Source organism: Callionymus lyra, chromosome 6 (genome assembly GCF_982586985.1).
Source record: "Callionymus lyra chromosome 6, fCalLyr1.hap1.1, whole genome shotgun sequence".
NCBI classification, from domain to species: domain Eukaryota; kingdom Metazoa; phylum Chordata; class Actinopteri; order Syngnathiformes; family Callionymidae; genus Callionymus; species Callionymus lyra.
Genome location: NC_141823.1, coordinates 25,292,978 through 25,437,156, shown reverse-complemented (window position 1 = coordinate 25,437,156; position 144,179 = coordinate 25,292,978). Strand labels below are relative to the sequence as shown.

General features: G+C 36.7%; 1 protein-coding gene across 3 annotated transcripts; it reads right to left on the bottom strand.

Moving 5' to 3' along the window:
- Nucleotides 1-33,340: 33,340 nt before the first annotated feature.
- Nucleotides 33,341-142,613, bottom strand: luzp2 (leucine zipper protein 2). Of its 3 annotated transcripts, none has more exons than XM_087794432.1 (12): nt 142,445-142,613; nt 89,585-89,702; nt 86,959-87,029; nt 81,707-81,788; nt 74,343-74,405; nt 58,762-58,824; nt 52,992-53,054; nt 47,101-47,175; nt 45,717-45,884; nt 40,002-40,106; nt 37,313-37,387; nt 33,341-34,183 (listed from the first exon to the last, which is right to left on the bottom strand). In XM_087794432.1, the coding sequence occupies exons 1-12, from the start codon at nt 142,504-142,506 to the stop codon at nt 34,076-34,078; spliced, it is 1,053 nt and encodes a 350-aa protein (XP_087650558.1). In that variant the 5' UTR covers nt 142,507-142,613; the 3' UTR covers nt 33,341-34,075. The 3 variants fall into 3 exon arrangements, with proteins under 3 accessions (XP_087650558.1, XP_087650559.1, XP_087650560.1); XM_087794433.1 differs by having other exon boundaries at nt 33,341-34,180; XM_087794434.1 differs by lacking the exon at nt 74,343-74,405.
- Between the last annotated feature and the right edge of the window lie 1,566 nt (nt 142,614-144,179).

The window sequence follows — 144,179 nt, the reverse complement described above, 5'->3', positions numbered from 1 at the left end:
GTCAAAATATCTCACATATATTTTCACAAACTTCTCCCGGAACAATCCTCCCTCAGACGTGATGAATACATTCTGACACGATCCTGTTTCAACCCACCTCAAGTATAGAATACAACCGGATTTTCTTTTGTTCAACACCTGGGACTAGCTTCTAAAGCTCCACAAAGAAGTATCCCGACAGCTCTGTAAATCTCCACACATCTCCACTCATATACAGTATATATATATATATATATAAAATAATATTATTATAATGAGTACAGATGTATTGATCCACAACTATCAATTGTCTCCAGCGTGACCTATCACACAGCATGTTCAACAGCAGATGTATTGACATGATCAGAATGGATGTGAATCGGCTGTGTACGCAGCCAGGCAGGGAGCAGAAAGTCATGGACATTATATCTTCATAATGAGTTTAACCGGCTATCTGTTGCAATTGGACAAGTGTGAAAAAAAAAAGAAGAAATTCCTCAGGCACAACAATGTGGAACCAAAGAGCTGTAACACAACTCTACACCTTTGATGCCTGGTTGTCTAATGAATGATCAAAAGTAAGATCTCCCACACTGGCATAGGATCAAGAATTACAGCTTCTCACGCTGAATTCACTTCCCTTTGTTCTTAAAAAAAAAAAAACTTTCTGCAGTGAAGACGAGATGAAAGAATGTTGGATATTTGACTATGGCAGCTAGAAAACTGTCCTGTATGGCAGCAACAGCTGTTGCTTCAGGAACTGACTGAAACTGAAGAATTTAAACATCCCATAATATAGGTCAAACCTGTCTGTTACTGAACCACAATCTTAAATAAATAATGACCCCATTAATTGTGTACAGTCGGCTGTAACTATGTTTATTAAAACAATTAAAAAAGATTTGCGATGGGTATGTAAGTGACTTCTACTCTAGACTTTTTGTAGCCAGCCTCAAGTGGAAATTCGATGAACTGCAGTTTTTTTCATTTTTTTTAATTCACATTTAGCTTAACTTTTTAAAACAGATGTTTCCACTTACTCTACTCAAGTTGAAGGCTTGTTTGTGTTATAAAGTCAGTGGGGAATCAGCCAACTACTCCATTACTGGGTTGTCAAAGTTTTGACACATTAGCTGCAGGGCAGTGACATGGGATCGAAATATTTGCTCCTAACAGCAATTCTTTTATATATGACTCCAACAATCTTAGTATATTGTTTAAAGATAAAAACAGTCAAGTAAACACTTCTGCATCTGTTTGTCTGTCTGTCTTTCTGCCAGGAAAATCCGTGAAGCTTCACAGGAATAAAAATGGGATACATTTTTTTCAATGTTTTTTTTAATTGATATATGTAATAACTGTTATTCCAATTCACTCATTTTTTGTCCGTTGATTTTAATACTTTCATCACAGCTTCGACCATCTGTGTCGGTATTTCATCTTGTAGTTTGTCCTGTAGATGAGGTTAACTTGCAGTCCGGTCCAGTCCCCTCTGGACCACTAGGTGTTGAAGATATTGGTGATTTTGAGCCCTAATAGCTTTCCACACCTCCACCAATCTTCCGCTACTACGAGGTCCTAGTACGACTTCATAACACTCAACTAAACTCTGCTCATAGCAGCTGACCTTTGGTGGCAGTTTAACTGTGTGCTTCATTTTAATAGACGTCGTTTTTAAGTGTCTATTCAGCTTTTTATTATTAAGTCATAAAAACTATACGTAGAAGAAAGTAAGGACGGTAGGGATGTTTTGTATATGTGGATTATGGATTGTAACACACAAAAGCTAAACTAAATCAGTCAATATACTATTATTATTTTCCTTTTTAAGAATACTAGAAAAAATACAACAAAAGAAAATGTTTATATTTAGGTTTTGTATATATATATACAGTATATGTCCCATAACAGTTGGGATTATGTTTGAGTTAATACAGCTATTGTTTGTATGTATTTTATGTTTCCTCGATCCTTTTTTGTAATCCCCTCTCAGACATTTCAGCAACACAAGCTGTAACTGCCGTTGAAGGGATTTGTTTGAACGAATGCAAGACTTCACAGAGTACACAGGGTCGCGGTAATAACTTAAAAGGAAATTGATGTTCTAAAACTTGCAAAAAAATAAACGGGAAGTTTTAGTTCGTAGACAATGCCGCATTCTTGGGGCGCTGATGCAGGGGCGGGTTTGGTTGTCTGTGAGGCTGCAGCACTTTGAAAGAAGGCTAGAACAGTGGGCTCCTTGTTTCCATGGTAACCAGTAAGGACAGTGTAAAGGGAAAAAAAAGAAGATGCTTGAGGTGTTGCAAAATTATTTGACCACATAATATTTTGTGTAAATAGCTGGTGCTCTGGCATTTCATGCTAACGAACCCAGACAGGTTCTTTTTCAACTTTCTGCAGAGGTAAGTGATATTATCGATCAGTGTTTCTTACAATAACATTGGAAACTGAATGATGGGAAATATAAACAAGGTCAGACATTTTCAATGAAACTTTCACACCATTTGTTTTTAAGAAAGTTGTGGAATATGTGCTTTTATTTGACCTATTATATGACTTAGTTTGTCTCCACAAGCTTTACACATTCACATTTTAAATGAAAATCAGTGGTAAAAATAAACACACTGAGAATATGAAGATGATAAAGTTGTCATTTGCATTTATCCAGTGGAGAAAAATATTCCTGGTAGACAATCCATCCTTCAATATTGGCTTTGCCCTCAGCACTTTATTGGATGTGGAAGAGAAAAATCACAGTATTAGCGACAGGCAGGGATGAAAACCTCATCACCTAAGCGCAGGTATTGATCACAGTCTCATATTAGTTTGATCTTCACGGGTCAGGAAATTTCCTTTGAGAGTGCTATTTTTATCCCGACTTAAAAACGCTGATGAGCAAAGCTGGTTATGGTTTGAATATTAATGTTTGATTCATTTATCAAGCAGAATGTCTTAAACATCTGCTGTCAGCGCTTTTCAAATTGTGTCAAGGAAATTAAGTGAGATGATTATTTAATCATCCATTGATGATGAGTGGCCATAAAAAGTAAAAGAAGAGTTGTTTTCTTGTTGACAGTCAGTCAATAGCAACTTTAATAGTTGTGTCACTTTATCTACACATGGTTTGTGTGGGGGATATAGATCATCTTGACTTGAGAGCAATCTTCTACCCACTCCTGATGTTGCTTTTCTCCAGCATTCCAAGAAAAGCATGGGTCATTTGGCACCAGCGCTACATAATAAAACCTGTAGACATAAATGGTGGCTGATGTACCGTAGCCAGGGGAATGAAGAAAAGGTGCTTCTGTTTCTTACACCAAAGAAATAAATGTGAAGATTGAACAATTATTCATCGTTTACGTGTCACAATACCAGTATTTCTTTTGCTGTTGGACCGAAACATCAAACGTAGTTCTCAATATCAATCATATCAATAATTGACATAATTAAATTATTTATCCTGAAATCACAATTTTAAATTGGCAGTATAATTACATTGTCTGGATTAGTGCATCCCTTTATTTAAATGATCTGAAATATATAAAAGTCTTGCACATTTTTTGTTAAACTTTGACAACATTAAGTTCTCCACTTTAAAATAAATCTCACAGAATCTTTGATTCTGTAGACATATCCCAGTTTCTTTGTGTAGTCGGCTCGAGCCGCTGCACTGAAATAACTGGTGAACTGTCGACCCTTATTACTTCTCATCCTGCATATCACTAGTATTTTAGAAAATGATCATCTAAAGAATTTCTCTTGAACAGAAAAATGTCAAAATATGGAAAGTTATCTGTAGAAAAAACCTATGCTATTTCAGGGACAACATTATCTGACAAATACAATGTTTCTCCGAGTAGGATGTCTCGAAAAATGCCCACAATGACCCGGGAGATCTTAAGAATTGCTGCCCCATTCTTAACGATGTTATTTTGTTGTTTGATTCGATGAAAAATTCCCTCCAAAGGGAAGGAAGGAAGAGACATACTTTACCATTTATAACAACATAAGCCTGATGATTGTTATCAAAACACTCCTGAATCTTCAATATATTAGTCTGCAGCAACTCAAATTCTAAAATTGACACAAATTGGATAAAAGATCAGTATTTGGTTGGTCTGATCAGAATCAGAATTAAAATAAAAACATGAAAAAACACTCCAGGAGCCAGGTGGTAGGGTATCTGTGCGATTTCCTTACATATGTTTTTGTTAACCCATTTTCTAATACCTCCTTTCAACAGAACACTTGAAGCTGCGACAGAAAGAGTTCACTGCTCATCAGAAACTTTAGACTCTTTTGTCTCTCTTTCCTGAAAAGCTTCTGAATGGAGGAATGAAAGAAAAAACTACTCAATGAAATTCAAGTTCAGATGAGTTTTATCTTGTTGGTTTTTTAATAAACTAATGGGAGACAATGAAATAGAAAGAAAAAAATGAGGAAAATTAGCAAATGCTTTTTAATTGTTTTTATTATTTAATCAAGTTTATTATACCTCCCTCTATAATAGCGGCTCATGGAGCTGATAAAGTGGTAGTTTAAGTTGTGACCTGATGTTATTTGAGAATTAACTTGATGAATTAACTGAGACAACTGAGGTTTTCTTTTACCTTTGAAAAGTGTACAAATTGATACATTTCACTGCTACTCCGGTTGAAACTTTTATGGCAAAAATTCAAGACCGCATTATGATTAATGTACTCCTAATATATATTTACTTGGACTTTCTGTTGGCATCATCACCTCTCCACAATATACCATGCCAAGCACTTTTATTTGTCAGAAGCTGCCACCACATTCAACCTAAATCTTTAATCATTATTATTTGTTATATAAGGTTACTGTGGGACATCCTGGTGTCAAAGCTTAACAATCTGATCAGTACTTTGTTATCTACAGCTTCTGTTAAAGTGTTACACAACTCAAACGATTCGATGGGATAAAGACAAAACCAGGATAAATCTCTCCTGGTTTGGGAGGAAAACTGCCCTCCGATGATGTCGCAGGCTAATGGAAATTAACGATTGAGTTTGAGGCAGAATCAAACACTTAATCAGATACTTGTTGTTTTACACCGGCCCAGCCTGAACAGCTCTGTGATCTCTGCTAAAATGCATTAGATTCCCTTCTAATTAATCGTTGATCTGTAAAAATGGAGCCTTTTTTTGTTGAAGGCCTCTTTCTTAGACATATAACCTCTTAGTGTATTTGCATCATGTTTCTCCTGATCCTGGGCTTGTTATCTTTGACACTATCTTTGATGTAGTCTTTGATAGGACACAAAAACCGGATTGAACTTGCCTTGATTGAACTGACTTAAAAGAGGCTCTTGAAAAAAAAAAACTCGTAATACCTCTTTTATGGACGTACAGAAGCCCTTTGGTGGTGACGATGGCTTTAAATACACTTGAATATGTAATTCTCTTGTTTTTGTGTGATCTCATTAGAAGGATTGTGAATCCAATATCCACACAAGCAGACGATCATCTGGCGCTGGAGTGAAAATATTACTTTCACAATATCGAGGGTGTAATTTTCCTCAACATTATTAACCTCGACGCTGGTTCTTTTGCCTAAAACATCGCTGTCATTCAAAGCCGGGCAAAACGGTTATTAGACAGATTCACAGATGATTTTGGGTTGATGCTCCTTTTTCTTGGTGGGATCTGCGTGACTTGATTTTTGCAAGGACTGATGTGTCTAGATACGCCGTAATTGCAGACTGGTTTCATTAAGATCAATTGATCATATTCTGCCGTCTCCTTTGAGAGGAGCAGATTTTTTTTTTTGCTATTCTGTTTGATCCGAGAAGTCATTAGTCGAGTTAGGAAATGAAATGTCTCTTGGTGGGAATGGTTTCCCATGAATCCATGAGCATTTTGGCAGGAAAACAAAAGCTAATAAGGCTATTTTACTAGAGCAGGTCTCTATTCTTGATGCATTAAATCTAATCTCCAGCCGGGACATGAAAGACAAAGACAGACCTCGTGTGCTCAGGTGCTCATTAATTTTAATATAAATGTCTGACGAGGGCAGACATTATTGGAACTCTTACATATTGGAACATAAAACATGTATGATCAATATGACCACTTAATGAAAGTGTTTTTGTTCAGTACACATCCATCCAAAAACTACAAACCAATAATTAGCATTATCTTGAACACATCTATCACTGAAGCCAAATGAAACCATATGATATTTATGCAGAATAAGATTGGAAACCTCTCCCTTATTTCATTCCATCGGGCTTTAAAATATGAAGCTGCGCCATCGTAAACTTGTCATTGGTTGAAATTACTTTCAAAGAAAGGAATCATAACTCTTTTTGTGATTACAGACTTAATAATGACATCCATCTCTTCCGCTCTTCCAAGGACATGGCAGGTGCATGAAATAAAAAAGCAAGTGTGAAGACTTCAGGAGGCTGTGAAGGTTGATACAAATCGATGGGAACACTTTTGAAAAGATGAGCAATTAGTCATAAAATGACATTTTTTTGGTCGTTTGTCGATTCACAACCAGTCAAACCTTTTTAAGTGGTTCCTCACCAAAAAATATGTTGTACATGTTGTTTGTGTATAAAAAAAACCCCAAAAAGATTGGACTGTGTGTAGAAAATATGAATCTGGAAAATAGTAGTTTTTTCCCCGTTGTGTGCGACAGGAATTATTTTGAATTGATTTCCAAATTCCAACCAAGACTCACAGGAGTGGATAAATGAAGGTGTGGGACCTTCATTCGTTTTATGGCCAAAACGGCGTAGGTGCTCTGTATGGTACAGCACACATGTAATCAAAAGGAAATGGGAGTGTATTTCAAAGTGAGGTCTCCAGATTTTCTGAGCCCACTTTGGTCCGGTGCTGAAATGGCTCAGTGATTACAGCTGATCGTTGCAGAAGTGGAGCTGCAATTGATGATTCCTTTATTTTCTTCCGCTTTCAAGGCTACAGTATCTGAAAATGAGAAAAGAAACAGCAAAGGGACAACAATTGATTTTGACCCAAAGCGGAAGATAACGGGAAATGACACCAGAATTGGCTGCATTTTTTTCCGATGAGTACAAAGAAAGACGAGATTAAAAGAAACAAACATTTTAAAATGTTAAACAGTTCCAACGTGGTTTTGATTTTAAAAGGTGTTGTTGAGAAAGAGTGGACACAAAATGTCAGTGTGTGTGGGTGTGTGTCTGTAGGCGCGTGTCGGTCCCACTTCTTTTTTATTAAGATGGTCGGTTATAATACATCACAGTGGGCTTTGCTGTTGTGAGAGAAGTCAATAAAAAGACTGTGACCTCTGCTGAAGTCCACAGCTCACTGAGAGACTCATTTCCTGCAACCTTTAGTTCTTTTTTTCCTTCACCTTTTTTCTCCCTCTCTTCCTTTTTTTTATTTTTTTTAGTGGCTTGGAAAATCCAGAATTAGTTTAAGGTAAATATATGTTGCGACATGTGAATTATTTATTGAAAGTGTCACAACAGCATATGTGAACAATTCAAATGTAAAACCACGTGTACATAGAGATTACATTCATGTTGTTTATTTATCAATGTCCCTCCAGCTCTAATAAACCAACAAAGGTTTATTTATTTAACAGTTTCACTTATAATTATTTAACTGTATTGTAATAGTGTCCCTGGTGATTCATGCCTTCACATCTACCCCCATGTGGTGTTTCTAATGATTAAAAAGACTGCATTTGTCTCGTAGTAGGTCTCCAGAACAAAGTGGGCTGCTGGTGCGAGGCTCTGAAACACTATTGCAATAACATGCTCCAAATGGCCACTGCATTCCAGTCTCTGCCCGAGGCTCTGCCTCTTGATTTCATCATCACTGTAACAACTAAAAATATGATGTGTGAACATTATTAAGAATGCATATCAGCATCCATAAAAAATATTGGCTCATCTGTTTTTTTTTTACAATGAGGTCCAAGAGAAATGTAAGAAAAACTATGGCAGTGGACCTTTGATAATTCCAACATTGCAATGGCTTGCACCATCTTGAATTTATAGATGTAAATAATAGGCGAGATATTTATTGAGCTCCACTCTAAAGTTTGCATCTGTAAGCCCTCCTAAGGTACCAGGCTAGAAAAGATGCTGACTGATAGAAACATTTTAATGAACTGTAAGTTGTATCTGGGGGTGGGATGTGGGGTTTTGATATATGGCTTCTATCAAGCTGCCTAGTTACTTTGAAACAGGCTCAACAAAACACCAGGATATCTTTCAATTTGTGTGCCCGTAGAAAGCATTGCAAGACTTTGACACAGATGTATTCTGAGATCTGTAAAGCGTCTTCAGTTTCTTCAATACGTTTTTTTTTGGTCCATTCTGAGCAACAATGATACTTGAGACCCGTCATCCAACATGTAGAGCTGAGAAACAGAGCATGAGCATTTCACATGTCTAAGAGCTCTGCACTCCAGGTTTAATAAAGTCTTCTGGGAACTCCGATTTGATTGACTTGTTTCCAAGAACGTGTTTATTCCGGTAGCTCATAAATGATCAGGACCACAGATGCATAAAATACATATAATCATACGGTAGTCACAACTTACTACACACTTCTTAACTATTGATCCAGGCAAGTGAGACGTTTTTGGACTTCTATGTACAATAGGCCTTTCGTCAGCACAACTCCAAAGTTTCAGTTACTGGATCTGAAACTTTCTAAAACTGTCTCCCAGAATTAAACTATGAACTATTATCGGAAAAACCCCAGCACATCTTGGAAAATTGAAAGGATTGCTTTTAATTTTCAAAATTTTCAAAATATTCATTTTGGCCTCTTGACTGTTTTATGTGGCGCTTTATTTTAATTATTAATTACAAGTATGGTTTTATTATTGTTGCCAAACCTTCTATTTATTTGGTTGAACAAACGTAAATAGGGTAAGATGGCAAGTATTTATGACATTCTCTCAGGTCATAAGGGATGAATAACAAAACACTATATTAAGATACATGGGACTCATTTGAACATTATTTCACCCATTACATGTTTGACTGTTAAGATAACAAAATGCTATAGTTTATACAGTATACAAGAAAATCTTTAATCTCTACACAGTAAAACAAATAACAGACAATAAATAAGCTATTCTTTTTTCTTCTAAGAGAAACTTTTCAGACTGATGATAAGATTCCAGGGTTGAGTCAGTACTTGGGTGACTTAGGTCAGTCTGTCAAACTGAGCCTGAGAAACCTTGCTGTTGTATTTGATAAAAACATGTCTCTTGTTCGACACTGCAGAAAACTGACCAGAAACTGTTTCCTTCAACTGAGAAAAATCTCTAAACTTAGGAAAATGTTGTCTGAACATGATCTGGAGCTTGTAATCCATGCGTTTGTTTCTTCTCGTCTGGACTATTGTAACAGTTTGTGCAGCTGATTCAGAACTCTGCAGCGAGAATTCTGACCCGCTCTAGTAGAAGAACTCACATTTCTCCGATCCTTAAAACTCTTCACTGGCTTCCAGTTTCTTTCAGGATCAACTTTAAAATTCTGGTTCTAACTTTCAGAGCTATTCATTGTCAGGCTCCTCCTTACATCACTGATCTGATCCAGCCTTACACCCCAGCTAGGGCTCTGAGGTCTGTGGATCAGAATCTACTTATGGTTCCACGCACACGGCTCAGGACCAGAGGAGAGAAATCTTTTCAGGCTGTTGCTCCTAAGCTTTGGAACAATCTTCCTCTTCTTTGCGCTTGATGGAGTCTACTGACTCCTTTAAGAAACATCTTAAGACGTTTCTATTTGTTCAGGCTTTTCCTTGATTTTCTGGAACTCCTGTGTTGTTCTCAGTATTATCTTGATCTTTAAAGTGTATATACTTTTTTGAGTATTGTTTTTTTTGTTTAAGCGCTTTGTGACCCTGGTCTGGAAAAACGCTATATAAAGCGCTTGGTGGATGTCTTGCCAGTCAGGAGTGGTCATTTTATATAGTTATATAAATATATATATATATATATATATGCACTGGTTTAAGGGCTGATTGCCACTGTATTGTCCTTTTGAAATTGTAATAACTCTTTCTAGTGGCTTGAGGTTATTGCTAAAATACAAATCTTGTTTGAGACATTTGTTGTATTCATTTAAAACTATAATGTATATAAGAGGACTAGGAGGTTATTATCAGTGACTGTACTGTAGGTTAGTTCTTCATGTTGCTTCAGCTTTACATGATACTTCGTCAAAGTTTGAGATATTTTTACCGTAATTTGTCTTCATAAGGATCTGTTACGTGCTTTGATCTTATATTCAACACTAACCTCAAACATCAATATTCCCGGCTGCCAGGATCTTCGATTAAAGACGGCTGGCAATTACTGACTCTACCTGTCAGGTCAAGAAACGATAATTCCCACATGGCAGATCCTCCTAACATGAGGAAAGAAGAACCCACACGCTTTTTTATACATTCCCCATACAGGCTGTCTGGCTCTGAATTTTCCGCTTGTGTGTACGCTCCAGCTAGAAGGCAACAAACGACAATAGTGGCAGGAAGCCGAACACAAGGTGGTCGTCCGGATTCAGATGAGATGAAAGGCTGCAGGTTTTCCTATTAACTCTCTCATTGGGGGTTAAACAAACTGTAATTCACTGTTGTTTAATAGATTTTGTAATAGACTTTTATTAATATATTAGATCCACTTATAATTGGCAATACCTTCATACATTTAGCACAGATGTGCTCACAGTCAGACTGTTAAAACAATCCTGACTTCCCAAACATTAGTGGGACAAACCAATAACAAACATTTTAACACACGCGCACACATGCATGCAAACACCTGGCTTTTGTCTGTTATTGTTCTCGGAAAAATGCAGAATCGTTTTCCAAAACACCAAGAGAGCCAGGACTCATTTAAATATGTTTTTTTGTTTTGCCAGCGAAGATGTGTGCTTCTCTTTACACACAGCAAGATAACTAACTCCGACTATCAGGAAGATTGAACAATATTTTCAAGCTTTTTTAACATCTGTTTGAAGAAGGTGGTGACACTGTTGCTGAACCTAAACAAGTATTGTTCAATAGAAAGTGTATAGAAAAACAAATGTATGGGTTTTAAACTTTCCTTAGATTCTGCTATGAAGCTGTTCCCTATGGTGGTTAAAGTGAAGTCCCATGACAACTTAAAACGTGCCTTGGCTCATGTTCAGAATTCAGTTCAATAGCCCTATTTTTTTTAGATCAAAATTGGATGTTTGGAAAAGGAAATGTCCATCTGGGAGCAGGCAGAACCAGGAACATAATGAAAAATCCCATCCACTTTGCCTTTAGGGATCCATTACTTGGAGCTAGATTAAGAGATTCCCTGTAGAATCTGTTAACCCTAGTGGTGTCACTGGCAAGTTGTGTTGAACAAGATCTTCTCACTTGTCTGCTTAAATAAAAGGGTTTTCAGTCGAAATACCTTGGACCGCCTGTCAATGTGTTTTTATTTTAATAGGCAAACGTTGAAATAATGTGAAACTGAGCCAAAGACATTTCTTCTCCGCTGAATATCTTCCTATGTCTGTACTAAAACAAGTCCCTTATTTCTGAATGTCAGCTGAAAAACGGAACATCTCCAAATCCTCGATAAAGAATCCCACCTCTGAAGCAAACAAAGAAGTCAAATTTCAGCTTGACTGAACAAGCTTTCTGACATTTAGGGCAACATAAGAGGAGACGTGTGCCTCAAACATTGTGACAGGTTTTTCACGATGTGAATTCTTCTCTATTGAGTTAAAGCTATACTATTTTTTTCTTGCCTGTCACGCTTCTGATATTATATCATCAGATATGTTTATACCACAGTGATAAATGTGCAGGGTTTTTTTTCCTCTCAAAAATCTCCTCTAGATGTACAAGACAATGTAATTTTGGCTAGAAAAAAATGTCTGACTTGACCGAGAGATCACACAAGGCAACTGTGGCAGAAAAATGAATCTCCTTATATGTGATTTCCGAGGTTAAAACCCTGAATAAACAGGGCTGAGTCCCAGGGATGTGGAGAATATCGAGAAAGACAAAAGGGATCAAGCATGCAGGAGATGTTTAAAATCACCTGGGGGGAAGTCAGTGCTGATAATGAGTGAAGTGATGGATGGAGAATTTAACATCAGCTCATGTTACATACATTTCTATGGTGAAAGGTGATGTAATGACTGTCAGACATATAGTGCTGTAGCTCTATTCAATCCCTTAAAGGCTCTTACTGCGGTACAGCCAGTACAGAGGTTGGCAGAGTCACACAGGAGGGTATGGAGGAAAAACATATTCAATTTAAGCATGAAATACAACTTTAAATTTAATAATGGAGTGGGAGTCAGAGCAGATTTTTTAGGGTGATAGACCTTTTTATTCCAGTCAAGACTCTGAGCCGGGCAAAGAGAGGATTTAAGGTGCTTTATGAAAAGAAAGAATTCAATTTTAGATGAGATAAAAGCTTTAAAAAAAACTTTCCTCATCCTCCATTGCCCTTCACTTGTATCCACTGATATTTTTTGAAGACAACAAAAGGTAGACTCAGTCACTTCTGAATCCATTATAACTTCAACGTTTCAAGCTAATTATTTTTGCTTCTGTTTTCCTTTGAAAACAATAATACGTTATTTCTTCTACTGCTTAAAACTATTTTGGCCTGCTTTATTTGAAGATCATTTTGGTAGACTTGAAAGGGTATGGCCATGGGATAACAGAACTGAGAAAGTAAAACAAACAACAGAAGGGATGCAAAAATAGACAAAACAAAGACTATAATAAAAGAAATTCAAGAAAATTAACCGAAATCTAATGTATACTGGAATCGAGTAGTTAGAAAAAAACAAATAAATCGCTCACTGTACTTTGTTGTTGTTTACAAATGTTATTTTGAATATATTAAGTGAAATCTTTGTTGGAAGGTGTGCATACATTTAACGGTTCCACGTGGTCATTGTGTAGAAAGCAAATGGAAAAAAAGAGTATTTTCTCAATTAGTAAGAGACAATTGTTGAAGGGACAATATGTTGGGTCTTTTGTCAGAAAGTTTAACAGGTTCTTCTGATACTCTTATGCATCATCTCCAGTATGCATGGTTTGTTCCTCGTCTCTTTTAACCTTTTTTAAAACACTGTTGTTTTTTCTCCTGGTCTGCCCTTTTGTCTGCCTCAGCACTTTTTGTTCTGGTTCTTTGTCTCGTTGGTCTTTCCCCCAATCTGGCCTGAGCTGTCGGTATTCTGGACTCACTTTTCTGTGTCTCTGAGTTGTCACAACTGTATTGCCATAAAAACCATGCGGTGCCATTTTCAGAATTGCATTTATTCACAAAACAAGATAAAGGCTCTTGTTGTGTCTGTTTCTGGTTTCATTTTCCTGGTAAGTTGAAAGAGACCTTATATTAAAAAAAAAAACACTCTCTCTGACCCACTGCTGTAAAGCAGTTTGGTGGTCACATGACACTAACAGACTCTATCTTGTGAAATGAAACCATTTATTGAACTTTAATAAATTGAATATACTTGTGGAGGATTAGTCAGCCTCTCTAATGTTGTTAATAATTGCCTTCTGTGTTCTCTATTATTTATAATCTCTTTAATTCCTGATTTAATAAAACCTGTGCCTAACTTTTAAAACTTTCTAATTTTAGTTGAAGACTAGAGATGTGGCTGATATTACAAATAAAATAGTAGTTATTTTTGTGCTCCAATTGTTTTTTGTTTTTTTTCTTGTTTCTAGATACAATATTATTAGAATTTCTTTTTCGTAAACATAACTCAAAAAGTTACATTTGCGTTTGTGAATTATTTATTAGTTGTAACAAAGCCTTTTCTAGTGATGGGTTGATGTCATCATTTTAAAAGGCGACGTCAGATGTCACTCTATAATATTTAGCTCTAATTTATTAACTCAATGAAATGTGGCATCATTTTTAAAAGAAGAGTGCTATCTAGTGGCCTTTCAAAATGATAACACTGAATCATGATTCAGCTCTAACAACTGATGCTGCATCACAAGCTTATCACTGGCTTGTTGCAAATACATTTTTATATAGCTGGAAAGACTGTTAATAAAAATGTTGAATGGTGACACACTTGAAAATAACATCCATTTGTGGGGTTATGTCCATGAAAATGTAATTGTTGTTGTGTTCTGCTGTTGATTCTTGTTTGGTGGATTGGATGATTGAAATTTGAAGAAACCATACATATTGGTTTTGAATGAATTCATCAATTTATTCATTTGACAAACAGAAGTCTCAGTAGCATGAGGAAGAACCATACACAACTCTTCCAAATCTGAAGATGGTCTACAACGATTTGTTTACACAGTGAATAAACCATCTTCTTTAAGGTGTTGTCATCTTTGGGCGTTACAGGGAACTCTGTCTTTAGTTTGGCGGTGGTAATAGCACCCAATCCAAACAATGCAACACGTCCTCACACACAAGGTGTCATACTGTCTGACGCCGTGAAATGTCCCCCTGGCGTCACTAGGGTAACGTTACAGGGGGGACAAAAACGTCGGTTTTCGCCTACCCGGGTCACCCAGTAATATACAGAGCACTCCCCGACGTCAGATTCAAACGACCCGGGTTACATTTGACGTGTCGCCCACCTCTTCGTTGCCATGGTAACGTGACGTGACGTGTCGCTGTTGTCCTTTGGCTACCGTAATTCTACAACTATGAAGCGCACTTCAAATGTTTAATGTCAACACTGCGATTCTACCCCCGATTGTGCTTAACGACCTCGAACCACTTTGAAGTCGTACATAAATCGGTAAAAAATGCTTCATTTGTATTTTTTGAAGCTTGGATTGTTCACGAATCGCGGAAGTCAAGAGGCTCTCGCTGATTAATACATGCTTAAAAGGTCCTGTAAAAGTGACTATATTGTATATTTTTAGGTGTTTCAACTCCATAATCTTGACATTGTTTTATGAATGAGTAAAATAAAGTCTGTGTTATTTCGCTTGATCCTCTTTATAATCCGGTGCGCTTTTCTATGAAAATAGAACCTTTCATTGAGATTGCATTTATGGACATATGTTTTCTTTTTATTTAGCTGCGATTATGAGCGTCTACGTGACGTTTGTCAACAGTAATCGCGATCCTGCAGAGGTGACGTCACATACGCTAATAAACTGATCGTGCAAGAATGTAGAGCTGTCACACCACAGGAATAAAATGAGATATTGTGCTTGTTTGTTTAAAAGCGCCATGGAATACAATTGTAGATGTGTGCTTCTATAAAGACCGAGTTAAGTTAAAAAGTTTTCAAACTGCCGCACACGCAACTTCCGCCAAACCCCCGGATGTTGACGTCAGACTTGTTGTTACTCGTCCCAGAACATGCGTTTTTGTTGCCCACGTTTGTGCAGTAACTTGACGGAACCAGGTGCGCGTCACTCGTCTATTGAGGTAAGATATAATTATTGCTTTAAGTCGACTCAGAAATAATGTTTCATTGCATGTAATGTAACTTTCTGTGGTGCGTTAACACGAGAGCTAGTTCGCTAAAACTTAGCTTTTAAACTATAATGTAACTCACACACGTATTTTGTTTGTTATTTTGAAAGGACGAAAATATATTTACATTCCAATAAAAAGTTTGCTATATTGGTAGGTCATGGTAGGCGATTTATTTTATTAATATTCAAGATATTGATTTCATTTATCACTTCCGCATATTAATACAGATGAAATATTTATCGTATTTAATTATATAAGTATACGTTTATTTTAACCCTTTTGGATGAGGGATTTGATCTGTTGTAGTTTTCTTTAAATGAAAGAATATATATAAAATAATAATGAAAAGTATTTTAAATTCATAAAGAGGTAAACCAGATGGAAACACCATCAAACAATGGATGAAGGAAACATGGAGAGCTTATCTCTGAATGATCAAGTATACTTGCTTGTATTTATTGATTTATTATATTTAAAAGGGAGCATTAGTATGTTTTCGTTTTTTTTGCATGGAAGTGACCTGCAAGAACTGCCCAGAACTCCAGACCTGCTTGACATGAAACCTTTCTCTCAGTGGTTCCTGACAAATGATTTCAAATGTGAAGTAAGTGAGTAAGTAATATTTGTGACATAGTGAACACAAACTTGTAAACCTACAGCACATCCCATCATGGAAATAATCTAAAATGCAATTATATGTTCTTTTCTAGGTGAGATGGAGTGCTGCATATCAGGTGCTGGACTAACCATCGGAGGTGGAAGGGGTCAACACATTCCAAATGCAGGTGAGATGGTTACATCATACACACTTTGGTCATTAAAATAGTCATGTTTGGTAATAATGATCAATACATTTCTGTGGCAGGACGCACTGACATGCTGACGCTTATGGCCAAGGTTTTCTGGCTTCTGTTGTTGGAAACACTTACTGAAGAGTCTTTTTCAATAGATTTTACACTTCAAATGATCGGAATCAAATGACTTCATTAATACAATGTTTTCCAGGTTCTGTTGACTTTCGGACAAAGAGGATTCAACGTTGTTATGGCAGTAAGGAGACAACAGGAAGTGAAAGATTCTTGAGAAAGAGATGAACCACATCTGGAAGTCTCTGTCAAGTCGTTGTGATTCCCTGAAAGAGTTGTCTCGCATGGCAGCGTCACAGCAAGGTAAGAGTTTATTTAGCAAGTGAAGAACAGAAGTACAGCTGCTCATTCTTATTGTCTTATTCTTTTAAGATGCACCTTGGGCCTGACTGGTGAGGCTTTGAAGGATCTTCAGAGCATTTTAGGAGCAGGAGCAAGTCAGCATGACGTCACTCGAACCATGACTCGGACCAGAAACTACTACACACAAGTCTTCACTGAGGATGAGACCATCGACGTCGTGCAGATTCACTCTGATGGTTACTCGTGACATTTGTGACGATCTGTGAACAATTGTTTGATATGAAACCTGTAATAAAGCACAATTTGATATCATTTTGAATAACGTCCCATAGTATTCATCATCAGTGCAGGTAATGTGTTGTGAAAATTACTATTGGTGATTTAAAAGTTATAAAAAGGTCTCTGTTTACCTTGGTTTGAAATCAACATAGAGTACAACATGAACAATATTCAGGCAAAGCAGACATCACATGTTAATGAATCATGAATGAATAAATGCTTTATTTAGAACATGTTACATAAGAAAGTAAACTTAAGACAAACAAACAAAACCAATGACATTAGTCAAACAATAATTATAGTCAAAACAATAATATTAACCCAACATGTCCAAAGTAAGAAGGATGAAGCATAAGCTCGTCTATACCTTACCCTTCACTACTCAATTATTAACCATCAACACCCAAAGTACATCAAAAAAATACAAACATAAACAAACAAACATTCAGCAAAACACAGTGGAGATATTTAAGATAAATAGAGATAAACCACTGCTTTCTTGAAATCACCACACTTGCAATAACTTTTTCATAATTTTGTCATTCCATGTGATATGGGTAACAGTAAAAAAATGATTCAATTCATCAGTAATCATCATTGTTTGAAATAGCAACTGAAGAGCTATTTGTAAATTACACTCAAACTATGAAATAGAAGACAGCACGTCTAAAAGCTTTGTGAGAGCCACAGTACATGTTTGAACTTTAAAATATACATATTTATGTTATTGATAGGTGACTCAAGACTGCTGTTATACTATCAGAAAACTACACACACTAACATGATTCATTTGTTTGTAGTGGCCTGTGCTACATCAAAGGGTTAATTATCTATCTTCAAGAGGCATGAAGGCCATTGTAAAGCTGATATTTATATGACACATTCAGATGGTCTCCTACTATCGTGTGAGAAGTTTGGTGTCAATCAGTCCAAAAATGAGGGAGAGGTTGTCATTCTTCTGTCAAGATGGTCTCTGAGTGTAACAGAATAAGCAGACCTGATCTTCCATGAATGGATTTGGCTACTTTTTTTCTACTTGGACCTCAGAGCTGATATTTGGATATGTTATTCTAGACTCCATTCTGAGTTGAGTTGTGGTGGTTTGATGTTGCTATGAACTTCCTGTGCCCCATGGTATCATGGGAAAATTGGAGAAATCTGGACTTTGAAGCTTTATAAATCGACCATTATTAATTTAAATGATCTGAAACGTTTAGAGGTTATTCATGTTCCATTTTTACACATATGTTTTCAATGGCGTTTTTCTAGGTGCTTCCTGAAGCTACTTCCGGTTTGGGAGGAGCAATCATTATGGTTCCACCAGCATATGATTTTAGAGGTGTCAGAGGTCACACAGACCAGGTTTCATATGTCTGAGGGTCACAGAGGTCAAATAAGAGCAGAAGAGCAACAGTCATGAAAAACACGTTTTTGGCCCCGGTTAATTCCCAGCGGCCCCTGGGGGTCTAAAAATGAGCATGATAGTTCACACTAGCCTCAATATCAAGCCTCTTTTAATTATTCATTAGCTGTAAGCAGTACATGTTATTGATTACTAATGTATGATTATAGATGTAATTATTCCAATAGTAGTAAACTTTTAAGGCATAAATGCCTTTGACACTGGATAATCTATTAACTCCAATATGAATATTGTACATGAGCTGTTTTTTATCACCCTGTCATAATAAAAGATATGAAGTGTTATCATAAAAACTTTATTTTAATTTTTTAAGCATTCATTGGTATCAATTATAGGCATCTCTGAAGTTACAACTGCATTGATCATGTTGGGATGAATACTATGGGACGTTATTCAAAATGATATCAAATTGTGCTTTATTACAGGTTTCATATCAAACAATTGTTCACAGATCGTCACAAATGTCACGAGTAACCATCAGAGTCGATCTGCACGACGTTGATGGTCTCATCCTCAGTGAAGACTTGTGTGTAGTAGTTTCAATACAAGCAAGTATACTTAATCATTCAGAGATAAGCTCTCCATGTTTCCTTCATCCATTGTTTGATGGTGTTTCCATCTGGTTTACCTCTTTATGCTGGAATTTAAAATACTTTTCATTATTATTTTATATATATTCTTTCATTTAAAGAAAACTACAACAGATCAAATCCCTCATCCAAAAGGGTTAAAATAAACGTATACTTATATAATTAAATACGATAAATATGTTATCTGTATTAATATGCGGAAGTGATAAATGAAATCAATATCTTGAATATTAATAAAATAAATCGCCTACCATGACCTACCAATATAGCAAACTTTTTATTGGAATGTAAATATATTTTCGTCCTTTCAAAATAACAAACAAAATACGTGTGTGAGTTACATTATAGTTTAAAAGCTAAGTTTTAGTGAACTAGCTCTTGTGTTAACGCACCACAGAAAGTTACATTACACGCAATGAAGCATTATTTCTGAGTCGACTTAAAGAAATAATTATATCTTACCTCAATAGACGAGTGACGCGCACCTGGTTCCGTCAAGTTACTGCACAAACGTGGGCAACAAAAACGCATGTTCTGGGACGAGTAACAACAAGTCTGACGTCAACATCCGGGGGTTTGGCGAAGTTGCGTGTGCGGTACAATTGTATTCCATGGCGCTTTTAAACAAACAAGCACAATATCTCACTTTATTCCTGTGGTGTGACGGCTCTACATTCCTGCACGATCAGTTTATTAGCGTGTGTGACGTCACCTCTGCAGGATCGCGATTAATGTTGACAAACGTCACGTAGACGCTCATAATTGCAGCTAAATAAAAAGAAAACATATGTCCATAAACGCAATCTCAATGAAAGGTTCTATTTTCATAGAAAAACGCACCGGATTATAAAGAGGATCAAGCGAAATAGCACATCCAGACTTTATTTTACTCATTCATAAAACAATGTCAAGATTATGGAGTTGAAACACCTAAAAATATACAATATAGTCACTTTTACAGGACCTTTTAAGCATGTATTAATCAGCGAGAGCCTCTTGACTTCCGCGATTCGTGAACAATCCAAGCTTCAAAAAATACAAATGAAGCATTTTTTACCGATTTATGTACGACCTCAAAGTGGTTCGAGGTCGTTAAGCACAATCGGGGGTAGAATCGCAGTGTTGACATTAAACATTTCAAGTGCGCTTCATAGTTGTAGAATTACGGTAGCCAAAGGACAACAGCGACACGTCACGTCACGTTACCATGGCAACGAAGAGGTGGGCGACGCGTCAAATGTAACCCGGGTCGTTTGAATCCGACGTCAGGGAGTGCTCTGTATATTACTGGGTGACCCGGGTAGGCGAAAAACCGAAGTTTTTGTCCCCCCTGTAACGTCACCCTAGTGACGCCAGGGGGACATTGCACGGTGTCGGACGGTATGACGCCTTGGGTGTGAGGACGTGTTGAACAATGAAATATACTGGTTCCTTTTTTTTTACAACACCAAGAAGCTGTCCTATCGCACATTTCTATCCAGATCATTCAACCATTGCACGCCAATGGTTTAAGCAGAAACCTACTGAACACTCTAGCACAACCCGTTGTCGTATCAGGTGCCTGATTGGTAGCATCTGGAGGTACCAGAAGCAAAAAACAAAACAAAACATTTTTCATGGGCACAACCCACACACTTCTGCAGAGTCCCCAAAAATGCATCTTCCTCACAAGTATATACATTGTCTTCCTTTTTCTTTAATGTTTATTCTAATTTGTAATATACTGTATATATATATATATATAAAAAGTCTTTGACTGTCTTTCGTCCAATGGTGAAGTTGTATGTACAGAAAGGAGCACGAATAGAAAAGGGCTTGACCAGACATGATGAATAACAGGGAGAATCAAACAGGCCTCAACACCCATGTGTTGGACAAGAATATCTAGTCAAACAGACTGGAACACAGATGATACAGTCACGTTCATATCGCTGTCAAGAAGCTATTTACCTCATTAATTCATGCTTGTTGCAGACCAATTGGCTTGGTATGTGCCCCAAAATGTAGAAGTTATCATATTCCAGAGTGAGATTTCTAGACATCCTTCCAGAAATCACACTTCCGTCTGAAGGAAAATGGTCATTTTTTACAATGTGCTGTGCATTTACTGATCTGATATGTTGACCTATATGTCCATGTACATTCGATTTCCATGGATTGCTTTACAATTGATAAAACAATAAATAAGATTCATCTGAACAGATTATGGATAGTTAATCATGCGTGTTTTGCTGTGCACACACTATCTGTGACCTAAATGAATAGAGAGAAAATAAAAAGTGAATGAGTGACACAATGTATAGAAATATTCATTGCTGGCTCAACCAAGCAGTTCTGTGCTGTTGCATGAAAGCAGGATGTAAGTATGTGACAGTTTTGAAAATGGATCAAGGACCCCAAAAACTGGGATATGAACTAATACAGGTCCTTATGGGAGAATTCTGGTCGTGAAAAAAGAAACAAGACATGAATAATTAATGGCGGGACACTGTTAAAACTCTCTCGCTGTTCTTATTTATATGTTTTTTAGTTTTCTATTTTGCCTCCCGAATAAATCCTTGCATAAACGCATTCCTGCAGGTTGTTTCTGTGACTTGGGTTTGTCGAATGAAGAAAAAAAAGGCTTTGCTGATATGTGTGTGTGTGTGTGTACATCAGTCTTTGCTTCTTTGTGTGCATATGTGCGTTTGTGAACTGATGTGTGTATCTGGCTCATCCTTGCCTGTGGTCACAGACCTGCAGCTCACACGCTTGAATGACAATGAGCAAATAGAGACAGAGATACTGGTGAATAAAAAATCTAACCACAATAATTTAATTTTCAGTGGTCTGCAGTTGATACTGATGTGGAGTGACACTGTGAAAATACCTACTTGTGTCTATATATAAATATATATTTAAAAATCAGGGGATTTCACAGAGAAATCGAAAACTATTAAACTCCTTCGACTGTTTTTCCTAATCCTGTCATGGGAAGTTAAAGAGATCTGACTGAAACATTTGTCTATTTTTTCGAATGAGAAGATGTCCGTCATTTGACTTTGTTTTATTCGGTAAAAAAATGCAGCTCATCCTCTTTGATGCTTTAATGCTCAGATGGAGGCACAGAGGCAAAAGTATTACCATCTCCAATTTACTCTGTCCTCTTGCAATCTCTCATTTGCCAAGGATTCAACTGAATCAAAAAAAGTGAACGTCTCAAAAATGTCCTTCAACTAAACTTAGCTCAAACTTGGATGCCCTTTGAAAGAATAAACATTGTTTCGACTTCCATGAGCCGTGATTCACTTGAGATATAAACATCGTTGACGTATTGGTGCATCATTAAAATGAAATTAAGTGAACATTACAACAATTCATGATCATAAAGAGCTTTCCTGCTAAAAACAAATAAGCTCCAGCTATAATAAAGATTCTCTCTCTGTTATCCTCCAACTATTCTCCGTCACTGGGTTTCATTTACTTGGCGATGGCTGACAGCCCAGTTGTCAGATGCACTCTCCAGCTTCAAATCTCACAGAGCCATAGATTAGTTTAGCACAAAAACATTTCAAATGTTTCCTATTTATCAATTTATATTTGATTCAAGGTTTATAACGACCGCCTCCAACAAAACATCCACATGAAAAACGTGTTTGTGTTTCAATACATGGTAAAAGCATTTGAATTGCCCCATTTACATTTTGGATGCTCTCATCTGAAAGCTCCTTTTGTCTTCCTCTGTTTACAAAACCTGCAATTTACCATGCGTTGATTGCAAAAACTCAGTTTGCTAGAGCTTGGCTGTTCATGCCAGTTCTGAAAAAGTCCACTGAGCATTCGTAGCGGTCTTGAAGAAAGACAAAAGAGTTCCTCATTCTAACTAAAGTTTAAAGGGTTGGCCAGGTAGATCAAACGGGCGAGTTATACACAGATGCCCCCAATTTCCTGGCATCATTTAGAATGTAGTCAAAACAGAAACAGAGAGTGTTTTGTGTTGACTTATTTTAAATCTTTATGCAGAGACCACATTCTTTTATGTATTAAACTGATAGTTAACCCAAATTTAACACATTTTCTACTCACGCAGTCGACTAAGGGTTGGGATTATTTTCAGAGTAATCCGTTATTGGCAAAAATTCAAGTCCCTGTCTTTTAGCTTCTGCTTGAATTATATCCTCATTCAAACAAATTGTCAGTGCACATGTGCAAGATTAAATTTAACTTTTTTATTGTAACAATTCTTCTTGTCAAGGCTGAAATACAAGAGGAACTTTACAGATGAGCACCACGGAGGTATTTTGATGTTTTTAAGTGTCTTTTTAGTTGAAGATGACGGCGACACCTGAGCATCAGTCGCTATATTCAAATGAACATTTTTGTCTGTAACTCTAAAAAGGAATGTATTACACTAAAAATAATCTGAACACTTAGTCGACATTAGGGTGAGTAGAAAAGGAGTGAATTTGAATTTTGGGTGAACTAACCCTTTAGATATTAATGGGTTGATGAGACTTCATGAAGCATTGTCTGTATGTAGATGGCACTATCTGCTATGTAATTGATAGATTAGGGTCCCTACTACTGAATAAGGTGACATTGCATCAGTCTGTCTAGATAACTCTTCAAACATGGAAAAACATTATAGGACCATTTCGAAGAGACTCAATTACATTTTATTTAAAGTGGCAGGTCATAAAACAGAGTTATCTCAAGAAACTTATCAGTTTAAACACCACTATATGATAGAATAGAGAACACTGTAGCATCAGAGTCCAGGCAGGGCCATGGAGAGAATCCTGGATCTGATGCCACTATCAGGACTACGTGTAGGAGAACATGCATCCAGCAGAATGCTTAAAGAAGGTGTAGCTCAAGGGCTCCAGGGTAGTCGGCGAGTTATAGCGGATCAGGCGAAAAACAGAGATTCAGTTTGTGCAGCTGTGAGACGGCAAGAGTCCCTTTTGTTTAGTCCTGTTCATGATCAAGTCGAAGTGATATGGCTTTGCTTTGGCAGGTACCAAACACATATCCTTCCTACAAAAATAATCCCGCAGCACATGTCAAACACGTACACATTTGTTTTCTCTCATGTGAATCAAGATAAGCCCAGAACTTTTACCGTCAAGTGTTCTAAAGATACAAATAACCGATGAAATCTAGTCCCGCTACTGGCCTTCAGTTTCAACTGTGGGTTTCCACCTCCTTGTTTGTTTCTTCTCTATTTCAGCATCCTGGCTCTCTGGTCCTCTGGTACTCCTGAAGAAAGTCTGGACATGGGGACTAGGGTAACCTGGCAAGGGTTTGTGGTGGAATCTAAACACCGATTAAATTAAAAAAAAATGTAACCTATGGCAACATTACTTAAAGGTGGCCCAAAGAGACTGAGTCAGTCTTAACTCTAGGCTGTATTAAAAATGAGATTTTTAAGCACCCTCCAGTGATTGCAAGCTTGATAACTGAAGGCCCTGGCTCCAGATCTAAATTTGGAGACTTAACGTATAACCAATGGGTCTGAATCCATGGATCGTAACATCCTAGAAGGTTGATATGTTTGGACTGGATCTGTGATGTATGTTGGTTCAACACCACGTAAAGCATTGTAAGTTAAGAGAAGAATTTTAAAATGTATTACAAATTCTACTGGAAGCCCATGTAAAGAGGACAGCGCAGGAGAAATTTAATCACGCCTCTTAGTCTTAGTCAGAACACTAGCGGCAAAGTTCTGAATGAGTTGAAAAGTTATGAAGGACTTTCTTAGCATTAGAAAGAAGAGAGTTAGCTTTTTCATATAAAAAAAACCAACACATTTTAATTCTGCAGTGCTGAAATCAACCAAATGGGGGTATTGCCAAGTGCAAAAATAAATTTTGAAGAAACTATCTAAGAATAGGGCTGATCCGATCTCATAGCTCACAAGGAGAGGACAAAATTAATTTATATTCATTAATCAAACATTCCATGGGCAGGTCACCACCATGCAGTCCAGCCAAGAAGGAAAACAAGAGTCCAGGTCGCTAGCAAAAGGTCAACTACACCATCATATTGGTCCAACGCCATGGCTGGGATTCTAAAGGGCAAGACCGACATCAGGGTTCAGAAAACATGATCAGTGGAGCTGAGGAACCAGGGTATGAGGCCAATAAATAAAGTCACTGTAATTACAGGGAGGAACAGCTCATGAGTGGGTGTAAAAAATCAAGAGAGTGTAAGAGGTACTGAACCTGCAATGTCAGGGTGTCAATAAATAAGATATGAGTTCAGCATTCCTCATTGTAAATTTAAACATATTTGAGAGGTCCTTGGAAGGACAAGGAATAGCCTTTTTTTTTTTTTTTACAGTTTTCTTTTATTAGAATAGACAGAGAAAAATCCTTAGTTACTTAGTATTGACTCTTTTTCACTCACGTCAGAGTTGAGAAATAATGAAAATCGAAATATTAATTTTGAAGTTCATCTAACTTAACCAAGCTCTAATAACTGCTCAATGAAGAACGATCCCTCCTACTGAGTTGCATACAGGAGGACAAACGTGTCCTCCAGTAGGTTTTGGACCTAATAGTTACTAAAGAATATAATAAAACATAATACGAACGCTAGTCATATTTTTGGACAGAATACATTTCCTGTAATTAGTCTGAATGTCTCTGCATGTGTTTTATGTCATGACAATTATTTCAGTGCCACAACATTTCACTAACTGTCAATTATAGTGGATCTGAATGACATCTGTCCAAGAAACACTTTTGAAATTGTTTAATCAGATCAGCCTTTAAACCTTCATAATATTTATTAGAAACATAATCCCAATACAACTCACTGTAGTTGTCCTTGCTTCGGTTTGTCTGCTAACATACCAAGCTGCTCTCACATCTTCTTCAACACCCTTTCACCTCCTTCATTTTTTTTATTTAGCTGCCCACGGGATCACCCTTGAAATATCCATTCAGCCCACTCGCGTCCTTTGTCGGAACATTTCTTTTGCTTTTCTATACCCCTATATTCAGCCTCTCACCTTGTCGAACTAGTCATGTTTGCTTCTTTCTCTGCCGTTCTCTCGCGTAACACAAGGGGATAGTTATTTATATGCACCCAACACACATTTAATGTTTGTATGTTTTCTGTTTAAATACATCTTTAGTAAAGGACCACTTTTTTCAGTTGTTCATACTTTCATGCAGATGTAGTATTACTCTCTTGCTATTATTATGACACTGCTCTCCACTGCCTAACTGTCAGAAACCGACCTTTATCTCATTTTTGGAAATGGAAAAGCAGTATGTGCAAAACGCATAACAAAGGTTCCACAGCGTTGCAGTTACACTGTTTGCGACATTAGTAACAGCACAAAAAATTGTGTACAACATTTTTAATTGAAAGTTGACCATAAACTGTGAAAACTATTTTTAACAGTGGTGATGCACAGCTCAAGATCTAAAAGTATTGTAATAGATTTAAATTCTACATTGTAAGAGTAAATAAAAAACGTAGTTTCAATGAAACAAGACTGGTAATTTTTTTATTCTCAATCCAGTTTCCGTTAAAACTATTTTGTGCTTGAAAGAGTAGAGAAGAGTCCCATGTAGCATTAGGTATGGGGAATTTATTTGAACCAGGACCAGCTCTTCGATTCTCCTGTCCTCTAGTTTCAGAGCAAGTCTGCTAACCGGAAATAGCGGCTGGACACCAACGAAGAAGCGTCCACTGGAAGTGATGCGTTGGCGGTCCAAAGTGTGGCAACACTTGCGACAAGAGTATCGAGGAATGTGTTTTGCAAAATGATTAAATGAAATTCATGCACAACTGGCCCATTTTTTTTCCAGCTTTTAAAATCTACGATCTAAATGCTAATTATGTTCTTTGCAGCCAACCGAGGAAGTCTGCGGCGCTGATGGGACACCATTCAGTCGGAAGATAAGGATCAGCAGGAGTACACTTATGTGTAAATGTGTTTTCATAAGGATTTGAAAAAATAAAGCTCGGAAGGAAAGTGTACACCAGTGAAATCGCATTTATAATTAATTACATTTATATCCAAGTTCATCGATTGGATAGTTATTTTATAGTTGAAAACAGCCTTGTGGGAATTGATAGTAAAGTTTCTTAAAATGTAAAAAGAAATAATGAAAATTCATGAAGAACGTCATTTTATTCAGAAAGACTTTTAAAGGAACCGGGATCAAAACAAGGAATCATAATTGGGATTAGAACCCCACACATTGTAAATAAAAAAACAACAACATACATCTAAGGACTTGTTTAAAGACAAAATATGATCAAATCTTTTCTCTAATGCAGTCTTTTATCTCTATTACATCTCGACAGAGCAGAGCAGCCAACCAACCAAAGCCTGTGGGGCTGAAGTATAATGTGTTTTGCTCGCGGAGAAACAAGAGGGAAAACATCAAACGTTGGGATAAACTGTAGACACAAATAGCATCTTACCTCCAGTTCCCTGTGCATTTCACACACCGTTATCCACTTTACATATGATTTAAATGGATCCTGACATATCTTCCACTGATGTAAAAGCCTTTTTAATCGATTCTTCACATCTCTCACCTTCAGTCATTCATTCTGAGTCATTTAACTCTTGGTATTGGGTTTGTACTGTGGTTTCCTACTTGACAGGGATTTGATGATGATTCAATGTGTCTTAATTTGTCCAGACAGTGATTTGTTTTCACCTTTGTACCCCTAAAAAGTGAACTGAGTGCTTCATCGATGTGTTCACATTAGAGTTCCATACGGGATGTATTCCCTGTTTGTAGCTAAGATTAAAGGCTTAAACGTGGTAGTGAAGATACGCGGAATGGGGTTAATGTAGAAAGTTACTGCCAAAAGTTTGAAACTGTCTGTGATCCAAGACACAAATTTAGATTATTTTATTTCCAAAGTTTATACTTATAATTTCATTTTACATATTTGTGTGCTTTTAATTTGTATATTTCCCTCTGTGTGTCAACCAACAATCGTGAAGCCAATATTGAGTCTAGTTCCAGTCTTTGTTGTCATATGGTCCACACTTCTATGTTGGTAAATCTGACCTATATATAATAATAATAATAATAATCTCTATTTATATAGCGCCTTTCTAGACCAGGGTCACAAAGCGCTTTGACTATATCTGTTCGTTTTCTGTTCTTTATTGATTAGTAATTTCAGTTTTTGGTTTGCTTCAGATTTATCTTTGGTTGTCGTTCGTGAATTTCACTCTTGATTTAACAGCGTCCATAGTTCTGCTTATCGTCTGTTTACTCTCCCTTTAAAAAATCAAATATTTGGGCACATCGAATTATTTGCAATTGTTATGTTAATGATATTTTATATCTAGAGAAATGTGTTTTTATGGGTTAACTTAAGTACTTCAAGAACAATTCATTTAATTTTAAAATAGAATATTAAGTACTTTTATTCTAAAACACCAACAGCAGCTAACAAAAAGTGTTGTACACAAGTTAATTTGAAGGAAAACTGACAATAGTTAATACAGTTAACCTTTTTGAGTTACGTTTACGAAAAATAAATTCCAATAATATTGTATCGAAAAACAAAATTTTATTTGTTCATAATATCAGCAACACGACGATATAAATTATATTTTTAAGAGTTCTCTAAATACTCTAAATACTAGTTTAATAAATAATTTAAATACAGTATTTGCAGTATATTGATTGACCAGCATATAGCTGTTGGTTCCATTTCCCAAGTTAATAAAGTATGGCAGCTTTAACAGTCTTTGCAGCTAATAAGGATGAATGTTCTTTTTAATTCATCAAAAAATGTGGGTGTTATTTGCTTTTGCTTTATTTTACATCTGATCTAATTCGATATGTCATGAAGTCATATACCAGGAAATACAATTATCCATAGTTTTCATAACCCATTCTATTTACATTACTATTATTATTACTATTTTAGTGGTTATTGTAAAACCATTATTGTAGTTCAACTACAGTTAGATTTTTTTTTAAGCTTCCAAATCTGTTTGCCAAACTATAACACAAGATAGAATAACAATGGATTGCTGGAATGAATAAGAAATTTGGGGTGTTTCAATAAAATAACTTTTCGTCGACAGAAAACTCAAGTTTACAAAAGGAGCCGCTGGATTGCTTGAGATTTTCTGTCTCTGTTGTGTTTAATTCCAAATTAGGAAGGATATCTATGTCTGTGTGTTATGAAAGATGGGAGATTTAACTCAGTGACCAATGTTACAGTAAGGATCGACGATTGCAAACTGTAACCGGACAGCCCCGAAAAATCTGGCATCTCTTCTGTTGAATTAAACAGCAACGAGTCTAGAAAACATATAAAACAATGAAAAAAGATGATGCTCATACCTTGGAAGAGTTTGCACCGGTTGGTAACACATTTTTTTTAATCTGTTAACCAATGGTCAAGAAGAAGTCCAATTAATGGACATATGGAACTGATCTTGAACTGGAGTGGTAACCATTACTTTCCAAGCAATTTGCTTTGTCTTTGTGCGAGAGGCGACACCCTAGACTGAATGCCAGTCTGTTGCAGGACACAAAGGCAAACAACCCTTCACACACACCCTCATACCTACTGACAATTTTCCCAAGTTCCCAATTTTTTTATTCTTTTTTTACTGTTGGAGGAAACCGGAGTGTGCAGCGCTAACCCACGCAAAAAAAGGGATAACTGCGCTGTTGTGAAAGTGTGTCTCCCCTCTGGGGATGAATAAAGCTTTTCTATTCTTCTTCTATTCTATTCTACTTGAATTAATAATATTTGAATAAATGTTTGGTTATTGAAGCTAAAGGAAATGAGGAAAAGTCATGGCACTTCAACTAAATTTTTGTATACAGTATATTTAGCAGAAAATTCATTTAAATAAAGGTCCAAATTGTATTGAATTATTTCATTTAATTTTGCAAATAAATGTTTAATTAAATGTTTAACAAAAAACATAACTAACATTTTACAGCAGTTTCCACATTTCTTTCTTGCTATGTACACAGGTACAGCAGAAAACCGACCAGAAACTGTTTCCTTCAACTGAGAAAAATCTCTAAATTAAGGAAAATGTTGTCACAACATGATCTGGAGTTTGTAATCCATGCGTTTGTGTCTTCTCGCCTGGACTATTGTATAGCTGTCTCGCCTGCAGTTGATTTAGAACTCTGCAGCGAGAATTCTTACCTGCTCTAGTAGAAGAACTCACATTTCGCCGATCCTTAAAACTCTTCACTGGTTGCCAGTTTCTTTCAGGATCAACTTTAAAATTTTGGTTCTTACTTTCAGAGCTATTTATGGTCAGGCTCCTCCTTACATCAGTGATCTGATCTAGCCTTACACCCCAGCTCGGGCTCTTAGGTCTGTGGATCAGAATCTACTGATGGTTCAGCGCACACAGTTCAGGACCAGAGGACAGAAATCCTTCCAGGCTGTTGTCCTAAGCTTTGGAACGATCTTCCTCTCTCTTTGCGTTTGATGGATTTACTGACTCTTTCAAGAAACATCTTAAGACATTTTTATTTGTGCAGGCTTTTTCTGGAACTCCTGTGTTGTTCTCTGTATTATCTTGACCTTTCCAGTATTTGTATTATAGAGTAATGCTTTGATTGTTTAGGGGCTTTGTGACCCTGGTCTGGAAAAGCTCTACAAATATAAATTATTTAATGTCTTACGTCTACTTAACCAAGATTAACTACCGGGAAAGGCATGTTGAATACAACCATGCACTGTTTGACCAAAACTTTGGCTCTTCAGTCGTGAGATGAAATTGAATTACATGCACAATTACATACTAATTAAACACGTGATTAGACGTTGGGCTCACAGAGGGGCAGTGGTTAGCGCTACCGCCTCAGGAAGGTTGTTCCCCTGCGTGGGTTATATAGTTGGACCTCATGTTTCAAAGACAATTTAAGTTGGTTCTTAATTGTCCATAGGTTTGAATGTTTCAATGGTTGTTAGTATCAGAGTGCTCTGCGACTGACTGGCAACCTGTTTAGGGTGTTTTTACTGAAGGTTGGGTCGACTATTTTGACCCAGAAGATTGGATTGTAGATTAAATTTAGGAGGGAGAAGGGTCGTAGCCTCGCGTTACTGTTACTAGACAATAAGAAAACCATTAAGGTTTAGACACATGACATTTGCTCTTACCAAGACATCTCTGCTTCCTGCCAAATGACGGAAGGAGGATGAAGTTCTTTACCATTTTTGCACAAAAATTTCACAACATGACACAAACAATTTCAAACATGTGTAAGCATGTTCACAGCTATCATTACCATACACACAGCTAGCTAGTTGTTTGTATGACGATTAGCTATTTGTGTTGCTGATTTGGCTTCAGTCGAGCAAAAAACATTATTTACATCCTAACTGTAAAATTTGAATCAAAGCTTCATTCAACAGACATAGAGGGACATATAACCTTTTCGCTGCTCCCTGTCCTCCTGCACTGTATCAGGTTTGCAGCTTGTAGAGTCAAACAGCCATCATTGATATTCAGACGGTGAGTTAAAGAGAGGACTCAGTCCAGTTTGTTGATATTCAAGACATTCAATAGCTAACGCACAAAATTCTGATTTCATATTATTACATACGGATATTCAAGAGTTTCAAGTGTAAATGATGACCAGTGCTTTATCCATACTTGTTTTTAACAATTATGTCTTTTGTTAGAAAAGGGGTGTAACATATTTTTTACAAAGAAGGTCTTCATTTTATTAGCTATATTATAATAGTTAGTCCATTTGCTGAAAATATAGCTAAACCTTGTCAGAAGTTTGTTGTTATGTTTTTTTGGAAATTAAAATGGTAGAGTGCCTTCTTAGGGCACCTGTAGATTCTGATGCATTTTTCTAAACATTTATGATTGTGGGCGGGACAACTGTGGGAAATATTTTGTATTCAATAGCATGAACTCAGGTTTGCAAATGTATCCAGTCCGACACTTATATAATATTTTTTATCTTTGTTATGATATTATTTGTAAAATAATGCAATCTTTTGAGTTTTGACAGTTTTGCATTAACATTACCTTTAAAATGATGTTGGAAACATTTTTTTTTTTGCTTCATCATTTTAAAGGAATAGGAAAATAACCACACCTTACTGATAATCCATAGTTTGAACACATCAACATAAGTATCATGCCGGGTCAACATGTAAACTCGCTGGTTATAAATAACCCAGCATTGACTTGGCTCTTTCAACCTAGCTTTGGGGGACAATTCGGCTTACTTTTCAACCCAGCAGTTTTTAAGAGTGAAGGCTCCATCAACCTGTGGCCCTGATTAAAGAATAAAAGGTAGAACATGAATGATTAAATAAACCTGAAGTATAGATGACGAGTGCATGTTCTATCAGATAAGAACACACACAAATAAATACATCTGCAAGACCATATTTATTCTTTTTTTGATGCCAGGTAGAGGCAAAAACAAAAGTAGATGATGCATGTCATAAATGTGATTTATTGAAAAAGATAAGTTAACACAATGATCTCTATAAACTTTCATAAACATTTGATCTGATACATTTTTATTTCTTAAGAAATGTGAATTTACAGCAACCAACCAAGTAGCTAAGTGAGTTCATTTCTTGCTAAACCACTTGTTTGAGAGAACATGATCAATGAAACTTAATCCATTTCATGTTCTCACTGTCTGTTGGCTCCTTTTTGCTTTGTCTGTCATCTCTTCTGCACAGTCAGAGTAATTCATCGATTCTCTATCCTTCTACGATGAAGGATATCTTCAGAGTTCCTTGACCATCAGGTAGTTAATAACACAAGTGAGAGTTTGTACTTTAGCTGAAGAGCATCTGCAAAAAATAGATTCTGATGTGCTTAATGGATTTATTTGAAAGCTCTCTCACTCTTAGCTTAAGGCCCTTTTGTTTGCTTCTTATTTGGATACTTACTTAACCGAGAAGAGACACTCTGAAGCTGCAGGGAGAAAAGAAAAACATGTCTTTGGCCCAAAAATAAATCCTCACACCTGCTGTCGTTTTTTAAGCCAGAACACGCCTGGATTCTTACATCCTGAGCCTGGATTCTAAAATGAAAGCTGATGTTGCATTTTCCTTTGAGCAGTTTGTTTATGTGTGTTGCTTTACTTCCATCCTCTGCGTACAAGTATGTGTTTTTTCCTCCTTTTTTGTTTTTGCGTTTACTTTATGTGTTGATGTGTTCGCTTTTAAAGCTGATATATAATTATATATATTTATTATACATTGATTTATCGTCATAATCAGTCAATTATTTAATTAAATGTAAATTAATTAATTTATCCTTCTAATAATTCTAGATGATCCTCTCACTATTACTAAAATGGATCTTCATTCTATTCCATCTCCTCCCCAGCACGTGAGTAGAAGCGCTGACCTCATCATTGTTAACCTCTTCTTGACATGACATACATATTCATAAAGTCGCAGTTATGGCCTTTCAAGGTGTACAACCTTTTGCTCCAACACTCACAAAAGTACTCGCAGTCTTTTTTCTCCACAAAGAACCATTTATTCTTCACACATTTACTGAAAATTACAGTTTATTGAAAGGACACAGAAAGGTCAGATAACACAGAGACGCGTAGCTAGGAGTAACTACTCAGTGCATGGCACATTCTCGGGGAGACGACCCATTGTGAGTCTTTGGCTCTTTGCCTCGGGAGTGTTAGAGGCAGAAAGAGTGCTGAAATATTAATTGTTGAACAGTTGGCCAGCCAACTTGACCCTCTATTATTCAAAATGTGGAGGAGTAAATAAACCTGCTACGATGAGTGATAAACTATGGTCTAAGTTTGGTAATAGATGACTATACTAGGATCTTAGCGCCTCAATTTAGATATTTATTACAGGTTACGGTTCAGACTTCACCAGTGCAAAGGGACTTTTTGCAAAAATCACACATTTAAAAAGCAGTGTGCTGACTCAGAATAAAGTAAATAACAAATCAACACCTATGAAACAAGTAACCAGTGCCATTGCTACCTTATTAAAAAATACTTTTCTACAATGCATGCCATTTACTATGGATGGACTTTTTAACAATTACTGTGCCTTGCTTAAGACGCAGTGATTGTTATTCATGTTTATTGTCTCCCAGTGTGTGTGTCTCTGTGCGTGCAAGTGGATGTGCATGTGTGTGCGTTTCAGTGTCAATGTGTGTGCTCTTAGAAAGATCATTCAGGCAATAGAGGACTCCTGCATGTTGAATCATCGTCGTCCGCTCAGTTGTTTTGTGTCTGTGTCTTTTTGCTGCTGCCTCCGTCTTCAGCTTCGCTGCTTTCCGAATGCTTTGTTTTGACGTTCCCGCTCAACTCTGGGCTCCTTTGCTGCTGCATTTAAAGAAGGAAAACATTTCTTACAATGAGCAGGACGTGAAAAAAATTATATTGAGGCAGGAAAATGAACACAAACATTTTTATAAATGGAAAATGGACACTTCAGGTGATCCGAGGTCTGTATTAATAACTCTAGCTTCACATCTGGTCTCCATTGCAAAATGAGTTTTGATTTATTCGTGTTTCCATTAATTTACTGCTCTTATTAACTTAATAACTTTCCGTATGAAAAGCTTGGATACAAATGGAGAAAAAATGCATGGATAAAATTCAATTTAAAATAAACATCCAATAAATACCGGGGAAAGTAAATTTGCTTTCTTATTGACCTTCAACCAGATTGTCTTTAAAGTAATGTTCTTCCATGTACACCGCAGACTGAGTGCTGCAGATATTTAGTCATTATTGTACCTGAGGACTCCCTGCAGAGGAACAGATGGCAGACGGAGCCTCACTCCTTATGTGACATTAATGCTTCTGCCAAATGACGTCAAACAACTCTCCAAACCTGCCTTGTAATGAGCTGCTGCAATCTTCCTACTAAAGGGAAAACTTTTATGTATAAAACTATCAAGGAGAATATAAAACTGCAATGATTTCATTGTGTACCAGCTGAAGTCATTGGTGTTACCTGGGGATTTTCATATGATACCGCAAAAAATGTTTTAACCTTCGTCCTATCCCTGGGTCAAGATAAGTAACAAATGTGTCTGTGGTTATCCTTCTGTTGTCTCTGGGTCAAGGTGAATGACCTCCACCACTGCATTTGTATTCCTGGAAGCCGGGGAGGTTGTTTACCTTGACCCAAAAGCAACACAAGGGATACCACAAACACATTTGTTTACGTGCGACCTTGACCCTGAAATAACACAAGGGTTACATTAAAAATTAATTATTTTTTAGTTTATAGTAAATAGTAAATATGACATTAACCCTGAAACACATTAGGAAAGAGTCTCAAACTGACATGACTGATTTCATGGGGTGTGATTGGATTGGCCGATCGCAACAGATTCCGAAAATCAATCTGATGTTTAGGACTTTCGGCTTCTAATAAGGCTGTGACTTGTTTAATATTTGAGCTACAGAGCTCTGATTTTGTTTAAATCCTTCCTTCTAATGAGACAAAGACAATACCATTTTTCTCATGCTATTTTAGCAAGAAGGCCGTAGTAAGTTCACAATTGATTTAGCCTTTTTTGCCATTTTGACGAATAAGGACACACATGTATAATCAGATTTACTCTAGACACAAAGGAGCTCATGAAGGTCATTTTGAGCCCAAGAAGAGTTCTGTAGGACCCCTGTAAACCCCTCGAGAGAGTAACCAAGCTGACTCAAGTGCCCTTTATAGATATAGATGCTCCTGATGCAAACAAGAGCCTTCCTCTCTCTCACAGGCCTTGGTGCGTATATTTAAATTCCTGGCATGCAGGCTGTAAACAAATTACAAAACATATCGATTTGGCTGCAAGCCTTGCCTGATATATATTGTTTCGTTATTTTGTGTGTCATTTATTTTATTGCATAAATGGGGGAGGTCATATTTTACTTGCCAGTGTCAGTTAAAAATACATGGGTTCAGCTTTATAGCTGAGATATTTATTTTTGCTTCAATTCAACCTCGTATTGATTTGAGGTATGTAAGCAGCAGAAAGGCTGCGCGTTTCTTCTCCTGCTGTGTTGTTGATGTTATTGGTAAGCTGGCTGAAACTCCAGAGAGGGTTTCTCGACATGCCAGGATGTCAATGTTAGGGTTACGACGTGTGTGTGGCGGCTTGTGCTATCAGTCAAATTGAAGAGCTCAGGATGTATTGAACGACATCGCCTTACAACGAGTGACTCCCTGTTCTTATACGGCATCATTGTGGGGAAGAATGTTACTCAGAGAGGGATGGAACATATGCTAAGGTGCCACTCGGGTTCATCCGTCACAAATCAAACACGGGAACACGTAATGAAGGTGCAGCGGTGGCGGGAACAAGGAGGGGGGACACTTTAATTCAGACTGATCCACTGAGACGCGACAAATCAAGTTGTTTACAATTCCACGAACAGCATACGGTGCTGGGAAAGAATTCCGATTCATCAATGAATGCTTTGATAATTCACTCAATACATAAACAATCAATAGTGAAATACTATTTTCAATTAAGTTGTTTGTTTGTTGGGTTGACAGCAGTCGTTGCTGCTTCAGGCGCCTTATCAATCATCATTATCTTTTCTTTTTAATACAATGGCTTCTGTTTTTTTTGTTTTTTTTCACAAATAGATGATGTGTGGCTCTTCGTGAAAGCACAATTATAGCTTCTGCAAGGATATATCGTAAAGAAAATATCTTCCATTAATATTTTCTTGTCCCGTTTCTCAAATGGGTTTTTCAAGCTGATGAAGCTCAGCTGGTTGCCGTGGGGCCATGAGTGGCTCCCTGAGGTGAAAAGACTTACAGGGAGATAATCCCACATTTTCACTCCCAAATCGCTTTATGTCCTTTTTGAATGTCTTATTTTTTGTCAACTATTTCTGTAAATTTGCAAACTAATTTGCATTCCTGTTCATCATCGCTACAGTTGTTGGTGCAAAGCTCCATATTTGTAGCACAATAAATAAGAAACATAAATCAGACACATGCAAGATATAATGTTTTTTGCTTGAAGATAAATGTTTGTGTCTTTGTCAAGTAAATACAATAGTGCCACTCGAAGGCAGCTCCTTGGTTACCATGGTCGGCCAAAATGAGATGCATTGTGTTGGCGCACCATCTGCTACCTTGATACAGGTGCAACTGTGTTTCAGTAATGTTATGAGGGTCAGAAATGCATCGACAGTGGCATGGTAAACAGCAGATTTCTGCAGATAGGCTGTATTGTATTCAGACTGTTCTTCCCCTTGCATAATATAACACTATGGTCTCTCCTGCTGGCCACATAATCATATTTTTATTATTGCAAAAACACACTTGACACCACATCCATAGACATATTTATATATAGTTATGAGTGAAAAACATCTAGTTGGTCTAACTTTCATCTCTTTCATAAAGAAGCAGAAGTCGGCAGGTCTCTCAACTCTGTTGCAAAAACATTTCCCCATATTTCCAAATTGTAATTTAATGCACGTTACCTGCTGCTGATCGTGAACTTTTTGACGTTCTGAAGCTGATTCTTCTGTCTGGATTTGAGAGCAGTTTGCGCCGGTCTGTAAAGGAGGAAATAAAAAGGCTGAGTAGGACAGAGAATTTAACTGAAACTTTACGAGACAATTCTAGATTTTGATTTAAAAGCATTATTTTTTTATTACTCGGTTGTTAGTTGCAAATGATTCAGCTTTTTCTTGCACTGGATGTGAGCATGAATCAAACCTACTCATTGCAACTATATTCATTCCTGTAATTAACTGGAATATGGTTCATAATTCTTATTGGTTTCAGCTGAGGCTCTAAAAAGTCTTGATTTGACGACAAGAAATCTATTGTTCAAACATAATTAAAACAATCAGCCTTTTGAACAAAGGATGTGTTTTGGCGATTCAATACTGGCAAATCAAACCATTTTCATTCAAAATACATCTCCCTGTGGTTGAAAACTGCTACAAGCTAAGAGTTTCTAAATAGTTTGTCTTCATGAATATACATGGTACATAAAACATATGTATTTAAAAAAAAGGCAAGAAAGCCTTTTTTTTCATTTTCATGTGACAGGAACATCCAACAAACTTTCCATCACTTGCTCACTTTTCTTTTCCCCCTTCTGTCTCTTCACTCTTTACTGTTGTTTCACAATGATGGATCATTGAAGAATATTCCATTGATTTTAATGTTAATTTTTAACTGGTCATAATGACGGGTGAGGCTCTGCTTCTAGCCACACCCCCTCAATCAGTAGACCTTTGTTTTGTGAATACCTTGACAAGAATTTCAAAGCAGGTTAACAGTACCAAAAAGTAAAGTACCCTATATTTACAGATGATTATTACATTATTACTCTACGTTAAGAAAAGTCTTTAAGACTGCACCTTTAAAAATGTCTGGATGCACATAAAACTGTACACAACTGGTGTGAATGAAAAGTGCCCGGTGATCATAAATCTTCTTAAATGAAACTGAGCTGACGGCTGTTGAAATTTCTTGTCAAGCCTAGAATGAGCATCATTCAAACAGCAGCATTATTGTAGCCTCGACAGGGTAATGTCATTCATTAGGAGGCACTTGTAAACACTATTTTTGGAATCTAAAATAAATTTAACACCATATTGAAGAAGCGTTTCATCATTTGCCACTATTGCTCCATACCTTCCTCCAGTGAATCCAGTTGTATCTGTAATAGCTCTTGAGTGGCCGTCAAAAGTATTTTAGGAAATGAATTCCTTCGCTAAAGGATCCATCTTTGTTGCAGGAATGTGTTATTGCCACAATGCGTGTGTAGACCCAACATGATTTGCTGCATTATGTCTGTACAAATAGCAGTTCCTTTCAAACGCCTCAATATAGATCATCAGACTTTTTTTTTTCCATCTTTTCGTCCACTCTAACAGCTATCAATGTAACAGAAGGACATTCAGCCAGCTCTCTCAAATCCTGATTGCAAACTCAGAGTGGCATTGAGAGTTTGAGGCTCTTGAATGTGAAATTGCTGTGGAGTATTTTGTTTTCCCTCTTAGACCCATTTAATCGATATTACTGTCATTATTCTCGGCTTTCAATCAAATAAATGTGTAAACACATTGAGAACTGAAGCATTATTTTCTTCTACTTAACCGTAAATCGGTCAGTCTCTATAGTAAGTTATCATATTTTTATTTTACACTTTTAGTAGAAATACAATCTAATTATATATATACTATATATATTCAATTACTTTTTATAATTTACTAACTTCCAGAGATTATTATTTGAACTCTATTGGTATACATTTATTACATTATTGTTATAACCATAATGGCACTGATAAATGGTTGCTACTAGGGGTGTTAGAAAATATTTGTATGGCGATATATTGGAATATTGTTTTCCACGATACTGCATCATTTTTTTTTTCATTTTTGTCTTGCAAATCATATTTTATCTGTTACCATGTTTTTTTTTTAAGTTTTGTACTTCAATAATGTGTTTGTAAAATAAAACAATTCCATTCTTTTTTACAATTAACAAATATTCATGGTGTTTGTTCACTTTTCTGTTACAATTTAACTTCCAGCAGCAGACATTCTGTCCTTAATGAACATTCTGAAATCCTGCGAGATTCCGGCAATGACTGAGAACGAGAGGATGAAGTCAACTCCACTAGCCTTTAATATTTGGACATATTTGGTATCAAAACAGATGAAAGCAGTTACTAATATTTTAAGTATGTTCCTACAGCATGAGTCAGACATTGTGTGACAAGAAAACACAAGAATAATATTTTCTCACACATATAACATTTTGCCTAAGTATAATTCTGACAATATTAATATAATTAAAAATATTAGAAATTGCACTTACAATTTGGACAGATTTTGTGTTTAGTCTTAAACACCATTCAAGCAACCTAAATGACACCCGTCCGTACTTTTGTCAAGAAAGAAAAGTATTAAAATTAGGTTACACATAATAATGTTAATTGAAATAGTTGTTTAAAGAACACATTATAGGGGTGATGTAAGTACAGCACCGGTTTCAAATTGTGTTCAGTAAGGTTGCAGAGCTTATAGTCAGACTATGTTTTTTTTTACCAGAGACTTGAACCTAAAAACACATTGAAGAGGAACACTGCAGATTGAAGCCCTGCGGTCAAACATGTCCAGTACTATTTATGTTCTCAAAAGGCTTTACCTCCTCTGTTTTGCACTCTTTAACTCTCCCGTTCTGTCTCCTTATTACTCCAATGTTCATGGGGGATTTGCTTTCAGTGACAATTCTCTGGAGTTTGGAGATATCCTGTAGAGAAAACAACACATCAGCTCGGAGTTATAAAGCACAAAATGGGTAAATGGCTTGTTGATGCAATGGCGGGGCAATGGCTAGGGTTCGTTTTAAGCAATTATTATTATCTATGAAATATTATTTGATGTCAAAACATAAACAACAACAACATCCTGGCTCTGATATCAGTATGAAACATTTTGTTGGCATCCAAGGGGTAATCTTGAGGTGTGTAGGTCCCTCCAGCCTGTCTATAATTTCACATCATATTAAGTCCAAGCTCCATCCTCTTCGTAGCTGTGAGCTAAGCTTAAAGGCACATGTAAAAACCTACACCATTGAAAACAATAAATAAAGCAGTGTGCGATCACAGAGTATGTGACAGACTGTACAGTGACGAGTAGTTGAATGACACAAACGTACGCCCTCAACCATGACAGAGCCTTGCGGGATCTGGCGACTGCTTCTCTGGGCAGAGTAATCAGTAAGAGAGGTGTGTTGGGGCCAAAATATCAAAGTAACAGCTGGGCAAATCATGTGTGGTAAGTGAACATCGAGCTCCAGTCACTGAGTCAGGCCATGGCCAACGCAGATGGAACCAAGGGGGTGCAGTCAGGTAACAGGCAGACCTGAAGCCATCACAGCCTGTCCAAGGTCTGATGCCAGAACAAAAAAAAAAAAAGAAATACATGAAAACATATCTGTGGTTTGGCCGTTCATTTTTTCATGACTCGTTCCAAACTTGTGGTGATTTAACAAGCTCCCTGACTGACCTGACCTTGAGGGAGAGAATAACGGAGCGTTCTACCGAAAAGATGGAACTGTGATAGCAAAAAACGCACAAGACAGATACGAACGTTTGACAATCTGTCGAAAGACAAAAGGCTTTTGGTTTAAAAGTGAAGACCTGTACCACAGCCTGTTATTCAAATCATTTTGTGGGCAAGACAAGCAAGTTGGAAGATGAAGAGTAGAGTCACTCTTGATTGTATTTTTTTTATTTTGTAGTTTGCAATTTCATCTGTCATATAATGGTTCAATACTAATACATTGTGTTTTGTTATTCCCACCAAGGGTTACCAAAGAAAGTGGTGGTGAAAGACAAATAATTGTGGAAATCTAATAATATATTTACATTTATGTTATTCTTGTTCATTTTCAAATATTTTTTGTGTTGTAATTTAATGCATGCTTTTTTTTTTAATCCCACTAAGGGTACAATTATAAAACAAGAGAGGCAGAGCTGTTATCTTGTATTGTTTGATCTTTTATGAAAAGCTATTTAATCAGAAAGACTTTAAGCTCAGGAATTTTCAAAGGGGTGAGAAATAAAAAACACAATTATTTTACTTCTGCTTTATCTGATTTGAAAGTAAAATTAAATTGGTTTATGACCCTGAACAGGTACATAGATAAAAGAAGAAATGCGCATAGAAAAAGCATTGATATAACTATGACACTAAGCTATATAAACAAGAACTATCCATTTAGAAGTTTTTCTCAACAACATTAAATTAGTTCTACGTATACTCTTTTGGGATTTTAACTTTGCACAGAAATCTACTTAATCCTAAACTTAGCAGTAACTTGCTACCATCTCTCTGACCCAACGTACGTGATCCTTTCACAACTCTTTAACTACGCAAAAATGATTTGAACAATTTATGTTGTTCAAAATGATTATAATACGTTATTAATACTATACAATGAATGTGTCCTTATTTATTGATAGTAAATGTGATCTTTATAAACTACACATCTTTATAGCTTAGGAGCTAAACTTTGTACTTGCTTAATTAAACACAGGAGTCTATCTTGTTCTCAATAAACTGGTGATCAACCAATTAAGCATGTTTGCACAGTAGACATTTCCCCCAAAGTCTGTTGATGCACAAACAAGACCACTGTGTGCTAACTGGGTCAAAAGCAGCCTGTTGGGAATAAAAACCATGTTGAGTTTTTCAACACTGGCAGAGTTCATTCTGACTTTTACTGCTGAGTAAGAAAAACAAATCATACAACTTTTCATGCTTGGTGACAGAAAATATGGCCTCTCCAGAGTGCTTTGTATCTTTGTGTACACAAGATCAATTGGGAGAGTTGTGATTGTTTATCTGGAGTCAAGAAATCTTTGGGAGTTTTTAAGAGAATAGTTGGCCCCCACAGATGTACTTATCTTACTTTTGGGCTGAGCCCACCTGGGTACCAACGGGTGTCTAGACTCTTATTTAGAGATAAGGCGAGGAGGACAGTCATTCCGGAGGGACTGAAAGTAGGAGCACTGCTATTTGACGTTGAGAGAAGCCAGTTAGGTTTGCTCGGGCACGTTTTAGGACATATCCAGCTCAGGACATATCCAACCGGAAAGAGACTTCAGGGCAGATCCAGGATACGATGGAGAAAATATATCTCCTGCTTGACCTGGGGACACTGGTATTTATCTTCCAGAAAGCTAATCAGCCCCAAAGGTTAAGAAATATGTGCGAGCCTATTGGCGCCCCCTTTGCAAAACAGACTTAATGATTCAAGATATATAAGAACAAATTAACTTTTACAGTATTCCCTTACGTTTTACAATTCAATATGCTTTACTTGTTTTGCATTTCGTTAAATCATAGCTATTTGTCTGTATAGTCTTATATACTTGATGTATACTGCCTCATAATTTTACATGGTGGCCATCAGATCTTAGCTTATAGCAGCAGAAGCTTTCAATGTTCCCGCTGTCAGTCTGCTACTTTCTTCTGTTAAAAACTTTTCCATTTCCTGCTTACTTGCTAGCTACAAGCTTCTTCGTAAAAAGGTTTCTACTCTTACCTCACCGGCCGCACCGACTTCCTACAACTGATATCATTCAATTCCGACCTCTCCCCTGTCACAGCTGGTGTGCCCCAGGGCTCTGTTCTGGGACCCCTAATCTTCATTACCTACCTCCTCCGCGGATCTTGAATATAACATCAATATATCTGAAGAAATTCAGCAGATTCTCAAGCCAACAGTAGACATTCACACTCTAAGCAGATTAAATTGACTGTATTTGATGCTTTTAACTGTAACCAATCGATCGGAAGATAAAAATGTATACCTGAAAAGCTGTAAACTGTCACCATCAATCCATTTTTAGAGAGTAACTCTAATGTACTTATTTCCTTAATGGTGACCGTTCGCCATCTGTCTAGAAGATTAATAAAACAAAAGAACCTTCTCTTCTTATTGTTTGTTGATCTCGGTGTTCCTATCGTCTGACAGAAAACTCTTTGTTTTTCAATGAATATCTATGGATTTCATTGATCCGCTGTTTTTGTCTCATTTGTGACAGAGTCTTTAGTAATGTATTTTAAACGTGTGAAGGTTTAAAGAAGCTTTAGGAAGCAGTGTCTTTATCTTCAGAGCCCACTAGATGGTACTATCTGCTCTGTAGTATATTGCTTTAAACAGTTATTTTATTGAAACTTAACATAATCTTTTTCAACTAAGGGCCACCTACTGGTTCATGAAGCCTCATTAACCCATCACTACATTATTCTAAAGCTAGTTAAAATTGAGGTTTTACCTTCACTGATTTACACACAATTATTATTGCCTCCTTTTGTTTAAATCTCTGATTGACTTCATAGCAAATGGATCCTCGCAACTCTCCGCTAACAGGCTCGGTTTGTCACTATTGAGAATGAAGCTTGATATTTAAGTGCACACAGTGTTCTCACAGTGTTAATATTATTGCAGAGCCCTTTGCTTAATTAGATATTTAAATAATATTCACTTTATACACACTTTTCATCAACAAGGCTCACTGTGTGCAAACACCTCAAAATACTCACGTTTATTACTTAACATACGCAGATGTTCACGGTTTAAAGGTCAACATTTTCTGACATTTTCCTCTCTGAATCATCCTCCCATCCTGTGAATTATTTTTGCTCTTTCATCTTCCGACAGGGTACGTGTGTTTTCACGCCTTAATTTGAGATAAATTTGGCAGGAACCTTGGTGGAATTGGACCTGCATCTACATGCAACGGCCGAGTGGACAGATGGCGCGCTCCAGTAATCTTTACTGTGAGGGCCGACTCGGATTTATCAGACAGTCTGTCAAAGTGCACAGCAGTTAGTGGAGATAATGGAGCCAACAACGGCTCACAAGTGGAGTGCTATTTGTATGCAAATGAAGCAGGAAGTAATAACTTCATTAGCATAAAGAGATCTGCGTGGATCAAACTTTGGCTTCCTTAACTTGTCTGGATTTGGTGAGATGTTTGCGCCTCACAATTGTTTGCCATTATTTGGCACGCAGTCTTGACAGGTAGGTGACAAGGAGATACAAGATGTTTTAATGGAATCTTCCTGTTTTCACTGCAAACACAAAGAGCTTGAATATGAGCGTCAATTATAGATGATAGTGTGAGGGATGGCTCTGACACCATGCTGGATTGAGCTATATAAAGAATATGGAGAAGCATAGGTGGATGTTTGGAGGGGAGAAAAAACCCTCTAAGTGGTGTGTCAAATCTCTAAAGCGTAGGCAAGAGGAGAGAAAAGCCTCTTAAAGACAAAATTGCACACCAGGATGAAGACAGATAAGGCAGCATGGTGCGGTCGTCAACTTGATGATTTCAAAGTGACTGCAGCTTTTAAAGAATCAAAACTGACACGGCTGAGGTTGCGAGGACTGCTTGGAAGAAGTCAAATTACCGGAGCAGTCTGAAGAATATTTCCATCAAACATAAGTATAAATATTACCCTGAAACACTTCAGTTTCACAAACCATGATGTAACAACTCAATGTTTTATTTTTTTTAACCACATGCATTTAAAGAAGCTTTTCATTGACTACAAAATGTCTCATATCGGTAAAAGATTTGTTACTGTGTGTCTGTGGCGCTCAGGAGTTATGGTGTGCACTGGGGGGGACACTATTCCTGCCAACAAGCTATATCTCATGATGTCACTACATTTGCTGTGGCCATGTGAGAGGAATATTAATTTGAGACTGTTTACAGAAAAGGGATGAAAACAAACGCTGCTTGGATCATCTTATCTGAGAAGTTTAAGGAAAAATAAAAAAAAACCAAACAAATCAAACCGTTTAAACCCCAATTTCCATACAGCTCCGACTTTTTTTTTTTTGTCTTCATACAAACCAACTAATCTATTTTTCAGCATAATCAATTATAACGGCTGAGTTCATAAAGAGTTCATTATGCTTTGGTGAAGTGGCGTCAAGCATTGACACACACAGTTCTTCGTATTTACATTGAAGTTTGATCTGGTTTTGGTAATAGAAAATAGAAAGTCTCTCTGGAATTGGAGCCAGATTTTGAACATAGCATACATTAGGTTTGTCCAGGCTGATAATTACTTTTAAAGATTTAAAATTAGGTTCTTAATGACTGCAATTTAAAGTATTGATCAAGAAATATTGTGTAATTTAAGAAAAAAAACAACAGTTAACAGCAGAAAATAATAATCTGTATTGATTTACTCCTTATGTAAAAATAGAAATGAATTAGAATGAATGTGGATCTGGACAACATTTAACCACATCATTCAGAGCATTGATCATTGAAACTGAGAGTTAGTTAAAATCAAACTTTCAAATGTTGAATGAAAAAAAGAGTTCAGTCACCTTGGCATGTGGCTGCTGGAACGTGACTCTCGAGCTGTTGATGAGGGGTGTATATCTGAACAAATGGGTGGGGGAAGTGGGAAATCTGTGACTGCCGCTGGGATCGTTGTGCAGGACGGCTGAGAAGCAGATGTGAACTGTGTCCTTCAGTGCCTTTAGCTGAGACTCCTGTCCCCGAAAAGATATTGCACACATATTATTTAGAGTCATTAAATCACTCGCTGTACCTCCTGGTGCACATGAGAGTCCGTCAACAGAATCACGTCTCTCTCTATAACATATACGATTTTTAAAGAGAAGAACAATTAGCATTAGAGTAGAATACAACTAGATTTGTTTTCAATACTCATCTCAAGTAACCAAGTAAGCATTTTCTCCTGTGTTTTATTATCCTTGACTAACTAGTCTCAAGAGACTGCCTGTCAATATCCACAAGTAAAATACTATAGTACTACATAAATTAAAGCTCCTACACGTTCACAGTCAATTTCAAATAATGATTTACCTCGGAATCCTAATCGACAACCATGTGTTTGTTATTCTCTGTGATATCTTAACCTTTTAAGTATATATTTTATTGAGTATTATTTTGATTGTTTAAGCGCTTTGTGACCCTGGTCTGGAAAAGCGCTCTATAAATATAAATTACTTACTCACTTACTTACTTTTTCTTTCGGCTTTCAACTAAGTCGTATCATATTATTTTCATTCAGCCAATACAATCCTATTTCCCTGTACCATGGGGAAAGATTGGTACCAATACTTGTAGTAAGCAACCGAAAAAAGAAAAACAGATTCCAGTGCTTCAATTCAGTTTTAGTGTGATTTTTCCTGATTTCAATTTCTCACTGAAACACACTTATTCAAGTATTTGAAAAATAATTATGAAATAATACTGACGGAATATTGTTCTAACAGTGTATTACTATACACGCAATATTTTTAATGGATTTATTTTATATTGTTCAAAGTCTTATAATGTTGAAATATATTGTTTTTTGGAAAGTGGGATAGAAGGCCCAAAAACGAACACATTTGTGTTGGAGTCTTCGGGTCATCTTGACCCTGAGGTAACACAAGGGTTAAAGCATCGTTTCAGACACTGTTTCAGCACCAGTACCAGTATTGTTTCAAACCTATACGATAACCCCATGTGATAATCTCAATTCAATTAATATTTGGCTAATAGTAAAGGAAACATGGGACAATTTAATTTACATTAACATAGTTTCAATTAAAATTTACCTCTGCATGGTGATGAAAAAATATATGTGAGGAATAAAGGTTAATAAATGTGATCCGACAGCTTCGTCCTTCAATGTGGCCTCATTGTTATTCTTCTATGGCCTCAAACTAAATAAATATGGTTATCAAATTCACTGACTTTGTCCAGTGCAGTCTTCTCTAATTCCTCCTTGGCGACCGTCAACTTGTGCTCCAGGTCCATCAGCTGCTGCCCCTGCAAGAACACACAAGAAATAAACCATTGTTCTGAGCAAACAAAGAAATTCCTCCATCACAGAAAAAATCCCTGTAATTCCATCAATTGAAGAGAAAAAAAAGCACAACGAGGCATATAGAAATGTTCCTTTTTTTTCCCGCCATCAGAAAGATTGTCCATAAGCATCACAGCGTTTGCTGTATTCAGCTGGTAAATGCTTTGACACATTCTTGAAATGTTGTACAGCAAACTGATGTATCCCTGGAAAGTCCGAATATTTTCACATTCAAAGATATCAAACCATTAAAAGAAAGTTGAAAGGGAGGGTTAGTGGACATGTTGGAAGAGAGAAACGAAGGGAGAAGAAGAATAGACTGTATAAGGTATGCACTGCACAATGGCTGCCTTGCTTCAGTTTTTCTATTATAGTATTTTAATAATATCTGATTCTGATATTAGTCAATGTATTATATAGATGTTGGGCATTGGTGGCCATCTTGGAAGCAATCTGCAATCTTGCAGTCTGCCAGTTTAGCCAGACTCCAGTCAATAGGTGGAATTAAGGTCATTTTGAATTGCGAAAGGGCAAAGAAACTGTGCCCCTAAAGGCTAAAGTGGGTAATACACAGTTTCCTACCAGGTCAATCAAGTCCGTTATTATACAAATTCGGTAAAACTGATGAATTGAAATATAATCCAAAGGGACCACCTCATATAGCGTAGTCTGGAAGTTTAAGATTAAGAAACTTTTTTTTTTAACAAGGTTGTTAATATGTTATTTTTAATTCTGGCCTTTCTGCAACCAGCCTCAAGTGGACACTTCAAGAACCGTGACTTGTCTCCGCACTGGCCTCACTTTTAGGTTAAACTAGATCCCTTTCCTTGGATTAACCTAAAACCATTTGAAAAGGGAGGTTGATCAGAATGGAGGAGGCCATTGGATGGGAAATCCTGAGTGACAAAGAAGTGCATTTTAAACCTTCTTAAATGTCTTCTTGGTTTTAAAAATGTCTTTATATTCAAGCTTTGAATGGTCTTATTTTAGCACTCACTTCCTGGAATAGAATGGAATTCCTCTGCTTACAATGGCATCAGTCCAGTCCTAGAGCTCCCATGCATCATAAGGAATAATTAACATATACTGTAATATTGGCAGTTTTTCAGAGTGTTTCTGAAATAGATGCACGTCCAACCCTCACATGTTTTATGAATTTATACAAACAGTTTCGTCAACTGGGTTTGTAATACGGATAAATGGCAGCTTGAATCCAGCCACCTGCCACATCCTGGCAACAGTCTGCTTTTGAACAGCTGCAGTGATCCAAAACTGGCCTCCAACGTCTGTAGATACAGTTCAATCCTTTGTGTGCGGAGAGGAGGGGAATGGAACATGGAGTGAGCGCTGATAAAATATTAAGCAGAATTTAATTTCATTCGGGTTTTTTTTACCACTGGAATGCAGCTGACTCGTGCCAGCGCTGGTTTTATGAATGAGTCAACATCAAAAAGGGACTTCAAATGTAGGAATGTAAATGATGTACACAGAGTCTACTCTTCAAACATGCATCCATAGTCTCTCATGTTGGCCTGCCTACGACTCAATATCTGGCATGAATAATAATACCCCCGCAATACACTGCACTGAAAATGTGCTGAATGATAAAAAAGTAAGGATGAGTGGTCTCCGTGCTTTTGAGAAAAACAGCTGTTGGGAAGCGCTAGATTTATTTCTGTCTTTATAGGATTCTCAATATGATCGAGCACTCCCGAGTTTGGAGCCTGATCCGCCCAAGGTCACTCCGCCGTACAAATACCATCCACAATCTCAGTGGGGAGAAAATATGACAAGACCAATTGAAGGTTTTTACGGGAGCTTTATAGACTTATGTGGTCCCTCTGCGGCTTTTTCAAACTCTATGGGGTCAGATAGCTTGTTTGGGACGATTTCCTCCCGCTTTCGTTTGGAATTTTATAGTGAAATTGGTAATTTTAATGATGAATTGGTCCGGCAGCTGCGGCTCTCAGCGGGGAGCCTGGATTGATGGGTAGGTTCTGCCTGCTAGATGAGTGAGACAGTGAATGTCAAGGACAAAGCAAGTTTCTTAATCGTGTCTTCAAAGACAAAGAAGAGTTCTAGCAGACCTTTTTTTTTAACATCGTGTCTCAGAGAAACTCTGAGAAAGTGACGTATTGCCTTCAGAATCGCATGCGAAAGGTTATAGAGTTAAAGTGAGATATTAATTTTATGCTTTGTGACATCGGCCTCTTTTATCAAATAATTAAACTATTACAACTTGTGCCTCCTCCAGGGAGTTCACTTGAATCTCAGAATACAGTATTACTGAAAATAAGCAGTTTTTTTTTTTTTTTTTTTAACTTTTTCTGATTTAAGATTGAATCATCACTATCAGCTTTTCTCAAGGTTTTTTTTAAAATATTTTTTTAGCATCGCAAACGGAGACGGACAAAGACATTGATCAAATGACCAAATTAAAGGGTGTATTGAAACTTTCCCAGGCAAGTTGACAGGGTTGAGTTTACGACATTTCACCTCCCACCTGAGAAGTTTTTTCAGCTCCAAATGAGCTTGAGTTAGTATATAACCCTCTATGGTTGTCCAGTTGACTCGCCTTTGAACCACTAGGATAACATGGATGAATGAGAACCTTCACAGACGATGTATTGAAACTAGTGAAGCTTCATGAAGCAGTTTTTATCACAGTCCATTAGACACTCCGTGCTCTCCGATCTTTTCCTCTGAACATCTATTCCATTGAAACTTAACATCATTTTTGAATCGAACGCCCCTGACTGTAGTGATGAATCTGATGAAGCGGTGTCTTATTACCAGCAGGTGGCGCCCTCACTTTAAAGATTATGTGAATTTCAATAAAATAGCTGTTCAAAGCAATAGACTGTAGAGCAAGTTGTGCCATCTAGTGGGCTTTGAAGATAAAGACACTGCTTCATGAAGCTCAGCACATCACTAGTAGAAACCTGTCTGACATAGAGTCTAAATGTAATCATATATTTTTTATTCAGTTCTGTCCCCAATATTTGTATTTCCAGTAGTTTTCAACAAAAGTTTATTTTTATCATTAAGAAAGTAATGTTCTTGAAATTGTTTCTAGCATCCCGGAAACAAGAATCCTGAGACAAGAAAACACAATTTAAATCAGAGTTTGTGTAATATACCATTACACAAGGCCATTATGTCTTTACAGCAGCATATAGTCCTCAGAGGGCTGCGGCTGAACGGCAACTGACCCAGAAACGTTGACTTTCAGGGTAAGTGGCACCGCCGTCTTTCCACACAGAGTCCATTATTTAGTGCAGGGGTCGTTTGGTACTGCTTTTCTAGATGATGCATGAAAGTAGACTACCATTATGTTTTAAATCCACTGACTTCTTTAAGGTTATACAACTGGAGGGAAGTAAAAGATATGATTGCTTGAAACCATATATACTACAAAGACAAATTATACCTTCTTAAGTAGAAACAGTATTGTTAGTATTTGATGTATTTTAGTATGGATAAGTAGGAAATCATGCCTCTGTTAGTATGACTTATGCCAGGTTGGTGAGTTGGTTGATCAAAATATGGTTCACTCTTTTTGTTAGAAATGACAATCACCTTTGTTTTCCCCTCCAGTTTGCTCACATTACTGTTTGCTTGCTCGTGTCCTGTGACATTGTGCAGCAAAATCCACTTTCATATGGTACAAATGCTGTCGTACCCAATTCAATTTCCCCCCAGTGAAGGTATTTAGACTGACATCTCCCCTTGTGAAGCTTATGACATTTTTGAATCTTGCGTGACTCTTCCTTACATACTGCTCTGGCGTATCCTGCTGGGTTTTTGATCAGAGCTTAGCAAGCATACAGATGAGTATGCAGGAACAGCTTCAGGAAAAATATAAAACATTTTCCCTTTGACCTTGAGATCTTGAAATAGACCTTCACATGTTGTTGTTGTTGTTGATGAAATCTTAATGGAAATCTGTATCGACGTCATATGTTTTTAACCCCAAACTGAGATGTTGCAGATCACAGGGTTTGACACTTATTTCTTCTACACTCCATTACTATTTATGAGTTTTTTGGGAGATTTATTTTCAATTTTCTTTGACATTGAACAAAGAGGATTTTGTGCGACAGGCGATGCATGTCAAGATGCTATAATTTACCTGTGGTGATACAAGCCAAACTGTACATTACGGCTTGGTAGCTTCACATAGAAAAGGCATCTGGACATCTGTCAGCGCTTTATTTTTGTTATTTATTTGTGCTATATTTCTGACACAGGGATGAAGGACAATTCATGTTTCCTCCAGTGTGTGCTTGATTTATATGTCGTATGACTCCTTTCACTATTATCGGGCACTGAAACACATTTTTACCATGCAACTCTTGATACAACAAATGTAAGTTAATACTTATAAATAACTTTAGGATTAGGTCTAGAAAGTAGTAATTTGTGTCCAAACTCAGTTTCTTTTTATGTGTTCTGTAAGAAAATATATGGAAAAATAAATCAGACTAAAGTAAAGGAGGCACAATGGAAAAAAAAGTCAAATTTTGATTAAATTAAGAATATTAGACAATACAAGAAATACAGAATAATAACAATATTTCAGCTCCTTTTTTGTCAAAAATAGGGGGGCAGAAATGACATTCATACCATAGTTAATCTAGTTTTTTTAAGGATGTTATTCGTAATATAACTTTCTATTTTCTACCTATGTTTTTTTTTACTTTTCTTGAACTCAGTTTTTGTATGATTCTTGTTTATACCAGACTCTCTTCAAGTGTATTTCTTCCCAACAACATTTCTCAATGGGGCAAAAACATTCACTATAGACACAAATAGCTCAAGTGCTTTAAGAAGTTCCAAAGCATGGACAGTTCATCACCCTAGCATCTGTTTATGCTGCTCTTATTGTGAATCTGTTCTTGACAAATACATACACAAGAATGTCTCCTTTTTTTACTAGTGATGGGTTGACGAAGCTTCATGAAGCAGTGTCATGTTGTGTAGACGTCTGTAGGTGGCGCCATCAGTTTCAAAATGATGTGTTGTTTCATTAGAACAGTTGTTCAAAGCAAGGAAAATGAAAATAAAGACACTGCTTCATGAAGCTTCATCAGTCAGTCACTACCTTTTACTGCAGATGTTCAAAAGCGAGTCAACTGGACTGTGTAGCAGGTTGTTGCCCTAACCCTAATTCTAATATCCCATATTGTTGTGCAGAAAACTTGTTCTTGCCAGACAAAAGTGACTTGTTCAGTATATTAATTTTGGCATACATTTTAATATTGGAGATAGTGGTGTCATTCATTTTAACTGGACCTTCACTTCAAAACCGACCAATCAGAAATATGTTAAACACATGTACTTGTAACAGTAAATGCCAGTGATTCGTTCAAAATCCATCTCATCAGTGATATTTAAAACTGGTTATGCATACTTTTACAGCAGGTACCGTTAGAGCTAAATGACATGAGGCAAAAGGTCACATTCACCTCCATTACCTGATGATGTACCATCTGAATCCACTCCAGTCCCAATGATTAATTTACATACAATCCCCTGCAATGGTAAACAAGACAGAATAGATTTCACAGAAGGGGGCCGGGGAGACGCGACGCAATTTGGATGAATCACTGGCCAGTTCACAAAGTGCGCAGCTGCTTTGCCTGAGGAGACTTTGTAATTGCTGAGTGAATTAATTGGAGGACCTGTGTGATGGGATCATCTATCCAAGGTGGTCTGTTTACCCCTGGTCACAGGAAGCAATAAAGCCAGCCAACTCCCCCCATTAGCACGAGCTTACCTTAAAAATTAAATCCTTCTTCCCGTAACGTAGTTCTTTCAGTTGAGCCTGGATCTTTTTGGACTGCAAAGAAACGATAAGGGAGTAAGAGTTAGCTTATTCAAATAGTGAAATTGGTTTTAGATTATGAAGCAGGATTCTGCCAGCTGCCGAAGAAGAGTCCTTTGTGAGTATTCCCTGGGCAGAGCTCGGACTTAAAAGGAGCTCCTACTGAGAAGAAGAGAATATGAAATCTTGCATTTGCTGGTCCGTGTGGCGCGCACAATGCCAAGTCATGCACCTGGCTCCCTGCCTTCTATCTAAATCTGAATTCCCACACTCCCACTGCGACGGCAATCACGGACATATTCTGGTCTGTGGGTCAAAGCTGGTTCTCACCTTTTCTTCACATCATCGATTTTTGACAAATGTTTGACCTTGATAGCTGAAGTTAGTACAAGACAGTTATCTTTCAGACAGAGGAAACACATTTGATCCGCCAACTTAAACATTTGCTATAAATTCATTGAATGATTTAAGAAGAGCTTCAAGTTATCGTTTCAGCCTAATCGCTGCTATATTGCTTTTATTCTCTGAAGCATTGTGTGTATTTTATAACCATGATCTCGTACATAGATTAAACGTGTTTGATTCTACCTTCGCCTCGGAAGACTCTTAGGATCCCTGAAGTGGAAAATCTTTAATGAGAGTGCCCTCTAAGTTATCTGACCACATTTAAAGAATGCACGTATGTCTTTGAACATGGCCTCGGTCCTCGCTGCAGATTTCTTGGAGCTGTGAGATGTTGGAGTGATAAAGCCTGTTTCAAGTCACCCCACACAGCGTCTCAAAAGGATTATGATCTGGGCCAGTCCAGGACCTCGATATCTTCTTTTTCAGCCAGTCCTCGAAGGATTTCATGCTATGTTTTGGGTCAATTTCATTTTGCTCTGCTTCAGCTTTATTATTTCCCCCTTTTTTTCTTTTCTTTTTTTTAACATGGTTCTGGACCATCCTCTGGTATATGGCATCATTCCCCAACGTGGGAAGAACAAAAGTATACCTTATTTATGGATGGTGAATATGATGGTGAGATTGCTAGCTATAATGCGGCTCCTGTTCTGGTGTCCTGGGGCCCTTATGTACGAGGAAGTGCAAAGATTTCCTACAAAATGTATGTTCGCTCAGATGCGGAAATGGTTCACGTCCAAAAATATGCAGAAAAAAACAAGATAAAGACGTGGATTAAAACTGGATTAATAGTTTCTATTCATTACTGACATGGATCACATTGTTGTAAATTAGTTCGGACGTGTTCTAGTGAAAATGTTCTTATATTACATCAAGGTTTATTAACACCAAGATTTATTTACAGAGACGATCAGGGACTTATTTGTAACAGCTTAAGATTAAGTTGAACAAGAATCAAACTACAAATCAGTAAATTAAAGAGTAGAGAAGACGATGTGAAGATTGTCTGATCGTCTCTGAGCTTCATTACAATTTGTGGCTAAATTGCACAACTCACACCTATATTTGTACTAAATTGAATAATAAGTGTTTTCTGTTTATCTTCATCATCTGATGGTGGTTTTACAGAAGTGTAAATGTTTTAAAGGAGATAGCTCCAATTACGTGATCAAGTGAGAGAAAGCAACTGGGGTAAGGTTCCAGAATTTGTTAACAGGCCGCACAGAAAAAAGGTAGAATTTATGTTGCAGTTAGTTTTACATGGGTTAATCCAAACCAGTACTTTTGAAACAGTGCTTTAACTTAAACAGTGCAGAAACTGTCCGAAAGCATGAACACAAAAGTGTTATTAAATATGGAATAATACCATTTATTTGAACATGTTCCCACAGACTTGCACTTTTCTGAGTTATGTTCTGTCAGTGTAATTATGGGGCTAAATCGTGTGCGCTTGAGATGGTTTGCATGAAGGGTTTGCAATGAATATTCCGATGCAGAATGCAATGTTCTGCTGCACACATAAGCTGTTCAAGTCAAAATCAGTTCCGTCATAGTACCAGTATGGGCACCAACCTCTATCTACTACTGCCTGAAAAGTGTTTCTTTAAAAAAAAGAAGTAAAGGACTGATGTTACATTTGCTTGTTTTTTTAAGTTGCTTGTTTTATTGAGTGGAGGTTGGTTTTTTTGGAGGTCATGCTACTTTATTTTACGGGGCTTTATAAAAAGGCTGCTCTGTGTAAATACTACCTACATTTAGTTGGTCCTTGATGGAAAAAAAAGTTGGATTGGAGCTCTCGCTTAAGCACGTCTGTATATTGGCAGATTGTTTTTCTCAACCAAGCAGTGTATAATGATAATAATTAATCTTAAATAATATATTTTTCAGTTTAATTCATTTTATAGTTTTAATTAAATTCATTCAAAAAAAAATAAGAAGAATAACTTCAATTAGAAGAATTCATGCAATATTTGTACTACTATTTTGCTGCTGTATTTATATCTTTTTCAGTTTACATCTTCAATGTGCCCATGATTTGATTTGGTTTGTTTACTGTATGGTTTTCTCAAGGCAAGTTCAAGGTGAAATGAAAATCATTTTTGTGTCCTGTGATGGACTGGAAAACTTTAAAGGGTGTCCCAGACCTTTCAACCGGTGCTGACATTAAATGATTAAATTTATATTTCAAATAGTCTCGGAAAAATAAGAGACTTGACTTACATGAAAAATGGAATCTGCAGCAAACTGGGGACATGAGTCAACTGTAACCGGTGCAGCCTCGTCTGCCGGCTTATGTTATTTGCCCTCTTGAACTCTTAAAGAATGCAGCAGCTTGACTGATCAGTCTATTCAGCTTTTTTTTCAAGCTACACAACTCTCTCACTACCTTCAGTAGTTTTCACTTCCGACCCTGATCCATCCCACTCAAGAATCATTTCACTGCATCGCCAGCAAACGTTTAAGTTTTAATTGCAGTTCCTTTAAGCAACTGAAGTCTTGCCAAAGTGTCTATTATTTACTTTTAATAAATCATGCCAGTTTTCTTTTCTGCCCCTCTCAGCAATATGCCCGTGCCTGCTTGAGGCATTAAAAATGCTGCGAGGGAAGAACCCGGAGGCAGCCTACAAATCACGGCATACATTGCATTTAATGAGGCATTATAATTTAATGTTTGTTGTGCTGCTCCACGCTGGCGACCGTGACATTATCGCCTCAAAACAAGAAGGATCCTGTTTGTTATCCTGCATGTGAGTGATGACTTTGTGAGTTCACTTTATATCAAGTCAAGTGTTACTTTTTCTTTGAACCACGTACAGTGATTCATGTCTCAGACTTGATCAAATGTATTTCAAACAGATGATATTTGCAAATGTCACACTAACAGTTTTTACCGTTTCTTTTTTTGGATTCATTTTTTTTTAGTCTTCCGAACAGCATCTTACATTTGTGACGGACAATTAAGAAGTTTTTTTTTATGAAGATTTAATTTCAAACCTAACTCTCCTCACTCACTAACACATTTCACATTTTATAGATGCAGTAAGTCACTCATCATGATGATGTTTTGAACTTATTACTCTATAAAGACATGGTGGAGATAGTTGACAACTATAAGTACCTCGGCCTGTGGCTGGACAGTAAACTGGTCCTGCAACCCAGACCATGTGTATAAGAAAGTTCAGAGTAGACTGTACTTTCTGAGGAGGCTTCGATCATTTTACATCTGCAAGAAGCTCCTCTGCATGTTCTACCAGTCTGTGGTGGCCAGTGTCCTGTTCTATGCTGTGGTGTGTTGGGGTGGGAATGTCTCCAAGAGGAGTGTCAACAGGTTGGACAGGTTGATCAGGAGGGTTGGCTCTGTGGTTGGCATGAAGCTGGACTCACTGGTGACAGTTGCTGAGAGGAGATCATTGAACAAACTACTGTCCATCATGGATGATGACAGTGATCCTCTGAACACTGTCATCAGTGAGCAGAGAAGCAGATGGAGCACGAATGCTCCTCAAAGGTGCAAAACAAATAGACTCAAGGACTCATTCATTCCTCGGGCTATTAAATTGTACAATTCTGAGTTCGGGGGCAGGAGTGAAGTGAAAGTATCTTGATGTTCTGTTCTATGTTAGTCTTTGTATCCTTTGTCTTTTTATTTTTCTTTGATCTATGTTCTTTATCTTTGTCTTTAGATCTAGATTGTATCATCTCGTTCTTTCTCTTTATGTTCTTGTTCTTATTTTATTTGGATTTATTTTTTATGAAAAATTATTTTCTGTGGCTACTGGAAAAAAAACAATTTCCTCGAAGGAGACCTCCTGAGGGATCAATAAAGTTTTACCTTACCTTGCCTTACCATGTCTAAAATCTCAGCGAACGAGAGGTTATGAGAGCAGAGTCAGATTAATGGTCTTTACTCCTCCTCTAGCTATAAGGTATAATGTATACGACAAGTAAGATTTAATCCCCAGAAAATTAAGTGTGCGGGGCTTAAGCACATTTTCTAGTGTAAATATTTAAACTAAAGATGATAACTGATGAGTACAATAGTTAACCTTTAATATCCGAAGCATTAGACTCGAATAAACTGCATTGTAAAAATGCATTTCTATTTTGAAGAAACGTGTCTCTTGAGTCCGTCGCATGTGCATCAATAAATAACAGCACACAGCATGCGACATGTGGAACGTTGAGATAAGAGAGAAACCTAGTTTGGTTTGTGATTCTTGTTGAGCCCCGTGCTAAGAAATAACATTGCACCAGATGCAATTGTATGTTCTCGCTCCACATCCTGATGAGACAGAAAATCAAACCAACGCAGGCTGAAAGATGCACACAGGGTAATAAATATTGTGGGTCACGTGACCTAGGCAGCTTGTCAGCGGATATAAATCGTATGAGCAATATTTTCCTACAAAAACCTACAGCAGGCCTATTAACAATGCAATTTTATATCTACTAGTTAAATTCTTTTGCAGGACCCTTCAGTATTGTGTTTTTACAGATGACACATAAGAAATGCAGAAGGATTCAATGCCACTAAGCTCAAATCTGACTCTGTTCAGAGCCTTCTACAGCATCGATAGAGCGGCAGGATGCTGACTGGTCGCTGAAGGGTTTTAATTTTATTAATGGGAGGTTTCAATTTATATAGTGTCAGACCAATGAGTTGTGTTCTGCTGGTACACCATAATCACTATCAAGCATCGAGTTCTGGTAAAAGCTTGAAAGCAAATGATTCATGAGTAGAAGTCTGTCTAGAACTGTATCCATATGCATTATTGGATATATTTTTAACCATTTTAAGAGGTATAACATATTGATTGACCAACATATTCTAAAAAGAGGCCAATATATATTTAACTTTAAAAACATATACATGTATAGTGCAAATACAACACTGCAAACATGGGAAAATATGTTTTTTTTTGTACTATAAATGATTTGAAGTTTCAAGTGTCTCTAAATACACCAATTGGGTCTAAAGTTGAGGTAGCAGTTGGACAAGGATGTGTGTTTGGAACTGCTCTTTCATTTTTTCTTTCAGAAATAAAAGCAGCTTTTCTAAAGGTTAAGCCTTTTCAACTATTCCCATAACAGCTGGACTCTGTAGTATATTGAGTTGGGCTCTTACTGGTTCCACTATACCTCAAATACAAGCTGGGATTTGTTACTTCGAGCAGCGTATTTAGTTCTATACGTTTTTGGGAAACATCTAGGATAAATTGTTTCATCTTCATAATGACATGCTTTTAGAGATTCCACGAACAGAGATGAGTCAAAGTGTGCTTCACTTTCAAAGGATTATGACTTTTAAATATATTCTTACCTCTTCAGCATAGGCATCACAAAGTTTATTTCCAGACAGTAGTTTGTTCTTCAAGCTCTTGTTCTAGAACAGAAAGAGAGAGAGAGAGGAAAGAAGAGAAGCCATTGGTGTTTCGGTGATAAAAGCAGTCTCGTTGAGACATTCCCAGAAAGGACTTTTCTTTTCTCTGCTGGAATTCTGACAGTGAGTGCTCTTGATTCCATAGAAGACTGCAAAGGTAGAGTGCTTTTCTGATGATCTAAGGGTGTTTAAAAACCCATGGGCATCGCGAGGGTCAAAAATAAAGCTAGGGCAGGACCTTTGTAGAACTAGCTTTTGACAGCTGCTGGAGAGAAAGTTTCTTTAAACATCTATTAAGTTAAAACGATAATTACAGCTTTTTCAAGGTAAATTAACATACACAAACATATATATATATATTTGGTGTAGATTTATTTCTGTTAATAAACTTTATTCTTGAAAAAAAACGTAAATATATATATATATATATATATATATATATACAAAAAAAATAATATATATATACATATACAGTATATATATATATATATATATAAGTATACAACAGTTTTCCTTTCAGTCAGGCTTGTTTTTTTTTTTACTTCCCTAAAGACCAAACACATTTATTTGTGTGCGACAAGAAAAGCAAGATTTATCCTTCAGGCATTTCTGCCATACACTCAGCTTTGAGTGTGACTGCCTCGTCGTGACACGTCCGTGCAAACACTCACACACACTCACACACACACACACACACACACACATATTTAGCTTCTTTAGATAACTGTTGTAATTGCTGCTGATCGCTGGTTCAACTGACATGTTTGACATTGATGATGAGGATGAGTGAGATTAAAAAGAAATTAAAAAAACAAATCATTACAACATAACTGGGTCGTGGTTTCTCCTTGGAATGGAAACTGACAAACACATTATTTTAAAACAGTATTCAAAGCAATGTTTATTTTTTAAATATTAGTGATCACTTTACCAAGTGGAAACTTATCGAGGTTGAGTTTTGTATCTTCTCCCACTTCAGAAAATCTTATAATCTTCGAGAGATATTGACTTCTCTGAGATGAACGATTAAACATTTTTCTCTTTTTGGCACGGATAATAAGATGTATTGGTAAGAAAGGTTGTGTGAATAATGGAAAGAAGTTCAAAAGGAGAAGACTGTTTTACATTTATTGATTTCATTTTAATCCTCAGGGTCTACCATAATTCACTGTACACTTGCAAAATAAGACATAACTTAGATTTAAATTATTCTCTCTGAGATATAAAATAAGATGTATTTTATATGAGATCATTGATGATCATGTAAATAAGCTGTTGCTCAAAGAGAAAGCCTTCAAAGGGAGCTGACAATTTTCTGTACATTTTTTGATTTATTTTAGGCATGATCAGTAGAAATGATTCATTATAGTCTCACATAAAGTCATTTCAATGATAATATCGTCATTTATTTTCACATGAACATGTGACTCACGTGAACAAAAATAATGCGGATCGCGATACAAGAGCATCCGTCACCATGTCAAAATAATTCATTAATATAGAAAAATGAACGTATTGAATAAATGATGTGAACGTAAGTTATTCATTCATTCTTCATGATGATTAATTTGCCCATCATCAATTTTGGCACGTAGAGTTTTAGGGGGAAATGGAGGACATATGCGTCACAGCAGGCTCTGAAGATGTTTGCATGATGTTTTCCTTCTCTACGATTCATTTAAAATGACTGTATTTCCTATAGAGGATCATGAAAATAAGTGCTTAACATTATCCAACGGATTCTGAATTCCAAACCGAGCTCATGAGGAAGCTGTACTGCGACTCAGTCATGCAAAATCCGCTCATATGAATTCTAGTCACTTGCTGCTTCCTACGTGCCGCCACACTATGGGACCACCATTCTAGGACATGCAGAACTGGCAGCTGTCACTACACACGACGGAGTCAGACAGGGCTGCACTCAGACTAGAAATGAGCTCCTCTGCATCGTAAGTGTCAACGTGTGTTAGCGTAAGTGTTATTCTCTGAGCCCCATGTGTCATAAAGTGTTATTCCCAAAGGCTTTGTCAGTCACCTGTAAAAAGAGCATTGTAGGCGTCTTTTTTTTCTGTGATGGGAAATGAAATAGATGAGAAAACAATTGCCAGGTCGACAGAAAAAAATTCTATCTTTAAAAAACACATTAAAGCAAAGGTTTTTATTTTGAAATTCAGGTTGACTCAAATTCATCAAAACAGATCAGCTCATTAGATTTACATAGAATTAAGAGAAAATTGGATGAGTCAAGATGGAAGTGGAATTTAAACCAGGAAAATCCCCACTAATCCACTGTATAATGAATGCAATGGCATGAAACAAAGGTGCAATACGCAGGAATTTGGTTTATAAATATGTATTTGTATTGAGGCAGGAATGCAATTTTCTAACGCTTATAGACTACAAGTTTGTAAAAGCAACCCATTGTTGCAACAAGTTGCATATATTTGTCAAGCCAGGCCTTAAAAAAAGACCATTCAGAATGTGTCACATCATCTCACACTTAAAGTTATCGTGTGACAGTTTTTTTTTATCCTTCCTTGCTTCTGGCTCCAGTTGAAAATCTTGGACCTGATCTTCTTACAGGACAGTTACAATGACACACGCGTTGTCATGAATCCAACACTGTTTCACCTCCTTTGCTACAGTCATCCGACATTTTTTTTACATTACAACATTACAGTAGTACTCCAGAAATAAACGTTGAATTGACGCGTATAACGTTCCTCGTTTTAAACATTAAACAGCACTATAGAAACACTAACTACTGAAGCACAGCATAAAAAATAACACAAACAATTATTTAACATCTGATTGATCTCTTCATTTGTTTTTACAGGATAACCCAGGAGAACAGCAGGGTGATATAAACAGGAGTCAATAAAACAAACCTAGCAAGGATATTGCTTTGGTGAGTCAGGTCCAGTTGAGGATTGGGGTAAGTAAATAGTAGGGATTGATAACTAGATTTAATTATGGGATTTGGTTATTAAAATCACTGTTCAATACACTTGGGTTTCAAAGGACTATATTAATAAGATCCCATGTTGTTGATGCCACGAAGCATCGTCTCTTGCAGAATAATAAAGCAAATATTTTACGTAAATGACTCTGAATACAAGTACTTGCAATATCTGTTTTGGTGAGGTAAGTGACTATTCAGTACACACTTATACAAACCGAGTTAAATGTAGTCAATAAAATATTCATGAACATTAAAAAAACAAACAAGTAAAAAACAGATTTCAATTTAATTCAAAGACTTTTGAGACTGATTTCTATTGTTTTTGAGTATCTTTATATACAAAGACTTTATTACTGACCATAAGTATTGGTACATTAAAAGATACTTAAGTGTATTGGCTTCTTCTAACAAATGTTTGTTTTTTCTTTTTAATAATTCATCATTAATTATATTATCCAAATTTAATTTATTTTTCTTCATTTAAATTTTTCATGAAACTAGTACTTAAAACTCGTTCAGGTGAGAACAAGAGACTAACACAGGAGAGCGTCAAGACCAAGACCAAGACCATTGATGTATGTTTTTGCAGAAGGGTTACACCCTGAATAGGTAAAAGGTCTGTTAACCATCCAGAAACTATTATGTTGACCAATATATCAAGTTTTATTCACATCACTGTAGAACAAACTAGGAGACATTATGACTTTGTAGAAATTAATATCAGTCATTACCCATAAGAACAATGAAAAAAAGGAAAGTGTCGGCAACACATTAGACTGGTTCAGAATTTTTCAAGTACCCAATTGAGTATTTGTCCAAAGTGATTAGGGAGAAAAAGAAGAACAGGAGGACAGGAAACACCCTTCCAGCAACATTGTCATTCCCTTTGTCTCAGGGATGTCTGGGCAATTGAGAGGGATTCCTACAAAGAAAACAAACTCTGAAGTTTTTTTCTTAGCATGACTCGGTCGACCCTAACAGCGTTAATCTTGCCTTATCTTGAGGATAGAAACATCTTACATTTCTCTGCAGAGTTCGCCCGCCGACTTTCAAAAAGAAAATCCGCACTTCAAAACACATCATCTGTTACTGCAGACTGAATAGAAAGACAGAAATGCTGCACAGATGTAAACCCTGGGATTAGTTATTTAATTTTTACATGCCAACTTTAATGTAGACTCACTTATTTTCTGCATTTGCGTCTAATAATAATTTATAAGTGATATATGAGAAGATAGGAAAAATCAATAATTGTCATTTGTGTTACCGTGGGTGTCATTGTTACTTTAGCGTCAAAGCTAAAACATCACACACTGACAGACTGGCACAGTCATTATGATGCAGCGCAAAATGTCCTGTTACTATTGACAGACACTTATACGACAGGACACAACTCATCCGGCCCAATAATCACAGATAGAGCGACTATAGCTTGTCATGAATAATACATTGGCCGTCTGAGTTTGTTATGTTGACATTTGAAATGATTTAACTCACGCAGTTCTCCTGTGTGACGCAGTATTCTGACGAAATGTTCACACTTGTGGTTTATTCCGATTGAATCATATCGCAACACACCCTTTTAAAACCACCATTTTGTAAATTAGATTGACGGTTATGCCAAAATTTAAAAGATTTTCTCAATAGTAAAAAAAACATTGAATAATAAGATTAGAAAGGTAAAAAAAAATGGCATCGCATACTGATTTCCAACCGGGCACTTCTTGAAGCGAAAACAACCTGGTATGTTATTATGTGCCCGATTTAATTTTGAAGTAATTATATGTTTTTCAAACACATCGCTGCACTAGTGTAGTCTACTAAAGTGGTGCCATTTCTGATTTTTAAAGTCCTTTAAATAATCTCTTAAAATATGAAAGACACCTATGATATCTTTAAGTATTTCCACCCCACATGCATTATTCCTACATTTTATAGAGTAGACATAATTATCTTACTGAAGAAACTACATTTCCTGCCATGAGGCAAAATATTATATATTATATTTATATTTTCTCTTCTGTTATTTAATTGTGAGTTTATATAAATTTGACTGAAATCGTCACAATTAAGTATCACATTTAACTTACATTAACTTTAAAAGAATCCTGGAAAAAAAAAAAGAATCACAAGATCATAACACTGAGATTAAACTCTCTCTTTTAAAATGTCAATATGTTTCCAGATTAGTTATGGGCATTTATAATCTCTGTTTGTCAAAGAGTACACTGTAATTTTCGTAAACTTCCACAGCAACATTGTAGGAGGTTATCTAAATTGGGGTGTACTTAAATTGTAATTAAAAATTGTGTTTATTTTCGAGCCAACTATGGGTAAACACTACGGTACAAAGCTGCATGGTCGAACAGAGCCAAAAAAAAAGACTTTGAAGTGGTTATATCTAAATGAAGCCAGTCCAACACCAGTTCCATTGACGTAAGCAACTGGTAAAGAACCTACGATCTACTGAGATCCATTAATAGATTACAGATGCCATTTACTTTGTTCCTCAGCAAACAAACCCTTGGGTCTGTGACGTCTGTTGGCCCTGTGTGTTTACCTGATGTTGTTGAGTTACTCAAGGAAGATAAGAAAACAGATAAACTGGCTGAAAGAGAAGGGATGGGGAACGTCAACGTTGGAGTCTTTTTGTGACAGCGGAAGAGTTAAGCTGTCATAAGCGTAATTCAGTTCTCTTCTAGAATCCACATGATTTCTAGTCATGGATATCTTCCCATTGATGTTGAAGAAAATGAGATCCTGGAGGGGTGATTAAGAAAACCCAAAGACAGGAAAGATGATTGAGTCTAATGATCTCTGCAGGGGAATTCCTTGACTTCCTATGTTGAGCTAAAATATTCCATATGAAGTCATTTGAAATAAATGGGAATGATTTTCTTTGGCACAATTATTCAATTACACAACCAACTTGCATGGTTTCATTTTTAATGAAGCATGAACCCAGTCTTTGCGATGGGGGGTTAGGGTCTTCCATAAGGCCAGTTTCTTTAGGCGAGAGGCTAGGGACACCCTGGACAGGTCTGTCACAGGGCAGACAAAGACACACAACCATTCACACACACTCTTACCTACAGACAATTTCCCCAAGTCCTCAATCAACCTCTGCATGTTTTTGGACTGTGGGAGGAAAAGGGAGTGCCCGGAGTAAACCCACACAGCACAGGGAAAACTTACAAACTCTTGGATCCCTCCAGACCTGGAAGCGAACCGGCAACCTTCTTTGCCGGTTCATCCAATTCATCATCGTTCCATGTATTTTGAGTTTACAAGCATTTCAAAAGATGGTCATAGATTTTCAATTTCCCAGGTCGTTCAACTTGAATGAAAGAAATCTCTTGGAACAAACTTGATTTTTTTTTTATTGTTCTAAACATCAACTCACTCATCAAGCCAGAAGTAGAAGTCATTATTTACCTCAGGAAAATTTTATTTTCAATTCTGAAAGCAATTTTACAGGAAGAAATTTCACCACTTTTTAAAAGGTCTTAAACAAAGGCGACAATGCTACAAAGTTATTTTCTATCCTTGTTAGAAAATGTGGTTTCAATCAGCAAATCTATTGACACCTGCCATATGAAGATTCATTGAACTATTCATCATCATAAGGTTCCTCCAAGGCTATGAGCTATTTTTTCTTCTTCAATCTTCCGTGATCAACACAAGCTTTGTCTGAGATGTGAGAGAAGTTGTCTTGAATGTCAATCAAATGAATGTGATGCTGTTCAGGGGCGTTGCGGAATGTCAAAGGTACGTGGCAATGTGCCAAGACACACAGCTCTGCACATTTACAGCCTCATGTTTGAATAAAGAACATTATCCGTCTCTATGTCCTTCTTTGTTTTGCTGTGTGCTGATGGACTTTTTGTCCCAGGAACAAATGTCATACTGAGGACGATTGTTGTATTATTATTGATTTTTTTTTCTAGTCAAAGTATCTGTCCTCACTATCTGCATGGAAGTTGCATTTTAAATTACGGCCTACTTTTCAGACGAGTTCGTTTAGATCCTTAACTACCCTCACCTCTTATTCCATCACATCTCTCTGAACTCCCAATGCTGCAAACCATAACTCACTTGATCATAAAGGGAGTTAAAGACTTAAGACAGCTCGTCCTTCATGTTTATATGCCAACGTTGGCACGGGGAAACACGTCGCTATCTTTGAGATTTATGTGCTGATTTTTACATGTATGACACAAATAAAGCCTTCATGGTTTCCTACCTACAAGAATTATACCTGACGGTTCTAACATCTGTTTATGTTTGTCACGTTGTTTAAAGTCTGTGCAGCCATTTATTTTTCCATTAACAGAGCTGCGGTGGTTCTCTGGGATTCTTGTCATTATACAATCTAAAGATCTGAGCGTTTCAATTTTGTTTCTTGCATCTATTTATCCAGTACGTTGTCTCATTTTTGTTTAGAAGCTGAGGCCAATAAATATATTTTTTTCCCAAATCTTGGATATTTCAATTTGTTATGTTTGATACTTTAATCCAAAAACTCTTCCCATTATTGTTACAGTCAAGGAAAGATAAGAAAAGAACGAGATGTGTTGCTTTTTTCCTGTTCATCTGATTCATTGACTGTATTATATGCAGTAAAAGGAAGTCATTTTTTTCCCTTCAACTCAAGCCTATTCTTGTCAGAATCTATTTTCTGATGCCTTCACGCTGCCTCGGGGAGTCACAAATATTTCAGTTTGTGAAGCTTTTGACTTTGTAAAACAGCCCTGAGCAATAAAAACAACAATGAAAAAGAAAAGGGAAAAAGCAACTTTTGACTATGGATGGTCATCATAGGAGATCTGAGTCATAGGAACCTTGGGTTGAGGCTATTAGAATAATTATGGTAATTTTTGTAGGTTTACTGAACAGTATTCAGTCAGTGGCATGAGTAGAAACAAATACATTGTATCAAATCTAAAAAACTGGTACGTACTGCCCAAGATCAGAAGTTGACTTCTGATCTTGGGAACATGACTTCACTCTTCCTTCAGTGATCACAAAAAGGTGAATCACATATTATGAGGCGTGGAGCCGTGTTGAGAAGCTGCTCCCTCTGAGACGCGAGTCGGAGGAATTATGCATTAATGCAGAAGTTGCCAGCAGGTATCTGACTTTCCCGCGAAGACATCCCACACATTGTACAATTCTCAAGCATGAGAATCCTCTTCAAGTTGGGGCGTAAAGCTCAAAGAGAGCTCTTTTGAGGGGCAACACTCTTGTGGCTCTTGCTTCACTTCTTCAGTGGGGACTTGATAACGGTGGAGACTTGTTAAATGAAAAGATGTAAGATAGGTGGGAAGGAATAGCAGATGGATTTATGCAGGTTTTTTTTTCTATTCTATTTCTATTCTGAATCACTGGTCAAGTATTTTTCAGTATCACAGCACGACTTGATAGATACAAGACTCACACAATGATTAAACATGAATATTAAATAGTATTTTTTCACCAACGCCAGCGAGAAATCATCGGGAACGTATTGAATCATTATCTGGCAACACAGACTGACACAGTTGAGCAACAAGAATCCAGTAATAGACAGAAATAGGGAAACATCTATTTTCGTTTTACAACAGCAGTGTTTCCGAACATTGATGAGACCCAACCATTATAAAAAAATATATTACCGTCCCAAGTCATTATAATGTCAGAACTAAGACAAAACAAAAACCTGTATTTTTGGACTTGGATTGACACAGAATAGCTGTGGTGCACTCAAAAACATGGTTAAAACGCACATTAATGAATCAATTAAATTAGGATATTAATCCTTGTGATCTAAAGGCCCGAAAACAAATGTGTGGTATCCCTTGTGTTGTCTCTGGGTCAAGGTGAACGACTTTCTTTCATTCATGATCAAGTCTATGAAATAATATCACTAGAAAAACAAAACATTTGTTTTTGTTATTTGCCGGAGTTATGATAAAAAGCTTTTTCAACCAAGACCTTCATCAACCTTCCACCTGCTCCTTTCTCTCATAGTATACAAAATGTCCGAGAGAAACACTGAACAGTTGTTGAAAGAATGAAAGAACAATTGACAGCAGATTGTGCTGTTAATGCCCCCAAAATATTCTGGTTCACAAGATTCTTGTGTGTTTTCTTTTCATTAAATAAATGTTTCCGGCAGCTGCTTCTTCACAACCTTTATATTTCTCATTTGTATCAGTGAATTGTGAACTAGGACAACAACACAAAGCCCGGGTAGATTATCTTACAACATGAAGCAATGAAAAACATATTTTAACGTTAAGTCATGTTATCTGCACCATTGGACGTACATTTAATTATGGATCAGGATTATGGAATATTTAAAGAAAGTGACATTTAAAACCACGTTTAAAAAAAAAAAAAGGACTCAGTGAGAAAACTGGATCCCACCAGATGGTCTTAATAATTGAAGACTAAATTCTACACAGCCCCCGATGAAATGTGTCAAATATAATACCAATTAAAATAACATAATGTAATTAAGACAAGCAGCCTCTTTAAATCATTCTAAATAACACTCAAGTTGATCCCAGTTATGTTCACCGTCACTCGTCCTCTATTGGGTTCTCTGTTTCCAGTGGCAACAACTAGTACTGACAGCACGAGTCACATGTTCCCTTCATTTATAAACCTGACAAAATTGGTTTTAGGCCCAACGTCCCAAAAGTCAGATAGTTATTATGAAAGTGTATTGAGCTTGTTAATTGTGAAATGGTTCCATGTCCAGATATATTGACAAATCCTCAGTGTTCACACCACTAATCCTTGTTTAAACTGGCCAGAGTGATTTTGTTGTCAGTGCTTTATGTAGTGACCAGACAAACAGTCTTTTGAAACAAATATCCTGTGTAAGCAGATGTTAACACTGACAAATGTAAATAAAGGTCTGAGGGAAGAGGATCTTTTTAGTGACGCCAACTTAATAAATAGTATTTACTAAATTAAAAATGTATATTTTTTATATCACTTATTATTTTATCATTAATAAAACAGTACAATGTTTTTTGCTCACAATTCTCAGAACAGAGCATTCATTTAATTAAAGAGAAGTATGAAATTAAGTGTATTATAAAATTCATCTTTAAATATTTGAAAGTGATTACGATCATAAAACACAAGTTATTATTATTATTTGTTTGCTAAATTATTGTTGCAAACTCACTGAAAATGATAGCGCCAAATATACCCCTCATGTACCTTATTTAACCTTTGTGTTATTTCTGGGTCAAGGTTACCTGAAGGGCCGAAAACAAATGTAATTGTGTTCTTAGGGTCACCTTGACGATGAGATAACACAAGGGTTAAAAGACCAATTCACATAAAGTGAAATATCAATTCATGTTATGGTATTTTCAATTCATATATATTTTTAAAAATATTTTAAACCAGCATTTAAAAAAAATATATATCTTTAATTAAAAGGTTTCGTGTCTATTGTATATTTTAAACAAAAATATTATTTTCTACAGTTGATATAGGATAAGACTTTACAAATCCTCTTCATGAGGAATTAAATTAGCATCACACGATATGATTTATCGAGATCGGGAAGTTGAATCCAAAAACTCTGAATCAGGGGTTAAACTCAGCTGGCTGGGGAGACACCAGACTCAATTTTTTTGTTGAGACTGGGCTGCAAACAATTCCATTTCATATAAATTGTATTTAAATAGATTGTTCAATTGTTTTCATAATTTTTTTGTCTTAGATGCATGTGTTTGTAGTTCTCTGTTCCATCTTTACCTTATAGCGACAGCTGTGTATTTGTTGACATTTTAGTGATGATCTTCTTTCCTTCTCCCTTGTGTTATCTCAGGGTCAAGTTGACCCGAAGGCCGAAAACAAATGTGTTTGTAGTTACCCTTGTGTTGTCTCTGGGTCAAGGCGAAGGACCTCCACAACTGCATATGCCTTGACCCAAAAGCAACACAACGGATAAAACAATAACATTTGTTGTCAAGCTTTCGGGTCACCTTGACCTTAAGATAACACAAGGGTTAAACATCTGGAGGGCTACAGGATATCTTCTTCAATATCCTTCAAGCTGCACGTTTTCGACTGCATTGGTGATGAGTGAACCAGAAACTAGTCCTTGTACGTGTTATAGACTATTTTACCTGTTCTCTCCATGTTTGATCATGATGCTGGCAGTATTATCCCTGGTCCTCCTTTCCATCACCTCCTCCACATACACCTGTTACCTCCTTCACTTTAGTCGCCATCATGTGTGCCAAGAAATGTTCAATCACATATTCTAAAAAAAACAACAGCGAATGACTACTTAAGATGTCATAAAACTGATATTATACTACTTTGCTATATTTAATTGCACAACAAACAGCCAAAATATGTCAAATTAAATGTACGTATTGTAGAAGTCACTTCACAATTGTTACAAAGAAAAGAATTCGCAACAATCCAGATGGTCGAAAATGTCGAACTAATAACGTTAGGGAGATGTTGGACACAGAGCTCCAGCGTAATGAACACATTTAGCAGCCAAACATGTTATTGGGAGAAAGTGCCTGGATTCATTATATTGATTCATCCTGACTGTTAATTAGACTGGAAGTAATACCTCAAAACCAAACAACAGAAGAAGAAAAATATCGTAGCGCTCGGTTCACTGCAGCACACTACAGGGAGAGATCAGCCGAGAGATTTACACATTAACTAGTTAACATCTGGGTAATTCTGCAAAGCAAATCGTTTAACTGTCTGAACGACCCATAAAGGAGGCCATGATGTGATTTCTAATCGACAGTTGGGACTCCTTTACTTTTGCAACTTGATTGCCAAATGACAAACAAACTAGTCATTTTCCAACTAGTTAGACATCATTTACTAGAAACTTTGAAGGTCAATTTAAACATGTATCGAACAGCAACTAAAAAAACACTCTATTAAAGAAAACACTAATTGTGTTCCTAAATAATTGTTTCACTTTTTTTTATTTCAACATATATTTATAATTTACATTTGAACAATTTAACGGTGTAAATCAAGAAATATTTTTAATGTAAAATAAGAATTATGAAGCCACATATGGATTCAAGCATCGATTCACCCATGGGGTCAAACTTAATTTGATCTTCACTTCTGCAAAGATCAAGACATCTGCCTTGACATTTAAATTTCAGTTACAAGAGGGGAGTTCTGAAAAAAAAACCCTGCATCTGTCACATTCATGAGGACGAGTAAAAATGTCTTACGTGCTAAAATAAAAGGCCAACCTCCTTCTTCTTCTACCTCCTTGACTTGTGAATTACTATGATTGTAACAATTCTTACAGTTATTTAGTAATAAAAGTGAGAGTACAAGTATTTCTCTTATTACCGTTGCTCTCATACATAGAAAAGATCCTGTTTCCAGGAATAAGATAATAATAAATTGCAAAAAATAAATGAATGATTATTTGAAGATCTATTTCATTTCTGCACAAAAAACTAAAACAAATCTAACACAAGTGAATAAAATAAGCATGAATCAAATAATATGACTTTGACTGTCAAACTCAATCAGCCAAGGGGCCATTTGAAACATGTACAAATTTAAATCTGAATCTTGGGGCCGAACAACTATAATACATATAAAAATGTGCAAAATAGTGAATAAAAACAGGTACAAAACAGAAAATAAGTTAGAAATTTTACTCTTTCACAACAAAACATACTTTTCTTTTTCACATTCAAGCACAAACATCAATTTGCTTTCAACAAATTCCGTTTCCAGCTCTTGCAAGCCACAAGAGAATGACTAGGCGACCACATTTGTCCCCTGGCAAATGTTAACAATGTCATTTTTCAAGTTACTGAGGCCAGACTCATGGGTGGGAGAGACAGTGGACATGTTGGAGATGGAGGTACGAGGTAAAGAGGAAGACGATGGTTTATGGATGCAGTGCTTGATGATGACCAAGTATGGTGGGCGATGGGGGAGGCTGACCTAGTATGGCAACCCCCCATTGTAAATACAAAAGTCTATTCTAGGTAATAAATTTGTTTTAAGTAAAAAAAAAAGTGGCTGTGTAATGTTTTTTTGTTTTTTTAAACACTCCACTGATAGTGCTTGAGTCAGCACAGGTATGTGCTTTGTCAGCCTCAGGGGAAGAATACACTGACCTCACATAGCCTGACCTTGCAGTAAACACTTCAATGAAGAGTTAGTATGGAGATTTGTGAACTGTGTTTTATGCTTTTTTTCTTCAGGGCGCAGCTTTATGAAAATTAGCTCCACTCTTGTTCTAAAGTTATCTTCATTAAACGCTGTTCTTTATAATGTTTTTTTTTGCATTGCAAGTACAAATACAAGTCATAGGCTATGGATGCAATACTTAGTCTGTGTTACTGTCAAGGCAGATACTTGTTAATATCCTTGAATTAATGTATTTAAAAGATATTTTACTTTGTGGTCCATAAATAATGTCTTTGCATAAATATGATTCTATTCTGTTTCATTTCATTTAGCAGGTAATGTCTATTGTTTCAGTGGGGAAGCACAATGATGTTATTCACTGTCATTACCACAGATGAACCTCTGTGTTTATTATGCACATTTAAAGTAAAATAATTTAGCGACTGTCTTGGAACCTGCTGAATTAATCAGATTCACACCGAGATATGCTCAGCTCGTGGCATCCATTGTTGTCTTTTTTTTTTTGCTTTAATGACTTCCTGTCAGTTTCCTCCTATTTGAGTATTCCTGAGGCGCTACCACGGCATAAGAAAAGTCATTTCTCTCTCCTCCTGTGGCTATACTTATGATGTCTAGTTGCTTAGACGACATGTTATTGTTTCATTCTAAACTCATGATTGTTTGGTATGAAATCCCGAGCTGCATCACAACCTCTTTAAATGAAGTGTAGAATTAAGAACACTAAGAAAAGTAATCTAAGACTGAATATAGCGAGCACAGATTACAATAGATAATATACTGTAAATACACTTAAATATAAGAGACAACAACTAAATTGAAAAAGAAGAAATAACATTCTTCATTAGCAAAAGCAATTTCTTTATTAAATCAACATTTCTATTTGAAGAGTGACTAAAACATAGAAGTAAAACGGCTAGATCCAAAAAAACGTCCAAAATAGTCATTGTCATGTTAGAACTATCAGCTTCAGTTACTTTTGAAAGCTTTTCTCTTCCTTTCGCACTGAAACAGCTTTTTACGCTGCCGTCTCCAGCACCTCATCAGGATCTTTTCTTCAACAGACGGTCTGTCTCGGCTTTAACTTAAAAGCTGCAACAAATGCAGTTTCAGTGTGTTTTCCTACATATTCAAATCATAACTATTGTCTTCCTATATATTAACTAATGTCTTGCTCTTGCACTTCCTGCTAGAGCGCCTCCTGGAGGCCATTAACTCACATACATTTATGGATTGGACTGATTGTTGAAGAAGCGAAAATATATATTACTTACTTACTTACTTACTTATAGTCTGGAAGATATTTAGATTTTGATAGATGTGTATTGTTTATTTGTATTTTATTTTTTCATTATTCATATATCATTTTATGTTGTCAGTGTTGTGTTTACAACTAAGGGTTTTCTTATTCTGATATGCTCATATTCACCCATGGTACCCATGATTCCATGCTTCCTGGCTAAAGCCTTTTAGGATCTTTAGGGATCTGTTTTTTTGGGGTTTCTTTTGTTTATATTGATGCTGGAAAATTGACTAATGCTTATCATTCATCCAGTTCTTTCGTACGTCAAATGTATCAATAGATAGCTTTGATAATACTTGGGTAGTAATAACAAAACATTAGTATTATTATTATTACATTTTAGGTTTATTTAGCAGTTTAGGCGAAGCAGTGTGAATATAAAAAGAAAATCAAGACTAAACTGTCCATTATTTAAATTGAAAGAGAAACACAATTAAAATGTAACCACAACTAATTGCCTTGTTAGCAACAGATGGAAAAACAATGTGAGCAGATTGCTGTGAAAAAGCAACTTAAAAAATAGACTTGGTTTGAGTTTGTCAGATAAAAGGAGCACATTACACTGAATCTCTTAAGTCACGACATATATTGGATTAAGATTGTGAAATGATGCTGAACTAAGGTTGATGTAATTCCAGCAAGCGTCAAGACAAATGTTCCAGCAAACATAAAAACGAAACATCTGAAATAAAGCGGCCAGATCTCGCTATTATAATTATGCTGAACTAAATACTTGATCAGACATCATTCTTCTGTATTAATATCCTTTTGAAATGTCAGGGCATTAACATGAGCTTTTTGTTACATCAGCGATATTCAAACCAGATCTGTCTTCAGACGAGTGAAAGAGAAAAAGTCTCGCCGTGGAGACGAAAGAGCAGCTTTCAAAGATGCTCAAGCTAAAGTGGTCTGCATCACAATCTGGATCAAAGAACCACGCAATGATTACAAAGTGAAATAGTTTCAGACCACAAACTTTGATTGAAACCTAAAGCTGTGTCTTCGGGGAGTTTAACGGATGCAGTCAGAATGCACAGATAAAAAAAAAGAGAATTATTCACTTGTAGGTATGGAACACTGACTCACCTCTTGCTGTAGATCCTTGATGATCTTTGTTTTTTTCTCCATCTCCACTTTTATCAATTTTACCTGGTGACAGAAGGAAACCAAAATTAATGATTTATTGACGAACAATGAGCTGTACAATTATGCTTTGACTAATTTATTCAACCATGTGAAACTTTGCCTTATAAACGTGAATTCATCAGCTGAATCTATTAAGAGCAAAGTATATTTTAGGATAGACAATTTATTAAAAAAGTAACAATTCAGCTCAAAATGAATGAATGATGATATTACATAGCATCTAAAAGAACATTAACCCCACTTTTAAATCTATTATAGTAAACTGAAAATGAACAATAAGTAAAATTATATTCAACAGAAAAATAGAAGAGTAGAAATTGTAGACCTCTAAATTTTCCTTAAAATTCTAATGTTTGATATTAATGCCACTATTTAATATATCATTTAGGGGTGTGGCCTTCCCTCCATTACCAACAAGAAAAGCTGGTGATCTAAAGCTAACCCTAGTTGTTGAGTTTGACTACATAAAAAAATAGTTGTTGTTTTTGGCTTGTGGCGGCTTGTTTATTTGCCATAGCTATGCTAAAATAAATGTATGTATTCCTGCACATATTTCCAAATTGTGCCTATTTCACTGGGAGTTTTATTTACCAGCGAATAATGCAATATTAATAAATACGTCGATCGCTAAGCAACAGGTTCTTACAACACTGGCGCTAAGCTACATGCTTTGCAGACTGAATTACGACAAAAACTGTCACACAATTGAACCCATGTTGCTACATTTCAAATACAATCTCTAGCGTAGCATTATAGCACAACTCTCATCATCTCAATACATTGAGGTACTGTTCAGTAGAAACCGACTGCCAGTGTTTCACTGTGTGCCTGATTTAAAAGCGTATTTATTTGTTGCACACTTTTTGTGCTAAACTCTGTTTGCATATGGCTTGTGCTTCCCAAACATGGTTCAAACACCCAGTCAGTATTTCAATGAGCAGCAGTTTCCTGGTGAATAAAGGATGTTTAAAATGTTTGAGAGGAAAGATAGTGAGGCCTTTGTGTTGGTTTTTCATTCTGAAAAGACGGCTGTCCTTGAGGAATGTCATGGAGATAGTCCGTCTTATGCTCACAGGTGAAGATCTATGGAAGTTGTGACCTTAGGAACTATTATCTCATGGTCCTAGACATGACACCTAGTGGGAAAATAAAGGATGATAGAATGAGTTTGTGATTATCCATCTTTAGATAATTATCTCTGTATATTTAACTTGATTAACGTGATTCAAACAGAAAAAGTTAGTGACTTTGTTTTTTATGTTTAAGATTTTCAGACGACCCTAGAGCTACACATATTTTTGTAGATTTAATCATTTAAATTGCAGCCGAAAATACCAAAAAACTATAAAGCAAATCTTTATCTCAGTCCTGATAATTTCTTGCATAATAATTAAATTGAACTTTTGACTCTGCATTTCAATATTTTCGCTCTTTTAAAATAAAACATAAATTGCTGTTTCTATGAGAACAGATTTGTTTTTCCAATTTTGTCTTCATACCATTTATAGTTCATCTTGTTTTAATCTATTGGTTTAGGAAAAAGTAATTAACCCAGTGGTGTCATTTAAATCCGTCTTTGCGCGACAGAAAACAACATTTTGCTAAAAGCGTGTGTTGCGTTTGCATGCAGACGAGGTTCTATCTTTTCTTTTTCTTTTTTTTCTGACTTGGGTGATTTATCTTACATTAATGTCAAACTGCAGCACAAATGGTTGATGTCAGAGTCGGCCGCGGTCGTTGGGAAATGGCATGAATGTCAATGGCAGCGTTAGTGTATCATCGCTCGTCTCTGTGCGGTAATTGTGATGTCAGTGCAACAATTACACTTTGTGACTGTGGATACGGAGTTGGTGATATTATTTGCAAGGTCAAGCCTCCCATTAGCGTTGTTTAATATTCCCAGGTGTATGCTTGTGCGGCGAGCGGGACTTTTGTTTTTCACATGGCTGGCAGGTCGCTACACCAAATAAAAAAAGCCTCATTTAACATTGGATGTCCATTTTTTGAAATGATTTAAAAATCATTCCTTGTTACAAAAAAATGTGTTGAGTTCAGAAGGCTCTGATTCAGGAAGATTCAGTGTAATAGTGGTAATTATGATTCCTCCCGCTGCTGCATGACCCTGTTTTGCTCCAGACTGATATAACTCAACCGGGCAATATTCAGGACAGCTACTGCAAATAAGATCGACGTCAGGCAATCTTCCATTCTCTCAATAACATTTGTTACTGGGACAAAACACTAGAAAACAGAATAAAAAAAAAAGCATCACATTTTTACAAACAATGTTTCTCTTTTTCTACTTCATCCCTTTTTCAAAAAGGGCTACATAAAGGTGTGATTTCTACAGAAAAAGACCCAGAAAGTAGTATATATGATAATGGACATTTTCTCTTGCATTTAAATACATATAAAAGGGGAAAACCTGCTTAAAATGGTTTATTGTTTAAATATATTTTCATTTATTTAAATGTTCTGACTAATAAATATTTGAAAATAATATGAACAACATTTCTATAAAATATAAAGCCACTTGATTTGAAATTACTTTTTATTTCATATTTTTTTAATTTAATTTTAAATTTAATGAAACAAACATTGAATTTTTTTTATGAAAAATTGGTTCCTCATATGGTTGCTAATAATCCCCATTATATAATAGAAATGAGAGTAAGAACTCTAAAAGTAAAAGTAGTTTATATTGATTATTAAAATGTTGGAAAGAGAATTAAACAATTTAATGAACAAAACAACAGAAAGCCAAAATAATAAACAATGGAATTGTCAGTAGTAATGGGGAGAAAGTGAGAACACATTGATGTTATAATCGAAGTGTTATTGTTTTCATCATTTCTTTAGTCTCTTTGTCTTTGATGTAATAGATCTTTCATTTTACATTGTTTTATAAAATATATTGTGCAGCACCAAGCCTTTGGTTTTACATTTCTCATTAAATGAACGAAAATAAAACTTTATTTGAAAATATTATTTATTGAGGTCATTATTTGCAAAAGTAAAAAAATGTAGAGTGGAGCATGAAAACTATGACAAATATGTACAACTTGCTACTATGTGTAACATTCAATCTTGCTGTATTGAATGCCAATTAAAAAAAGCCATTCACATTCACATTCCGGATGCATTGGCATGTCCAAACTGCCTTGTACACCAACCCACAGCTGTGGTGAGACAGTGGAAGTCTTGCTGTCTCTCAAAGTGACCTGCACCAAATTACACTAATAACCCATTTGTGCCTCTGACCTTCTCCACCATCCTTGTATAACTGGGACAGCAGAGGTTGTGCATGCACTGGATCATCAGGACGTGATGTTTAACAAGGCAGAAATTAGATCAATCCGAATCTGAAGAAGGCGGACAAAACTTTCTAACAGAACTCGAGCGTGACTTTGCAACACACGTGATTAAACAGGTGTAAACTGGTAAAAGAAGCACCAAGCTCACTGAGGACTCCCACTAAAAAAAACAGGGTCTGGCCTGAAATAACATTCTGCGCTCTCCATAGTGTTGAACATGGCTCCATGGTAAGCAGCAACTTCTGAACAATGGCTGTCCTCAACCAGCATCGAAAGGTCGGAGAACCATGGAGCTGACTGCTAGTCACGGGTCACCCATCGCTCTGATTTTGGAGGCTCACCCTTTAAAGAAGGTAAGAAAAAAATATCCTGCTACCAAACAATTCAGCGACTGGACATCTGAATTAGATGACAGAGTTGTTACATTAGACACTTGTCACAATACACTCCTATTTGGTTCATAGACATTGGGACTTTCACGCCAACTGCAAAGCTGAAGGTAACCGGATCACAACAGCGTGACAGTAGATCCCATGTATCCCTGTCACTTGTCAAAAGTTCCAGCCGGTGGAAGGCCATTCAGTACCATAGGAGGATCATCGTAAAGAGTGACCTGAAATGACTGTCCATGTCCGTCTTACCATAGTGTGGAGCATCTCTTGCCCTGTTGTTCTACATATGTTACTGTGGTGAGACTGTTTTGAGCAAACATGACTGCTTGCCAGTGAGTGCCATGTAGTAGAATCACCAGTAGGTTGCAGGATCCATGTCTGTTTGATGCAGGGAGAAACAGGGGACACTGAACACTCATCTCATCTCAACTTAATGCACACCCCTGGAGAGTCCGTCTGCCCTCAAGAACATAAAACCAAGAATGTTTTGTGTTAATAGTGACACGAGATGACAGTCTGACCAGGTCCATGTCTGTGTGGCCTGACTGTGATGTGTGAGTACCTGACATCTGCCTGTGGGTTTACATGCTTGACTGCAGGGACACTGTGAGTTAACCAGAACAGTGGCATGCTATGATAGATAGCCCAGTAGTTCAGCAGAAACTCCAGTAGGTTGCAGGGCTTCTACTTCCAGAGATCAGTTTGAAGCAGATAGAAACACAAGGAACACTCAACAATACTGGACATTTAAAACAGCCCAAAAACAGAGTGGTCACCTTTGTAGACACACCCTCTCAGCTTGGATATGAAAAGACGAGGGAGAGACAGGAGATGACTCTCTCACCAGGTCCATGTCTGTCTGACAGGGTGAACCTGATGTCGCCCTGTCGATTAACACCGGCAATACTGGAGCACACTTCCCATGGGCAATGCCCAGCTGAGTCAGAAGAGAGATACAAAGGTGTCCTTGTCCTCTCATGATGGCAGACCATGTCTGACCACCGAGCTGCTGCGAATATTACATCAAGAAATGAGAAGCTGCTGACATCACTGCCTACTGCCGAAGCAGCACCGATGGCAATCGGGACATGAAAGTATGCACCTGCTAAAACTGTAGACTCACAGCATCATGAAAAGCACATATGGCCAAAAATCTATTCAAGTGACTCAGATTGAGAGTGGTGATCTGGGACAAATGCACGCCCAGGTTCTCATCTTTGTCGCTGTGGTGTGCCCAGCACAGTAAACTCTGCATCTCCTCTCCTGTGACTTCATCATGATGAGTCAGTCCATGGCCAACAGGCGGGACTGTTGCAAGAAGCCTGGACGTCCTCTGCTCCACATGATTCTAAACTAGCTTCAAGCAAACAGTCTTGGGTGGATCTAAATGACACCAGCCTCTCAGACTGGATTAACCTTAAACCAAAGGGGAACAAGATGGGCTGACTCGAAGAAAGTCCAATGGTCACCTTATAGCAATGCTCATCTACCTCCTCCCCATGCTCATGACGTAACTTGCAGCGCTGCCCTGTGGTCTTTGTCTGTTTACCTGAAGCCAAGACCGCCCTTAACTGGAATCTGTCAGCCGACAAAAGCGCCTTAAAAAAGCGATGAAAATAGTGGGAAACGTCCCCTACTGGCTTGCAGGTGCATTTATCTTTCAAAGAGCTGAACCCATAACAGTATCCGGTAGAGGACAGAGCATTCATGAAGTACAATTCAGAATATTGCCACACTATTTAGTTGAAAAACTGATTAGCCACATGCTTCTATAACTCCCTCTTCACTTCTGTAAGAAATAATTCAGGGTAAAAGGAGGTCACATAAGCACCTGGGTGAGACATTGTGATGCATTTTGTCGGTGCTGCAAGGCTTATTTTTAAAATGACTTTAACTTGACCCCCTTTCTGCTCAGAATGAAGATTTATGAGAATATGTGAAACTCTGTTTCAAAACCCAGACATGAATAGCATCACAAACCAAACAATGCTTTGTGATGTTTGCTTCAGAGCATTTGTTCAACAACTTAAACAAAGTTTAAGAACCACTTTTTCTGGCCGTCACACAATTTATGCCATTTATTATTTTAAATGATTGTCTTTTTTTCCTTTATAATGGTATTCTGAACATATATGTTTTAAGAGGTGTAAGAACAGAGACCTGTTACGGTGCTCATGACATAAAATGAGGATTTCTGTTGGTGATTATGAGCCTATTCCATGTTGTTGCTCCTAAGCTTTGGGACAATCTTCCTCTCTCTCTGCGTTTGATGGATCTACTGACTCCTTCAAGAAACATCTTAAGACATCTTTATTCGTGCAGGCTTTTCCTTGATTTTCGGAGACTCCTGTCTTGTTCTCTGTGTTAGCTTGATCTTTTAAGTATATATTTTATTGAGTTGTTTTTTGCTTGTTTAAGCACTTTGTGACCCTGGTTTAGCTCTATAAATATAATTGACCTACTTACTTACTATTGTACTTTCATTAAGTCACCTTTGGACATTATGATAGCCGCTACAAAAGAACAAAACTACAGGTGCTGTCATAATATATTGTAATGCTAGTGAAGGCACACGTTTCAATAAAGGCCATACTCATTGCCATAAAACACTGTTTCTGCCTTGTATCGCAATCCTGTAACTGCAGTCATTATAAATTCTTAGTTTATGCATGTTTTATTTGGTATTATTTACTTCAAATGAAAACACTCTCTCTGACCAACTGCTGTAACGAAATTCGGTGGTCACAGACTCTCATGGCGAGTTGTCCAGACAACGGGTTACGTAGTGAAAAGCATCTTCAAATGAATAGCTAGAAAGTTCTACTACCATAACTACACAATTCATGACTGTTCATATAATACAGTATATGATAAAATAATAACAAAGTCAAAATGTCTTATTGTTGCTTAAAGTTTTTTGAAATAGAATAGATATTTTAAAAAGTTAGTATAATAAACACATACTTTCATAATAATCCCCTCAAATGTAGAGATCGTAAGGTTTTTGATAATTTTATTGTCTAATAACAGATTCATTTCTTAAACGGCTTAACTTAAAGTGTAACAAATGCACTTTCCATTTTCAAGATAATTGTGAAGAGAATTCATCACGTAACAATGAAACAATTTAATATACACAAACAGTTTGAAATGCTTGAGGGAGGCGATAACGTTAAGCGTGTCTACAAACACTGCTGTGATTAATGGTTTACTACGGAAGATTTAAGCGTTGAGAAAAAAGTCAATACAATTTGGTCAGAGATAGAAAATGTTTTCGGAGCACCGGAATTATAAAATACAATCCCCTAATGCAAAGAAAAAAAGAAAGAGCATATGGTGTGTTGTCACCCAATGTTAAGCTGCAGATGCCATTTTAAGCATTATTGGATCATCACACAAGATGCAACACTTCCGTCTTCTGGGTGTTTAGGTGGCAGAGAAAAGGGAAGAAACAGTTTGTGTTGAGCTGTGATCAGAAGAAGGGACAGTTGACTGCCAGCTAATTGAGCGTCAATCACCTAGGGGTCCTTGTGACAGGTGAAGCCGCTGTTTTGACACGACCGGATGGCGGTTGATGGCCGGGGCAGTTAAGTCTTACCGTGGCTTGCTGCTTCTCGGCTCTCTCATTGGCCTCGTCCAGCTGCTTCTGCAGGGCTGCCTGGAGGGACCTCATCTCATCTCTGTCAGGAAAAAAAAAAAAAAACTGTTAACACATCATCCACACTTTTTCGCTCAACTCCTGTTAACTCACTTTTAAAATTACATTTTTGAACTCTATTATAGTACAAGGACACATACTGTTCACAAATTTTACTTGAATTGTAGTCCTTATTCGAGACCAAAGTACAACTGAGACCAACATTTTTTCAGATCAGGTCCAAGAAAAGGTTATTACACTAGATATGCAATCATCTCAATCCACTATAATGGTTTGATACTGGGCAAGATAGAGGGAACAGAGGACCAAAGACCAAATCTGGTGCAGTGAGTATTTCCTGTTTGTTAAAATAAATTGAAAAAAACATGTTTTGAAGACACAAAAACGTGTTTTCCCATATTTTACTTTATTTTTTGTATCAAATTTTTTAAATGAAAATGAAGGCTGTCTTTTCACTTACTTTAATCCTTTTGTATATATTTTTTAATACACGTATACATATACTTCACATCAAGCTTCTTGTCCATTTGTTATTCGCAACCCCTGAAAAGTGTCCGAGTATAAAATGTGGCCCCTTAGATAATTGAACCCCTGCCATAGAACGATAAGACACCATGTACAATTGAACTTATATTCATTCAAAAATATTAAATCAATTGTATAAATAGACAATACGTTCGATGCATGAGGGGAAATGATGTGCTGACTTAATATATTCAGTACCACAAAGGTTTTTTATCGAATAACTAAGGGATTCCACACAGTTGTTTATCATTCTGTGTGAGGGGCTGCATTCATTAAACTTGCTAATAAATGAACCTGGAAGGGATAATTCGGTGCTGTTTAATGCTCCTGTGAACAGATAACTATGATGCTTACTGAATTATGAATCAAGCAATGTGGGTCAGTGGTTTTAAAAAATGCTTACAGACATTTCCTAATGAGCGAGCCCAGTTAAATTACATGTAAAATTCATTATGCATGGCTTTAAGTTGGGTTGTATGGCAGATTTTAAAGGAAGATGCTGAATGTGACTGACTTGTTTCTGGTGGCTGAGGGGACTTTTCCCCACTTATGTTTAATACGACGGGTTTGTCTTTTGGCATACAGTCAGCCTTGCAAATGTTTTTTCTCTTTACAGCAACCAGCCCCTGTGTTGGCTTCCCATTTATATTCCTATCTCCTGCATCAACAACTCAGAAACATTTCTGCACAAACAAGATCAAAACTGTCCCTGCTGTCAGAGGGAAGCACAGTTAATACGTGCTCGCCAACAAGAGGAGACTCGTCCGCATCTGACAAGTGAATCCATATTTGCAGCAGGAAAAATGCATTTGTGGGGAGTTTTTCTGCTTCTGTCGAAATGATGTTTCAGTTTAAAACACAAATTAAGACGTTTCAAATTCAGGATGTATTCATTCTAGTATGAAATTGGTGCTAAATATTCTTGAACATCAAGAAAAACAGAAGATAGCATAGGACGACCTCAGATATCATCCTCAGTTTAAAAAAATAAACATTTTTCAAGAAAATTAAATAGTTGAACCCGTAGTAACTGACAGTCTTTTTTAATATTAAATAAAAACTAATTTAATTATATTATATAATGCACTGCTACCAACTGGTCGCAAAGGTACTATAGGTAGACCAGGTGTCATTAAATAAAATACATGGCAGCCCATCATCCATCATGTAAATTGATGAATATAAAGGTTAGCCAGTCAGATGACAATCTGATGTTTTCTGACATTAACCGTGGACTTGCATAAAAGGCGTTTTTTTGTCCAGTGAGTGATGAGGCTCTACATGTCATTAATTATCTCGGTCACTTTATTCTGAAAAACTGTCTGCTTTGGGTCTGTTGTCACCTGACTTTGGTATTTTTCCGGACAAACGATTTTTTTGAAGGTCAAGCTGATTTTAGCCTTCAATTAGTTAAAAAATAAACCTCAGCTTTCTTAGTCATTCAGACAATTGAGTTGACGCGCTCAAAGATTAAGTTGGATCAGCCAACGATCAATTAAAACAGCAAATTTGTCGTTTCAAAGAGCAGGATTAAACTAATGAAATGTTTTGATTGCATTGCATTGATTCTACTGAAAGTCAACAGAGTAAAGTCAGGTAATGACAAGAAGAACAGATAAAGAAAGCTTAAGATTCATACATAAATATGTGTTTTGAATTTTTGTAGAAGTTGTTTCCGAGCTGGAAAAGTCCGAGCATCCCAGCTATAAGTGTTGGGATCATGGTTCCCAGCATGCATTGCAACGCAGTGCAAATTACAATTATAATAACAAGGTGTCTTTAATTATCTGCATTGATATTCTGAATCTTTAGTTTATGTTTAAGGAAAGGTTTTAATGGTAGTACACGTTGAATCTGTTAATGTCATTTTACAAATTGTTGGCGTAAAAAGCCCCTTTAGATCTGGTTCAAATTATATTGCAATGATTTTGGCCTTCACTTTTGCTCTCAGATCAGCTTAATCAACCTCAGGCTTTCCTGAAATAAATTGAATTTTTAATTTACCTGGAAATCGATTTAAAATGTAGGACCAATCTCTGAACATTGCACAGGTAAATAATGAAATACGGATTAATGAAAATACAACTCTTTGTCCTCCAAGATCAGGTAGCAAAAGTCCCACGGTTTGAGTCGTTCTGTGCCTGCATGTAATTGTCCAGCATAATATTTTTGAAAGCAATCAAGTTTCTTTTAACAGTTGTCAAGTATAAATGACTCGCAATGCATCACCTGTCCGCCGCTGCCGTGATGAAGTCAACTAGTAATCAAACTTGTCACACAGGCGGGATTAATAGCAAACCCTGGCTCACAAATGCTTGGTAGGCAATGTTGGGCCAATGTGCCGCTTTATGGTTTCCAGCTCCATCACGCAGGAGAGCCCACACAGGCCGGTGATAGACTATTGATTGGCTATCAAGATACTACACGCAGAGAAGGTGGACTTCAATCAGGCTGGCATTTGGGAGAGCATGGAGGCCACAAATGACTCCAAATCATTAAGAGTCTCGTTACACACAACATTAATCAGACAGCCCTAAATGGCAAAGCACATTAGGTAAACAGTTTTCTGGCTCATTTATAAGTGATATATCATCGAATCACAAGGGCCTGGAGTGTGTCAAGGAAAGACAGGAAGATAGTGAAGTAGAAAAAACGATCAGTAAAACAGCACCTAGATGCTGGTTAAAGTGATAGTTCAACCAAAAATTCTAATTTCACTCATTCTCAACTCTCCCGAAGGTTAGGTGGGATTATTTTCAGAGTAACCCGAACAAGAATAAAAAAGACGTAGATGAAGACGACAACAACTGAGCTCCTGTCGCTGCATTAGTATTAGTATTACTTGCCTGACTAACTGTAACTAAGGAACAAAATAATCCAAACCCTTAGTCGACATGAGGGTGAGTAGAAAGTGAGTGTAGTTTGATTTTGGATGACTCGGACTCTGTCATTATCTCTTATTTCATACACAATAACTTTTGACATTTCTCTCATGGGGTCTCTGGGATTCTGTTTTCAAACTAGTCTGGACTAGGAAAATGGCTCAGGGTATTTTTAACTTTTTTATGTTTTATTCATAATTTGGCGTGACTTTGATCCAAATTTAAATGCAAATGACCTTGTTAAATGTTTTGTGATTTTTTGTGTGATTTTTAATGGACCTTTTTGGTCTAATTTAAACTAAAAAAAGAAATTATTACGTAGATTATTCCGGTGTATTTACTTTAATTGGAATCATTCACAATCTTAAAATTCATGCAAAGATGATTTCCGGTTGTTCTGAGCCCTGTATCTTAGGCTTCAGCTCGATCTAGAATAAGTTATGCAAATGAATGAGCACATTCCGCACAGCTGGTTTGTATTAATTTTCGGAGATGTTGTTGGTTTCATTTCTGTATTATTTGTTCATATATAATAAGAGTATTATGTTGTTGTGCGTGTGATTGGTCTGTTACTTCCTCTATTATCTCCACTATATTAAAGCACTTGGTGATTAAAAATACCTGACCTAATACCTGCTTTAATATCACCCTGAAGTTCATTAAACCCTTCACCTTTGATAGAGTTTCAGTTTTAGTTGAGCTTTTATACATTTTTTATTCAAGATTTTATACATATTTGATTGGTATTTTAGTGGATAAGATGTTTATCTGATCTGTTTATTTGCTGTAATATTCTGTATTTGCTTACGATAAAATGTTTGTTAACATCATATATTTATATAATGGTTTTCTACATGTCAATCATATCAATGGAGTACGCAAATATTTACAGCCGGACCAAATAGAAATACTGCGTAGCACCTAAAAAACACTAAACACTGTCTATGAAAACAGACATAAATGTGGCGTTTCCTCCTTAGTGTTTATTAAATGTTTAAATAATATAAAATGATCATTTATGATGATTGAAAACGTGTTTCAAATGTATATTTCCATAAAAAACATCCAAAACTAAACCTAAATATTTTTGAACGGATAAATTATCGACGATCTTTATTCCTTAACTATTCAAAATTGCACAAAGATTGAGATACTGGGAGAAAAAGGTTGCAATTGGCCCACAAGCCAAACCCTTGAGTTGTAGATCATAACAATACAATATTTTAACAATGAACAAAGATCCAACGTCCCCGCACAGAACAGAAAAATGCCTGAATCTTAAACAGAGCTCAAGTCACGTGTCAGTAAACATGGAACTGAATAATATTCTTTCATGCTAACAGGGATTGATTCTAATACTGTCTCAATCCCTAGTTGTGATATTGCTTTTCTTTCTGCCAGTGGGGGATTCAAATTACCTTGTCCATTGGCATATTGTAGTATTTTATTAAAGCTGCTGTGGATAATAAAGTGAATGAATTCATACCCACTGTTTGTCCTGACAGTTTAAGGTCACAAACACAGAATTACAAATGAACATCCTCCATAAATCTGGTGTTGCCTTACTTAAAATGTTAATATCATTTAATAGAGAATGTCATCCAGGCTGGTTGAATTATGCATCGAACAGCCATTCATTATTAAGATCACCCCAAGAGAAGCTTTAATTGCGTTGGCTTGACATATTATTTCCATTATTTAGTGTAGGAAACTGTTATAAAACGGCAAATAACAATATTTTGCATAAACAAATAACCCTCTGGATTATGTCATGCTGCAGTTTACCTTTGTTTGTGGCTGAGCTCCAGAATCCTCTGCACGTCCTTCTTAGCAAGTGAGTCATCGTTCCGCAAAGACTGGAGGAGAAAAAAACATGAAATAGTTTCAATGAAAGTAAAATATCTTCATTATTTATATTTGTTTTTCTGTTTTGTTGTTTGTTTTTTAGATGCAACATCACAGGAAAAGCTGATTCCAACCATCTTCCTGCTCGAAAGACTGATTGGTTTCATTCCAGCCTTGGAGGTATTTTTTATTCACCATCCAATGGACGAGAATTTTCCCAACATCTAAGAAACTGTAAGCTCAAAGAAGATAGATTATCCACAGATTTTGTCCGGGGGTTATATCTCTGCGTAATTAAACAACAAATTTCCATAAAGCCTGATATTAAGAAAGATGTTTACCCTCCTTTTGGGTCCCTATAGCCGCTTCAGAGAGATCCAAAAATATAGCTCTACAGCAGGGAATGTTGGAGATAATCACTTAAAAGAATGTCAAGTTGGACCCATGCAGTCAGAACAGATGGCAGAATCTCCGGTTTTCTCATCTTAATGATGCTCGATTTTTGTTTTTTATTCCTGTTTTTTAAAGCCTAAATAATTTACGATTGTAAAACTTCACTCTTCAACGGATAAAATACATAAATCGTTTCATATATAAAAACAATTTTGGACTACTTAATCCCAGAAGGCATTGTTGACTGATTTTGCCAGTTAATACCAGAACTAAATTACGCCAAGATTTCTTTATTTTTGCCTTTGCTATTTATATTTTTTAACTGTTAACTGACCTTTTACCATTTGTTTATAGATGAACCCTCCTGAATATAGAAGCTCCTGAAGAATGGAACTATTACTTTAGAGAATCTACAAGTTTCAATTTCCATGTGTGAGGACCATAAATGTACGAAGCACTTACATTTTAATTTTATTTTTGGGTCGATTTGCAGGGATTTAAGATGTTGTGATATATTTCCTCTAGTTCCTTTTACTGGTTGAACCAGCAATCGGTAACATTGAAAATATGATGTATTACTCCATGTTGGAATGGTGTGGTTTCTATATTGTGTTATTGTTCAAATAACACACTTTGTAATAATATAATAATAATGTTCTGAACTCGAGGGTTCTTCTGGGTTATTTTTATCCAAGATGGCGGCACACAGCAGTGTAGTGACTTATTGAGCTCCTTGGTTGAGAGCATCATTATGGATAATTTTGATACTTATTTCTTGTGCAATTTTAACATGGCGTACGGCTCAGCTGAACTGATACATTTTCAAAGTCGGTACAGAATAATAAAATTATAAAATAATAACAGCTCCTCCAGATGTCTGAACTAAACTTGGCAAACTGAACCTCGGGAGGACATTGTCCTAGTGCAGTGCAGCATGGATATGGAGAGAACAAAGAGCATAAATAAAATGATGGCACAATTCAAGGCAACAGTTCCACATGGGGACAAAAGAGAGCCAAGATGGCTGACTTGCTGAGGAAGCTAAATCCTAGCCGGTACGTTCTTTATACTTAGATTTTGTCATCTTGCACTTTGTTGTTTGTATTGTTCATGTCCTTGTTTATATGAAACTATTGTCTGTGTTGCTGTGGGATGGAAAAAAATATTTCCCGAAAGAGATCTCCAGAGGAATTAATAAAGTTTATCTATTTATCTACTACATTCCTACTCCATGATTGTGCCCATGTTTGGTTTAAAGTGCTGTTGTGTTGCCTTCATTCCGAGCCTCAGGAACTATTAACGATCCACTAATATTGAATGAAATAACCATTGAATACTTAAATAATTAAAGAAGTTTAACTCAATACAGAAAATAGAATCTTAATATTGAGAATTGACGCTTTAATAACTAGTAAATGTAATTACATTACTAATGTTATATGTTATCGTCTTGAGTTCTATTTTGATTTAAATATGTGAGTTGTGAATTCAAATGTAAATGAATGTGAAATAAAGATATGTATTTGGGCTACAGAGTTTGAAAATTATTTAAATATTACAATATGTATCAAAAACATGACTTCAATTTTAATTAGTGTTTCTCTTAAATAAATATTGGGCCTCTATTGTACTCATCAGTATGTGTCTGTTTGTGCAAAAATTTATTTTCATTGATATGTTTACATTCGAAATGTGCTGAAGCTCCACAAACTGAAACATGTGTCATGAAATCCCAGAAGTCTCCACCTCCAAGGGACTCATTTTATAAACAAAGCGGGGTGTGATTACAGCTGGCTGGAGGAGGAGTGAAGACCATTGCTACGCGATAATGGACTCTGCTTTCATAACCTCTCGTTCTCTGAGATTTCAGACGGGGTAGAACTTTATAAAGTAATAAGTTCAAAACATGGTCATGATGAGGGACTTACTGCATCTTGGAGAGGAAGACTTTAACATCTGAAATTTGGGTTTTACCATTAGTTGCCGTTTAAGATCCATAAAGGTTTACAAAGAAGTGAAAAGATGTTTCCCACATAGAAATGTCTGTTTGTTTGGCAGAGTGAAAGCCAGACACAGGTCAACCGAGGCTATTTAACAGAAATAAATATTTCTATCAGAAATATATATACCTTATGTATTTCTATCAGAAATATGTTGAAAAGAAAGGCCGAACCTGAAGATTTCCTTTTATGCTGTCCAGCTCCTTGGATGTCTTGGACAGCTGGTGCAGGATGGTGCTTCGCTCGCTGAAGACGTCCTTCAGTTTCTTTTCCAGTCCACCGTAGCTGTGTCTGTGGAGAGGAAGAGGAAGAGACAGATGTCAGCACTGCCAGCCATCAGAGGCTGATAGGAGTCACGCGTCACTGTCAACCTTAAAAGAAAGTGATTTTTCCAATAAAACAAGATAAATTATAAGAGAAGTTGAGGTCACAGGGGTGATGGATTTCAAGGCAAAAGGCGAAAATAGGACGAGACTGACATCTCAATAACTCACAATATAAATACAATTTATATGGTGATATCATCATTTATTGACTTGCGTGATCTGGATCAGTATTAATTATTGTAGCTGGTCAAGAGATTTAAAAAGTGACAAACAATACAATAATAAAGGATGCAGCGATCATACGAAGGGTCGCACATGTACATTTTGGACGAGCATACTTGTAACATTAAAAGCCCTGTAGTTGGACCAGCACCTAATAAGACTACTCAGTCTGCAATCACACGCCACTGTCAAGAGCACCAAATACAAGTGTTGAAGTCCAATTAAAAAGATCCACACCACAGGCTCCACAGATATGTTGGAGCTAAAAGAATCTTTTCTCAGTGAGTGTTTTGATATATTAAGTGCATTTGTGCGGTGGATTAAAACCTGAATATGCAATGTGAGCTCTTATCTAAATTGGAGGGACCGTCACTTAAATCTTCAACATTAACATTGTAATTAAATCTTTTCTAATTGGCCTTTTAGGTAAAAACTGAAACCACATGTCCCCTCTCCTCCAGCTGCTTGATATGCATCTCAAAGTGAAAAATCCATTTTTCATTAAATCCCATTATCCTTGTTTACTTATTCAAGGGCAGCACAAACTTCATTGAACAGTGTTGACATTTGATTGTATCGGTTTGTGTTCTTGTGGAGGAACAAAGGGACAAAAAAAGAGTTCAAACTAAATTATTAATAAGAACTAATCTTTCTCTAAAAGACAAGACGAGATGTGTTCGTCTTGACACGAATGGACTCGAGTAAAACACCTCTGCTTTAAAACCCTAGTCGGAAAATTGCGGCTCAATGTTGAATAAATGAGATGACAGACGAAAACACGGGCTGAAAAAAAATGATGGAGGCAATAATCCAATTTCACTCTTCAGCAAGCAAGAAAACATTAAAACAGCTCTAAGATGAGCATTTTATGATGAGTTTAATAATCTACACATGAATACACAGTGATAAATTGTAATTAGCAAAATGATGTCTGAGATAAATGGTTAGATCTTCAGTAAGTGCTACGATTATTACATTTCAACAAAAAATAAATCAACTCAATATGTGAGTTGCATCTATTTTACCCCAAAACATCAGATGCACAGTACAGTAGGAGGAAGCCACTCTCATATCTATGAATCCTTCTTCTTAACAGAATGATTTATATATCTGTCTCGGACGCGCCATAAATCCATGTGTCTGTACTGTGCGACTTGGCGTGACCAAATGTGATCTCCCAAAATAGGTTCATCACACTTGACTGCACCCAAAGCAGACTTCAAATTTTTAGTGTGAACATCCCGTCACAAGCAGAAAGGAAGGAGCCAACATTATAAGGCAGACGGTTCATCTGTCCTGAGCACAAATGTTTGGCTGATAAGCCAAACTAAATCCACATTTAAATGAGGTGAAACCTCTCTTTGGCAAAGCTGGAAACAAATGAAAAGATATCACTCGTCATGCGACAGCTAATCAAAATTGTAGACCTACCGTAGAGCTAAACTTTGAAAGGCCAATGATTGTTTTTTGAACCCTGTTTTGACTGATGTCTTGTTTTATTTAAATCAGCAGCAATTAGTCAAGGACTCTGGCGTTCAATGAAAAGCTGATTAATGTCGATTTATTTTTTTAATTAACCTCCATGACTTCAGTGGTGTTGATTTTGGCTCGAAATATGACTTAAATTAAAGGTCTGTAAACATCTGATGTGAGCGTGGGTATATTTTATTGACGTGTTCTTTCTGGGCATGTTTTTGAGTCTAGTAAGACTCGTCTTGATCACGTTTGATGTAACAAAGGCTTTAGAATATCTTGTTGAAGGCTGAGTCGAGGAGTGTGGCGTAAACCCTCAGTGTAAAGTTTTTAAAGTTAAAAGTTAAAAGTTGGTGGATATAACAGCCAATACAGGGATTCTCCATTTGTACTACCATTCAGGTCAAGTACCACCAGTGTAAGTACCATTTTGGTTCGCCTAAGTATTTCAATCCAAGCACTTCCTACGTGAAGCTTTTTTAAGAACAAAACTTCAACTGAACCATTTGCGGGCACTTTGTACCACACATGAAATGTATATTGGTTATTGCCCCTTATGATAAGGTTCCAGGGTTGAGTCAGTGGGTGACTTAGTGGGTGACTTAGGCCAGTCTGTCAAACTGAGCCTGAGAAACCTGGGTGTTGTATTTGACAAAGACATGTCTCTAGTTCAACACTGCAGACAACTGACCAGAAACTGTATCCTTCAACTGAGAAAAATCTATAAACATAGGAAAATGGTTTCACAACATAATCTGGAGTTGTAACAGTTTATTTCTGTGTCTAAACAAGAAGGAGCTGTCTCGCCTGCAGTTAATACAAAACTCTTTTCAAAATTCTGACCAGCTCTAGTAGAAGAACTCACATTTTCCCAATTCTAAAAACTCTTTGCTGGCTGCCAGTTTCTTTCAGGATCCATTTTAAAATTCTGGTTCATACTTTCATAGCTATTCGTGGTCAGACTCCACGATCTTCCTCTCCCTCTGCATTTGATCTACTGACTCCTTCAACAGACATCTTAAGACATTTTTATTTTTACCGTGCAGGCTTTTCCTTGATTTTCTGGGACTCCTGTGTTTGTCTTATGTGTCTGGGCCTTTTAAAGCATTTGTTTTAGCTGAATAGTGTTTTTGTTAAAGAACTTTGTGACCATGGTCTAGAAAGGCCTTTTACAAAAAAACATTACTTACTTACTTACTTACTTATTCAAAATAAGACGACTTTTGTCATTCAGATAATTTATCCTTTTTCCCAACTTGATTCTCGGGCTAAATGCGACGACGTCTCTCATGCGCTGAAAAGTGTTTGACTAAAATGATTCACTTGAAACTGTAATATGCAATTAGAATATTCTAGTGATGAGTTCACGGCTTTTCTCATTTTGAAAGGGAAAATGTTGAAAAGTATTGATTATGGACACTGACATGGGACATGCTTTGTAGCCTGACAAATTCCTTTGGAGGCAAAGTCATATTCTCCTTTTCGTTCCTATAAATCTTCAGTACAAAGTGTCTTCCAATCGTTCAGTTAAAGTTTGTCTTGAAATATCAAGGAATATTTGACCACAAGATAGGTTTCCAAGTACTTGCTGAAGTTTTGGCTGGGTCACTGTGACCTAGAATGACGGCATGTTTTTGCCAAAGAGCCTGTCAATCAAGGTCTCTGGGAAGAAGAGTGAGCCCAGATATATATTTTTTTTTTTGGATGTCTGGTACAACAAGAGGCGGGACATCTGGTTCTATGACTTGAATCAAGATAGCCCTTGATTTCCAGGAAATCATATAACACCTCCTAGTGACAGCCTACTGTAATCAAAAACGAATGATCTGTGTGTTTGGAAAATTGTGACTTCTCCCATAAAAGCAAAGGCATCATCATTTAATCAATCATCTCCTCGTTTCTTTGGCCAATCCTTCTGCTAAAAGTTTTATTCACTCATAAAAAAGCTTTTAAAAAGACATTCTCGTTTGCAGTGTCTGCCATTTTAAAAATATATATATATTTTTAAACTATATATAATATTTAAATACTTTGCAGACATAAGACATAAGGCTGAGTGATGCTAAAACTAGCTAAAGCTTGCTAAGATCTTAAATCACAGCTCTATCATGTACCTAGGGTCTCTTAGAATTCACAGTAAATCAATGAATGCAATGTTTTCACTTTAAAAAAGCATGCTAGATACAAATACAATACAAATTGAAAGATAATTTAGAAGGTGGTTAAAGGTATAGATAGCATAAACAAATAGTGCAAACTATAAGAAAACCTCTTCTTTGTTTGCCGCATATATTATCAACATTGGTAACCGTGTTGCACAATCCACCATGAATCATACCTCAAACCTATGAGTGAGTTTATTGCACCATCCCGAACCCACTATTGAGTCTCTATGATCTCATTCAGGTCTACCGATCGAAACCAGGCTTCTTTTATTGGATCAGATTATTGCAGACAAATATTTATTCTCCCGCTCTCCAACATTATACGTGGTGCGACCTGACACTGTGAAATAGAACCAGTGAGGCCAAAAGGAAAATGTCACCAAAGACTACAGCCTCGGCATCAAAGCAACAGCTCAATATCGGAGACCAAGGATGTGGAAATCAGTCTTAACGAGAAGAGCAGCAGCTCAGTGAAGGCGAGGGTAGACAGGATTAAAGTCCTAACACAATAACATGGAGGTTTAGCTAAAAGCCCTGGACACCTAACTGTTGCACAGGTTTTCTTATAGATGTCAGTACTGTGAAAAATAACCACACTTTAAGAAGAGACTGCAGAATTTAGTCATAATTTATCATCATCCACTTGCTGCTAGTCATATTAACTTTGTTTACCCAGTTTAAAAATGTAAGGTTTTTTAAATAAAAAAGCTGTGAAAAGCAAGATATTATAGAACAGAGAGTGCCATCTAGTGGGCTGTGAAAACAAAGAAACTGCCTTATGAAGCTTCATCAATCCATCACTAATTCCTTGTGATGGGGTAATGACACTTCATGAAGCAGTGTATTTGCCTTTAAAACCCACAAGATGGCACTTTCTGCTCAATAGACTATTTTTTTAAACATATATTTTACTGAAACTTAAAACTGAGGGCGCCACCTACTGGTAAGGTTACAATACACTACTCCATGAAGCCTCATCAGCCAATGACTACTTATTCCAGATACTGTGGAGAAAAAAAAACAAAATCAAGTCTCTAAAAAAAAAGACACACAGACGATCTTACACACACACTCACCTGTAGACAATTGATTGTTAAGACATCAATTAACCTCCGTATATTGAGGACACACATGCAAGCACCCGGAGATCATATAAACTCCTCAAGGAAAAGCAATTATACTTAATTAAGTTCCCCTGCCATGTGCAAGTTGTTTTTCCAGCGCTTCTTAAGACTAGAGAATCCAGCCCGAGGTGTCAACATCGACGGCTAAAAGAACTTGTTTGTAAAACAGAAAGGAGGCCAAGATTTTTCAACCTGGAAACATGCAGATTAAGCAAGCAACCTTACACTCTTTTTTTTTCTAAAATAACCGAGGCTCTGGGCAAACAACTTCAAATCTGGAGCCCAATGAACTTAAAGTCTGTTTTCTCTTTTTTCTCACGTTAAAAAGAACAAATGAAAGATGACTTTTAAATGTGTTCAAATTAATAAATTGACAAACATATTAAACAAGAATAAATAAATCACAGAGAAACCTAAATTATATTGACATCGCTATACTGTTCAAGAAGAACAAACAATGTGAAGGACATTTAATTTAAGTGAAATATAGAAAAGTAACGAAGTCTTAAGGGGAATTAACCCTTCTGTTATCTCAGGGTCAATGTGACCCGGAGGCCCGAAAACCAATGTGTTTGTGGTATCCCTTGCTTTGTCTGTGAGTTAATTGGTGCAGTGGTGGAGGTTGTTTATCTTGACCCAGAGAAAACACAAGGGATGCCACAATGAAGATACAAAATTCTGTCCCAGGTTCCACAAGGAAGCCGATAAAGATTCCCACAGGCTAGGAGCTAAAAAAACAACAACAAAAAAACAAGTTTATTTGCAGTCACGCAGATTATGTGGTAGACAGCGGTTTATGTGGTGCTTCCAATTTCAGGCTAGATTAATTATGCCATTAGGAGAGGGCAGATAAATAGTTTTAATAAGAGCTCCTGCCCAGGGCTTGTCAGTGTGTTAATATATTTCCATGGCTTTGCATGACCAGACACCAACATCTGCAACAAAAGTCAAGTTTGCCAACATTGATTGATGATTGTGGACAGCATGGGAATATCATTGTTTACCAGGGCATGACAAGCCATTAATGTGGTCAGTGAGAAGATGAGGAATCTATGCTGGACAGGGTTTTTGAATAATAAGAAAAAAAAAACAAAGGAAAACATGACGATCATTCCCCTAGCACCGAATGTTGGCTGCGGCTCGTGCTAATGGCCATGGCCTTTTCCCTAATGAACACAGGTGACAGATAAGATTACCCATGATGGGTAGATGTTGGTGGAAGTTTAATCTATGATGGGTGTCTGAAAAAAACATTCTGTAATGTTTTGTGAGTGTATGGGGACAGCACTGCAGTCCAATCCTATTACATGCCTATCAAAGTGGGTGTTGGGAGTGGGTGGTGGTCTTGACCAGGCTTGTCTCATGTAATCAATGCAACATGAGGATCGTGTTGCTGCTATTTGCAAATGATATGCAAATGGGAGTACAGAAAACGGCTGGTCTCGCATTCATGTGACGAGAGATGGGCGCCCCGATCTGTTCGAGCGGTCGGTAAAAACCAATACTAGGTTATCTCCCATTCACTCATGACCATGAAGACCCCCATTCACTACAGTGGAACTGCTGCGAATGCACTGACAGACACGGAGACCTGGTGTTTATCAACATCCACCAGTTGCTGTCGTACATATACAACTATTTCAACAATGTTGTGATTTATTTTTTATTCAATTAACAACGCATGAGATGAGAAGCAACTTCAAGTATTTATAATTTCCCAAATATGATTGTGTTACAGGCACAAGCATTTAATAATATATATTTAATTTATACTTTGCCTAATAAGTGACAAGTCTTTTGGTACATGATCTTTATGTAAAACATTTCTGAATAATTATCTTCCTAAAGTAGGTCACATTCATCTGAATCTTCAGGGGAATATATCATTATTTAGCAACCACTGGGCAATGTATGAATTCACTGTCGTCAGTTTCACACAAAAGAGAAAATATTTTCAATGCAAAACAAATGTTTCTTGTGCTATGGTCTACTTTCAATTCAATAAGAAAGAGAGTGACTACTTTCTACTGTACATCTACATTTCAATTATACATCTAGAGAGTAGTGATCTGTTGTCATGTATAAATGTCTGAACACTTTATCGCTGAAAAACAGTTTTCCCAATCTGTTCATCTGTTAAATAATGAAATTTACTGCAGAATTAGAGCAGGGATATAAACATTTATCATATTTCATGAATTATTCAATAATTTTATTCGGCCTCCGTGCATAAATAGATGACAGTTGCTTTTCTATGGCTCAATTCCCAATATGCGCTACGTGAGAACAATAGTTTGTGCAGTGAACAGCCATTTACAGATCAGTTTCTTCTCTCCAACTAAAAATAATATTTTTAGTTTTTCTTAAGAAAGGACTCATAGATAATGGTCTGTTAATTTTTACAGCCACCATTAAGGTAATGAGAACGTCAGCATTTGTCTGACTGTAGAAAGGCAATATGGCAAAAAAGCAAATGCTATATTTCTATTAAATTGTGGGTGTTATGGCAGTAGCGGGGCAAAGAAAGGATGGTGAGTAGGTAGTGGTGTTCTGGATCACCAGCTGGATTCAGAAATATTTTCAAGAATCTGTCAATATTTGTGGTGGAAACATGTGCAGGTGGATTCAAGAGCTGTAGAAAGTTTTTGCCGCGTGATAACCTGTTGAGCTTATTGTTAAATATAATTTATGTATTAAAGTATGCTGAAAATAATTACAAATGTTAAATTTATGTTGATTTAATATTAACATAACCAGGGCAAAAATAAATATAAGAATAATAATGCTTATAATAATAATCAACAATTATAATAATAAATGGATGTTTTTTATTCGGTATCTTTATTGGTTTCTTTTTTTTCATGTAAAAAACTTTTGTTAATTGTAACATTTGAATTGTATTTACAACATAATACTGCAAATTTACATAAATATGCATTGACCAGGCATAATACAGTTTGACAGGGGATAATACTTATGTTTAAATAACTTTCCCATCTGTACAGAACAAGAACCGAAACATTCTCAGATTCTTGAGAAAGCGTCTTTGGACTCCAAGTTGCAGAATCCATCCATAATTAAATGCAGGATTTGACAGTCTAATAATATTCCGCCCATACACGCTTCTGTAAAAGATTCACTGATTTCAGATTCAGTAAGTTTGAGGCAATGCTGGATTGAATTCTGAATATTTTTTATACAGAAAAACAGCTCTGATTGAAATATCAAACACCCTTTAGTACTGAAATAATTCAGCTCTTGAAAGAATGTTTTTGACACTAGAGAGGCCGTCTCACCTTCAAGTCATTTTAAGAGCATGCCATTCATTTATTTAAGACAAAGGCTCTTTAATGAATGCTTAGCAAACTACAATACTCTTGATTTGAGGAATTTAAACAAGATATTTGATGTTGAAACTATGATTCCTAACTACAATTAAGTGTCCTGTTGGTCAGGATCTCAGAAGTCTTTGCTATGGAACTTTCATCGAGCTTGATACATTGATGTCACACCAGCATTTCAGTGTCTTCACACTTTACAGGTTTCTCCCTCAAAGTCATTGTCAAATGAAGCAGAGACTGAAAACAATAAACTTGATAAAAAACGTGTTTTATTAGTGGAAATATATTCTAGCCACCCCATCCATAAAACATTGCAGCGACCAAAACATCGTAAACTAGGGTAAAGAGAATGAGCTTTATTCCCTGGAGAGTCGAGAGCTTTTGGTCGCTGATGACACCGCGATGCAGGGGACAGTGGCAGCAGAGAATTGTCTGTTTTGGGGGCTGAAAATCTAATGTTAACTGCATGAGCTTCTCACTATGTCTGTGTGTGAGATGGTCATTTTTTTTGTCAGATATGAATGGTGGATTTCAGACAAACCTCATACCTCTGGGTCAATAATCTCAACATGAGATCCACTTTTGATTTCCCAGTTCGAGTCCGAGAAGAGATCTTGGATCAGATCTTCAGATATTTTCTCTATACAAATTTGGGTTGACGACTTGAGAGATGAGTGGTCAAACCCATTACGTGGAAATCAATATTATGTATTTCACTTGCAAAAATCAACATCAATATATATCTTTATTTATTTTTTGCCTAGAAGTATACAGTTTAAATTCTCATCATCCATCCAAAGTGAGGCAGAATTGGGTCCAACCCCTGTGACCTTTCCCAAGACAAGCAGTTGATGATGACGGGATGAATCAACAATGATTGTAGTGGCTTCACAGTAGTAATACTGGCTTTGGAAAAAAGCTGATTGAAAAGGCTGGATACATCAATAGAAGCATTCATGAAATACATTAGAAACCACCAGAGGGATTTATCCCAGCCCTACCACGGATTCGGCCAACCCTTTGTTCCAAGAACTGGCAACCAGCGCTGAGATGAATGTGATTCACATCAAGGGCAATCAGCAAATCCTCCTTCCAACTACCAAGTGTCACTCGGGGAAAACACAAGAGGACAAGTTAAGCCAGCAAGAGCAAAAGGAAGCGGAAGAAGGATGAGGAGTGGAATTTGGAATAGGGCGACGGATGTGACTTGATTACTGGTTAACTACCCCGCTGGTGCACCACTCCGATCTAGATGAGAAGCCTGCTGGTGGCTGGATTATCAATTTGGAGAAGGCAAGACTCTATTTGAATCTATTGTTTCGATCCCTGCAGGCGGACTGTTGCAAGCCGAGTCTCTTTGACCCAAGACTATAATTCTGCTCCCTGGTTAGACTGCTATCTGGCTTGCTTTTCTTTTTGTTTTTATGACACATACGGTATCAGCAGGCAGATGGTAAACTGTGGCACCTCCACTGCAGTTTTCTGATCTCAGGGCTCACACCCTCTGGCCACAGTAATGATGAAATACAAAGTCCAACACGCAGGTCAAAACAGTCGCAGCAGAGATTAAACAAAGCTTTGACAGACTTGGGGAAAAACATATTTTTACATCAGTTTCACACAGAGGTGGATGGTTGTCAAATCCGTTTCTTTAATTGAGAAAGATATTTTATAGATTTTAGATTTTTTGTAACATGTTATTATTGTAAATTATTATTTATAACCATGAATAGCCCTGCTAGTGAATGGAATTGATTGTGTTTTTCACAGTTGATAGTTCAAACTGTTTAATAGCAGTTTACCTTTTTTAAATATAGATAAACAGAACTTAATAAATGGAAAGAACTTGAGCAAAAAGTGATGGGGAAATTCAACTTTAACCTAGTCCTTAAATAAAGAACGTTCAATTTTATTTCCTAAAAGGAACCTTTAGATGTTATATTGCTTTAAGATTGTGAGTGAGATCAAAACAGTGGAACAACACAGCCTTCTTTACAGAAAAAATAAACGTTCACTCGCAGACTCATTTTCTAAATCAATAAACACTCTCCAACCGTGTAATGGTCTATATGTGTACAGAAAAATCTAGTCTGATCTGACGTCCGTCATATTGACTGAATATAAATGATTGCAGATCCCTGGTTACGTACTTCAGTGCTGGAAATAAAGGATACACATGTACCTCAATAAAAGATACAAAAAATGTGATTTAGCAGTAGAGCATGCAATAGTTAGCATCTTTTAGAGGTTAATATTAGGGAGAATATTCCACTTAGCATTTCAGTTGCAATTAATTGCTTCATTTGCTAAGCATAATCTTATTTATATGGTGAAAAATATGTGTTGAGATGGTGACATTGATTTTGATCAGCAGACTTCTTAAAACCTACATTGAGACCTGGTAGATTCACCACCTGCTTTCACCAGTCGCAAAAGAGCAACACAGCCTCCTGTCCACTTGTGAAATTTAGACATGAAGCAACATTTCTTTCTTTTACTAATTGATTTCTTTTAATCATCATCTTTAATTTGACTTATTTTCCGTCTCTCTACACTTGCCATCCTGCAAACCAAGAAACGTACAATTTACAAGGTGTGTCTTCCTCACTTTCTGCACCTTGATTTAATTTGCTCAAGCAGACTTAGTAAATCTGCCAAATTCTGCTAATTATTCTAGGCTGTTGGACTCCTGGTATATCAACCCCTTTGTGTGCTTCATGCCCCCCGGCTCTGCTTTAAAGTAATTAAAGGGCAGGTGGGTTTGAACGAAGTAGAAACCTCACATTTTCTTTGTCTCCAGTGATACGTTTCTGCATCAATAGATATTCTATAATACGCATGTGTAGCTCTCTATTAATGTGATGATTGTTTTGATGGGTTGGTGGCAACTCAAGTATATCAGTGCCATCAGAATAATGAATATTGTCATTTTTCCAAGTATACATTTGATATTTTCTATATTGAAATATATATATTCTATATTGATTCGTTTTTATTTAATAATTTAATTGAACAATTCAATTTTTTTTTTAAATTAATATTTATTGTAAGAGTTTATTATAATAATTTAAAAATGTTAAAATACATTTTCTCAATTGAATATTTAAAAATTCAAAGCCTTTTTTAAATTCAATATAAATATATAATATATATAATTGTGTGAACTTGGTTTCAACCTTTGAATATGCATATTGTTTAATTATATTATTAAAAACACCAAATCAACGTTACAACATTGAAAATGTTTTAGTTAAATCATTCAAATTCTCATGGCACTGATCTACTTCCATAGGTGGCATTACTATCTAACAAGTATCATAGCTATATACATGATTGGCAGCGCACTATGAGGAATTATCTGAACTAAAATCCTACTTGTGAAACAATCATATATTTATTACACCTCCATGTGAGTCAACTCTCAAGTGTCAGTGGAGCTTTATTGCTTCAACAAAACGATCCATCTACCCCTGTCTGAATGAGAAATAGGATTAAATCTGCATTTTATGAGCTCAGAAAACAAACCTCTGTCTGCCTTTGTTTGGTTATGTCAGCTTTGATTTCACTGCTAGTTTTTCACAAATCATCCTGAGGCCAAAATCCAATTGTGATTTTCTGCAGACTTCCAGGCAGCAACTGTCTGACCTCGAGCGCGGATATGACTTTGAAATCGCAGACATTTCCATGATGTTCATAATGGGATGGACTTTAATCTGTGGCATTTCAGTGAACGATTTGACATGTAATGCTTAAATATGTGAAACAAGAACAGATGTGTGTCAAAATCTGTGTAATTGGTTTTGTACCTAAACATCGCAAACACCTAATGAAAACCCCCGTGAGACGCTGCCCCCACAAATGAGGACATTACGTTTAGTATCACGATGCAAGCTATCAATTGAAAGGATGAAACGATGAATCATAAACCAGTCTATGAATGTATAATTAAGTCTCTGGTTTATCGTGACAACAACATTTGACACACAGACAGTAACAGATAATAAGAGTAGTACAGTGATAGTACGATGATATATGGAGAGATGTACAGAGCAATACAATTACTTTTTCCTTCATTATCCTAATTTTTTTCATAATTATTTGCGTGTAAACAAATTAAAAAGTAAAGTCCCTGCTTATTCAAGAAGGTATTATAACTTAATTAAACTTTTAAAAAGTTAAGCTAGTGTGTTGACAGTGATCAAATTTGCCGAACCACAGGTCTTCACATAATCATGTCTCGTGTTTCAAAGCACTGCTTGGTTTTCAGAATGTCACTTTAAGACACATGAACAATTCAATCAGATAGAGAGAGAAAAAAAACACTAATCTTCTTTCGCTTTATTTAACACCATCTGCTCTGTTTTTCCCATGTTTTAACTTTGTTTTTGATTCTCGTATAATAAATAAATAACTTGGATTGTTGGGCTGGGACTGAAACAGCTCCCACTTCAAAGTGAAATTGGGACCTTCTATGAGAAGGTTTTGTATCACTCTCCTTGCAAGTAAAATTGTTCTAACTTTAAATTAAATATGATCCATCTCTATTCTTTGTCCAAGTTCACAGCTATAAGTCATAGTTCCTCACCTGATTAATTGCAAAGAAACATCTTAAATTCTAGAAAGAGAAGCAGAAAAGCGTTAAATCAACCTGTAGCAATGGACATCCCAAATTGCTGGTATCATTATGCTAACAATCCCAGCTGTTGTACCTCCTAATTTGTTTGACTTTTACCCCACAAAGCTCGGTGATTAAGTACGTCGCCTTTTTTTCGGTAACGACCCTCCCCAGAGTCGGCACGTTCTATTGGAAGGACGCGCAGAATGTCATCACAACAATGGGGTTTGATTAAAGTGATGACCTGGACAAGGTCCTGTCTGATGAGTAAAATGACAAACGGCTCCAAGTTGACGGAGTCGTTGGGAGCAAATGGACAACCTTGATTAATGTCGGTAAATAAAGTTGTCTCCTCTAACAGCAGCGTGACTCATTTGGATTCACACATGAAGGAGAACATGACATGATAAATAAACACAAAAATCTTCTCGATCCTGATAATGTGTTTTCGGATTTTTTTTTTCTTCCGACTTCCACAGCAAAAGGGAGTGAAGTTTGTCTTTTTAATCTGCCAAAGGAGATTTCCTCTCAAGTTTGTAATTGTACTCATTAGCATATTAAGTGTAAAACTGAACCCTCATCTGCAGGGCATTTGTATTGCTTTTCATGAACTATGGCACGATCTGGAATACCAAAAAGGAAATTGTATATCGTGCTCACACAAACCACAAATCTAAAGTGAACCAAGGTTAATAGAGGTCTTCATTCTTAGTGCATTCGATAGAGTGAGAGCAGCTGTGTCCTTTCCCTTTGATTGACAGGGAAAAAGTGAGTCTACTTTTTCTATATACATGTGTGTTTTGTATAACACACGAACTCTAGATAGCCGCCAAAATATTTCAATGGGTATTCAGCATGAATACATTCATCAGGGTTGAAACACATTCATTCACTTTCTGGTACGACACCAAAGAGATGCTCTGGTTACTGATGAAAACATTTTCTGCTCTCCAGAACATCAGGTCAGTGGGTGAGCGTTGGAAATAGCCGGTAGCGCTACATCGACTCTCGAGCTGCCTTTTAAGTGGAAAACTTGAAGTAACTTATTGAAAAGAAAGGATCTCGCTTTGGCGGACATGGATAGTGAGTCACGATGTATTTTGGTCAAGCAAGTTCCATGACTGTTGGCAATGAATCAACTGCCCAATTTTAAATGACCTTGAAAATAAAAGTTTTGGACAAAGTTTTGCTATTTTGTCACGTTTCAAATGGAAAAAAAACATGGCATTCAATAAGCTCACTCTAAATACCACATATGTTCGATTTGAACAGGATAAGTATTACCTGGGGACCTCTGGTAATTTGTAATTATTGCGGAGAATGTCTGAGTTTTAATCCCGTTGCGAATGTCTGTGATTTTTGTCTGTGATGTAATAATTCCGCCACAAATTACCTATTGTAATTCCACTGTAATGGACTTCTATGCCCGCGCCATTGTGTTAATATTAACTTCCGCTGTTTTATTTTGAAGGGGTTGAAAAGGAAGTAGATCGAGTTCATTGTTTTGGGAGGTGTGTTCCACATGATGAAAGTGAAGAAGACGTGCGCGCTGCACAGCTACAAACTAAGTTCCAGCCTCGTTGTTTCCCACACGAATACACTCGGTTACACTATTGTAACAGACTGTGTCTCTTCTGTAAGAATAATGTTGAGGCACATTTATGAACAGGGCAGCGCTATCACTGTTGAGCATCTGCACAAGTTGAGAAACGAAAGAAAATAAACGCTTGTCCACTTTATCTTCTCTAAATGAAGAACGCTTGGGTACACTAACTTTCTTTCAGTAATTGCGCTCCTTTTTACATCTATATATCTAGGTAATGTCAGTAAAAAAAATACAATTTTAAAGACATCGCCTACCCCGTGTGAATGCACTTAAAGTAACGAAGAGGAGGGGGGGGGGGGGGATTTACAAAAAACAGAGGATCCCAAGGTAATACTTATCCCATGCGAATAGGGCTTTATACACTGTACAATTGTTACCAAGTTAGCACATATATTTCTGGTTACTTAGGTATTAAGATGTGTAGTTTTGAGATTCTTTTGATTTGATAAAGACAGAAGAAAATCGACATGCCATGCTGTGAAGAAACCGGGACGAGCTCACCAATGTTCTGGTATTTTACTTCGTCATATTTAATACAGGAGCGTCAAATAGTAAACACAGCAGTTGTTTTTCTGTCCAGAATGTAGTGGTTCTGGCATCATTCCTATCGTTTGAGAATGCCACCTGCAATTTACCAACTACTTTCTGGAAGGAGACCAATACAAACAAGTAGCAGCCTTCAAGTATTTTACGTCATCTTCCTATAAGTAATGGACAGGTGTGTATTCACAACAGAGAGCAGCCGTAGATCTAAGTGGAGGCCTGAAGCAAAGCTTAATGGGCGACATCCCACTGTAAAACAATTAAAGAAATGGAATGGAGCCAAATGTTTCGAATGAATTAACAACTGCTTGAATAATCATAATTCCAAGAGGAATCCAAATCCTCTATAACACGTTTGTTTCTGTTGGATAAAAGGATTTGTTGTAAATCCTTTGTCTCTGTATTTTTCACTCAGAATGTCTTATTTCTCTGGAGAAGATTTCACTCTTCCAAAGAGCGTCGGTGAACATGGCAGATTATTTCAGTGAGAATCGGTAATGAGACGTATTTGGGAGAAGTACCTATCCACCTGTGGTTTGCAGAAATGTGCAGAAGGCATATTTCTTCCTGCTTTTGCATTGCCCGTTGTACGCTCCAATTTTATTGTGCTATTTCAGGGAGGCCATCAAGTGGTTTTGTGGTGGTTCTTCTTGCCACCCGCAACATTTCAAAGGCCATGGAATTTTTTTGTTTTGTTAAACTTTATTATTTATGTAGCAGGAATCTATTTCACTTTTACTACATTGGGCCTGATGCTTCACTGAGGCCCACTTCATCTTGAGGATAGTTTTTAGGGCTGTTAGAAATATTATTTTCCATGATTCTGTATCGATATTCAACAAATATATCAAGGTCAAGGTCATACATATGCAGTGAGTAGACAACACAATGGATACCTCAAACACATTTGTTTTCAGGCCTTTGGGTCATCTTGACCCTGAGGTAACGCAAGGGTTAAATATTTTTTGGCTTGCAAATCATATTTTATGTGTTATCAATTTTTTTACGCTTAGTTCAATAATTTCTGTGTAAAATCATTCTTTTTTTTTTTTTTTTACAATTAATGCAAATATTCATTCATTTTTGTGTTGCAATTAATCTTCCAACCGCTAGATGGCAGCCCTTCTTTTGTCCTTAATGAACATTGAAATCCCACAAGATCCCGGCAAAGTAAGTAAGTAAGTAAGTAAGTAAGTAAGTAATATTTATTTATATAGCGCTTTTCGAGACCAGGGTCACAAAGCGCTTAAACAATCAAAACAATACTCAAAAAAGTACATACTTTAAAGATCAAGATAATACTGAGAACAACACAGGAGTTCAAGAATATCAAGGACAAGACAGAGGACAAGAGGATACAATTGACTCCAGTAGCTTTTAAAGCTGATTTTAGGACATATTCTGGTCTCAAACCTCTGAATTGTGCAACACCAGAATCAAGTACTCGACAATACTACAATACTACTCCTTGTTCTTACAGAAATACAATATATTACATAATATTGTATCATTGCCCATATATTGTCATACGTATCGCCAGATTATTGCCATTACACACCCCTAGTAGTTATGGGCTCCTAATTCTATAGCACAGAGTGCCATCTAGTGGGCTCTGAGAATAAATACATTGCTCCATGAAGCTTAATCAACCCATTACTGGCCATGGAAAAATAATTCAAGCCGAGTGCCAAATACTTATCTTAAATTTTTAACCATCATCTTAGTTTAGATAATACATATTTAATAAATGCTTTAATAAAGTGGGGGAAGTTTCACTAGTCCACCATCAATACAGCAGGGTATCTTTAATAAGCCTGAGAGAACAATTTGGATTAAATTGAAAAACAAAGGCTACATTAGAAACAGCGGTGATCTTCATAAAGAATTGAGTCACACAAATGGAGTGGTTTAAGCAGCTTTGGGGGGGAAAAAAACAGTTTTTGCTGTTGGAATTCTCCCATGTGGAAGTCAGAAAAACAACTTTAAGGCATAGTTACACACTTTGGCGATCTCATGCTGACAAATGCATGAACAGAATATAAAGCGCTATCAAACAAGATGAATTATGCAAGAACTATCTAAAAAAAACTTGCACCATGGGAGTGTTCATGCCGTTGAATGATGAAAAGCTGTTCAAAACAGCATTTTGAAACCGGTGCATTTCGCTTGAATGGAACGTGTAATTTAGTTGCCATATATAAACAGCGGGTCCTTCAACGTTGGTAAACGGGGGTTTAACATTTGAACACCAACCAAAACAGATGTTTCAGTCCATCAGTACAATGAAATGAATGTGGTACCCAGCGGACATGAGGAAGGATAGGCGAGAGGATAGGGAGAGGATTTGACCGGCCTAGCTGCTTCTTCCTGAATTTGCTGCAGGCAAACCAGCCAGGAAGGAGTTCATCATTAGTGAGATGACAAGAAAGTGCTTCAGAACTTGTGGTAGCCTGTGGGTGAGGATAGGATGTACGATCCTGATATGTTGTGGCATTTATTTGCGCTGTGCAGTTGTCGCAGCAAAATTTCTTCTCAGTAATCACGCCATGTTTTATATAGAGTCCGGGCGTTCGCTACCATGGGATGGTCACAAAGAGTGACCACTCTTGTCCAGGTTAGAATTGGGGGACATTTGCAGTGGACGGCTGAGATGTATGAATCAGAATCAGAAGCTTTTATTGCCAGATATATTTTTTTAAGATGGTTAGATGTTACTAATAGTGATGCGATGGCGAAGCTTAATGAAGCGTTGTCCTATCTTTTTACCAGAAGGTGGCGCCCTTAGTTTAAAAATAATGCGAGGTTTCAATAAAATAGCTGTTTAAAGCAATAGACTATAGAGCAAATAGTACCATCTAGTGGGCTCTGAAGATAAAGACACTGCTTCACGAAGCTTCAGTGGTACATCACTAGTAATTAATTCTTAAAAGTGCTATGACAGATATATAGACTATTCAATTAAAATAAAGATTATCAAATAAAGCTTTGGTTCGAATTGCGCAATACATTTTGTAGGACTACAAAAAATTGCCTTTTCTTTGAAACCTTTGAATGATTGGCTTTATAACAATGTAACTACCTTCCCATTTGTCAAAATACAAGCTGAGGAAAGTCTACTCTCAATATTCCTTGAAGACACTTCAAACATATTTGCAGTGGAATCCAACTGAATAAGAGTCTGAGGGGTTGAAGAGTTTGAAATAATCAGTTTAATTTTCCTCTACACTGAATAATAATAAATATGACATATGCCTAATGACCTTCAATTTTCTACTCAAATTGGACAAAGTGGAGGAAAAATTGTTCAGCGGGCATGTGAGACAATTTCATCAGAAAAAGCCTTTAATGATGTCTCATCTGCATATTTCAATTTCAACAGGGATAAAAATAGACGAGTGGCCAAGACTTTTGAAACGTTTCCACTGGGTTATAGCTTAATATATGTAAATAAAACTGAGTGTTGTCTTCTCGGCAACAGGTTAAAATAGTACTTGTCATACACAAGTACACATGTGCATGCACATAATAGCACTTACTCACGGATGTTAGCATGCATATTGTGTATTTAAAGTGCTTCCAGTGCCCATAAACAAACATCAATATCCGCTTCTTTTCATTTTCAACTACCAATTTATTTCCTACAAACCCTATTACGTCTATTGGTGCTTTTCCATAAAACTCTTTGCTGCTGCTGTATGTTTGAAAATGTGAATTATGGTAGCTTGACTTTTGCAGCTACTGCTGAAAGCTGGGGAAGTGAGTTGGCCATCTACTTCAGATATTGGCTAAGCCCGTGGCAACACTGTGACCCTGCCAAGACCATTAACATTTGGATAGAGCATGCCGGAAAGAGAGCGCAAGATAAGAATCTGATGTCTGTGCTAGAGACAGCCCGTTAATAGAAGCCCCTCTGCTCCAAAAGCCAGTATAACCCCTCGGTCAGGACATGTGTTGGTTATTAAGCATCTCATTGTATTTCTTGGGAAAGAGAATCGTCCGGGTAGGTTGCTGGTTCTCTTCCAGTTTGAGGCAACCAGTGGCCTTGCAGTGCGGAATTTGTGTTTTCTACTAATGCTTGATTGGTTTTCTCTGGGAACTCCAGTTTCCTTTTACAATCCGGGAGTTCCCTACCTATCACCCTAAGTAGCTGGGATAGTAAGCAAGTAAGAAAGTAATTTTTATTTGTATAGCGCTTTTCCAGACCAGGGTCACAAAGCGCTTAAACAATCAAAACAATATTCAATAAAGTATATATTTTAAAGATAGGGGAACTTGTTTTATCTCTTATAGAGAATGCAAACTATGGGGTTAGTGGACACGCTTCAGGCAGATGGCTCTTTAACCTCAAGGTGACCCCACGACAAGAACAAATGTGTCTGTGGTATCACTTGTGTTATCTCAGGGTCAAGGTGACCCCAAGGCCTGAAAACAAATGTGTGGTGTGGTATCCCTTGTGTTATATCAGGGTAATGGTGAACTAACTTCACCTCTGAATATGTATTTCTGGAAGCCAGGGAGGTTTTTGACCCTGAGATAACACAAGGGTTAAATTGAACTTAACCTCTAAATCAGGGATGGGCATTTAATTTTCCTCACTAGCCACAAATATACTGTGACTGTTAAACAGGGCTATAAATCCCTGAGGATGGGAAATCTGTAGTGAAAATTAAAAAAAAAAAAAGATTTAGTATTGATTTCATTGTATATAAGTTCATTTTTTTAAGTATTAAGAAAATTCATAAAAATTCAAACATTGCATATTTCATATATTAAAATAAAATACAAACAAAAAAGGTGTTACTATGCAGTTAAGAAATGTGTAAAATTTAATTTTATATACATTCATTCATTCGAAAAAAGAAGATAACAATGTGTGGTATGAAAGATCTTGAACAAGTTATATGTAGAGTTGAACTATCAATAAAATTGTTAGATAGGCGTCTGAAACATTTCTAAACAGTCAGTTTTAAAGTATAATTTTCAACTCTCGGCCCACACTTTTCCTGGTCTGGACTAGAATGAATGATGAAAATAAATAGAAATTAAAGTCATCTTTTTCATGAAATATTGACCTCATGACAACCAGCTGCCAGTGCTCTAAAGGAACCATTTTAACTTGACACTAACCACCACACTGCCCAGACCATAACACAAAGTATACTACTTCCTGTATATTAAACAACATTCTAAGTGATGTGAATGCATTTGAGTTATTCAAAATGACAGAATGACTCAAATACTTTCCTTGTTGGGTTCCTGACAGCAGCTTTAAATGTCTTTATAAATTCTATTCGTTACGCCTGCCATCATAATTGATATCTGCTGTTTGAAGGAGTTCTCAGTAAGCAATTCTACACTTATTTCATCACCACTGCCAAGATTTTATGCTTCCAAGCCAGCGGGCTAAGGGGTTGAATAGTGATGCCCTGTCAGGCGCGGAAACTTAAGACTTCATATATTCCACTGACAGATTGGAAGTCAGCTTGTGTGATTGAGCTGAATTGTGTTGGTCATGTTGCCAGTCGGTGCATTTGCTGTCCTGGAAAAACTATATTACTACAAGCTTAAAACACAGTTGACCAAAGCCACTATTAGAATTGCTCTTAATTTCATACCACCACTACTGGGTTTCATTCCAGGTTGAGATGATTAGAATCACTGTATGTAGGATTGTGAACATTACACACTGATGAAGCTTCATGAAGCAGTATCCTAGTTGTTTTATTTACCAGCAGGTGAAGCCCTCAGTTTAGAAATGTTCAATAAAATTGCTGTTTAAAGCAATAGACTATAGATCAAACAAATGGTGCCATCTAGTGGGCTTTGAAAATAAAGACACTGCTACATGAAGCTTCACTGGCAGATCACTACTATACACACCAATCTATTCTATATGAAGCGCAAAAACATGAAACAAAATTTAAATGCATGCACTGATTTGATTGCAAAACAAATTTCAAAAACGACAAGAAACATTTATAACCATATGGCTTTAAATCAATGCTAACAGTGGCCTAAAAAAGTTTGAGATCCCAGGTTTAGATAAAATCCCTTTACTGTGTAAAAAACGGACTTCATATCAAATCAACCCAATTAAATTAAGATGTATTGGATTTATTTGCACACATAACAGTATTGCAGACAAGAATCTGCTTCCGTCTGCCTGACCTTATTATGATAACATGTCTGTTTGTCTCTGTTCGCTAGAATCTTAAAGAATAAATGTATAAATTATCCTTGCCTTTCAGTGTATTTATTGAAGGGTTATTATTTACATATACTTCAACAAAAATAGGTACTTTAAACAAATAGTACATTCATCAAGACAACCATGTCCTAAGTCAGTTTTGTCCATGAAGATTTTGTTAAACTGAGTGAAGATATAACTGCTTGTCTTGATATGATGTCACTGTTCATAATCATTTCACTTTATTCGTGGCCGTCTTGTATTTCTTTTCCATACAGGAATAAACAGAAGCCGACTGCCAAATTGTTGAGACACCTCAGCAGACGGTAGCTATCACTGCGACGGTACAAACATCTATGATTAATCCTCATTCAAAATTTAATTGTCAACTTCTCCTAAAGGCAACATTTTAAGCTGGAAAGAAAAAGATAGATGTGAAAAGAGAAGGCAGCCACGTATGACACTTGGCCAAAACTTTGTGACAGGAAGGATATAAAACGGGATATTAAAGTTTCCAAAAAACAAAAAACGTCAAAACAAAACCAAGACACAAAAAAACATCGAGTAGACAATTGATTGACTGCTGTGCGTGCTCAAAAGAAGTTTGTTTATTAGGTCGATTCAAAGCTTTTGTTTCCAAATTTAAAGAACTAAAATGACCAAAAGAAGATTCTGCGCAGCAAAATGTATTGAGCTATTCTCCTGACGGTTGTCACATGTGTTTCCAAATACGTCAAAAGTGAATGAACCATTAGGAAAATACCTTTTATTTTTTACAACCTTCTTTACCCCTAATTCATAAACGTAAAGAAGTGAATTTAGATCCACTTAAAAAACAGATAGTTCTCCAGGAAAAATACTTTTTAAAAATACATTTGATTTTAAAGTGTATTGTATGTGTACAGCATACATTTAAAAAGGCTCTTACTGGTTAATGGTAACTGGTTGATTTGAGTGAATGTTGCGTTTCATTGTGATTTGAGATTGAATAATGATTGTTTTCTCTTTGTATCACATGTTGCCACTTCCTGCCTTATTTTGTTTTATCCTGAAAGACCACATTTTGCTTAAAATCAATTCAACAGCGTTGGTTCTTTGGCATTTAAATTGCAGATTCATTGGTTTCTTCCCTCACTGTTACATAACCTGCAATACAATTTGAAGTTAGACATCCTTGAATGATGCAACAGTTTTTTGGCAAAATGGTTTCTTGTAATGGTCAACAATAGTCAAGATGTCAAAATAGATTCAACTTTGAAGTCTATACTGCAGCGACAACAACATTTTTAGGAATATCTTAACATACAGGAGGTGAATAAAAAGGTTGCTCGGTGAAGTGTTTGTAATGAACAACAGGCATAGAGAATTTCACATTCATAATATTAATGGACCACAATAAGGTCTCCAGCGTACACAAGTGCACGTTTGTATGCCGGCAAAAATCAGAACAAACGACCCACTTTGCCGGCGCAGTTGGATTACACCTCGAGTATGTTGCTACAAAGTAAGTTAGGATGAATAATTGTGAACTACAACAGTTCTGAATGGGTCATGTGATGTCAGCTGTATATTTTTAGAAGTGAAGATAACCCCTCTGCGTCTGACCCAAAGCTGAAAAATGAGCTTGTTTCCCGAGCACAATTAGTATCATTGATCATAACGTTGACAGATATCCAACCACTTTAGCCAGTTTTATTTTTCATTTCCGCCCTCGGCCTTAAATATATGTGCACAGGTGAAACATTGAACAATAGCGGTATTTCTAGAAACACAATATTCATATGTGCATTGAGTTTGAATTAAAAAATAATGAATGGAGTCTGTGTACATTTACTCTAAAACATCGGGACGTTTTCTACGACGTGTACAATCAGTTGAAACGGACACAATTATTTAGCATGTGATTAACTGGGAGCTATGTCTAGACTATTGTAACAGTTTATTTTTGTGTCTAAACAAGAAGGAGCTGTCTCGAATGCAGTTAATACAAAACTCTGGAGCGAGAATTCTGACCTGCTCTAGTAGAAGAACTCACATTTCCCTGATCCTTAAAACTCTTCACCGGCTGCCAGTTTCTGTCAGGATCAATTTTAATATTCTGGTTCTTACTTTCAGATCTATTCATGGTCAGACTCCTCCTTACATCACTGATCTGATCCAGCCTTACACCCCAGCTCGGGCTCTTAGGTCTGTGGATAAGAATCTACTGATGGTTCCTAGAACACTCCGGACCAGAGGACAGAAATCCTTGCAACTCTTTAAATAAAGTTCTGTAGTTTGACAGTGTTCCACACTATATTTCTTTCCTGATCTAGTCGCCGTAAAAACATGGGAGATCGAAATATATCACTGCCCATGCGTTCCTGGATTGAGAAGATTTCCCGGATCGTGCACTGACAGTGTCCATTAAACAGCTGATGCATTTTTAACGACAAAAGATAGAAGATATTTTAAAGCATTGAAAAAAAGCTTTTTTGTCTCTTTTTAAGAATGCTAGCAGAATAAGTTACTCAGTTTGCAACGCATTAAACAAAGAGAAGACTGCAAACAGATTTCTATCCCCTGTTTCTGTGATTTATGTTTTTTAAAATACTAAATCAATAATAATTACGACTATTAACCTCATTGCTAAAGAGAAGGCTAAACAGAATCCATATTGGGAAAAAAATTGCGGATGTTAAAATGGAAGATGAGGGGATAAAGGAAGTGAAAACCCATTAATGGACAGAGACCAAAGGGAGGTAAAGAAACGAGTGGAGTATGAGTGAAGATGAATGTCGGGGCTTGATTTGTGACAGGAGAGTAGTCACAGGAGTGAAAGGGAAGCTTCCCAGCTCTGACATAAAGACATTAAGGAAAGTTAAGAGTGTCAGAGTTGAAGATTCTTTTAATGGGATGGACTAGTTTATAAATGAACGTATCAGGACAGGAAGCTTGTTGGGGAGTTTGAAGGCAAAGTTAGAGAGTGATTTGAAAAATAGAGACAAGAGACCTTTTGGAAAAAAATTTTTGGAGGCATTGTCTTTATCTTCAGAGCCCACTAGTTGGCACTACTCTAGTTTATGTCTTTAAACAGCTTTTTTGTTAAAACGTTGCATCATTGTTAAACTAAGGGCGCCACCTGCTGGTAAAAAAAAGAGACAGTGTTTCATGAAGCTTCATAAGCATAACTAATGGTAAAAGTTGGAAAAGATGAACATGTTTGAATGTGTGACAAAGTCACGTGAAGGTCATTCATCATCAAGTAGATGAGAAAATAATAATCATTACGGAACCTTGACTGAAATTAATGTTAATAATCACACAGAGTATGTTCTGTGTACACACACCTTCATGAACTCTTTCACTCCAATCAAAGTCAAGCAAGTCTGGAATGCAAATCATGTGACTGAGTGGAAAAATACATCGACTCTGAAAAGCAACAGACGGGAAAAACAAATCATTATCTGAATTACAACCAGGGGTATAGAGGAGAAGAACAAGAGCTACTTAACCTTAATTAAAATACATTTTATTAACATAACATTTGAGGTACATTTGATTGAAAAGTGCACCTTCTAATGATTTCAATTAGATTTTACACTCTCGCACTATTTTGGGTTTTTATTCAGGTGTGAGAACAGTGTGTTAACCCTGTGTGTAAAGAAAACCAGTTGGTTCTCCAACCATCACCGCAAGCAGAACACATCCTGCGAGCGATTCTCTCACAGAAGAAGACCAATGTCAGGTGTAAAAGGAACGCGAAGCAAAGGTGTGAAGTGGCCTCGGGCAATTTCTTTTATCGTCTGGATAAAGACAACTGTGGGTGACAGTGGAGTGAGTCACCGGAGCTTGAGGTCTGAGTTCATCAAGTAAAATCTTCCATTTCGTCAAGACTTGATATTGCATATGAATTAAAAGTAAATTATTTTCAACATCTTTTAACATTTAAATAAAATGACATCCACTGGGTCTCATTCTTAAATCATATTAAAAAATATATATTTCAAAGTTGCTTGTTTAAATATTGATGAGAAAAAAGTCAATCAGTTAATGTCACAAATCAATTGGTTATTTCTAAAAAGACAACAGACCGGTGTCTTCTTCTAACTGGTCATAAGACCCTAATCAATACTGACTTTCTAATAGTGATAAAGCTTCATGAAGAAGTTTCACAATGTAAGAGCTCAGTAGGTGGCGCTCTCACTTTACGCTTTAGATTGTAGAGCAGGAAGTGAATTCTAATGGTGTGAAAATAAATACAGCTCTTCGTGAAGCTTCATCAGCCCATTAATACTATCTACACACTACTCAACACAAGCTATATTTCTATTTTTTTTAATGTATTTATGTATTTAGCCTTTGAAGTTAGAATCAATAAATGCAATATTCTTGATATTAGAGCTGAGACAAAGACAATACCGAGACAAAAATAAAGAAGTTCACATACAATCTAAGCAAAAATTTCCCTGTGTTGAAGAAAGTGTGCATAATATTGGAGGAGATTTTGACAACATTCTGCGCTGCTGTTGATTCAGATGGAGTGGGCTGTAAATAGGTGAGTGAGCGCTTGTATATCATTAAAGGAGTGGAACAATAATCACATACCATTACGTTCTGAGACTTCTATTACAGCCTGACATCGTTCAAAACGGAGACTACCAAAGAACAAGCGTATAGAAGACTGTGGACCGTGGAGTGGAACGCAAGAACAAGACCACGGATAGGAGGTCTGGAGAAAAGGCTCCAGAAATACAAAACATCTACATATAATTGACAATTGTACATGTCCTTGCATTTTTTCCCACTACTCATCTTCACTTCCATATTGTTATTTTTGCATTGGTTACACAACTGACGCTTCCCAACTCTGATCCTCATCCACAGTGGAACTCCATCCAGTATTGTGAGAAGACAAAAAGGGCAAAGAATGAAACAGCGATTAAAGCTGATTCTCAAACCGGGCAACAAAGAAGCACTTTAATGGAGTATGACATGTTACACATCTTAAATTAGGATTCAAAATGTGATGAAGAATTCCCTTTCTAGTGGCTTTTGCCGATTACATTTCGTCTGATGGAAGTGAAGGAGGGGAGAGGACGAGATGGCAGAAGCTCAAACAGATGAAAGCGTCTACTGGCAAGCAGAGATCAGATGTAGTGACAAGTGTAATGAAACCCTGACTCGTTTCAAAAAAAGATCTAGGGGGGATTCTAGACGCTGCCCCTTTAAGTTTTTGCCCCAAATTATCAGCAAGCATCTCAGTGCTAAAGCCATCTTGGGTGTTAGTACATTTATACTTTTGTTGTTACTGTTGAATGATGCAAGTTTTTTTTTTCAAATTCTATTTATCAATGTGTTAATTAATTAATGTGTACATTTCTAACCCTTTTATTTAATTGCCTATAAAAAATATAGCCTTGTATTTGAATTTTTTTATATACAAAATATTTTTGAGATGGTGCTGATGTTTGTTTTCTCTTTTAGTTTTTTAAACAAGTTAAGAATTTGCAACAAAAAACGTTTTCATATATAGTAATCCAATTATATGAGTGTGTGTGTGCAGGTGTGTAAGTACCTTATAAAAAACTAAAGTCGCGCTCAAATATCTCAATGAAAGATGAACCCAGAAAAAAAACTAAAAAAAATTGATTTAATTATGATCCTTTACATGAATAATGTATTTTACTTTTCCAGGTAAATCTGCTTTCTTACTCTTATTTTTATAAAAAGAGAGCTAGTTGTTTCTCAATAAAAATACAGTAAAATTATATTATAATGGTAAATTGTTCACCATATTTTGAAATGATACTAAATGTGCTGCCATGAATTAATATGATAATAATTTCCATAATAAAAACAATACTACTAATAATAACAATAACGATACTGAAGAAGATGTTCTCTCAAAGCGAAACACAAACAATGTGTTGGAGAAGATCTCATTAATTCCACATCAGCATAATGTCGACAGCGTGTAACGTACAAGGACACTGAGTCCATTATCATTTCTGGTGTTTGAAAACAGCAAGCCTCAGTCAGGGGATGTGACCCCCTTATCACTGATACATCTATTCACACCAGCGCTTGAGCTCGGTGTGGAAGTGCCTCTAAGGTGCCATCTTTAAACGTAATGGTGATGATGGTCGTGATATAAACAGTGATATACAAGGTGTAGACAAAGACTGGCCACTCTGCCTTCCAGCTTGATGTTTTTCAGACGGAGAGTCTTCAGCAATGCAGGTTATAAAAGAAAGAAGAAAAAAACACCTGCAGTACAGCGAGGACGCTTCCGCTGCATTCCAAGAACACATGGTATATTGATTTTCTATCTCGGGGCCGCTGGAGTTGCTGCTGATGCCCTTATTTTGGCCTTCGGATAAATTCTTAATGACCTAATTATCAATATAAAAACTGAATTATCGCAAAGCACTGCAGGTTACAACAATCCACTTTGGGATTCTTTTTAATCAAATCTAAAAGTAAATTCGGTTTCTGTGACACAACCAAAACTTATGTTCTCGATTTTTCAAGCGACTTCTTGCCGACAGTTGATTCAACGGCTTCAGTGTGAAATCTGAGCCGCTGTCATATAATGAGGTGTTGATGCAGGGGTTACTATGACGACTGCAAAGTTCAATTACAGTGTGAAATGAACTGAAATGACTGAAACTACACTGGAATGACATTCACTAAAAGAGTAACAGTGTTACAGTGCAAGTGTACGTTGTGGGCTGTAGATATACGTAGTATTTTTTCACAAAGCACAGCATAGGTCCGTTAGAGAAGATGAGAATGTGACCTTGAAGTATAAGCGGCGAGGAGACCATTTTAGTAATTTTCGTAATCGTCCAAGGATGCCTCTATGACATTGAACAAATGTCTCTCCTGCTGCCTGAATCCCTCAAGTGTTTTGACAATAACCTTGAATCGGTGACTGCTTGGACAACTGGATGATTTACTTTTTCCCCCTTTCTCATGCAATATATCTCCTCAGGAAAATATATACAAAAATAAATACAAGCATTAGTCTAAACTTCATTGAATAGTATTTCAATAAAATTACACTTATATAAATATTGTAAATAAAAATAGGAAATTAATTTTTCATATAATTTGAAATTTATAATAAATCAAATTTAAAAAAAAGGTTAATCATGCCATAAAATAAACAGTGTAATATTTAATTGTATATACATTTCTTTGTAATAATAAGATATAAAAGAACTACAAAAATATGAAGCCAATATCCATGAAATATAACAAATAAAAGGAAGAAAAGATCTTCAATAGTTATATGTTGTAGAGCTCATAAAATAAGCACATATAACCATCATTAACCATCATGGACAAAAAAACTTATGGGCTGTTGCCTTAAAAAATTGACAGATACCTCTTATTCTTTATTTATTTATTTTAAAAGTAAAATTTGTGTGTTCTGTAAATCCATTTAAATTTCAAAAGGAAAAACAAAAACTTAAGCATTGAATATTAATACTTATTAAATTGAAGTTTTCACATCCAAAAAGTCCAGTTTGTTGCACAGGAAGATAAGCTCGAACAAGTTATAAATAAAGGGGATTAGAACTTTTATCAGAACGTCATTGAAAAATGTGCATACGAACCAAATGGCTCAAGGAAATTAAACTTCAAACTAAATTTCTTTTTTTTTTATAAATCAAGAACCATTACGCATTACGACTGTTTTTTTTTTTCACATAATATCTAAGCTAATAAGTACATCACAGATGCATAACTGTGATGATTGTATAATAATTCATTAGATAGAGATGCAGACACTGAGTGCACAATGTTGTGTCATGACAAGTCGCAGATTGATTTGAGGGATCGGTTGGATCAGTATGAAGAACACTTCACCTTGGTAATGCAGTTCTAAGGTGAGTGTTTAGGTTTATAGAGGATCAGACTTGGTATTCATGGCTGGCTGCACTGCCATGCATGATAACACGAGGGATGTGCATGAGTTACAGATGTGAGGCCGTGCCAATTCAAAACCTACCTTGCTCTGTCGGACCGGCTTACAAGGTTCCAATTTTCCCACAAATCCTCCCCATGATGGAGTCTGTGAATTGGTATTTGGATCACATTCAAGCCATTCCTCTATCTTCAATAGTTCTTCAAAGTGTCCACTCTGTCAAGTATCTGCTTTGCTGCATCTCTACAGCTCCTCGAACAGACCTCCTCTATTAAGACATCGGCATTCCAGGGTTCTTAACTAAGTGAAGCATGTGATTTCATTTTCGAGGCAGACACTATCAGATAGTCAATACACAATCTGAGATGAGCCCGGTGTCAGACGACGAGTCGTCAAGGTGGCTGCTCATTGCAATGCCTGATATGAAACAAAGGGAATGCAGAGACAGCCGCGAAACAATTATATCACGAGGGATGTTTTCATGCTTCATATGTTCTCGCTTCAATCAAATAGTTGTAAATGTTCGTCCGTCTATCTGTTGCTGGGATACCGATTTAATTAGTCAGTCGCAAATTGTCAGCCACCTCGATAAGCTCTGACTGAGAAATCCAAAGATATTCTCCCGTCAAGAGATCTGCAAATTGGTCCCTCGCTGGCAGGTATTGATCAACTTCCTTCCCGAACATGGTGTTACAGGGCGACAAAGAAGCTCTACTTTGAGTCTCCAGTGGTTGACATTTCTGACAAACTACCATGTTGACGAACTGAGAAAGATTTCACGTCTGAGTTTAGTGGGTGGAGCTCCTGGGTGAGGTTTCATTAAAGTCGTCATATGACTACGGAAATAACATTGCCATCAAGGGGGCTTTAAAAAAGAGAACACCGCCTCATGAAGCTTCATCCAGCTCACAATCCTAGACGAAGCAGATTCATACACTTCAAGCCATTTTTGTATTTATTTTCAATCATCTATTCATCACATTTCCTCAACATTCATATATGTGAAGGAGAAAAAGATTACTTCTTCCATTAGTTGCACTTTCATACTGAAGATTTGGTCGCTATGGTAACGACTTGGTAATGGTAATTGAACTCTATTATTATAAATGACTCTTCAGATGTGTTTTAGGTCCAACATGTGACTGCACAAACGGCCATTATTCCTATTTCATTAGCAATAAGTTTATAATATAATATTGTTTAAAATATAAATAAAGAACAAAATTATTAGTGAAGCTTAAGTTTGCTTTTTCTAATAAAGTCATGGAGTGAAACTGAACCTTCTGATTTCGTTCCAATTTAATCTTAAATAAATGATCACGCTTATTTTAGGCGGTTTAGTAACTTAAAAATAATGAATCTACTATAAGAGAAACATCTGAAAAGTGAGGATATTTGTAATGAGATTATTGCATTGAAATAAAATAATCTGGTAAAATAAACTTCACAGATTATAGATAATATATGTATTTAAACTGTAAATTTGATGTGATTATTGACTTATTTACATAGATTAATGTTATAAAAAAATATTTTGAAATTTAAACCCACAAGAGCACACATTTGAATCTGCGTGTCCTAACATTTAAAGATTGATGACACGGGTATTTATAGTGTCATCATTGCAACACAATCATTATGTGACAGACTTTGTAAATAAAGTAGCTCATTGAATTCCCACTAAAGTAAAAGCATGTGAGCCAATTAGATTCGACCTGGAGCTTTCAGACTCTCAACACTTTATTCCTAGTGAGGTTTAAAATAGCCTATTTATTTATGGAAATAACTGTGTCAATCAGGGATAAATCAATACAACTAATATATGAGGCCTATTCTCTGGAAAACAAAAAAAATGTTTAGTGGGAACTGATGGAAGCCAAATGAAAGAAGTCCTTTTGGCCGTTTCCAATTTGCTTCCCAAAATAATTGCTAGTGCAATAAGCCAAAAAATAATGATGGATGACTTTGATTTTCTGTCCTTAGCCTACATCAATCAACGATTGGGCACATCTCCTGTCGCCCATCAATTCCCACAAGTGTTACTTTCCTTAAGGATTATTAGCGAAAACACAGCCTCCCTCGGGAGGTGCTGATAATACAGCAAACACAGTCAGGAGAATAATTAACTGTGCTTTCCAATTAGGAAAAATGCAATACACTGAGTATTGCTAGTTAGAGGGATAAATAGTCAAGCGTCAGATTGATGACATGGACACAGTCGGGCGACGAGTCCGACAAACAAACCACGTCCTTCTGTTAAGAAGCTGTGATTGTTATGACAATCATTATCTTTCAAAGTAGGAGTTTGTGCTTGCCTAATTTGTAATTTAGAGCGTATTTACTTTCGATCTTCAGCGTTATACTTTTAATGTAAAGATAAAAAAGGCAAGCCAACTATATGCTCTTGAATGTAATTTTATGTATTTGCACCCAAAAGTTGGAAAGTTTCAAGATTAAAGGGGAGGTTCTACTAATGTATGCACATGAATACTGTGATATTAAGAAAATATATGTTTTGAAGTAAATATCTTGCATCACTTAGTAGATCAAGATGCATATTTAATTTAACTGAAAGTAAATCAAAATAAAATGTTTTCAAGAGTCATGGTGTCATTTTGTTTAATTGAGAAATGTAATTAGTAATTAGAATCAACATATTTTAGATAATATAGAATATAATAAACTTTCATATTTTGTTAAAAGAGGAATAAGAGTTAAAGAGAGCCATCCGAATTTCTAAAGACTAAAATGAAGGGCCACTGTAATTGAATCAAAGATACACATAGACCATGTTCCCAACTAAACATTTGTAAAGTTTGTAGTCATCAAGTCGGTACACACAGATGGTCCCTTGCTCGAAAGCAGTGCTAAGATCGGGAGATTGACAAGACCTAAAAAAACATCTGATCATGCACAACAATCCCCCAATCTTTTCCAAATTTGTATTTTAGAGGAGGTCATGGGGTAGACCCAGGAAACGTTGGAGAGACTAAGTCTGTGTCCCAATTCCACCACTTAGCCCTCCCCCTTCGTCTACCCCTATCAAGGGTCAAGATCCAGGGGTAGGGGGAGTTTTGGGATGCAGCATGTCTCTCAGCTGGGAATGCCTTGGTGACCCCAGTCTGGACCTCCTTGCATTTAAGGAAACAAAATACTTAATTTCAGGAAGACATTTTTGCAATTTTTTGGTAAAAAACAAAAACAGTAAGTCAGTAAGCAGATCATTTTTGGTCACAGGACATACCAAACTAAGAAGCTGTGCTTGAAAACAAGTCTTTTGGAAACACTCAGAAATCAAAATCACACTTCTGGTAAATATACCACTTTATTATTGAACTTTTTTTTTTACCCTTTTTCCAGGTGATTGCGTCATGGATTCAATAGTTCTTTGTGTCAACCATTCACAGTCGTGCTTGGGTAAAAGGATGTTTTTTGGTAGGCTTTTGTTGAAACACAAAAGACTTAAACGCTTTAGCATTGTTCTTTGACTTTCTATTATATGCTGAGGTGGCTTTTCATCTTGCTAACATCTTATATAGGTCTAAAAGATTTTTTTTCTTCTTTTTGAGAGAGATGAAATAACCATTATTATAATAATGGTTTAATTCTGAAAATCATAATTTAAACCTTCTATTAAAACTCTGCCGCTCTGTCTCCACTGTTGAACAAAACGTGTATTAACTGTCAGAAACGAAAATACAATGATCGCTTATCCGCTGTTTCTTATGCCACTAAGCTTCCAGAGGATAACGGCACACATAAAATATCATAAACATTTAGTATAATCTCCTCAATGTTTTGCTTCACAAGAAACCAATCTAGTCTCATGTGGACAATTCCAATGGAACCTAATGCTCAACAAGATTCACATTATCTGGTTCATGTTTAACATCTCAGTTTCAGTCTGAAAAATCACCAGCAGGTTGAATCTCACATTCAGCCGCTAAGCACCTTATCCTGACTTAAAAATATTGACTCCATTCCAGCATTTGTTCTTGTTGGATTGAATGTGTTTAATGCTTATTTGAAAACAAAGAAATCCAGCTGTGAAACTGAATGAGAGCAGATGGTTGCGAGTATCCCTCCATCATCATCAAGATGCATGATGGACTTTTCAAGAGATTTTTCAATAATGAATGCTGCTCAGGGAAAGCTAAAGCACTTTCAAGCCTGAATTAGAAACAAAAAGGACATAAAGCGGACTAGTGTATTCTGAAAAAATCATGCAAGGGATAATCTGAACATATGCTTGTGTATTTCCCTCCTTTTTATTTTGCTTTCAGCCATTGTTATGGCTGAAAAAACTTGTTAAACATTTCTGATGGAACATTTGCTCTGAGAAATGCCTTTAGAGACCATTGACCTGTTGATTTGTCGCAAAAAATAAATTTATTAAATGCTTTTTGTTAATATCAGGACATCAATTTGAATTTTTTGTTGGTGTTTTTTGGTGTGTGTTCACGCTGACTGTCAAAAACATTCATTAAAGAAGATTTGGTCGTCATCTAAGTGACCATATTCAAGCTCTAAACAGCGTAAATCAAAAGTCCAGTTCAGCTCCCTGGGCAGTGAGAAAAACACGTGTGATAAAAGAGGTGTTTTTTAAACTTATTTCTGGTTTTAAATAGATCTATGAATTGGTGCTTAGTGTCTGGCAGCCCTCATCAAACGCAGTTCTACTGCGTCAAGTTATTACTGATTCAAAAGGGGGACTTTTAACTGCCACCTCTGAGGCCCGCAATGACAGCGTGATGTCGAAGGGTGTCTTTGACATTGCAAATCTCATTACGTCCATCAGTATGATTGATTTGACACCCATATAAAGTAAGACGGGATAGTTCCTGGGGTCAGGGCGATAAACTAATTCAGTCATTTTTATCAGTGATGCATGATGATGCAGACAAATGTTTCGGGCAACAGTGCTCTTGTCTTATTGGGTGTCATTACAAAAATCCCTTGGACAGCTTCCTCCAGCAACACAAATATGAACCTCTTGCTACCAGAGGGGTCGTTGCAATCGATGCAACCCGGGGTGACAGGCTGTCACATTTAATGTGAAGGTAAAAGCATGCTCGATTAGGAGCTCATGAAATCTTGAAGGACAAACACAATGCCAGTGGGTATGAGAGACATTATGTGCACAGATGTAAGAAGACAACATGCTTTTGTGAAGAAAAGTGATCTTGAATATAAGCAATTGTTTCATGACACAATAGAGGGAGATGCTTGAAGGTCATGGGGTGTGTTTGCAGCGATTGTCCGGCTATTTGGCAAAATAAGATAATCAAATGTTGAGTCATAATGGGTCACGGAAAAGGTGAGTCCATTGTGATGAAGATTATCATCTGAAAGATGATGAGTGCATCTTCTTGATACACACTGCAAATAACGGCCTCATTAGAGACCAACATCTAAACAAAAATTGGATTCAAATGTACGTGTCATGTTATACATTAATTTAGGTGGATTTTCCAATTTTGGCAGGTGACGCCCTCATGAGGTGCTTGTTTGCCTTTTTGAAAGTAATACGACATTTCTGGGTATATATGTAAATAAAAAAAGATTAATCGTGTAATGTCTAACTGATATATTACAGAAGCGGGAACAAAAGAAAAGCCGTAACTCGACATAGGGCTTTTATCTTTATCGCCTTGTTACTAAAAGACCTTGGCAATAATAGGCCTCTTAGAGCCAACATCATCAAACTAATCGCCTCAACCTTTACCTTTATTATATTCTCTTTTCACAAGCAAAAAGACCAACCCTATTATGTACAAACCTAGCTGACCTTGCGAGCAATACTGTGTGTCTATATCCATTATGGCTGGCAGTATGTATGGCAAACAACTCCACCACAAATAACCCTTTATCAGTTTAAACCAGAGTTAGATCATTTATCGTGTACACTTTCAAATTTGTGGTATTTTAGTCTCAATAACAACTTATTTAACAAGATATGAGACAGTTGGTGGAACAAAATAATAGGTATTTTCATTTGCAGGTGTGTAAGGTAGTTGCATAGAAACTCTAATAATAATAGGAACCACTTCACAAATGTATTAATAAATTCATCGCTCTTTTGTGATTAATATCTTACACCTCATTACATTCTTTCTATAGGCATACGTGTACTAAACCGATGCGCTTCATTTGATATTACTGTCGGTGTCAACCATGTTAAGATACATACATTATCTAATATATATTTCATACGCATAAGATATGCATGATTTCAAGAATACTCTCTTTGCAGCATTTGTACAACCCATGATCCATCTCTTTTTGCTCATCCCCCTTTCTCTTCAGAGTTTTTCGTGTTGTTTTATTTCAAATGTATTTTTTATATTGAAGCCAGTAATACATAAAGCAGAGGTATCATTGGATTATTTCAGCTTAAGGCTTTATTTGACCAGTGCTGTTTACAAAGTTCAATCCAATTTCAGAAAAAAAAACAATGGGGATGTTGACTTCTGTATCCAAAGGAAAGTTCTCTTTCGAAAAACCAAACATAAGCAGGGAAGAGGTCCTGCAATTACAGCACTCCGCGTTTTTAAGTATAGCTCTGTGTCTACAGAAGTCTCCCGAGAGAACTGTGACTGGAATAAAAAGCAAGTGTGGTACTGTGAGGCAGCTGGCGTAGTTATCATTCTGTAGTACAAACACAAGTGCGTATTACCTGTCAAGAAGTTCCTGACGATGCCTACGCTACGCATTGATGTGCTGCTATTCATTTACCCAGGAGAATGTCTGATGCAACCTCCGCATGTTCTATGAAACCCAGGTTAAATTAGTGAGATCAGAATCTCCGGAGATATATATTTGGCAAAAGGAGCAAGTTGGTGGTTTAAGTAAATGAATGCTTGTTCTTAAAATGTACAAAAAATGTCATTTTGTTATCCCTTTATCGACGACGCTGTCGCCCTGACATTTCAAATGACTATATTTCAGCAAAGGTTTATTCTCTCTAGATAATTTAAACACCACCTGAAAGCAGGGAATCGATGCGTTGCATCTCAGACAGAAGTAAATACTTCGACTTCATAGGACTGTCCATATAAATCAGAAGCATATGTACCTGAATAATCATGGCAGGAGTAAAGATTTGACATTGAAAATGTAATTTTCTTTAATTTAAATTGTTATCCCTTAATTCGCTTATTCATCTATATATTTGTTATTATTATTTTATATAATGGTTAATGTTTTTTCTTCGTTTTTTCCATTCTGGAAAGATGTATACAAATAGTGGCGAAGGGGCTTTTGGCGGCGCCTTTACACTGATCGAATGGGGTCTGTTGTCATAAACTGTATAATTTAATTCAACTGCAAATTGCAAATAACACAAATGTCACACATTCTTTTTATTAATCAAACGCAAACACCACAAAGTGAAGCTGCTACGTTTTCATGATAATTCCTTGATTACCAATAAACCTTTGTGTTAATCACTAGTGACGGCTTATAAAGCTTCATGAAGCAGTGTCATGTTGTTTAGAGGTCAGTAGGTGGCGCTATCAGTTTAAAAATAATGTGATGTTTCATTAGAATTGTTGAAACCAAAAGAAAAATAGTACAGAGACCGCCATCTAGTGGGCTCTGAAAGTAATGACACTGCTTCATGAAGATTCATCTGACCATCAATATTGATCTGGATGAAGATATAAACACTTTTATTTTTTACTTCTGAATAAGATCTCTCTTGGGTATGATGGAAAACCCTGATTTTTTTAATGTAATTTAACTTCAAAAGGGCTTTCATTTATTCACTTCCTTTAAACAAAACAAAAAAAGAATAAATTATAGAGCCATTAAATTACCAAAAATCTGTAGATAATTTTAGTCTTAAAAGGGTTCAAATAGGATTAAACCTAGCATTTGCAAATCAAACTAAAACCTAATTATTCTGCGTTGTAGGTTTTCATAAGAGTGACATCGAATGGTAGAGCACAAATTCCCTTTGTCTTTCAGAATGAGAACCTTTAGTCATCCATACTATTTACAGATCAAGCTGCTCAATGTGAGCTGAAGGTCATAGACTCGCAGGCATACACTCTCTCGCAGTTTGAGAAAACAACAAGTAAACATTATCAACGTCCAGTGAGCTCTATCTTCAGGTTGTGAAACATTTGATTTGCTTGTCCTCGTTCCTAGTTTACCATTCCAGGCTCGATGCATTTTTATCAGTCCTGACAGCTGTATGGTTTTATGACGGATGGAGGTCTGTAGAAAAATGCTCATGAGATCTGCTGAATTGATGTTGACATATTTAAGACCCGAGAAATTGTCAACCTCGTGTGAATGTCTTCAATTGTTTACGCACTCACTTGCTCACAACATTTATAAACATTTGTCACATCTAAATACCGGCCAACCTTACTGTGAGGATCCATTCAGGCCCAGGATTAAACATTAATTCAAGAAAAAGTGTCTGCTGCAGGAAACACTAGAGATACTGATCAGTCTGACTTCATACGAGAAGAGTCTGGGTAGTTCCTTGCACTTCCTTTCATTTGCATTGTCTGCAGCGATGACTAATCTTGTGTTTCTCAGCGCCTGGCTTTACCCGCCGAAGCTTACGGGTATGTTCCGCACATTTATTCACTTACACCGAGGGAGGAGCAGCAGTAACCAAGCTATTCAAGTGAACTCTGGCTTTTTTTCTGTCCTCCTTATTCCAGCACATATTTAATACGTCTTCACCCATACAAAAACACAGAGCCACAAAAGTGAAATCAACTTGCTTATAGGCTCCGTATAGAAAAGGTGTTTATGTGGAGAGGAAGCTCGGCAAATTCCCTGAGAGCACTAGATCATTGTTAATCCGTTTAACGTTTGAAGTGATGTTTTATTATTAGTCCTATCCATTTAAGTATAATAGGATTCTGCACACTCCATAGCCGGTCGCGATATTCAGAGGAACCTGTTGTTAACTTCTGTTGGGAGGTGTTGGATTGTTGTAAGTTACACTAGCTTTAGGAGATTCAGGATGTCTCTTGCAGGTACGACTCACATGAATAAAGTATATCTTCTCAACCTTTCTATGGCGGACACCTGGTCATTTAATGAATATATTAAGGAATGGGTATCATTTAGGGTTTCATTCTATACACGAAAAATTAAGCACAAATCTTTCAAAACCCTTGAAGGGAGATTTCCTCTCCAAGATGCAGTAAGTCTCTCATCATGACCATGTTTTGAACATAATACTTTAGAAAGTTCTCCCCCATCTGAAATCTCAGCGAACAAGAGGTTACGAGAGTGAAGCCCAATGTGACTTGTTAATGGCCTTCACTTTTCCTCCAGCCAGCTGTAAACAGGCCCTGCTTTGTTTATACAACGAGTCCCTTGGAGGTGGACACTACCGGGATTGATGACGTGCGGTGACGAACCTCAATGTTTGACCAATTCACAGCAAAGTGGGTGTGGTTATTTAAACAAGTTTTCATCTCCAAAAAAACAAGTGTTTTCAGTGGGCGGGGTTAAGCTCATTTTGTAATGCTACAATATTTCAATGAAAAGAGAATTGTCATGTCAATATTCTCTGATATTATCCTTTTAATTACAGTCCCATTTGTCCATTTTGGTGAATTTGCATAAAAAGAGGTTTGTATTACTTTAGTGACAACGTATTTTCTGCTTTAGCCTTGACTTGATGGTGCAAAAGATTTCATCGTCCAATTATAATTCAGCTCCACCTCTTGACCTAAACTGAAAGAGTGTATTTTCAAGATAGCCAAGACTGCAGATGGGCTTCAAAACCGTGGTTCAGTGTGAAATCATACTACATCCATATTATCCACACTTTATGGTTTTGATGCAGCGTGAGAGTGATGAGATACCTGTCATGAATATTTTTTTAAATACATTGTAAACCATTTCTGTATTTAAAAGTGACCGTTTCCAAGAAAACTGCATAAAGCACGGTAAATTGCATCGCTTTATGTCAGCGCTGGAGACGTACGAGTAACGCTACCCATCCCTAATTATATTTGTATCGCAGTGGTCAGTCGTCATGGATATCCGTCAATGTTCCTCAGGCATTTGAAAATAGATGAAAGAAAAAATTTGATCCAAATATATATTCTGAATATAAATTATTCATCTAACGTCAAAGGATATTTCAACATCTCCGCCGCTTAATAAGAAAACGTTACCTAGCTTGTGGTGTCGGCGGCATCTGTCGATTCAGTAAGAGCTCCGAGAGTGTGACAGGTTTTGTGATGTGGAGAAGAGTGTGACCACATTTGATGAGATCGTCGGCAATACACGTCGAGCCATGTCTGAACGATTGTGCTCATTGCTGTACGTCGTCGTCAGTGTATAAAAAGAGCAAAAGTGTTGAAACAACATACTCAGAGTTGACAATCCAAGACCATGTTAGCGCCGGAGGGAACGGCAGGATCAGAATAAATTCGGTTTTTAATCCAAAGAAACTTTTAATGCTAAAGTAACACACAGGTGGAGTTTTTCATCAGACGCTTTTTAAAACTAGAGCTTCGGGTTAGTATTTGTATATTAAAGAGATTTGTCAAAAATGACCTTCACAATGCCACTCAATCTTTGTTTGTACAAGTCCACAGCGTAACTTTGCCCCTATTAAGGCGATTATGAGATTAGAAACACATTAGAATACATCTCTAATCCAGCTAGTCAAATCAGGACACGAAGCGGGCAGAAGAAAAGCTCTGAAGCTGCATCTTGATTAACATCAATCACCAAAGAAAAATTGTTGCCAAAGAAAAATACAAGTTTATGGAACCAGAAGGAGCTAGAAAAATGTATTTATATTAAATGAATTTAACATGAATGTATTATAATTTATTTATTTTTTTCCAAAAATTTAGAAAAAAACTTCAAAATCATTTCAATGTAAATGATTTAATACAAATTAGGGAATTGTGTCAAATTAATCTATTTTACATTTAAATTTGAACCTCGAAACCTGAATAAAATCTTTGTATAGGCTGCTTGAGTGATTGAACTTCGTATTTTCTCCCCACTACACATTGCTACTATAGTACCTTGAAGAAGAATATAATGGCGCTGAACCGGACGCATAATAATGACAAGCATTAAAGGTAACACCTTTGACATCATTTTGTAAAATCCAAAACTTTATTTCACGACAAGCCAATCTATTTGACAGATAAAGGTTGGAAAAAGAAGTAAAAGCAGAGAGATTTCTTCTCAGATCCAAGAAAGGATGAGGGATAATTCAAAGTCCAGGTTAGTGTTGGAAAAGGTCAACAAACAAGTGACATCTATAAGGGATCAGAAGTCCCAGCCTTTGACTAATACAATTATTTACTTCACAGCAGCTGAGCTCATTTGTCATCTCCACACAATAAACATTTCAGTCTCACACCGCTGCAGTAGATCTACATCATAATTAGGTTTCTATATCCTTTGAGTAAGATGTTCTGATACCCTGAGCCACATAATTACGTCCATTTTTTTAAGCAATGTAGAGCTTAGTTTCACTTTTGAAGGGAAGAAAAAAAAGAGATGTCTGAAGTACAAGACTGAGTTCACGGCCCTCAAACTAGGCTGAATGTTGATTTGAAAGTGTGAAAAGGGCCCAGAATAAAGCACAGATTCGGGAGGTGAGCTGTATTTTCCTCCTTCTCCATTTGTGTTCCTACATGAAATGGCCATAACTGACAAAGTCAGACGAAGCTACAGATGAAAAGATCAGTCAGCTGACTTCACGTTGTTAGAAAAAGTGTCAAGAAAGTATAACACTACTGCGGCAGTGCAACATAATACAACAATATTGGTTCTACCGAATACATGAGGCCACCTTGCGAAATCTCCTTTTACACACTAAGACCATTTATGTGACGGATCAATCGATCAGTTACCATAATTTCTTCCCCTCTTTCACCTTAGTTTCCATCCTACAAAATTGGCTCACCAGATTTAGACTCAACATCCTGGATTCAGGACAAACAACATATTTTTTCCCCAATAATATGCATTCAGTATTTTTTTTACATTATTGTTTTTTGTAATATTTAGACATAACATTTTTTATCTTTGTATTGTTGTCTTTGTCTACACATTCTTGTCTGTATTGTTTTCTTATTTCAATTTTATTACTGACCTTTCTTTATTATTATTTTTTACTTTTTACTTGTGTAATGCAGTTTAAAAGTGAACAGCCACCCCTACCCCTCACCTTCCTGTGGTGCAACAATGATCGCTGCGTTTACATGACAATGAGTGTCCACAGGTGGTTTCCAGTCGATCGGCTGCCCTTTGGGTCTTATAGGTAGAGCAGCAAAATGCTTGGACTTCTGGTGTTAAGGCATATCATAAATGTATATAAATCAATACAGGGCTGTCGAATGTTGATACAAAAATTCGAGATTTATTGCTGTATCAATATTTTTAACACCCCGTAACTTATGACTCTGGGTGTGGGTCACACAGGCGAAGTAATTTAGAGAAGAGATTGTAAAAATAATAGAGAGATCTATTAAATGGATCATGACTTGTCAAGTTGTTACAGGAAATATGTGGTTAAAAAGTCGAAATTTTACATTTTAAAATCTCAGATTTATGCTCTAAGAGAAAATAAATATTGTTACTGAAATACCTTCAGATGCTCAGTGGAAACCTCTCGCAGGAATTTCTCCTTAAAGTATCACTGAAGATAGAATGCTTGGTAGTTACCTTAAACCAAGAGTCAAAGAAACCAAGACTTCTGACTTTTAAAATCCTTAAATAACTCAAATCTCACTCAAAAATAAAAAATAACCTGAAAAAAATTATCTTTGTGTACCAAACATTCTTAATTATGTACTTGTTTAAATTAAAGATTTAAAAGTGTCACTGAATATATTTTCTACATCTTAGTGCATTATTTATTAGTCAACCAACAATTGAATGAATGGTCTTTTCTTATGATTTTTCAGCTTACAACCCAAAGCAGCAACAAAAAAAAACCTGGGAAAAATAAATAAATAAAATAGTTGAGATGCGTGTGCTGCCGGTAAAGGGCTCTGCAGGCAAATTGACATTCAGCAAGAGTGTTGCAACCCCTTCTGTCATTTTGTCAACAGCAACACTGTGGAGTCCGGCCAAGCAAGACATCTGACAGGCAAATGGGATCGGCGGACTCCAGCAACTGACTACCCTCACACCACCAACAAGGTGTCTGGCGGACAGTTTAAATGCACACACAGACACTGTCAGAGGAAAAGGTCACGTGTGGTAAATCTCACTCATCAGTGATGTGAAAGGAATGACTTCTATTTCTGTTGTTCACCCATTATGAAAGCGCTGGTAGACAAACAAGCTATTTTTCAAACAGAAATGCAAAATTCAGTTTCAAGATTAAGATAAAAATATGGCCTGTATCTTAAATATTCTCAGTCACGCATAGTACAAGTTTCCATAAATCACATTTATCTACTAAATGTGATTCATTATGTTGTAAAAGCAAAATATAGATTCAAAAATGGTTTACTTTAATAATATAGAAGCATTAGATATTAAAGCAACAACTTGAAACATTTTAGTTTTGAACATTCATCACTCATGTAGAAGAACTCTCAAGCTATTATTTTAACAATAATCTTTACTATGTCATTTTGTCTGGACGTCTCTGAAACAAAAGAGCATTTCAGTCGTCTTGTAAGCAAATGTACATGCTGCGAAATGACAACCCAAAGACAACATTTCGGTTACAGCATTCCGACTCTAGAAAAGCCACGAAAGTTATTAAAAAAACAGTTTGATAGGGCCTTAACATGTCTTTCATAAAGTACTGTAACAAAAAAGAAAATACCAATATTGATACATTTCTTTCTACTGAAATAACAAAAATAGATATTCGAAAGTATAACATACTTTTCAAATATGTGAATCAGTTTTTTGTTATATTTTTAAGCATAAAATATAATAATCTCATCAATTAATCATTTAAAATAAATAGATAAAATGAATGTAGTTTTGCTACAGATCTAAGGATTGATTGATAAAAAAAAAATGATTTTGGGATTTTTTGGATAAATGGGTTTTTTATATATATTATGTGAAGGAGATAAAGTGGTAAATGTTTGTATGCGTCTTGTTTAAATTCTTCCTCCCCTCTTGACATGGGCACTGAGCAAGATTCTTATCACTAAGATGTCCTGACAAAACAGTGGGAAAAAAAGACAGCTAGATAGTGGAAGGAACCAGCATTTGTCATGCAAGATGGATTCTGACACCGGAATATATTTGGGAAATGATTTGATTAAACAGAATCCATCTGGGCGTCTTCAAGGAGGGGTGCTTGCGACTGATAAAGGATTCTGGGGGAAGAAAACAACATATTTTGCTCTCATATAAATTCTACATGAGGGATTGAGTGTGCTGTCCTGCAAAGGTTGGGGTCAATCGAAAATATTTTTTTCTGTTAGCTTGACATGATATGAAAATAGATCCACAGACAGCAGTGAAGTTTGTTGGTCTTCTTTCACCACACTGGTCATTTTAAAGTGGATTTTAGTTTAGTTTTTTAACATCATTTTGAAAAGAAAATCAATTACAAAGACTACACAATCACAATGAAATATTCAGTTGAAATAAAAAAGAACTTTTTTAAAAAGTCTCTTGAAATCATTGCTATATTTACTATTAGAAGATGTTGGAATGGATCCTGGCAGTTCTTGCATCTTCAAACCATTCTCTCTGTTCTCTCTTCTCTTGTTCTGCATGATTGTTAAAGAAGTTTAACAAAGTGTGTAACACAAACAGACATCTTGTTGGATCTGTTTGAAGGTGTCTTTGAAGTTAATCACTCATTTTGAAAAGTTAACTAGCCATCCCGTGAAGTTCGGTCATCCATGGTTCGATCCTGACTCAGAACACCAGACAAAAACAGTGTCTTCACCCAAGACAGCCTCGCCTTGTTTTTGGGTAGAATACCAAGTTCAATATCTCAATGTGTCCCAGGTCTGTCCCTGTGTCTCACCCCGGTTGAACCAACCCATAATAGAGGCATCCATGAGGCATTCTGACTAGATATTAGACCCACTCATCCGTCTTAGTGTTAATTTGTATCATGTCCTAGATACAGTCCAGTCACGCTGCCGGGTAAACTCATTTTGTAATAAAAATAAAAAGGGGCATTTTACACAACCTTTGAAATTCCCACTTTGCATTTCTTTAAAAGAAATCTAGGACAAGCCATGTTTTCAATAGATTCACTTTATATAAGATGCATACGACCTACAAAAATGTATTTCCCAGCACCGCCTTGAATTCCTATTAATATTCTCTTTTATTTTATTTTTTACCAAGGTGTTATTTTACTTTGAACATCTTTACCAGCTCACAATAGAATAAGTGCACTCCATTTAAGATTTATTGCATTTAGTTGGCTAGGGTCAAGGTGACCCGAAGGCCCCAAAACAAATGTTTTCTTTAAAAATCTCCTCAATTTGATATTATCAATTATAGGTTTGTTGTTTGACTGTAGGTGATTCTAGTATTATGTCATAGTATTACAAACCAGCTAAACTAGTACAACATTCAATTTTAAATTTCAAAAGATCTTGTTAAACTATCAAAAAGACTCAATAAGAAAGTGATGTCATATGCTATCTGTGATGTCACTTTAAATAAACAGTGTTTTTGTAATACCTATACAGGGTAAGGCCACTAAATATCCGACAAGTCAGAATTATAGATAAGTGTATTGCCAGTATTGTAAGAACAACACAGGTAATGTTTTTGACATGAGAGAATCTTCCATGTTCTGTAAACACAAAATAAAAAGGTAGATCTATATATTTACTATCGAACGAATCATGAATCATTCAGTTAACAGTGTTTATCATTTTGACTAATTTTAAAAAAAAGAAAAGAATGAATCAGACACAAAAGAAACTGGTATGACAGAAAGACCAATGGAGTGATCTGTAATAAATTAATTGAAGAGAATACATGTGGTCATTTGCAAGCTGTAAAACCCTCAACTTCACATTATTTGTATTATAAATAAAATAGAATAAAACAGACAATCTAAACTAACTTACTTTTCTTCAACTGTGGTTGGAGATTCTAAACCAGTTTATAATTCCAGCAATGTAAGGTTGGCAAAAGTTTTGGATTTGCTCTTCACTTTTATATCAATATTGTAAAGTATTAAAAAGAAGCTTCACCAGCTACGAAAAGTTGAGTTAAAGTTGAATATAAGGGACAACAGCTGGTCTTATATAGGAGGGTTACAATAGACATTTTAAATGAACTCAAACTAAGAAAATTGCTTTTGAATTTGACATAAAAAAAAATGTACACATTCATTTCAGAGATAAATGAGGAGAAGACGACATACTTTTGCTTCGTAAACAACATTAAACGGAAATTTGCCTTTAATCATCGATGAAACTTCTTAAACATAATCAGAGAGGAAAATTCGTGATTAACAGTTTAACAGTGTCTAGAACAGCAAGTGGTCTCAGTCGTAACACTCAAAGACAAACTCTAGAAACACAATGAATAAATTGCGAAAACATGAAAAAACATAAAGTGATTTCTCAGAGAATCCAAGTGTTTGGTGTAGACCTGCATTATTTAGGAGTTTTTTCTAATGTCAAAGTCGAGACCCACATTTTTACATCTATTATTTCCTGGAAATAAGTCATTGAACGATTTGAGAGAAGCTCAAAAAAGAAGAGAACATAATGATTACGATTTAAACCAGATCGGCATGCCTGGAGCACTCTGGTTTCCTCCCACAATCCAAAAACATTGTGTTTTTGTGGCTGCTGAAATGTTCAGGGCGTCGTTTTCTTCTAGTCACAAGCAGCTGGTAGAAGCTTTAGTCCGAGGCGACCGCCATTAAAGAGTAATTGGTAGGAATTGAAAGAAAAAAAAAAAATAGTTCATCTTTGTTCCTTATTTTTTCGAATTGAACTGTGCGCCACACACCGAGGAAGCTTCATATTGTTTTACTTTGAACAGTTTTTAGATTTAAACTTCAAATGATTTTTAACTGAGGGCACCACCTACTGAGCTATAAAAGGTAGGAAGCGCCATGAAGCTACATTATCACGAGTAAGTGCCGTCGTTAAATGAACTGTATCTTTATACCATAGGTTTTAAATAACAGGAGCATTTGCACCATTACCTTGGCCAACATGTGCATTAGACACCCCAATTTGTTTTATGTTTCTAGCTGAATACCCCCATCAGTCCATAATGTGAATTCAAAGCAGATTCTATACATTGATTAAAGAGGAAGGAGATGCAGGGAAGATGTCATGAGACAAATTCAAGAAAATGAGGGGAAAGCTTCAAATGAATACAAACTAGTTCATTCCTCCAACAACCCTATTGCGTTTTTAAACCAACAACTTTATTATTTATTTTTTTTTGGATTGGTGAGCTGATTATCCAAGATGCCTTTGAGAATGTTTCTGTTTTGGCACCACCACAACCTTCATGTTTGGGAAAATATTGTTGATTTCAAAAGAGCAGTGGAAAAGGGAGAACTCTGGATCTCTTTGCCTTGACTGAGCTCGACCTCTCCGATAAAGGAGGAGGAACTGTGAATAATAAACATCCTTCTTCTGCACAAAGTCAAGGCTCTTTTAATGATCCACATGGATCCACTTTTCAACCCGGATGCCAACTATTAATTGATAAATCGCATGCTTTTCCTTTATCCGCTTCATGAACTTCAATTTTGACATAAGCCAGCATTTTTTTTCCCCCTGAAAGACATGGCACTCAACCCAGCTATTGTTTATGATGCTTGTTCTTCCTGCACTTGCCTGTAACAACAAAGAGCCGAGGCCTCCAGCGACGATTTGTCAGAGGATGAACACAAACATCATTTTTCCTCATCTGAGCAATTAAACACCTGCCAATTACTAAAGCGACTGTGAAACAAAATGCTAACATCCATACAAAATGATCCAGAGTGCGCCAGTAAGACTGTCACAGAGAGAACAACAAGATAAATAAATAAAAGAAAATGTTTCCAGTTGAAGGCAATCACTCTATGGCGCTACTGTACATACTTGAATTATGTCTGTCCTCTGACAAATATAACACACCTAATTTTTTTTAGTAATTTAATAGTTTAATGATAACATTCCTGTGCGTTCTTATCATTACAGTGTGTTCCATGTCGTCTATGAATGTTTCAAAACAGCCATTCATCGATTCCATTAGCCGCCGAGGAGATTAAGAAGTCGTTTCTCTTATCTGGACGGACTACCATAATGTGTTGACGTAGTGGTGTTCAAATATACACAGCGACTGCAGACTTGGTCCATTTAAGTAACCAGTTCATTCTGATAATGATTGTCCCCTCAGAGGCCCAGGAGAAGTGTAAACACCTCCACCTTCAAGGGGAGTGAGTTGTACATTCGCTTTGGTAAGCCGTGTGTGTCTAGCGTTCTTCCTCATTTATCACTGGTTGTAAACAATGCACTGCAGGAATTAAACACAGATTGCTTCCACTCGGGCTGTGTTCTCTCTGCCGGCCGAACCCATTTTAAGAAAGTAGATCTGAAAAGATTAGGAATTCATTAAGGTCCTTTAAGGCCATCCTTGCAAATCCATACGTTAAATCATAAATTATTCGGTTTCCAATCAGATCCTTGAGAAGCACCTCAATCCAGCCATTTTAACAAATTCTTCCACCATCTTATTCATCAAGTTTGTGAACTGACACTCGACGGGAACATCGACTTCAGAGTGATGGAAGTGCACTCAAGCGGCAAAGATTGAGAGCGCTATTGCTGGACGATCAGAACAACAGCATGCGGACAGTGTCTCTGCAGAAGCAAAAAAGAAAGGGGGGGGGGTGTCTCATGACGGCCGATGTTTCCAGATGATAGATATGATTTACCGATGTAACTGCAATGGTAAATTGGATTCGTCATTATAGCACAGCAGTCAAGGTAGATCTGTGTCTGATTTATTGAGAGACAAATACTACCGGATCAAATAACAATGCAGGGAAAATATCCAATTTGAGTGAGAGATCTCATTCGCCTGCAGCGGGAACAAGGTGACAGCCATTAGCTGGCTTGTGATTAGAATTTGCATCAATGTATAGATCCAAATCTTACCTTGGTGAAGCATCAGCCGCTCAAATATTCAGGTGCAAAGTGCATAGTTAAATATTTCCATCCCTGGTATTCATATTTTGGACTGAGATAATGTTGATCATTGCAGATTTCATATAATATTTACAGTAATTCCTATAAAATTGGTCGGACAGATGTAAACAAAATGCTATAATATATGTCGTATTGGTTATTACTGTCTGAAAGGTGTTTGATTTTGTCTCCTGACATGTCAAGATGCTTGTTTCGGTCAATCATAGTATTTCAATTATATGCTGTGTTTTTAATAAAAAGTGAATTAGGTTGAGGGACAGATGCACAAGAAAACTCAAGTTCTCAGGTACTAACAGTTATTTTTGGCAGTAAAAGTTCACATAATTATGTATTTCATTTACCTAGTTGAACTGTCTTCGTAGGTATTGTTCAGTCATAACAACTGGAAGAACCATATACTGCTCTGAACTCAATTAAATAATATTAACTGACAATTTAAGTTGTTTTTTTTAAGTTAACAAGTACAGAAACCATTACCTTAACTTGCTCAGCTCAGAAAAGTTTGGGACTCGTAAAATACATAGAGAGACAAACACACACCTGCAGGCAAGTTGGAGTTAACAGACAAATGTATAAACAGCTAAACATATGCTATGAGGAAATAAAAAAGGTTTGTGCTCTACAGGTTCACATGGACTTCATACAACATTTACAACAACCATATATTGCGGGGAATTCAATGACATTTTTAAGTATGTTTTTACTAAGATGTCAAGTAAAGAAACATAAACCAAAAAAAGGTGTCTGAGTTGTAAGGTACCTATAGAGACAAACACACACGCAGGCAATTTAGAGCTAACATTCAACCAATATTTTGTTTGTGGGAGTAAACCAGAGAAAATACACTCAAGCTGGGAGCTCTAATATGCCTTCATGCTGCTTTAATCAGTAATTTTATCAGCTAAACAACAGATTATGACTTTGAAATATTACCCTAACCTAGTGCTCATAATATCACCTTTCGTTCTGTGACACTGTGACTGAAAGAAATGTGTTTGATCGTACAACAATGGTTCAGATCCATGGGGAGCAATGAATGCAAGTGTCTCTTTCGCCGTAATAGGTTTCCAAAATGCTCATGAATATTTAATTTCAAAACATACCCATCATCTATATGCTTTCTAAGAAGGCTCCATTAAGGTAACGCACATCAAACATGGTGTCAAGGAAATGTGTCAAACGTGATCCAAGAAATGCCCTGAAAGAGAATATTTCACAGCGTATAAAAGGGTAGAGCTGTTTGATCCGTGCACGTAGGGAAAGCATGAAGAAGGAAAAAAAAACAAAACAAGAAAATGCAGACGCGTATTAATACCGTAGCGGCTTCCGAACCCTGACCTACAAGGAGATGCTCATATCTCATGGCGCTGGTGTCAATGCAGCCTTGTGTTCTGTCTAAGTAGCAATTGATTTCTGCAATGACATACAGCCCTGCACAACCATTCGTCGGCCTGAAGAGCTCTCTTAATTTATTCAATTCATTTCCCTCTGAGGGTAATTCCCCACACCTCGCTTTAAACAGGAAGATAATGCATCAACTACAGGGGCCAAAAAATAGTGGAACAACATCAGCGACCCCAAGTTTTTATGAAATCCACTCCCTGCCCCGAAAGTCGTGTTAAAGTCCGATGAGATGGAATTTGAAGGTGATGAAACAGGGTAATATCTACTATATCAGTCCAGGGTTCTCTTTGGAGACCATTTCTATCACACTAATTTGAATGGAAGCAATTTTATCTCACTCTGTCCAGAGAAAAGGTCAACTGCTCTCCATATCTTCTACGTGACTCTCCGCTCGACACGTGAACTTGAAAGGATGATGAGGCATTTGAAGATTCTATGGAATAAAATGCCGAGCACGATTTTAACTGGAAAAAAAACAGCAAAGGCAACATATCCAACAACATCCTTTTTTTTCTCTTATTTGTCTTGAGGCAAATACAACAGGTCAGACCGCACAAACTGCAGCTGAAACATTCTACTTCTTAACCACTGATGTGATGTCAAGCTAGGCAGAGCAGATCACAAAGTGGTGAAAAATCTTTTATTTCCTCTGCCCACAACAAACACCTACATACAATACTGCATAAAGGTGTCAGCCAATCATCACCGTTTACTACCACAGGATTTTGCCATCTCCAGCTTTCTGTGAGGAGACCAACAACTCATTTAATCACTATAAAAAAAAATGGAATAAGAAAAGATTATAAGTTAAAATCATTTGTTATTACTGGTCAATGAAACTGAAGACATAACAGCCAAGAAGATATAACGGCTATTTGGGCTGACTATTAAATGCTTTGCTAGTTTTTGACATGGCAGATAAATGTGTCTCACTGCAGTGAGGAACCCAAATATAAATGTGTGATGGATCAACTGGTTTCCTCGTTCTTCACTTGGATTTTTCTCTGAATATGTAATTGGATGCCTGCAGCAAAAGAAGAATGTGCGGAAGAGAGGAGAATGACATCTTACTGTCCTTGAAGGATTATGGTTCATATTTTAAAACAATACCCCTCTGGTGTGATATTACCATGCACCGCGAGCCCAGATTCTGCTACAGTAGGACACGATGTTTCATGTAACCACAGAAGATCCCCGTTAATTATGTGTTGACTGAAAACTGTGGCAGATGTTCTTTACTGTTTGCATCTGTTGCCACATGCAGGGGATTCACTGCCATCGTGATAACTGGTATTAAATTAACACTGGAGCCTTAAAATCAAAACCAGCAGAATTCAGGATCCACATAGTGGAGCATCCGCGATAGTGTTTTGAATTGACGAAGCTTCATGGAGCTTCATAAGGTGCCCCCAGCGTATTGAAAATAATTTAAAGTGAAATGTAAATAGTCGTTAAAAGCCTAGCATTACATAGAATAGAGTGCCCTCTAGTGGAGTCTTGAAGTTCTGACACTGCTTCCTGTCGTCCGCTTCATATGCACATGTTTGTCGGACCTTTTTTTTAACAACTCAAAGTTCTAGGATAACATGGGGATTTAATATGAATTTGGTATGCATTAGGCACAGTACAGTGTAAGCTTTTTGTTTGAGACCAGCAGGCAACAATGGTCTGTGACTCAAGGGTGGTGACTCATTCTTGCTCCCTGGCACGTCAGAGTTAAATGTTATGACCTTTCAAACATGTCGCCAATTTGTGCATTGATGCGATCTGAAACAATTGAACACTTGGAGGCTTCTTTGTTTGACGTTTATCTACATTTTCACATGTATTTCTGTATTTGCCTATAAACCATATTTATTATTTTAAGTTACCAACGCTTTATTAAATCATCAGAAAGCTTTTTCATTGAATCCAAACTTGGTCTATACTTTAAATTAGTTCTGTGAGGAGTGTGATTAAGTTTTCACACTGCTGGAAACTAACATAAAGTTTGAGAATAAATGGCACATTCCCTTCCAAATGTAATTACTTTTTTTGCGGTATTCTCCCCGGAGTAGTGGTTGTACGACATAACCTCACTCCAAATATAATAAGAAATGGAAATTAACAAATTGCTGTTCTCGGTTTCTGAAATAGCTCTTTTAAAATGTATTTTCTTAAAAATAAGTTTTGTTTAAATCATAAAGTTTAAACTGAACGTATCGCTACTGCACATTTTTAACAACAACAGCATTTTGGGATTTACCATCATTTCCTTTGATGCATCTGATTTTTTTTTTTGCAGAATTTCAGAGCATTCCCAGCAGATAATGAAGGGTGGCATGCTTTATTATGCATGTCTTCCAGCGTAAGATGTCTTATGTGGTAGATTCAAAGCCCAGAATTCCTCTCACTGCTCTCATTAAGGCGGTAGTGTCAGGCGCTGGCAGAGTGGAAAGATGATTTTTACCACTTATTAAATTAATAATCAAAACTCTCCTCTTCATACACCCCTCACTTATTCATTCTTTGCACCGCAATCATACTTCTTCCAATTCATACAGCACTCATCAGTCGCAGGGAGAGACGCACACACACACACACACACACCTGCTCCCCTTTCTCTCGAGCAATGCAACAAAAGTCGGCTTTCAATCCCCACCGGACTTTTATTCGCACACTCTCTGACCAGCGGGCAGCAAAAGTCCAGGAAAAGCAACGTTGCCACTGTTGAATAGGAAAGGATCTCAGTGAATTAGCACAACAAAAGGGCAACTGTCTTGCAGCCTGCCCTGAAATGGAAAGGATAAAAGCTTTGATGAACAGATAAGCTCTTCCTTCCTCTTCTAAGTCTTTCACACTCCCGCTTCTCTGCTTCATCCAGGATGTTTTTTTAAGGCTTCATTATCTCATGGGACTATTCAGATAGCTGATCTAAAATCCACTGCTGTGTGCTCTTTTTGTCTAAGAATATCTCGGAGGCTGAGGTATAAAACGTGGACGCACCTGGTGTTGACGCTCAATGCTGGACAGAGAAGCAGTAGGCAAATAGCTTGGATGATTTTCATAGCTGTATCACACTCCTGTTCTTTCTCCCGTCTCAGATGCTTTATCGCCTCTACCCCGGTATCCCTCTCCCTCCGCTCTCTAACTCTCACCGATTGGCTTCTCTTGCGCACTCTCTCTCTCCTAGAAACCCACACACACACACACACCGACACACATGCAGCGAGGCAGACAGATGCAACACAGTGACTGGGCTAGAGGGAGGATCTTTGGCTTTAAATAACACAGAGACAAGGACCGACTTGCTAATGGAGAGCAGTGGGTGTGGCTGGATTCAGAAGCCGGAGATTAGATTATTCAAGTTATATGGTTCATGTCTCATGCAGGTGAAGCTTTTTGATAAGACATATTATGGGATTTATTATATGAATACTCTTTGTTACACACATTCCATCCAAGTGGACACAATTAAATGTCAATACAGTTAATAAACAGTGTGTTGATCACAATGTCACACACAAAAAGTAATTGGTGTGCCTGGTTGTTTCTGCTGCCTGGAAAATACAACCAATGGAAATCAATGAGAGGTGTCACACGAAAACCAGATGACCCCTTTTTCCACAAGCTTCATGTCTTGCTTTTAATCTGATTTTTCCGTTTCACATCACAGCCCCGATGTCTTATAAGGTCGTTAGGAAGGAAATCACTTCCAAGAGTGAAGTACACCCAGTGAATTAACAAAATTAAGCACTATTTGCAAACTTCAAATAGTTTTATTTCAACAATAAGAGAGACAATTTTTAGCTAAACACCTAAGCTAGGATGGTAATTAGTAGTACTGGGCAATACCAGGTGATTCGTCGCACATTTGTGTCGATCGCAATCAAAACATTTCCAGATTCAATTAATCTTTAACACTTGAATGATCTTTTTAACTGACAGCTGACTGACCCAATGAAATCTTTCAGCACAGCTGAGACTCAATGAGCATTGGTGCATTTGCTGGCTATTACGAGTGCTGTCCCAATGAGATTGACCTTTAGAAACATCGCTTCTAATACTGTGTAGCTTCAAGTTGTTGATAAACATGTATATCTAAAACACCAAAGTAGTAAAATGAACAAAAAAATATACCCAATTTTACAAGAAAGTTAAAAATAATGTTAACAAATCAGATGCATGGCTTACATCTGCGCAAACAACGACCCCAGTGCGAGTCTGGTGTAAAGTAGTGCCCAACAAGTATACATATTTATCAGTTTGAAGTCAGACCTTCTCACCCTTGTTTCTACTGAAACGCCGCCTCTTGGTGAGTCTCTGGCATATCCAAGCTCGCTAGAGATACGCTGGTCTTCTATTTCTGTGAAAGCGTCTACCATTGTCGATCGTTCCAGCAGGGATAGAGACGATCACGCAACGGGATCTCAAGCCTGGAAGACGCTATCAATTCATGATGTCTGACATCATGAATGAATGAGATTATTGTTGCACCGAGAGCAAGGATAAATAAACAGTCCCACCACACCAGATGTGGGGATGGGCCGGTCTACCAAACATGTCCCATTTTATAGATCCCCATTCACTGCAGCGCAATGATGCAATCTCTCGTATGTCAAATGAGAATTGGATGATTCACAGCGTGAAGCTCCGGCTTCTGGTGGGGACAGCAGGGTGCGCTATGGCCCTAAGATTCTGTAATGTGGCACTTCCACTTTTGCATATATCAGGCATAGCA

Coding starts and splice junctions, on each gene's coding strand:
- luzp2 (XM_087794432.1), bottom strand. CDS start 142,506: ATGAAAATCATCCAAGCTATTTGCCTACTGCTTCTCTGTCCAGCATTG. Junction 58,825..74,342: donor TCAAGGATCTACAGCAAGAG/GTGAGTCAGTGT, acceptor TTTCTGTTCTAG/AACAAGAGCTTGAAGAACAA. Junction 47,176..52,991: donor AGAAGGATTTAATTTTTAAG/GTAAGCTCGTGC, acceptor GTGTTCTTGCAG/GGGCAGCAGCTGATGGACCT.